Genomic DNA, 144179 nt, shown 5'->3' with positions numbered 1-144179 from the left:
TGACGGTCATTCTCGTTCAGCTCGCCGCGTAGAATTGCGATCAACGTGTTTAACTGGCCGATCTGCTTTTTCTGGTAATCCTTGAGCGCATTCTCGAATCCCTCTTCGAGCCGCGTGAATGCCATATTCACTTCGGAAGTCCACCAGATTTGCGTGCCGCATAGAGCCGGCTGCGCTTCGTGATCTAGAATCCAAGAGTCGCGATGCTTCTCATCGTACGAAACAACAGCCTGGCTGAAACGATATCTCACGGTTCGTCTCATTGCGTCCGTAACGCGATTCAACCAGATCTCAACCTGTGAATCAGATGATTATCTTGAATCGAGAGCCGAAGCTAGACGTTCTACGAGACGTCTACGCGAGATGAAATGTATTTATCAAATACATATATTTTTTTCAACGTTATTGTTATTTAAAAAAAGAGAGAAAGTTAATTAATAATACACATGATTGATTTTATAATGGAAAGAAAATAAAGTGCATGAACAACTGGTATGCTTAAGGAAATTATCGAAAAATAAGAATCCTAAATTAATAATGTTCAGCCGTGAATCGTACAACGGTTGTACTTATGTCGTTTCACATTGCGTGTCTTGTGAGATTGGTTAATTTTATACCTGTCCTGTGCAATCGCATGTTCCATACATGGCCATTTCCTCGCCGTCCTTCGCTACCATTCCGTTGGCATGTTTCGTCGGCTTTCCTCCTTCGAGTTTCCACTGCAACTTCGCCAGCGAGTCGTACAATTTAGGCAAATGCTTGCAAACCAGTTCGGGATTGTTTCCTGTGACGGTGAAGCGCGTGTATATAAATAACGATAAGATAAATTTGACCGGGGACTTTACCGTTGCTCAGTATGTCCAATAGATCTGCGGACGAGATGAAATAAAATCGTGGATAAGCTAATCTTTTTGTCTCCAGATAATCGGATAGTGCTTTCTCGCAAATGCTTAATTGCCTCTGCAATTCCTCCAATCGTTCTAGGAGTTTCGGTCTATTCATCGCCTTCACTATATTCAAGTTAGTCAACATTTCCTTCAATAGATCCTTAATAGAAAATCCAAAGACATCGAGTCAGTATTGTTTAATCAAAAAATCATTGAGATAAACTTGTAATAATTCTACGGTTCCGTCGCACATTTAAATTATTAATCTTCGACACACAAAGTATTATGAATAATATATTTATATGGTATATTATATTGTTATTTTTAAATGTAATTTTTTTCAGATGGCCATCCATGTTTAAGGCTCCTTTTTAAAATTTTTAGGAGAAAAAATTTCGTCGAAGTTTAAGGTCACCTTAAAATCCTTGTCTATCTTCTCAAAGCGTTTCGATTCTTCCGGTAATTGACTTCTTATATCTTCCGAGCCGATGAAAATGCTCTCCAGATGCATCCATGTTCGCTGGACTTCTAACCAGGCGTTGATCGTGGCGTCTGCATTACTGAGCTTCTTTTGCCAGTCCATCACTTCGTCGAGGAAATAGGCGACATATTTGGAGCCCAACATATTTTGCAGTTGTACCTGCGACAACGATCTCTTTCATCTCTTCCGATCAGGGCTGAAGAGAAAGAAATCTCGATAGGATAGATACCTGATTCTCTTCCATCACCTCGATTGTTTCTTTACTTATTTTTAAGATGCTGAGTTTCGTACGTTCGTGCGTCTCTTTACCGAATTCGAGAGTGTCCCATGTGTTGTGCAGCTCTTTGAGAACTTTCTCCATGCCCATTTCTTTAACCGCCTTGTCCACCATATTCTTTACCTCCTCCTCATATTTATGAAGCTCTAATTTTAGCAGATCTTCCAAAGTGGTTTTATCGTCCATAGTGAATCTCACCTGTAGTAACAGAGTTGTTATATTTCAATTAATAAAATGTGATTGGAAGTATAAAATCTAGCGCTATATACGAGGAAATTATTTTATATTGTCATACATCATATGGGATTATCTGTTCAAATAGAGCACATACAAAAAATATATATTTTGCTATACAACGTTTATTAATTTTTTCATATCTTTTATGCGATTCTTTTCTCATTTCCAATCATTTTTTTTTTTTTAGTAATAAAGCTCTTATTGAATGACATTATTTATTCACCCGTGTTTCAGCCATGAGCTCTTGCCAATGTCTGTCCCTGATGGCAGGATTTTGCAATTCCGCAACTGCCCTTAACGACGACATCATGTTCCTCACTTGTGCTTCTATGCGCGCGTACAAGTCCCAAGCTCGTATCTCTTTATCTAATTCTAGAATAATATGAAATATACATTATTTTTTGTATATTATATATATATATATATATATATATGATGCGAATGCGACTAACAAGATGCGATTAAAATTATAATTTTTCAAATTCTAAGAATATCTCATGTGATACTGCAGAAATATCAATAATCAATACAAAACTTACGTCTCAATTCCCGAATCAATTTTTTACATTCTTGATCCATTCCATCGACATCTATTTGTTTCCAGAATGTCGTCTTCCACTCGTCTAAACTCGACGTCACGATATTGACATAATCCCAAAGATTCTTCAGAAGTCTCAGTTCTCTTCTAGCGAGCTTGATTTGTTTAAATTCTGGTACTTGTTGCTCGAATATATTCGCCTGATCGTGCAATCCCTTTAATTCCTCTTCGAATCTCACGATTTTTTCGTTTATCTTGTCTAGGTTCTCGTACACATTTATACAATCGAAACTAGGCAGTGCATTAGAAATATGTCATACGAGGGTCTAAATTTATTTACAGAAATAAGAAAGGAAACTGACTGTCTTACCTAAATGCAACATTTTCGCGGAATTGCGTCAAATACTGCTGTTGCCTAAAATCGTAATAATTGAGACGCTTCTTTAGCAGCTCAATTTGTCGCGCCATTAAAGGCTGCACGAGCTGCTTCACCTGCGCCGCCCATTTCTTCACCGTCGCCCATTGCTCCGGCAATTCAGCCAGCCAGGTATACGTTTCCTCGCCGAATTTCACTTGATATTGCTTGAGAAGCTCTATAGTCGCCTATGATCGAATAAACGCGAGTGATTAGCAAAGAATAAAAAATGTATTAATAATTTTATTTTTATTAGATTTTTGTTTCACGTAAATTTGAATAATTATGAATTGTGAATAAGATTTTTCATTTTTCATATGACATTAGAAATTACGAAATCTCAAACGCGATTTCATAACACTTCATTCTTTACTCTACCTTTATAGGCTCCCACATGTCGTCAATTTGATATTGCCGATCTCGAACCTCCTTTAAGTAATATATAGTGTTTAGCAAGTCTTCGTAATCATCCGGCGCGATCGGCTGTGTGAATTTCTTTAACGCATTGATGAAGAATTCGTTAAGGTTTCTGAGCCTGTGATGTATACATTAGCCGAACATCAATTGGACACTCTTATGCAATATCAATTATAACATTACAAACAAAGAGAAAGGGAGAATTTAAAAGGAATGGAAAGAATGATATATGTACAGGCAACACACATACTTGCTGTTAACGTCGTCGACGAGATACGTCTTGAATAAATTAGTCCATTTGCAGATTACGTTGAGTAAAGCTTGCTTGAAAGATCTCACATCTAGCCGTAACCAACGTAAGAAAATCTTCTCATTCTCAAGTTTGTCACATTTTTTGTAGAGTTGCATAAAGTAATCGATTTCTCGTTTAAAATCATCCAATCCTGGCTTTCTCTCTTTTAGATGTTCTGATATATTCTCTGCCTCCTGCGCTACCATTTCCTTTTCTTCTTCCGTGAGAATACGGCCGAAACGTAAAAACAGATTCAAATATTGCTGCTTGTCATCTAGCCACAACCAGGAAAATGGGTCAAAGATCTGTAATTCGAAAAAGGTGAAATTTTCACGAATAAATTCACGTTTGATGTTTTTTTTTTTCAAATAAATGCTATTCGAAAGTTTGCTTATTAGCAGACTTGTTTTTATATTAATTGAAAATAATACAAGTTTAGATATACTAATGGGATAATATGCTATCACAAAAAAATGATGAATAAAATATGTCTAATACAAATTTGAGATGGAAAATATGTAAGATAAAAAAAGAGTTATACTTGGAGATCTTACGGTAATATATTCCTGTGCTTGCACCAAACCCAGTTTGATTCGGTTACATGTCTCCTCGAGCATGAAAACGATACTTTCTTCTTCCGCTAAATCGATCTTAAAATATTATATCGCCATTAGTAACGGAAAAGTCGTATTATTGTATCACATATTTAGTAAGCTGAGACATTTTGCTCGTAAAAATTTTAATCGAATAATAGTGATTTTTATATTGAGTTTTTCCAATGTTTTAAAAATGAAAATGTTTTATATAACACAATGACGTTTAATTTTCAGTCTGATATTAAATACCTATACTAGTTCTGTGTTATATAATTACATTCATTTGAATTGTTCGTTCATTGTATATTATCTGTACACATAATAAATGCATTTAGCTTACGGGATAATAATATTAAAAATTAATTTTTTATTTATGCGAGAAAGGACGATATATATATATATATATATCAAAATTAGACATTATATTTTCGTAGTTTTAAAAGTGTCAAATAGCCAGATATTTTCGAAGGGACGGAATTTTGTTAAAATAAAATTCATTAATTCTAAAATTATTCTAATTCGTCGAAACTTTCTTTTGCATTATATTATTATTTAACAACTATTCTTTTTAAGTAACAAAAAAAAATTATTTCAGATGATATACACTGAATATGCGCCTGTTACCGACCACCCTATATACAACGACGTACTCCATAGTGTTCCCGTTCCGTTGCAATGTCAGGATCTACGCGCGGTACCAAAGCTCCCATCTTCATAATATCAAGCAATATGCTCTCATAAAACGCATAAAAGCCTTCGGGATCATCCGGATCTACCGCAGGACGAAATACAATGTGGGGTACCTCCAGCGACAACTGAATCTCAAACAGAGGTGACACGTTGCTTTCCGGATCAGTTTCATCGAGCAGGTAACATATACTGCAAGTATGCACAGCGCATGAAAATTTGAAAGGTTAATCTTTAATTTTTATTTCTTAATAACTACTAAATATTTCAAAAGTTCGAAAATTACTTTAAAGAAGAGAGAACCTCGATTAAATTATTATATTGTACTATAATTATAATTGAAATGATCGGTCTGATTTGATCGTTACTAAAGCGAAATAATTTAGTTACACAACGAATGCGAATCGATATTGTGATATTATTAATAATCGATTAATTTTAAGATGCATTAACTTTATAAAAAAAATAACAGCTCATTACCTGGTAGAAGCGGCTTGAATCAAAACTTTCGATATCAGATCGTCAATATAAGCGAGATAAGGCTTCCATTTGATCATACATTGAGCTTTTTCCTCCTCCGTTTGCAATATTTCTGTTAATTCGGTTTTTTGAGTTTCCACAACATCCACAGTCGTTTCTTCCTTTTCTTCAATTCTATAAGGATATATTAAAAATGTTTCATAAGAAGTGCAAACCATTTTTATATTTTATTATTACTTATATAAATATGACGAAAGCAAAATTTGTGTGTTTCAATATTGAGAAAAAGTTGGTATATACCTCAATCTGCTTGGTAGAATTTGCAATTCTTCTGCGTCATCTGTTTCTTCTTCGAGCTCTATATCTCGCTTCCTGGTATCTATTTGCACACCTGTATTCAAAATTTTATTTTGACTAAATTTTGGAATTTAAAAAATTCTGAATATAAGATAGCTACTATACAAAAATTATGGGACTCGTGGAATTTAATTAATTTGTTTCAAAGGACAGACATGAAAGAAATATATTTTACAAGCTTTTCGAAAGCTTATTTCATATTTCCGCAACAATGTAGCTTCAGAGACAACAGGTAAATATGAATTACTTTCGTCCAACTCGTTCTCGTCTCTCTCGTTCCACACATCGGGTAACAAGTCGAAGAAGAGTTTATAATTTTTCTCCAAGACTCGATTTAGTTCCTTGACGGCGCGTTCGATCATACCGTATCGCTTTTGAAATTTCTCATTGCGTTCGCCCACGGCGAGTAAATTCTCACTTTTAAAATCTTTACGTTCTAATATCGGCACCAGCGCCCGCGAGTAAATCATTTGCAACAATGCATTGATATTTTCTTGCGCGTGAAAGATCCGTGCATGTAATTTTCGCATCGGAATCATTAAATTATTAATATACTCCGGTATTTCTGCATTTTTATAATACAACATGTGTTATGCTTTTAAATATAATTTGTTGTTTAATATGATTCGTGACATAACTAGGAATTTTCACCTGCAGAATCCCAATTATATTTTTCCTGACCGATATGAATTAATTCGTCTATTCTCCCGACCTCGTGTTTCACCAACTCAAATTCCACAGGCAAAGTGTTATTCCTTAGCCAATTGTACCTGCCGTATTTGAACGGATCGAAATATTTCAGTCAGCTTGAATCTCCGAGCGAATTACATTTACTCACCATTGTATAAACAAACTTAAATTGTACGTGCTCTCGAAGAAATGCTGCGTTCTATAGTAGAGCCCAAGAGCTTCCTCGGGCAAGTTTGTCCTCTGCATGATGATCATGTAACGAGTTTCACGCAAAAGAGCGGTCAGCTCTGGATCGAAGTTTAGATCGAGTAATTTATTGTCGCGTATCGTTAATAAGCTCTTCGACAAGTGAAATTTGCTTATGTCGACTATCTTTTTGGCCCAGTTCGCGAATATTTCGTGGTCCATTGCGTCTAGGAGCGACTTGAGGGAACATGATGTGCTTTTATTAATGCAATTCTCATCGGCAATAGTCGCACGAGTATAAAAATGTACTATAAATTTCTTAAGGGATTATATACAGAGATCAAAAAAATTCAGAAAAAAAAAAAAAAAAAAAAAAAAAAAAAACGTTTTTAAGACTTGGCAAAATGTTACCTGCATTTGCTCGTACTTCGGTTTGGTTTCTCGGCCGATTGTGAGATTCACTAGAGGATGATCGACAAGTTTCATGCATTGCATCGGATAATCAATTCGTTGCCGCAATTGTGTCAATGTGCATAACGCGCCGGCCACACGCGGGAAATACTGATCGATTTCGATCCATTCGTTCTCGATCCGACTTTTAAACTTACTGTCGAATATTATCTGGAGAAGGTAGAGATTTTTTTCGTTCAAGGCGTTGCAGTCATGTCTATATTAATTATCAATCTTAGCATATATATTTATATATCACACATTGCGCGCACTTTAATATCATCGAAATGTTTGTGAATCCTTTGAAGCACTATCTCGTAATTGTGCCACAATTGTGCCATGATGATCGGTCGATTGACCAACGAGCCTATGATCAACATCAGTTTGAACATGGTGTCCGAATTGTGACAATCGGAGAACGCCTGATCGAATATGTTTGCCAGCTGTCGATCAAACTCTTCTTCCTGTGACAAACAAGATACATTTTTACATTACAGTCTTAATCACGGGAGAAGGAGGATAGTGTATTGAAAGTGATGCGAGTAATATCAGCTCACTTTCGTTAAAAAGAAATTGAAGCTATCGGTGAATCGTGTTTCTTCTGGTATTAAAATATCGTATTCCAACTCAGCGAATTCATTGTAAAGTTTCACAAACTTTTCGTGAATATCGTATATTCTTGAATACAATGTTTTCCCCTTCAAATTGTTAAATTCCATCTTTTCTAACTTGAAATATTCTTGAGCCGTCTCGAACAATATCTGACGAATAATTATCTTAGAATAATTATCTTTTTTCAACTTGTACACAATTTATTTCGTATTTCTAATAGGAGACTAAATTTTTTTCTTCGTGGGAAATGAAGGATACATTTTTGGTAATTTTAAAAAACTTTTTATATAAATATTTTTTTTTGGAGGGGGGAAACGACCCAAAAAATTAGATCCAGAATAATCTATTTTAGCTTGAAAGAAAGAGGCACAATATTTCTACAGTCAGTTGGTACATTTTCACTCGAAGCACGGGACAACTTGTCTATGCGTGCGAAATTGTTCTACTGAATTTTGAGAAATGAATCGCGGCGAACCTTTATCTCCGCCAGACGTTTTTCAAAATTCATTATTCTTCCGAGCACTAATTCGTCATCAAAATTCCACGGGATCAACTCGGCCGACTTGAAGTAATTATCCAGCTTAGATCGGAACATCTCGAATAATTCTATGTAATAGGTCAGAATGCTTGTCACGTGCTCCAAACGTTTCAGACTGTCTTCGACGTCGCTGAACAAGGTACTCTGATCCAAATATTTGGCGGCCTGCGAAATTGTGTGATTAGTGATACAAGAAAAAAGATATATATTTAATTCATTATCGTCTTAATTGAATGTGCGTGTCTGATTAAAGTTTGTTTATATCTTTCTGATATATAAAGTGTTATCGAAAAGAAAATGGGGATGAAGACGTTTATAAGACTTAGTCACGTTTTCTAACGTGATCTTTCTGATATATAAAGTGTTATCGAAAAGAAAATGGGGATGAAGACGTTTATAAGACTTAGTCACGTTTTCTAACGCGTTTTTTTTTTTTTTTTTTTTTCTAATAATCTTTCCAAGTGTTTCTCTTATAAATAGGACATTGGATTCAACAAGTGAAAAGATCAGTGAAGAATTAATCTCTGGAGGGGAAAGATGGCCCTGAATTAAATAAATTTAAATGAATCACAATAAAAAGTTTTCAGTATTCTTTGTAAAGAGTGGCACATTAATGCTCTATTGAAAAGAGTGAATTAAATTTTTTAGTATAGGATTTAAATTATTTTTTGAGCTTTGGGTATTGAAGTAATTATTTCCCTTTTACGTACCTGTATTATTAGTAGATTAGCTATCTCGGACAGCAATGTAATTATCCGCGTGGAAGTGCAATAATATTTCGAGTTTGACCACATCAGGCACACGCAATGCAGTAGTGGTTTCAATTTCGGCTGTATATCTTTGAATTCGATATTTTGTATGTCTTCGAAGTAGGGTTCCAGCGCTTTCAGATAAGAACGGACGTCGCGCGCTTCGATCACCGCTAAAGATACGAATACGCTAAAGATACAAATCTTTTTTTCCGAATAATTTGCTAGAACGTTTTTCCTTCTACCTCCATTTACTTATCAATACATTAAATTAATACTCGTTAACGCTAGCAAGATCTAACCGGCGATAACATCCTTCAAAAGAGTCTTGAAAGATTGTGAGTAGGGACTCTTGGTTAATTCTAGAATAGATGCAATCTTTTTCACTCGAGGATCCCTCATCTGGTTGTAGATAGATTCGACGTTTTCAAGTCGTTGACACCAGAACTCGATTTCTAAAAAAAAAAGTGCGTAGTTGATAATTAAAGTTTTTTAATTCTCAATTTTGTCAAGTCAAAAAATTATGACACTTTTCGTTGTTGATATCATAATGCAATGTATCGACAAATAATTTGCATCAAAAGCCACAAATAATGATTATAAAATGTTTTATCAATCTTAAAAAAAAAAAAAAAAATCTATTTCACTGAATATATGCAAAGTTTCTCTAACAATCTCGAGATTGTTAAATATTGTTGTCTAGTACCCTCGCTCGGTAGCGGTTGTTTATTGTTGAGGAAGGCACGTGTGCTGTCCTCGTTGAGAACATCGTTAATTTGCGAACACCATTTTGTCACGATAGTCTCTATATCGCTTTTTAAACGAATATCGACTTCGACACCGCCGCTCCGCTGCGCTTTCCATTCCTCTTCGAATACCTGTTCGACGCCCATCGGCATCGGCAGTAACGTTTGTCCCGTCATCTTACCTTTAACCTGAAAGAAGACCGTTTTCTTTTTCTCTCGTAGAGTACTCTGGAACGAGAGAGCTAATGAAGACATTTTTATTCCACTTAAAAATTTCACATTCACAGCCCGGATATTATTGAGTTTTTGAAGACGAGAACATTATTTATACTAAGAAGGAGAGACCATTGAAGGGCACGTGCTTGGACGACGGCAGTATCTGTCACGCGGACGGATATTACGTCTCGCGGGTTAAGGGCTAAAAGCGACTCCGTGTACCTGGCATATTATGTTGCGGAGATCGTAAACGTGTTTCTTCATGTCCTCGCCGATAACGCGCGGCCAGCCCTTGTGATTCCTCGGATTCGACAATATCGGCACGTAAGCCTAGGCAGAACAATATTCGCGCAATATTCGAACTTTGGGTGAATCTTTTTTTACAAATGCGAACGATATGTAATTCGGGCATGCGATTCGTTACCTCCTCGAATAAAACGTGTAATTCGTCGACGGGTTTCGGTGCCATGTCGCCGGGTATAATAACGTCCCTGTAATTCCCCCGCGTGATTTTGACAGGACTTCTCTTCATAAAGTACGACGCTTTTACTCGACCTGTCGCTGGTATCTCGAGAAACGGTACCAATACGCCAGCCGGACTCAATTGTACTATTAGAATCATCACCGACGGCGTGTCAAAGAATTTCATGATCACCTCCTGACGTGTTTTCGTATTTAAGATAAATGAAACAAGCAATTTATTAATCTAACAATCATTAATCTTGGATTATCCTTTAAGTAAAAATGCAGTTTCAACATATTGATTAGAGTAAAAGCTTTGAAAATTGCTCGCAGGAAAATAATTGCACTTTCTTCCCATTTCTTCTTAATAAATTTAAAAAATTTATTTATTACGGTGTAAATTTAAAATATAACCATTCTCGTACGCACATAGTTTTTTCTTGAAATCTATTAATCATGCTATATTATTAGGTTAATATAGATTAATTTTCGGATAATTGTTTTTTATAATATATTACAATTTAAAAAATTATTAGAATCATGAAATGCATTGTATTGTTCTAATTCGTCTCAAATAAATAATATATAAATTTGCATTTAATTCACGCGAACGAGGATTAAGGGTTAAGATTTAAAGGGAGGAAAATATATATGTAGGTTGCACCTTGTATTCCTCGTTTGTTAACATCTTTATCCATTTTTCAAACTTAATTTTTCTCGATAGCACCAAATATTTATAAATGTATTCGATACGCTCGTCATCCTCCTTTTTCTCCTCTTCTTTCTTGTCGGTCATTTTTATATTTATGGGAAAAATTCCTTGCCATCGATCGTTATTCAATTGAATGATTTGAACTGAACGTTGTCAATTTGTTTTTTCGCAGAAAGGTTTTTAAAATAAAACTACGATCAACGGAATATTCACAATATCTTATTAAGGCACATACACACACTTAGAGAAAAGCGTATTACTCTCGAATGAAATTACAAGTATAAAAGTATAAAATTCATTAAAGTCATAAAAGACAAGAGATGGAAATTGAAGAATGTAATGAATGATACAATATACATTTCTTTCACGCAACAGTTTCAGACTAGATTCTTGTAACGACACCATGAAGGATATAAAGGATAAAGTATCTAATTCGCGCCGTCGACTTGAAAGTCACATAAACTATGATTGAAACTCGTTGAAACTTTAACTGGCTTAGTGACTCATCTATCGTTCGTCATTTCCGGCCAGACTTGTCTTTCGATCCACTCCAAATAAGAATATACCGACGTGTAAACTCCCGGTGTAGAGCCACCGCAAGCTTGTCCGAACGCCGTGATTCCCACGATGCTATGATTGGGTCCGGTAAGCATCAGCAGAGGCCCGCCGCTATCTCCTTGGCAAGCATCCGCTCTCCTTGTAACATTGGTGTCCAATACGCATAGCATATTGTCATCCAAGCCGCGGGGCAATTTGCTGAAACCGTTGAATGACTTGGCGCACGACTCTCTATCTACGAGACTAAAGAAAAAAATTCTATAATGACATATTATATTTACATAATTTTTTATCAACTAAAATTTACTTGATTAGTAGTTTCAATATAATTTTATACATAATATATTTTTTTGCTTACATTTCAAGTTTATTCATAAAAAAAAAGTAAAATTTCATTTGTGTTGTGTAGTTAAATTTACGATAATAAATTTTGTGAATAAACTTGAAATCGAATAATAATTTCGTTTCTTCGTAAAAGAATTTTTTTTAGTTTAAAAGCATTTGACAAAATTTTTGCTAAAAAACTATGTACTTTTTATTTTCTCGCACCTTAGACTCGGCGTCTTCATCAACTTGTTGGTGCCATCATCGGCGAAACTGGTAGCACCCCAACCGATCACGATGAACGATGTGTTCGGCGACCTATTCATAGTGGCGAGAGATTTCGTTTGGATGCAGATTGGCCTCACGTTGCTCGCCATTTGTACGGGCGCCCTTAATTTCAAGATAGCCACGTCATTGTAATTCATACTGCGCTTGTAACGCGGATGCGTTATCACGTCGATTATGGGAATTCGTTGCGCATCGTCGCCCGCGCTCTTTAGATCCTCGCTGCCGACCCTTACCTGGGAAGCAAAAATGACTCGCTCTTGACCTTTGAATCTTTCATCGTAGAGAATTACAGAAAGGTCTTTCCTACTTGTGTCAAACAAGGTATCTTTGTTACAAACTACGATATAATATAAAAATATATTATAACGAATACAGATTCTGTAAAAAAAAAAAAAAAGAGTGTTTCTCTCCGAGTTTTACAAAAATCTCTTAGTCATAGGAATTAAATAAGCATCTACTAATCTGTTTCTTTTCTTTTATAACAGGATTACTTTCACTCGAATGGACGCAACGACGGCTATTTCGACGGTTAATCCTTGACTGGTTGACGACCTTGAACTTGGAGCTCGTCCCTGTTGCTTACCTCTATCGGTACTTTCTCCTGCACGTTGTTCACGCAGTGAGCGGCTGTAAGAACAAATTGCGAGGAGATCAACGTGCCACCGCAGTTGTACTTGATAGCGTCGGAATCCTCGTTGTCGTCCTCGTATCCCAGAGCGACCATGTACGGAAATTCCCCGCGTTCGGCTTCCATGCCGCTGAATATATGAAACTGCACCTCGTTCTCCGTTCTCACTGCTTTGCCGGTCCCGATCTCGTTCTCGTATTCTCGGCATGCTGAAAGTGTACCATCGCGAATTGAACATTGCCTTCGCCTTGAATGAACGATCGACCGTTTATAATCAGTGAGACCGATTCTATATGTCCGGATGTAAAACCGAAGCCGTGACGTCAACTGCGTGACGATTATTACGTCACCGCGCGTCTCTTCACTTCAAGGTCGTTTTATTATTTAAACGAATTCTTGGAAGCAATTTACGCACGCGCGAGCGTTAATGACACATGTTAAAGTGATGATATACGCGATAAACATTAATAAAACAACTGAGGTTTATACGAACGTAGCGATGTGTTAAATGGCTATATATAATATATATTTCAAGAATTAAACAGACTGATGTAGGATATCAAAATGATAGTACGCTGCTGCTTCGTAATAATGAGAAACCTCAACATAAAGTTTGGGACAGTCCCGCGTCACGTAAAATTCCACTTTTTTCTAGATGAAGAAAAAACAGTTGTTATTGGAAATTATGGCAGCAAGTCGAGAAACCTGTTCTTGAATAAAGATAGAATGTTAATCGATAGCGGACTTGTATAGGAATGTATATAATCGTTAAATTCGTCGTTTTTCTTGATTTTTAACTCAACTTATTATCACCATCAACTAGACACACATCTCTTAGTAAAGCAGCGACATAATAATCTATAAAGTTAGATGATAGACGAAGTAAGATGATATAAAGTTAGATGATATCTCCCTACGCATCACAAGTATTTCTTATTATTCGATTTTCTATTATGTAAATGTTATTCTAAACTCTTCAACGCGATATTATGATAATAAGCAAATTAATTTACAAAACGTAGAAACAATTAATTATATATATATATATATATGTCATTTCTTATATTTTCTTTAAACTACTTTGCTAAATTAATTTCTTATTTCTATTAATTTCTATATCTTCAAAGTTAAAATAAGAATCATCTGTTGTTTCAATGCTGTATTCAATTTTTAAATCGCTCTATTTTTTTATTTGTAGAAAAAAAATATTTTGCTGGCTACGAGACGACGATATATCATACCTATTTCCGCTGGCCGAAGCCCTATCTTATCCGTGATGTTGAATTGGCAGCAGACGATCTCCGTAAAGTCCTGGAAGCCGCAACGTCCATTCGAATCTGAATTTCTTTTACCCTCTAACACTTCTCGTAACTTCGACGGACAATCGTGTATTTTTTTGCACACGCCCGTCTTGCTGTTCTCCAGCTTGCAGTGACTGCCTTCTACGTAAATCAGAACCAGATTATACTCTTACATTAAATGTAAACAGGCTTCGTGAAGAAGAGAGGAAAATATGAGGGAAAGCCCCGGTTTCAAGTTGTTGAAACTAATCGAAGACCCGCACTTTTCCTCGCACGTCACCGAGTTTGACCTACAAAGTACCTTTTTCCTCATAAAATTATAACGCACCATTATATATCGTTCTTGTAGATGATAGCGAGGTGAGCTCGTAGCATCTCTATCTATTGGCATTTATCATATACTAGAGTATAATCATATAATTCGCGATTTTGATTCTGTGAGCCATCTTTTTCTTTACCTAACAAAGATAATTTTTTTTCAATTTTCAAGATATAATACATCTTCATATTAATCTCATTTAAAATTGAAGTTCACCTGAAATTAAAAATCCCATTTCACCATTGGTTCCCCTTTTATACATATAATTATAAATAGACTTTTTCTTATCCACACAATCCGTTTCTAATTAGGAAATATTATTATTCGAGGTCTCAACATTTTCGTAAAGAAAAACTCGACCACAAGTTCATCATAGAATATAATTGGCTGTAAAAAATCCATGATCGTAGTTCGTGCAGTTGTTAAAGTTTCATGGAATATTTTCTTGTTTCCCACTAATGTTGCGGTGTCGTGATATTAACGCATCGGTTGTTCTTCCCCGCGGACGTCAAATAATATAGCCGGCGGATGCATTTACCACTACCAATGCCGCGCAACGTATATGTAATTAATTCAAGCAAGAGATCGACAAAAGTCGCGCGTCCACATCCGTAATTTTCCAGCTACATTATCGATTGATCTCCTCGACCGCTACTTAACCGCGCGATTACGTACATCTATCTCATGAGAGATCCATTATAGTGAAAATTGCTTAATCCAAAAAGACGAAAGTATAATATTAAAGATAAAATACTATATATCTCTCATTCTTTAAAATTATTTTTTTGTTTCAGGCTTTTTTATATATAAATATAAATATTTTCCTTTGAAAAAAAAAATCAATTGTATAATCTGAATATTAAATTAAATATTGCAGGATAAATTTCATACTAAATATCAATAAAATATTTCTATATAATCAGGAAGATATACAATACTTTTGATTTAGACATATCTCACACTTTATAATCGCAAATTATATGATTATATTCTAGTATATGATGAAGGAAATGCCAATAAAGAGATGAATGCAAATCCACTAATATCATATATATATATATATATATATATATATATATATATATGTGTCTTACAATTTTCGATTATCAATAGTAATATATGTATATCTACATTACTAAAAATTTATCAGTAGTATACTTATTAATAGTAATGTACAATATATCTACATTACTATTGATAAGTATACTACTGATAAATTTTTAGTACTGTAGATGTATTTTACTATTGATAATGTATATATCTACATTATTACTATTGATTAGTATATGATATATGTTATCGGATAGCATGATAGAAATGAGTCATATCATTTCTATGATATAACGGGAAACAAGTTATAAAATAAAAAAAGTGTGCATATTAGCATTAGATAATACTTTATCCCGAACTTGTGCGTTTTATGACGTTTATTTGTTTACAACTTTTCGGGACTAGCGCATAAAATAGCGGTTATAATATTTTGTGAGATTTGTCTTAATTTATTTAAATTAAATTAACTTAAAGTAAATTTACTAAAAATTTCCATCGTATACTCGTCACAAAAGCTTATTAAGCGCGGATATCAAATTGACCTATTAACCTTTTAAACTGTATGAGATGTTTTCATGATATTTTATTCATAAATAGTATAATGATACACGAGAAATTTTTCCAATTAACTTATAACTGCAAAATTATTATAAACATATATGCAGTAGTTTCGACTTGTCTAGAGAAGTTTTTTCGAAAGTAACATTCCAAATAAAAATTCCGATACGTCGCGCGTATTATTATCGAATTAGCATATTTAAAATATTTGTGTTGATTCAATATTATGTATAATGTTGACTTGTCGTACCAAAAAGTTCTTCCTCTTGCAATGGCAAGCCATGTGTAAGAAGCTTGAACAAGAGGATGATGAAAATCGAGGAAGACAAATTGAAGCCCATCTTGACCAGTTGATGATTTATCATAACGTTGCACTTGAAAGAAAAGAAATAGGTATATACATATCATTAAATCATATATATATGTATATATCATTAAATTATATACATATCTTTAAAAAAAAGAGAAAGAGAGACTAATTTAAACTTTTAAAAAGTTTTTTGATGATATTTTTATGCTTTATCATTATAGCTATGTAACTATAAAATTCAAGTTGTCCTTTTCTCATTTATTAAATCATGAATTTACAAAAGTATAACTTACAAATTAATTAAACAATATTTAAATAAGTGAGAAAATAATTTGAAAATTTTTAATTATAAGTAAAAATTCAATTTTTAAACATTGAAACATTTTAATTAGATATTCATTGTTTATTTCTGTTAATAACTTATAACACTTACAATTTCTTTTTAATTTGCACCTCGAATGTGCGCGATTCTCTAAATGAATTACTTATATTCAAAAAAAAAGCAACCGATGATTTTTTCGCGAGAGTTTAACGCGATATCCAAAGAAAAATAATATAAGAGGAAAAAAATACACCCGCGACGCGCTGTCCGATCCCGCAGCTCGAAGCTACCCGAGATCGAAACTGGACTCGACTGACGGCTGACGCCACGCGACGCGAATGTGATCCGATATATAGTCACAAGAGAAGCGGCAGAAATGGATAGAAACGCTCTGACGCCCGCACGCGGCAGTTTTGATCGCCGTCATAAATTGCGAATGTGTCGTGCGTCACCCAATTTCTCAATTATTTTACTGTCCCATAGATTGTATTGACGTATGTTGCGTGCAAATCACGCGAGACACCCGTGCATCATACGTGATGCACTCCTAGAAGTATTTTTTTTCCGATACATTTTTTTAGAAGCGTTAGGATGGATTAAAAGTACTTCGTGGAAAATTGACGTTTTTAAAAATTATGCTACTGAAATTGCGTTTCTCGGGCCTTATACATATTGATACAATAAAAAAATATTTCTTAGATTATTCGAATTATATACAAATAAATCAAAATTATAAAAATTCGATTATAAGTACGTTAATTATAATAACAGTTAAGAAGAAATTTTACAAATTACAATGATATGAAATAAGTAAGACTATTTGAAATTGTAAACAAATTGAAACTTGATCAGCATGCTGATTTATAAAGATTTTTTTATTCTATTTTGTCTATTCTAATTCAGATTAAAAAGATAATTTTCATTACATCTACAAATAGCATTAAATTCTATAGGTACTCTTGAATTGTCTTAATTTTTTTATCAATAACATTTACACTTTTTATCAGAGATGCACCAGTTTACAATATCATTAAGAACAAATTTAATTTACAACATATAGAGTTTTTTTCATTGGAAAAATGTTCTGTTATAATTATGTATGAGTTGGGCTTGTTAATTATACATTATATATATATATGATGTATAATTAACAATATATAAAATATATTATTTATTTACATAATGCAGATTAAAACTGTACTCCAAACAAAATCCAACAGCATATGTCACATAAGATGCTAATAATCATCCTCCACTATGCATTTCTCCACTGTATCGCGTAAGGTTGGATTTTCCATTGCAGCTGCTATACGTTCTTTGTCATTTATTTGTTTGTTAACTGTAATTTAATGCACACAATGTTAAAGAGAAATGTATACATGTTGTCATTCTGTAGAAATGATATATAATGCAAGTATGTACTTTCTTGTTCGGTTGAATGTGCACCCTCCTTGATATAGATATCTAATTTAAACGATGCTACCAAATGACGTTCCAATTTAATACGAATGCACAATCCTATGAGAGTTGCCAACGAACAGTAAGGTACTGTGGGATTAAACTCCACACGAATTACAGAGACTCCTCCAGGTGTGCTGTGACAAATAGTTATGCAATCTTCATAGACAACATCCAGTTGCTCCAAGGTTTGCGGTTTCTCCGGATCTTTAATTGTCCTTAGCAAATCTGAAAAAAAAAAGGGAAGAATTAAATTGTTAAGAGCGAATCTTTGCAGTACGCAATTCTAATAATATTGTATATTTTTTCTAAAAATATTTTTCAAACAATACTCGAATTCTATTTTAATAAAGTGTAAAAAAAAAAAAAAATCAAGTCATTTGCAATGTCGCACCATCTTTCTGACAATATACTCCGAAAGGTCGAATGATACAACACGCAAATAGAGCGCAACAACTTGCCGTAAACGGATTCTTTTAACTCGGTATCCGTCATTAATGTCAGATCGCTCTGATTCTTCGCTGTCAAGAGATCCTCTGCGGTTCCCATGATTCTCTCTGGCAGTATACCATCCTTTATTTTTCCGCCAATTGATAGCTTTCGAAAAAAGGATAGCATGTTTATATTATTAATAACAACAAGAAAAACATGGCATGATACGTGAATTATTATCCACGAATAATGATAAACGAGTACGGAGTACGCACTGCATCCAAGATTGCCAGATCTTTTTTCCACTAGTTCGAATCGAAATTCCCTATCTTAAATTGTTCATTAAATCCCCCATATTTCCTCTAACCGAAATTCACTAGACATATTCGACTCGAACGAGTCGCGTCTATATTTGTTCCTATCTGACATCTATGTTTGACATATAGAGCATATGGTCTATGATTTGACATGTGTGTATAATTAGGTTAAATACAAGATCAAGAAATAAAGTAAATAAACAATAGCAATGACACAAGAAGTAAAGAAAGCGAAGAAAAAAAGCACGCAGAAGGAAAATTTAATTCAGGAAGATAGCAAGGCAGAAAAGCCGACCGAGCCTGTTAAATTGTAAGTATATGTATAAATCTCATTTATTATATTGTAAATTATTTAGAAGAAATTTAATTAAATATTTAGAAGAATATTCACATCGGTCCTTTATATATAGATTTCAGCATAAATATTTATACATAATGATCAGATACATAATATTCAAATATACAAAGAAAAGAAAGCTCATTGCTATTTCGATAAACTTACCTTTATTATTATTAAATAATTATTTAATTTATAAGAATAAATTTTAAAAGAATATACACTCTTTGCTTTTAATTTGACAGGAAATATGGACCTGTTTTATCTTTTCCATATCAAAGAGTATGGTCCAGATGCATTCTGATACTCGGAGTACTCTTAATAGTTTGGTATAATAGCAGGCAGGCCAAGGAAGTATCTTTAGCCAAGCAGAAAGATGTGCTGGTAAGTCGTACACAGAATGTTGACTGCTCTGTGGATTATAGAGACGAGTTAGAAAAATTCCCTGGCTGTATACCAGAGAAATGTGGCAGAGTCGTTACCGATAAACTTGTCTCAACAACAGAGGTAGATGTTTTACTGAAACTAGCAAAAGGTGGATTAGATTTGGCTGGATCCGATGGCGGCGCAAGTATTCTGGATCTTCATTCTGGTGCTCTCAGTAAGGGGCAGGGCTTTATCAATATCTACAAACTGCCGGCAGCAAAAAAGTTATTTAATAATATGGATTTAGCAATTTATAGGTATGGTTCTTAATTCTACATGAATATTATAAGAATTAAAGATTAAAAAATCAATATTTGCATTCTAAAATTAACATAGTAAAAGTTAGTGACATGACAATCGATTGCTTAAATTTAAATATTACAATAGATAATTCAGAATATTATAATAATTTAAATATTAGATAGATATATATATATATATATATATATAAAATAGTGTACTATATAATAAATTACTTCTATTTCAGATCTAGGTTTTAAAATAAACACATTTAATTAAAAGAATTATCACACATACATATAAATTAGTATTTAAACATGTATTATCATATATATTTGATATTTAAGTGGGAAATTGTATAATTAAAATAATTGGATATTACATTTTTAATTTAGAGTAGTGAAAACGAAAATACAACATGCAGTGGCACACAATTTTGGAGTAGATATAGATAAGATCTATTTAACTAAACCTACGTTTTTTTCACGGATAACTAATAAACCTGCTAGAACTACACATGACGAATACTGGCATCCACATGTCGATAAGGTTTGATTCAAAATTATATTATATAATACTTTTAATACAATTTCACAAATATAAAAATTATTTATTCTTTATTCTTTATATTATTTTGCCAAGCATGTTTTATATAATATTTAAGAAATGATTAATGAAGTCAAAATTAAATTGAAATGTAAAACTTTAGGAGACATACAAATCGTTTCATTATACATCGCTGCTGTATTTAAATGATTACGAAAAAAATTTTGAAGGTGGTAGATTTATATTCATTGACAAGAACAATGTCAATACAACGATAGAACCAAGAAAAGGTAATACTTGCTGTAATTAAATAAAAATCTTTTCTATACATAAAGATAAAATAATTTAACAATATTTTTACAGGCAGAGTCTCGATTTTTACTTCAGGAAGTGAAAATTTACATCGAGTTGAGAAAGTAAAATCTGGTACTCGTTACGCTTTGACGGTTTCTTTCACATGCGATAAAAATGCCGCGATATCCGATTCGCATTTTACCGATGCATTAAATTAAAATATTTGTCTCATTAACATTATTCATATTGTTTATACCGTCTTTTAAATCATCGAATATATATATATATATATATATATATGTTTTCATTATTCATTAAATAATTTCCATAAAGAAAATAATTGTAAAGAATCATATAAAAGTTAGTGATTTCTTTTTATAAATTTTGTTAAAAATTTTCATTCATATATACTCGAACAGTATCATAGTATTAGAAAAAAGTATTGCTTAGATACGTTTATTTTTGAAAATTTATTTGTTTAAATAACCAGAGAGTTGGGAACATAAACCTATTGCATATAAATTTGCATTATTACCTTGTACATATAATATATACTTATAACTAGTAAGTGTACATTTTTAAAACGTAATACACAATATGTTGAATCTGTTAAGTTAATAAAAAAAATACGATAGAGTACATTTGTTTTTAATGTGCCAAACTCTTAATCGCTAATGGAATGAAACAAAATAAATTACATATTGTGCGGTAAATCTTGGAGTAATCTTTTTCTCTTTATCATTAATTACATTTTAATAATGTAACGCGAAAAGTTGAAGAGCTGATAATTAAAAACTGTATTAAAAGCAATGCATTGATACATCTTATTTACAATTTTATCACGATATTGTGATGATGGTGAGAAGCATTACAGAGACTCCATTAAATGCTAGAGATAACGAGATCAACCCGCTTAAAATCAAAATATCATTAATTACTAAGTGAAGAAAAAAATAAACTATTAATATAATTTAAATAAATAGATACGCACGCAATTCATGTCCACTTTGAAAATATCACGAAAAAAACTTCACAGTCTTAAAACTGATCCCTTATACTTAAAAATTATACAAGAACTTATATTGTATTTAATTTAAATTAATTAATAATAAGGGAAGTACTGGTATACCATTTTAAAAAGCTGTATCGTCTTATCTCGTGCATTTTTCATTTTGTACGGTTTACTTTCTTGCGAAGACAAAAATTTCCTTGTAATTGGAGAACAAATGATAAAAAATATGTACGCAAAAAGATGCCTATGTAAAGATATGTCACTTTATACAGCGCGAAATCTTTCAGTTACATTGCAGCAACATGGTGCAAAGAATTTGTGATTACGTATTTATGTGTTAGTAATTATGTGATAAAATATATATCGTCAATGTTTTCTCTGCAAATCTTGTGAAAATTTAAGTTCTACCGACACCGCGTTATGCTGTGAAATCATTGTCTTGTAAAATTTTTACACGGATTCTAGTTACGTTAAATGCTTCATCTTCTTAACAAATCTCTCGTGTTTTGTAGACTACGCTTGCAAGAGACTTGCGATCCTCTTTGCACTTTTTCCCAACAGTATTGTTCTGTGATTACCATTCACCTCTTCTATTCTCACAGGCTGCACACAGAGCTGAAAGTGAGCAAGTATGTATAAATCTTTGTGTACATAATTTGCAAATTGTTCTTTTCGCGTATAAGAAGATTGAGAAAATATAATTATTTAGCTTTAATAAAACTGTCTATTAAAGTGTACAAAATTAACTTCGTTTTATCTACCTATTCGATTGATTTTTTATTTCAATTTTTTATTAAATGTGACAATTCTATTTGCGATAACATATATATGATGAATTTTCTATTTTTCGAGAACTATACAATAAATACAAAAAAAAAAAGAAATATATTCGTTTTAAAATCTATATTGAAATAAAATTCTTTGTACATTTAAATTCGTATAATAAATTCACAATTTAAAAAAAAATAAAATAAAATAATATTATGTATGAATTTAACGCGAGAGATGGGAGGACAGAAATAGATCTCTTACCTTTGACAAACTGTGATCCTTTTCTATAGGTACAAAGTTCTCTGTAGCCTTAATCAGTGTTACTGGTCCTTTGATTTTTCTATCTGGGAAATAGCTTGCAGCAGCCATCAGTTTTTTGAACAGAAGATATCCAGCAATCTTTAAATCTTCTGGTGCAAACGAGGTGTTGCCTATTACTTCTAACATTTTCTCAAACATCTCGTTGTCGGATTTGCTCTGCCTCAGAATTTTGTATGCCTGCAATGAAATATGTAATTTATAAAATAAATATCTCAATTATATATCTTGGACTATCTGTGCTTGGATTTATAGATCATTTATTAAAACGTAAGTTGCTAATAATTAATAAAAATGAGAAAAGAGCATATTGATCGTTTAATAGTTATTATAAAATGATTTATTACTGAATTCTTCAAAGATCATGAATTATTTATAAACAATAAATATTCATTCATTGCATATATTATGCATATCATGGATGAATTGCATTATAATCACTTTTATATGGTTTAATGAGATGCAGTATATCTGCTTTTAAATGTTTCTTGATTATTCGAGTGCAAGTTTCTTCTTATCCCATTAATCCTCAAAAAAAAACAAGGATATACTTTATTTACAAAAAAAAAAAAAAAAAAAAAAATAGTAAGAATGCTAGTACTTACTTCAGAATAAGTGATATTCTGATTAAACTGAATGCTGAAATACGCCAGCGCTTTCATACAGCCGTCGGAGATAATGTAATTCGTCGTATCTATTTTGCCGATTATTTCACATTGTTGTCGCACAAATTCCAACGAACCATCTATTAGAGTCAGGATGACTTTCTCTCCAGCGGCTTCCAATTGCATAGTCATCTCGATAGCGATGCAAGCTCCGAATGAATATCCCGCCAGATGGTACGGTCCCTTCTCTTGAACTTTCCTAATGTTCTTTATGTAGAACTCGGCCAAGTCCGATATTGTATCGTGGGGCGCAGATACAACGCTTTGCAGACCCAAAAGTGGTCTCTCGAGTTCGCTGGCCATGTACTCTAACGGTTTTATCAAACCTTCGATTGAATGAACGATAAATAATGGCGATCCTTTCGCGCTCTTTGTCTTCAATCGAATGAGAGCTTCCTTAGGCAGCACTTCATTGCCCGGCCAATGCATTATTAGCATATCGCTGGTGGCATTTTCGTCCAAATTCTCGGCAGCAGTCTCTTTTATGGTCATAAACTGCTTAATCTCGGAAGAACTCGACGAAGCTAATTCTTGAAGTTTAGCAAATGTCAAAGAGCGGATATCTTGAGGTGACAACACGATATCGTAATTTCTCTCGAGGGTCTGCTTTATCTCCGTGCCCATCAGCGAATCCATACCCAAGTCGGCCAAACTATTGTTACCATTCACTGAATTAACATCTTTAACGCCTAAGATATTGGCGACAGCTTCGACGAGACCGGTTTTGTTATCGCTATTCGTAGATTTGTGTTTCTCGGCCAATACTGCGGAAGATAGCACCGGATGTGGTTGTTGTAGGAATACATCCATAGTTGCTAGGCAGCTCACCATGTGTTGTGGTACGGTACCGCCAATCTCGATGTCGTTACCTCCCATATCTAGAAGAATAATATTGTCTAACTAACAGATCATAAAATGTAACGTACAATAACTCTAGATTAATGTAAATGCTTTAAGATACAATAAAATGGATTTATATATATATATATATATATATATATATATATATATACAGAAATAAGGATTCGAAAAAGTTATAAAATCACGGATCCAAGAACAAAAAATGATATGATTAAGATAAACTCGGATCTTTTTAAGAAAATTTCTTTCACATATATTACCCATGACTAAGCCAACGTCTCCAATGGCACCCCATTGAATAGCGAGACCAGGTAAACCATTTGCCTGCCTTTGTTCCATCATTCTTTCCATAGCCGAATTCGCAAAACCGTAATTAGTTTGGCCCATATTGCCGCGCCCGCATGATATGGATGAGAACACGACGAAGTAATCCAGCGAGGGACAAGACTTCCTCGACACTGCGTCCAAATTCCTTGTACCGTCAACTTTTGGCAGGATCGCCGTTTTGAAATCGGCCTCCGTCAAATTTTCGATCAGCGCGTCGCGCAGTACAGCTGCGAGATTGAATATGCCACCCACCGGAGCCAGTCGACTGCTCTCTTGGATCAAGCGTTCAGCACCTGATAAGGTCGTAACGTCCGCCGTGGAGATGAGGATTTTCACGCCATTTTCGCGCCAGCGTCGCACGCACAATGCCTGGTAACCAGTACGTATTCCCGAACGTGACACAAGAACGATGAATTTGGCGCCACGTGCGATCATCCAGTTGGCCAGTTCCAGACCGAAGCCACCGAGACCACCGACTAATACGTACGATTTTTCCGGATTCATATAAGTACGCGGTATGGCAGCCACTATCTTCGGCGTCGGGAAAACGCATTTCTTCGGTTCTTCATCCCGAATCTTTAATAATACCTTGCCGATATGTTTGCCAGTTGCCATGAACCTGAATCCCTGCTCGAGCTGCTGCTCCGAGAACACGGTCGAGGGTAGCGGACGTACTGCGCCGTTTTTGATACCTTCAGAAACGAGTCTAACCACTTCTTTTTTCTCTGCACAATCATCTCCAAACAACGCATCCAACAGTATACCATGGAAAGCTGTATTCTTCAAGAACATTGACATTCCTACACGGCTATCATTCGACAGATCGTACTTGCCGATCTCGAGGAAACGGCCGTTCAACGCGAGGCATCGTATGCCGGCTTGCAATTTCTCTTCCGCCAGCGAGTTCAATACCACGTCAACTCCACGTCCCTGTGTTTCGGTGAGTATTAGTTGTTCAAAGCTCGTATCTCTAGAATTGCCGATGTGTCTATTGGTCAATTGAGGGAAGGTCTTCTTGAGATATTCTCTTTTCTCTGGTGTACCAACAGTCGTAAAGACTGTGCAACCAGCGTGCAGAGAGATGGCAATTGCAGCTTGGCCGACGCCACCTGTACCGGCGTGAATCAATACACTTTCGCCCGCTTTTAGTTGACCTCGTACGAACAGAGCATAATAACTGGTTGCATAAGCGACAGGTATCGTCGCCGCCTGTTCCAACGTCCACTTGTCGGGTACCTCCCAGAGGAAACCCAGATCCGCCACTACGGTAGTCGCCAATCCCCTAGCTTCGACCATACCCATTACGCGACGTCCGCTGTCATCTCTTCCAGAAAACTCCAATCCTAATATACAATCCTCTGTAGCCATTTTTCCTGGCAAGGCGTCTGGTGGTAATTTTCCGCTCGCGAGCATGATATCCCTATCGTATAAGATATTTTTTTTAGTCTGTCTGTCATCCTCATATCTAAATGTAATTAAAGACAATCTATCGAAACTTACCTGAAATTCAATGGAGCGTAGTACACGCTACAGAGCGTCGTATTCGAAGAGTTATCAGGCCGGTAATAACTTAACGGACCTTCGATCCATCTCAAACTGCTCAAATCTCCTCGTACCAGCGAGTTCACGTAAGCATGCTCCACCTGCAGAGAGGACAAGTTGCTCTGTTGATCCAATTGCAGGTGCACATAACTGCCCCACTGGCCTCCCTTCAGCACGTTGGCCACCAATCCTTTATCCAACTGTTCCGCGTAAAATTGTGTGGATAAACCGAACTTGGGAGTGTTCTTGTCCTGGATGAAGACGTAACGTACATTTGTACCGCCCGCCTCCTTTCGTATACAAGTCATTAATCCGATTAGGCCTGCGAACAAAGAAGTGATCGTTAACGTTTTCGTTGTACAATGCAATTAAAAAAATTGTTTACAAATTGTTTTTCTCCTAAAAATATCTTACCGAGTAACGGTTCGCCCTGAGATACAAGGAGCACTTGTTGACCCTCGCTGCTAGATTTCTGCAGGGCCGCTTTCACACCCTCTAACCACGAGAAAGTCTTCTCCGTGATCTGTATTACAGTCGGTTCTTCCTTCTTCTCACGCTTTTTCAATAATAAATACGTCTTTCCTATAGGATCGGTCTGTTTCGCGATCAATATCAAATCCATTTGCTTCAGCGCGGTTTTAAAGTTTAGTTGTGCTGCAGTCTCCTCCAAAAGCACGAAACCGTTGAGTTTCAAAGCAGCCGCCAGATTTTTAAGAACACCATAAGACTTGTTTGATATAACATCCGCCGCTATTACGAGATTCATGTCCTCAGCGGGAGGTGCATCATTCACATCTCGCGCCAAGACGTTAATATTCAGTTGGCTGCAAACTGTTGCATAATTGCCGGGAGAAAGAGTAGCCATTTGTAAATCGAGCTGAAACGATAAAAGTACAATTTTTTAAGAAACAAATATAATGATTACGATGATTCAATATTCTGCACGATGTATAAAATAGTCACGATAATTTTAAAAAATAAAGATAGAAAGGCCAAGACATCTTAAAGATATCTAAAAGATAATGAGACGTCTTTAAGTTATCTTTCAGGGACACATGCTTGTCTGGCGTGTCTTAGGCAAATATATATATAAAAATGTGATTATCAATATCGTCCGTAATATGCTGTATTTCACACACGCATTCAAAATCGCACATAAACAAGCAGTTTAAAATTACATTATAAAATTTGCTCGTGAATTTTCATATATTGGAAATTCATACTCTAAGATCTAAGAACATATTGAGGGCTAATAATGTCTATCTTCTTAAAGAAAATATAGCAATCAACAATAAGTTTTTAACTTTCAAATTGTTTCATCTAAAGCTCTATTGAAGTATCTATTTTTTGAAATTTTCTGAAAAATTATAATAGTATGATTCGTATTAACGTCCTGCGATATACTTACAGTGGGGTGGTTCGGTTCACCATTGAAAAAATCGATCACAAACGGTATCAAGAGAGCTTCCGCGGCTCGTTCACCCGTGATCTCTACGACCTTGAGTCTCAACGCTTCAGCGTTCTGGCACATGATTTGCAACAGCACAGCCAGCGCATGCATTTTACCCCTCGCTGGATCCTCCACCAGACTATGCGAATTTTCATAGGGTATGAAAGTATATCGTTCGTGTTTAGGAGGAGCTTGAGTTTGCTGTCGTCGAGGAGCCAGGGATGATTTTAATCCTCTTAACTCGACTCCGCCCGATTTGACGATATTGACATTCCTGTAGTGATATACTGGCAATCCGCTGTCTTCCGATAGCTTGTCTGTCAAACGTTTGTGAAGAACCGGGTCGATCGCAGCGTATTGGAGACGCGATGGTAAATATAGCAGTTTGTGGCTACTGGACAATATGCTGAACTGTAGCATAGTATCTAAATATGAGACCCATTCATTCCAACGAAGTTCGCCAGTACTAGCGTAGTTGTCGCAGGTCTTGATCCCCTGGAAGATACCGCTATATTCATATCCACGCAGCCTTAGTTCCTTGTAAATATCCTTTGTGTTCAACGGTAAAATCTCCTTGTCAGCAGGTGGAACTGATGGTGGCGGTAACGTCAGCTGATCTCGTTTTATAGTTTCGGATGCGCGGATCTTTCCGCTGACGGCGACCGTACCGGCTTCGCAGATCTCAAAGTCGCTCGTTCCCTCGAAGATGTTTATCGAGAATTTCACCGTTCCCTCTTTCGGCATAATGGTGGCGCGCTGGAAGCGCACGTTCTCGAATACGACTGGCAATAATTCAAAGTCGGTGCCGCGCAGTTTCGCTAAAGTCTTCCACACAAGTAAGAGATAGCCGGTGGCTGGGAAAAGAACTCGCCCGTCTATTTGATGTCCCGCTAGATAAGCATCTAATTCTTTGGATAGATCCACTTGTACAACGCACTCGCCCGATTGGGCCGATGTCTTTTTATAGGAGGCCACTTCCCATGTAGCAGAGTGATCCCACTTAACCAGAGGCCCGATCATAGGTGTCCCGCGACCAACGGGAAAGCTCACTGGCGGATATAGCTTGGAGATGCAAGGTTGTGCACCGGCTGTGTATAATTTGCCTATGCTAGACAGCAAGAAAACCAGGTTATTCGAATGGCCTCGCTTCTGAAGACCAATATTGGTTACTGTCGGTGACAACGATCTGCGTAGAATCGCTTGCAGCAAACAGTGTGACGCGATCTCGAGCGTTATCGCATTCTCTGGAATGTGCGCAATCGCTTCCTGGAAGAGGACGGGCGATAGCAAATTGTTGACGTGATATGCAGACGAGCTGAGCTGTGCAAGCGGGCTGCCCCACGCAGCTTCAGGTATAGAACTCGAAATCCATTTGGCCGACCTCTGCTTCGCGTTCGGTATGATCTTATCGAGAGCAGGGCGCAATTTAATCCCAACCGGAGCGATGTATTTGCTGTGGAATGCGACACCAGAGCTATTGACCACCTTGGCAAAGATTTCCTTGCTCTTCAACTCCTCTACAAACTTTTTAAGAGACGGGGGCGGACCAGAAACTGTGACCGAATCCGCGGAATTGTGACAAGCCGGAGTGATATCAGGCGGGCACATTTTCTTAGCCTCCTCCCAGCTCAAACCAATCGCTGCCATGGCACCTGGATCCAGCTTGGAGTCCATAATCGACTTGCCTCTACAATAAGCTGCTAAAACAGTCTGCTCCGGTGTAAACGCACCATCGGCATAGGCGCAACCCAGCTCTCCGACGGAGTGTCCGACTATACCATCGGGATGTATGCCTATTGATGCAAGTACGTCGACGAGAGCGACCTGCATGGCCGCGAGCGACACAAAGGACTCTATCACGTTCTCGTACGTCTCCTCTGTAGCGTTCATAATAATATTCATGAGATCGATACCGTGAGGTTTCAACGCGTCCGCGCATCGTCGTAAACTACGTTGAAAAACTTCGATGCCGAGCAAGTCGCGACCCATGCCTACCCATTGCGCACCCATACCGGAAAATACAAACCAGATGGGACGTTTCTCGTCGTTGCTCGTTACTTCAGTTACTTCGCGAGTATCATCGGCACCTAGGATTTCGTAGCCGCGAATATTGTGACCCGGTATATCGTTGTTGTGCAAAACGTGTAACAACGAAAGAAACTCGTCGTCTTTTCGATGTTCTTTCGCTTTTTCTAATAACGTATGCACGGCCTCCTGCGTACGACCCGATACGGTGACCAGCTTGGGCAGTTGTTCGGTAGTGTCCGGTACTGGGGGTAATTTCGGCTTTGGATTACTACGGAGAACGATGTGCGCGTTTGCACCACCAAAGCCAAACGAATTGATGCCTACGAGACCGCCGTTCCACGGCATGGCCTTGTCAACTATTCGAATGCGTCCCTCGTTTAAGGCAGGAATATTCGGATTCGGTGTGTTAAAATGTAAGTTAGCGGGAATCACGCCCGCTTCCATCGCGATCAGCACCTTGGCGATTGAACAGAGTCCGCTGGTGGGTTCCGCGTGTCCCATGTTACTCTTAACTGAGCCAAGTAGTAGTGGAGTTTTCCTATCTTTGCAGAATAACCTATCGACGGAGTTGATCTCTTCTGGATCGCCCACTTTAGTACCGGTACCGTGAGCTTCTACGTAAACCACATCCGCAGGATTAATACCTGCCTCACTGTACAACTCGCGCATCAATTGATTCTGCCTTTCACCATTCGGATATGTGATACCCTGGGATTTATGGCCGTCGGTATTAGTTTTCGTATGAATCACTGTGGCGTATACTCTGCGCGCATCCTTCGCCTTCTGTAAGTATATCGCTGCCACTGCTTCGGCCCTCACGTACCCGTTGCCTGTGACGTCGAATGCTTTACACTTGCCGTCCTGCGACAACATACTTAGTCTATGAAACTGAAGCGCGTTCGCTGGCTTCAGCAACAGATTCATTCCACCGACGATCGCTGCGTCGCACTCGCCGGCACGCATCGCGGCGACTGCTTGATGCATGGCAAACATAGCTGAGGAACAAGCCGTATCCAACGCATAACTAGGGCCAGTGAAATCAAACGCGAAGGAGATTCTGTTGGCAAACATCGCTCTGCAACATCCGATCAATCCGTATCCTACAAACAAAATGCAAATTTCTCGGTTTACCTTTAATAAATACATTATGCCTATACTATTATTTTATAAACGTTTGTTTTGCGAATTTTAATGACATTTTTTATTTTATTCAGTTTTAGAAGATTCGAAGCCAACTTTCGAAATGTACAAACCATTAACGATATCCGGATCTTTCGTCCAAAAGTCGTCCGATTCAGAGGAAGAGACACCAATAAATACACCGGTACGGGATCCTCTCACGGTCGAGGGGTTGACGCCAGCATCAACTATCGCCTCGTACGTGATTTCTAACAGCATGCGAAGTTGCGGATCCATTACGTGTGCCTGTTTAGGATGTACCCCGAAGAAGGAGGCATCGAACGAAGCGAGATCCTTGATCTTGGCAGATCTTCGCGGTAAACCGTAGATGCCCGACGACCAACGGCGTTCGTCATCGGTAACCATATCCATCTCCTTCAAGAGATTCTCCTTAAACTCCTCGATGTTTGACGATTCAGGTAAACGACCTAGAATAATGCCATCGACGCGTTACGTTCCGATAACAATCTGATCAGTCGTATCGACAATTACCTGAAATGCCCGAAATGACAATATCACTGTCGATGGAATATGGCACTCCATTTGTAACCACAGGCTCCCGCATCATCGGGCTGTTGATACTTTCAAACTGTGCAGGCATCTTGCCCAAGGACTCGTCCTTTACGTGGAATTAAACTCTCGCTATCTGCAAATAGAATAAAACCGATAAAATCAAAGTCTCTTCGCTTTTTGTCTCTTCGACAGTTGCGTGAAGTACGAAGAGAACAAGCGTACATAATATTATTTAAACAATAGAAACTTATAGATCTTAACAATATAAATAATAACAATAGATCTTAGAAAATAAACGGATAATTTCTGATAATTCCGATGATTATATCGGAAGTAAAAAAAAAAGAGACTGAAACGATCTTGATGATTTTAAGGAATTTTATATCACGCCAATCGTCGAAATCCCATTCTCACGAATAAAGAGAATTATTTACGCATTTATAGCACATCGAAATCTGGACTCACACTGATTCTTCGTTCAGCGGTCTCTTTGTATACGTTCAGTCCGTGAGCAATTACCTTCAATTGACATATAACATAGTTAATTGAGTAATCTCAATTGAGCAGTTTCACTTAAATAAACCAATTTTGCAATGATTGTTCACGCGCGCGGATAAGTTTCGTTTTTCCTTTTTCTCTCTTTTTCTCGATAAATATGTAATATTAACTCGTATTCTAAAATTACTAATTTTCTTTATCTTTATTTAAAAATTTTCTAATTTACATTTTTAAAAAATGTTTTATATTCCACTTAAGTCTCGAGTGCAATTTCAATCCTAAAGCATTTCGGTCGCTACCAAGAAAAAACAAATTAACATCTTATGTTAATTAACACAAGATGTTTTTGTGATAATGCAAATTGCTATTTTACTTTCAAATATACATATGTGGATAAAGCACTTGACTTGCAACTTTGAACAACTGTAAATAATAATATTATAACAATTTTTAGAAATAAATTATATGTTTTAACGTTAGAAAAATTGTTACACATTATAAATAATTTATACATTACGTATTTTGATAAAAAATTGTTATTTCTTAAAAACTATAGGTTTCTTTTACACAAATTAAATTCTGTTATTATTTTGTACGCAAAAACATTGAAGTAAAAGATAATTGAAAAATAAATATTATAATTTATTTATATTATTCATAATTTATGTAAAATTATGTCAAATTAAAGTATAAAATATCTCATAAGTATTAAATTTTTTATCATCCTACCTTACAACATTTTTATAAATATTGTGAGAAATCGATTTATAAACAAATTAGAATAATTTCATTTAACTAAAACTAGGTTAATCAAATTTTTTAACAATTCTATTTATAAAACAAGTAGATGCATTAGGTAATGACTTCCTTGAAATTATACAGCTTTTATATGCAACTATTTTTCAGAAAACATAATTTATAAAAAAAGAATAGAAATATTAATAGTCGCCAGTAATTTTTTAAAAAACAATGAAAAAATAATTTATAAATTAATGTTAACTTTATCGAATATTTCCTTTATGCACATATTTCCTGTATGTATGTATATACATATATGTATATAAAAGATATAAAGAATTAAAAATTATCGAATAGATTAAGAATATATTTTATAAGATATTTTATATTTTGTAATATATTCTAAATAAGATATAAAATATCTCATAGATAGGTATATTCACTAATCTTATCTCAATACTTTTTTGTATTGCGAATATTGAAAATGGCAAATACTGAGATATATTCAGTCATACGTTCATCTCAAACGTGCTATTTCGAAAAATTGTGATACCATGAAACGCGATAAAATGTTAATAACGAATGTTAATCACGAAATTCGTCAGATTAGTCACATGATCGAGAGAATATTTTATTATCGGCACGGTACAGTTTCAGCAGCCAGAAAAATGTCACGTGTAATTAGTAAAAATTCCTCGATATTCAATCGCTTGATAATTTGTTACAATTTTACAGCTACTCTTCTTACTTCGTATTTAGCATTTAATTTCATTCTTGTTTTTGACACATGCTATTGTTAAAAAAATTGCACGTAAAACCGAGTTCAGCTCGTACAACGCGCGATATTACATCGATAAGAAAGTTTGTGCGTTATCACAAAAGTGAAATATTTTTTGGCAAAACTTATCATATCGTGCCGGTTGATGTATGTCAAACATAGTGCGATTTATCGATGACGATGGTTTTATTCGATTACGAAATTGTGATAGTAAAAAGAGACAAATTTATGCTAAATTTTTTATCCCCTTCGTAAGAGAAAAAAATTTATAGCCAATCATGTTACATCACGAAAGTCGAAAGGTTATCACCAAGTTGTATTGTATCACGAATTGATTTTTGTCATGCGATTTATATAATTTTTTGTTAAGAGAGGTCATTTTTCCCGCATTCCGAAACGGTATTCCGACCATGGCTTCAGTGTGTATACGTAGGTGAATAATGCGTCGATCTTGAAAATATAAAATGTATGAGATGACATAACGTTTGCCACATGTGCACGGCTCGTGCTCACGAGCTGGTCTCATGAAATCGCCACAAAATAAATCTGTCGTATTGTACGCTGCAATCTCTGCCTTCTCCGGATTTCTTTCAGCAACATTTTTTATTTTTCTTTTTTTTTTTTCATTTTTTTCTTCGTTATCCCAAATGGAAAAGAAGAACTCTATAAATTATAAGCTAACAAAAAATTATTTCAATCATTATCACAAGCATATCATATAAATTAATGTTATATACGATTAATTCAACAACGATAAATCAAGAGACGCCAGTAATTTATTATCATCTTTCTATATTAATATAAAGTCTATATCTTTATAGAATGCTTAAACTCGTAAAAAATGAATTATAAATCCTCTGTTAAACCGACAATAGTATATCGTGACTTCTCTCATTCATTTTTAATATTTTTTTATACTTGTGCAATATTGCTTAAAATGTTTTGTATTATACAATCGCCGCAAAAAATATAGCTGAAATTCGATTTTCATGAATATATGCTAAAATAACTTAATAAAATAAAATAATAAATAATCACAAAATATAGAAGACTTTCAACTATTTTATTGATATTGAAATTAATAATTTGTCGTTATAATTTATTGAATTATATACCTTTTGAACCATTCAGTACGTGGTCAAAATTATTAAATCAAATATTTCTTCTATCTAAACTATACTTTCTTAATTTTAAATTGTCATAATTCTTTCTATTCTTTATTTAAGCTACTTGAATTAACGCGGTTACAAGTTTTCCACGAGAAATTTGTGGCAAATCTTTATAACTTTTGGATACTTCAATGAATTGACTTCAGATTTCTTTATAAATATCCGAACATATGTGACGATCTAAAATTTTCGTTAAATTCTCAATGTTGTAAAAATAGATATCAAACAAAGATAATTATTTAATATAAAATAGCAAGAAATTCAAAATATATTTCTGCCGCATCGCTATAAAAAAATGATAAGGTTGTAATTTTTATTACTCAAACTATGTAATACATAATTATATAAAAAGAGGATATATTTGTCAAAATTGAATTTTAGCTATCCTTTTGTTACTATTGTACGTAGAAAACATTCTTAAATCTTTGACAGATCCGCTCGAGCGCAGCTCAAATCGAAGTCATGTCAGGTCAGGTAGACATGTATTGGACTATCTGAGAAGGTGTATTTGCATTTGCGTGTAATCTCAAGAACGTTAGACGTTATGACAGGGCAATACATAAGCAAGGTCGAATCCTTGTCGCACTTCTTGCCTTGCACTTGACAATGCGTTAATCGCCGCACGGGTTTCTCTCGCGCATGTCTACTTCATAAATGTTCCACTTCCAATATTATGTGCAGACTTGAAACAAGAATAAAGCATTTTTCAATATAAAACAACATTATTTTAGAGATGTAAACTACCAGAAAAGTGTGACTAAATTATTAATTATTTCCAAATCTTAAAAAATTGTTACAAAAATTTTGAACGCATTTAAAAATATTGCTTCTTAATAAATATTCAAATTTTTATTGCATCATTTAATAAAAAGAGAAAGAAAAACAATGATAAAACGAATCTTAGAATAACCAAACACATACAGAAGATGTATTTGCCGAAAGCAAATATTCACGTATTATGAATCTTACAAATCAAACGATTTTGATTAGTAAAATATAAGAATTTTTTACCATAAATTGACGAACATGTTAGCTTGAAAACGCTTTACATAAAACAAGAAAAAAGAAAAATTAAATTATACTTAGAACATAGAATATGCACGCACCGCGCATATATACTACATACACAGTTAGTTAAAAAGAGGCAGAAGAATACTGAAGAGAATATAATGTAAATATATCTATTTTCTAGCAATAGTGTTGACGGTTCGATTTGCTTATCGTACTGCCGTCATTTGAATCTAATTTTTAGAATTGATTGAGTAACAGTTTATATGTTTATTAGAGAGATTGATCTTTACCCTAAAGCTAAATATAATTATATCAGCTGAAATATTAATATAACCAAATAAGCTTTTCTATAAATATACATTAGAATTGCAAACGATAACGGATACAAATCATATAAGTACGGCAAAGATCGAAAATTGATCACGTAAGCAATGCATTGAAAAGGTTAATTATCACGACTCCTGTCCATTGTCTATCGCTTGACTAATTGATTAATTAACAAATTAAACCTTGTTAAAAGGTATCATTAGAAATAGGCGAACGAAATATCATAGTTTCAGAATAGGTGTTACTCGCACGCCCACGTACGCGAACACGCACTTGCGCGATTGCAATAATTGAGATGTACCAATAATTATAGTTTTGAAATTTGACAAGTACAATATTTAAAAAAGAATCATACAATTTCATACATTAAATAAGGTTAAATTGCTTGCAAAAAATATGGTGGTGTTACAAGGTTAACGCGCGCACGCGTGCTTATTCTTCCGCATACGAATTTTTTAATGCATTTAATAATTTTGATAATTTTTTAACTTTGTAATTTTTTAATTATTTTTATGGAATTATTCTCAATTGTTATTATATAACAAATTACTTTTGTGTTAAAAATATAATTTTGTATTTCGTTCTATTTATGCTTCCAAGTTGCGAATAAATAAAAAGATATATAATCATTTATTTAACGCTTCTCTAAACAAAGACTATTTTTTAATTCAAGGATTTATTACAAACGCGTTTTGTTTTTCTAAACTGACTATATTAAAAACTTGAAAGAAATAATTCTAATTAAGATTCTGTTAAGCGAACATCTACAGATTAGATAAAAAATATGTAGATCAACAAGAAGAACATATGAAATACTTATTTTTAAAGTATGCAGTTAAAATAAATAATAAATGAACATTTTAAGTTTTCCTTCTAAGAATATTATACTGAAACATAGATAACTCGTAATTAATCTGACCTTAGTTTGCTAATAAGGAAAGATAATAGAAAATTAATCTGCATTTCAAATTGTTACAAATTTTTAAATATTGAGCAGAAAAGAATAGCAAGTATCAGGAAACTGTTCTCTGAAGAAATGTATGTATATACATATATTTATGTTTATATTTCTAAATTGGTTTTTCGTTATCTTTTTGTGTAACAAGGTCAAAAAAATGATGAGAAATTACGTTATCTATGTTGCAATATTCTATAAAGGACATATGAAATACTTATACATATATATATATATGTCCTTTATAGAATATTGCAACATAGATAACGTAATTTCTCATTATTTTTATATATATATATACACGGAGGTGTTGCAATAGAGTACACAGTTACGCTTCAGCGTAGGATGTAAAATTTTGATAGGTATCAAGCGTCAATAATGTTTAAATTTCCAAAAATGTGAAAGTTGACCTCTAGGTCTGTACAATAATCAATTTTTTAAATTAATCTTTGCAGCTTTACTTTAGGGCGCGAAAACGAATTCCAGTTTAGGGGCGCCTAAGACTATCGTAACGTCTCCGTATATACATATATGTATTATATTATATATACATATATGTATGTACAAATTATTAATAATGCAATATAAAATTTAATTTATAATTTTCATAGCAAAATTCAATTAAAATATTAATATGTTGCTGTCTTTAAGAATAAAATTTGGTAGGATACTCTCTGCATATTATATCAATATTTTGCTACTTCTTATATAACTACGAATAAATATGTATAAATCAGTCACAAGTGAAATATTTTAGAATCAATTTAACATCATACATCTAAAAACTGTATACATGATGTAATAATATAAACACGGAAAAAATATCGTCAATTTCGACAATATGTAGTCTTGAAGTAGATAAAGCGACACAAATAAAAACGGTGACCTTTGGCTAATTTATGTATATTTTTTTGTTACTATTTACTCTATTTGTGTAAGTTATACTTCGTAAATCTTGAAAACTCTATGAATGCAACATTTGCAAATGTTGAACATTTCGCTCTTAAAATCACAGAGCCATGAATTCCGTTAGCTGTTACAACTGTGCTGCATACAACAGTGCACATAATTGCAATTATTCTCGTTTCTCTTTTTGCGTTTCAAGTATATGTCTTGATTATATAAAATCTTATACTAATTATAAGAATTAACACCCGTCATAATATTGAAATATTACATAAAACTCGACAATTATTTATTTCCAGAACATTTTGTATATTCCGATATACATATATATATATATATCACTTTTAGAATGATGGATTTATGTACGTAATTTAATTCGTACAATCTATTTAAATCTAATTGTATAATCTACATCGCGAAATCTACTTTTTTTTCGTAATGTTTTATTTTTTAAGTCGATAAAACTGAAATTTCTAATGAAGCAGTTTATATGTACAAATATACGTTATAGAAATATTTATAAACTATATAAAATTTTTACTTTTCAATATTTTTTTTCAGAAACAGAGATATTTTTCCTCTAATATAAAACTGCGTATTCGCGTTTCATCTTGTAAATTAAAAAAAAACTAGTACTTTATAAAAAAAAAATTATTAAAATCACTTAGACACATTCCTTAAGAAATAAGGCGATTTTATTCATAAATCGCGCTTAATGTACTTATTCATTCGTGATTGATATCTGAAATGTATTTCATAGAATATTAATTTTTCACTCGAAAAACAACCAATTATAAATTAGAATAAATAAGCATAAAATACACGAGTAATATTGCTCCGTTTTTCCGTCAATGTAATCGGACGTTTTTAGAATTAGACGAGAGGTTTTTCATAAAACTACTCCAAGGAGGGTATGTTCCTTGGTCGGAAAGCGATTAAAGCCACTGCGATATCGATTTGCCGACTCACCTGAGATACTCGCGCTCTTCCCGGTATATACGCGTATAATCCTGAAGAAACGTAGAGTCCGAGGAGGAACTGGAACACCTTACTTAGCTGTATATACTCGTGTCGCGTCGTCCGTCCGGGTCTTTGAATCACCGCGGGTCTCGTTTCCTCGCGTGTTTCTCGCACTCGCTCGTCTCATAGACGGGCGCGAGTGACTTTCGAGCGACTCGCTCCCTGGTATGATGCAACCAAACCGCCGTGCGATCAAACACAGGACTGGCGCGCATCTAGGCCCACCAGCATCTTATTATTGAATTGGACCGTCCCCGTGGTCTGACATCAGACCATGTGGTGACGGCCAATGGGAGCGCCGAGTGCGCGGGCGCATGCGCGACCACGAGTCGGCGCGTGCGACGTCCGTGTTCCGTGTGATCCGACGATATCCTTGCCGTCGAGAACCTCCGGGCAGGATCGTAATCCGGGCTGACCCGCGACATCTCGCGATATCGCGACGGAGAATTTCACGGGCATGCATATGTCACATGTTGCATCTTTGATTTTTATTTTACATAAGATCGCAGCGGCGTTATCAAGGGGATGATAACACACTTTACCGGCGTGGCGTGGCGTGGTGTAGTGTGGCGTGGCGTGGCGTGGCGTGGCTGTTTGACATGACGGCCGACGACCGACCGCTCTTTAGCATCTATGATTCGAAGCACACACGAAGCGAAGGAAATCGATACCGCGACGCATTTCGCCTTTCGCCTTTGATGCGTCACAACGCACGATTTTACATATACGTTGTACGGAATATTCCGATATGGTAATAACCCCTTTAATGTCATAAAATAACGTAATGCTAAGGTAATAGAATCGATTGTACAAAGAGATTAGATTAGATTAGATTTTTATATAAATGTCATATTCATCGAGACAAATGTGCAGAACTTGACAAGCTTAGTTCGAAAGAATGATTCATATTTGCGATGTTGATATAGATACTAGATGGTTTTATTTTATTCATAAATGTTACCTAAGTACAAGTTTATCCGTTTCAATACTTGTAAAAAATAGGTTTTCTTAAAGATTGATTTTCAAAGCATAAAAATAGTCATTTTGTAATAGTCAAAAGTAGTAAAAAATAAACGTAAAAAATAGTATCTTTTTCAGTTGTCGAGAATTGAAAAGAGATCTTTTCAATTCTCGACAACTGTTTTTAAATTCATCGTTTCTCGTAACTAGTCAACCTAACAGCTGATGGACATTATCCTCTTTAAATTGCTCGCCACAAATAACAACCCAACAAATCAATCACTGCGAAAAATTTCACAGACGTAGAGATGTCAAATTAATGTATACAGCGAAAAGTCATTATTATTTTAATTAGCTAGCTAAATAACTAAATTCTACTGGCTAGTGTGATATGATAATGATATTCTATTATATCGCATTGATAGAATAGTATATTTGCGTGGACGAACAGCAGATATATTTGAGAATAAGTAATACCTACTCGATAAATTTTAAATTTAAATAACATTATCGCCATACGATTTCAAGTTATCAAACTTTTGTTTCACAGTCTTGCAGTCTTGTTTGTTTACGAATTAACATATCGGTCTTTAAAGAACATTTTGAAGGAAATTAGATACATCGAATTAGTAAGTATTTCTTTGGAATAGTGACTGTAAAAGTATTTAAAATATATAAATAATTTTTGATAATTAGCGTTCAACCAAAATTTCTTTGCTACAATTCCTTTATAAATATTACAAAATTGAAAATTATTATCTCGAAATCTCAGTTGAGAAAAATTTTGAAGGGATTTCTCGATTAGAGACTAAAAAGTTTATAGCAAAAGAATTTGTAATTAAAATTGAGATTGCAACACTTTGCATCGAGAATTAGACAAGTATGTAGGCATAAAGATATAAGATGCAAATCTATGATTTATGTAATAATTTTTTGAAAAACATAAAAAAGCAAATCTGTGCTATAAAATCATTTGGCATTAAATTTAAAAACATCAGTGAAATGTAAATAAACATCTTATCGTTACAAGGTCTGTATTATATAAATATTAGGAATAATGATTATACATTTGTGTGATTTTGCGAAGAATTAAATTTTGTATTAATTGAGAAATAAATTTTTGTGTATATTTATACACAAAAAGTACGAGAACGAAAGATAAGATTTCGATCAATTTTTATAAATAGCACAAATTCAACTTGATCGTACACAAGTTCAACTTATGTTATAAATCGATCAAAATTTTATCTTTTGTTCTCGTACATTCTATATATAAATTCTATGTATAAATAGATACAAGAATTTATTTCTCAATTAATACAAAATTTAATTTTTTTTTCCTTTTTTAATAAGCGGTTTTTCATTAATTTATATTAAAACAATTATTATTCTCATTAATTTTATTCATTATTAATACATTCAAAAGTTTTGTAATAAAAAATATTTAATAATCAGGAGATATAACCGGCATAACATAATGTAAAAAATTTCTTTTTTAAAAATATATTGAAATTCCGTCGAGACACAAAAAACAGATTAAACTGCAATTCATATCGTACTAATAAACTTTACGAGATATTTATAGCACTATTTTTTCTCACCGTCTTATCTACTTGTATTTTGGTAGACAATTTAATTTTGACAAATATCATTCAATAACTTTACATCAACTTATTTCTCATTTATGTTGGCAAAATCACACGAATGTATAATCATCACTCCTAATATTTATATAATATAGATCTTGTAACGATAAGATATATACTTACATTTCACTTATGTTTTTAAATTTAATGTCAAATGATTTTATAGCACAGATTTGCTTTTTTATGTTTTTCAAAAAATTATTACATAAATCATAGATTTGCATCTTATATCTTTATGTTTACATATACTTGTCTAATTCTCGATGCAAAGTGTTGCAATCTCAACTTTAATTACAAATTCTTTTGCTATAAACTTTTTAGTCTCTAATTGAAAAATCCCTTCAAAATTTTTCTCAACTAAGATTTCGAGATAATAATTTTCAATTTTGTATTATTTATAAAGGAATACATTATTAAATTTTATTTTATCTCATCAACACATGACAAATGGTGTTAAAAGAAGGAAAATTTCTTCTGTCTAAATAACTTTAGTAAGGAATCTTCGCGTGAGACTACGAACGTCAATTTGACCGTTCAATTACTTAATTGCAAGATTATTATTACACAAAATGAATGAAGCGCCTTTACACTGAAAATGAGAAATAGTTTATATCTTGTCATGTGGTGAACATATTTAAAAGAAATCATCACACAATCTTACATATAATAAATAATTCGTATCGAGATAAGATTCACAAGATAAGAAAAAGTTTTTCTTTTTATTTCAATGTGTTTTATTTATTAAAAGGATAAATAATTTGATATTTAATTATTATAATTACTTTAACTTCTTAAAATCTTACGTTTAAAAATTTAGAAACCTTATTTTATTTGTCATTCTTGAAGTTAAAGGATCATTAAAGTTCACATATACAAAAGGAAAAATTAAATTTCGTCGAGAAGCATAAACAATTTTATAGTTGCGACGAACTTCTTTTCCAATGTAACAATAGACTCGACTAAAGTGACAGCCTAATTTTATCGCCGAAGAAAGTGCACAAGATAACTAATCGTCGCTTAACGAGACTTTTGTGTGGCATCGTCTAAAGCCAAGCAGGAGGCATCCTGTTTAGCACCGCAGATACCACTTTGTGAATGATGACGATGCGAATTACAGTGGTGCTAATCAAAGACAACGTTTACATCTCTTTCTCGACAGGGAATCATCGAGTTGCAACAGAGATTATCGATTATTCGGCATGCAGTCTTGTATTTGCTGTCACGCAACATATCACGTGAACATGATGACGAGAACAAAATTATATATACCGGTTTATCTTGCTTCATAATTGAACTTATTGAATTCTGAAGCAAGAATTCAATGTATTATTTATAAATTAATGAAATTATAAAAGTCATACGACAAAATTGATTATTATAAAAGTCATACGACAAAAGAAAACTATTATGTGTCAGTACAAAAAAATCAAAATACTTTAAAAAAATGTTCATATTTTATACAAATTATTTTTTTCATATAAAATTTTACTATATGTGTACTTGTTTTATAGAAAAAATTATATATGCTCTAGAAAAAATAATAGTACTGCGCAAAAGAGAAATAAACAAAATGATATATGTTCCAGAAAAGATAATAGTACTGAGCAAAAAAAAAAAAAAAAATAATATTATATAATATTTTTCTTTAAAGATCTATATATATAATAAAACAAATATATTGTAATAATATAATATAATATTTGTTATATGTATATTATATTATATAATAATATAATATAATATTTGTTTTATTATATATATAGATCTTTTAAAAAAAATATATAATATTATAAAATATTCTTTTTTTTTTTGCTCAGTACTATTATCTTTTCTGGAACATATATCATTTTTCTATAAAACAAATATGTACACATATAGTAAAATTCTATATGAAAAAAATTATTTGTAAAAAATATGAAAATTAAAAGAAAAAAAATATATATATTTATATATAAAAGCGTGACCAAAGTTATTGTACCAAATGATTACGTTCTTTGAAATAACATATAGACGATTCATATAAATCTACAATATGTGTATGCGTATGCATATCCATATGCATATACATATACATATACGTGCACAAAATGTATTTATAGATTTACATGAATCGTCTGTATGTTATTTTAAAAAACGTAATCATGTGATGTAAAAACTTTGGTCAGCTTTGACCTGTGGCATACGACGATCATGTGTTCGCAATTTTTGTACAAATTTATCAGATAGGTATTTTCTCGAACAGACTATGCAAAATAAATAATCTAACAGAAAATAATCTATTTCTTACACGACAAAGAACGAATTAATAAACTAGTAATACAAAATATAGACTCATATGAAGAATAAGAAAGATCATATTCTTAGATTTAGAACATTAGTCACTATTTTATTTCAATAAATGCGATATTATTTATTACTTCTTGAAATATATTAGATCAACAGAAGTTTTTGTTATTAATTAAATTAACTCTGCTGTTTTAAGCAGAAAAAAATTTGTATTTAAATCTGTTTAGACAAAAAGAATAGTGAGCCGAAATTATTCTTTTATTCTCTTCCTTTTCTTTTCTCTATCGACGTATAAGTATATTATGCATAAAAAATCGAGTCAATAATTATATCATAATGAAATACGAACCTTATTACATAAGATATTTACATGCTCTATTTTGCTCCTTTCTTTTTTTGCGATTCATTTGCTTCGTTCAATTTCTCGATTTCCAATTCAATAGCTTTTTGTTTTCGTCGACAGGTTGGCGTTTTAGAAAACCAGGCTGTATCGTTAAATTTCAAGTTTAAAATTGCTGGAAGTCTTCAAAGTTATAAAAATAAAAAAGTGAATTCAGTAAATCATATACATATACTTATTTAGACATGGTATTTATGATTTTAACAAATTATCTCAATATAAGCAATAATATATATGATATTGAAAAAAAAAAAACCATATCTCCCTATTTATATCTTTCTTCGAGCAAATATTTTAAACAACATGAATATACCATATATATATATATATATATATATATATACATACATATACATATACACATGTAAGATTATTACAAACCTAGAAATGCATCTTCCTCTTCGCGATACACTGGATCCTTGGAACTCAACGCATTTACCAACTCGGCATGTGTTAAAGGATGAGTTCGTAGTTGTACCATACGTTTTGTAGTCATAACCTGCATCATAATAGGAAATATTAAATTTGAGATAACATCATGTGTACAAATTAATGTTGTAAAGTCAAGATTTGTAATTATAATTATCAACCTCGTTAATTGTTGCTAAAATGGTGCCAACTGTAAAACCGTCGCATGCTTTAGCCATAGCCGATGTATCAAATTGACGATTAATACCCGAGTACTAGAAAAAAATACTGTAAAATTTATGTGAAAAAATTATTAATCTTAATTAAAGATAAAAAAATTAATAAAATTATATAAGTGAAAAAAATTATTAATTTTAGTCTATATCTTATTTTTTCTAAAATACATAATAAATTTAGACGAATACAAATATCAATTATAAATTTTTTAAATAGTGACGATTAACAAAATGTATCAAATAAGGTATATTGTTGTACAGAAGATTGTAATAATGTGTAATATTTATATAACAAATATCTCTGCACATATATTTTTAATTATTTCTAAAAAAAATTCTGATTTTTGTAAATAATATCAACTTCTGTGCAACATAATACTTTTACTCACTTTGTACAATAGATCCTTCCATATAAGAGACACAGTGCCATAGTCTGGTCTAGGAATGTAAATGACTTTGTCGTAAGTCTGATATAAGAGTTTTTGATCGCCATCCCAAGGTTTGTTGGATGTCCCAATAAGCAGAACTCTGTCCTCACCCGTGATATTCTTGACGAGCTTCGGTAGATCTTTTTTCAAACGTTTCGGATCAGTTTTATCTGTTTTCGGTACTTTTTTTACAAACGGTTTTTCTGCATCGTCCATAAAAATCACTGACGGCTGCAGTAATCGTGATACCTTTAACAGTAAAAAATTTTCCTAATGTTATAAGTGCGATTCCTAGATGAATAATTGTTTAAATATACAACTGTCTAAATTTAAATCTTCGTAAATCAATAGAACTGCACGACGTAAATAATCCGAAGACAATATTATTACTTGATTTTTTAACAAATTTTCACGTTGCGAGAAGTCCAGTTCATGTGAATACCTTTTGCTACCATCCATTTCGTCATAACTTCATAAGTCGCCTTGGATAAAGATTACTTGAATAAATAATTACATTAATTAAATATCCAAAAAATGTCAAATATTTTACAAAACTTTAGATAATTATTCGAAGTTTAATTGGGTATATTTTCTATAGCTCTGATACAAACCTTCGAGATTAAATGCACAAGCATGATCAATCCCGATTTGCCGGGATACTTGCCGGCGATATTTGCCGGCGTGATGTCGAAGAACGTAGCTCCGAGTTCCGTACAGATCGCGTTCACCAACAACTTTTTGCCGCTACCGTGCGGACCAGCTATCAGAACAGATCGTACGAGTGGTGTGAATTCTCTCAAGACTTGATTGCCCAGCGGAAGTATGCAGTATTCGGCAATTAGTTGCCTTATGTCACCTGATACAATTCAATTAATTTTCATAAAGCGTGTGCTTCAAATTGATCCGAAAATATTTTACAGTTAAAATCTTCAATAAATTTAAAAAATAGTTCTTTTCCAGGGAAAAAATATCGAAGGAAAGTTTTATTTGTTATAGATAGTATCTATTAAAAGTACGAAAATAAAGTAAAATATCTGTTTCTCACATTACCGTGGAACATAATGATCTTAGAACTAATATAAGAGGACCAATTTAAATGTTATGTACGTATCTAAAGTTGAAACTTGCGTACCGAGCGCCGGAAGAGGGTCTTTCTCCTTCATACAAAGATCATAGTTCACGAAAGATTTTTCGCCCTTGAATTCATCCAGAGAGACTACGTGGTGGAGCTTAATAATACCTTGCGTGAGAAGCTCTTCGAAAAGAGACTCGGTTGTCCTATCGGGCGTTAAATCTTTCTCTTTCTTTCTCTTATTTTTCTTTCCGCTCCTGCGAACACGTTTCTGTGGTTTCTTCGCACGTTTTCCCTTGAATCCTCTGTCCCTGTCTAGCGCAGCTTGAAGAGCCTCTATATCACCTAATTGTAATATCGCGTTATTAGAAGTGGTTGTCGGTAAACTCTAATCTTATACAACATTCTTTATAATTCCTCTCTATTTCTCATAATTTAATTGATACAAAAAAATGAACGGTTATGTCGAGTATTTACATCCTAAAGAAATTCAAGTGCTTACTTTTCAACAAGATTGAAATAAGGTGAAAAAAAGAATTTAAAAATAAAAAAATTTGTAAAACAATTTTATTTAAATCAAATTGATATTCTTATGTCATTTTTAATTTTGATTTTTATAACTCTGTCTTGAAGAACTATAATTTCTATTTTTTTATTTATCTATTTACCTCTTATCGTCTGATCTACACCTACTCTGATTTCATCCTCGACTTCCCTCGTCTTCTCCGCTTCTATCATATCGCGATAAGGTAACTGCATTGGATTCGCAGATTCATCCTTGTCCCTCCAGACGTCCTGATACTCCTGATTTGCTTGAATCAATTCCGGTAGGAAATTGGAAGGGACCGATTTAAATCCTAGATCCGTCTCGTCTTCCGACTGCTCCGTTTCACTATCTTTCTTTGATTTCGAGCGTTTTGATTTTTTCGATTCTTTCGACGATATCGCGGTGGACTTGCTTACGGTACTCTCGGTTCCCTATAATAAGTTGGCAATAGTTGACAAAATATTAGAGCAAAATTGAAATGGACAATAAGATGCTTGGCAAATATATAGTAAGCCAAACAATTTGAAAATTTCTTTCATATATTAAATAAATTCGGTAAATGTATTCGGTAAATTCTGATAATCAAATATTTCGTTCTAATTTTATACAATACAATATAAATAACCCAAAGAAATAGATTATGCGATGGAAATTTTTTTATATCGTTTTAGCGCATTAGACATTTTCATATTCACGCAATATTTTACCTGTCTGCTGAAAATCATGCGCGAACCACCACTTTCGGCGGATGGTAAATCGGGTATTTTTCCGGTTTGTTGAAAGTAAGTGTCAATCCAATTTCGAATTTCGCTCCTGATATTTTCCTCCATAATGGCACTTTTCTCGTTACGAATTCTCTCTTTCGCTTCCAGTATCAAATCCTGATATTGTTGTTGAAAATCCAGTTGTTTTTCATATCTCTGTTGCTTCAATCTTTCCGCTCGTCTAGCATTTTCCGTGATCGTTTGACTAGGCTGCAACATTCCTTTAAACAATTAGCATTATTAATATTTATACTGAAATAAAACAAGTAGTATATATGCTTCTTTTTACCGAAGTAAATGCTTCTAAAAATATTTATGAGATAATATTGGAGAGAAAAGGGAGGGCGGGGAAAAGAGAGAGAGAGAGAGAAGAGAGAGAGAGAGAGAGAGAGAGAGAGAGAGAGAGAGAGAGAGAGAGAGAGAGAGAGAATTGTTGTTTGTATATATTTTTACAAAACAAAATCCTAAATTGTTTTAAAGAATTTTTCATTTAAAAACATTTTTATTTTTAATTTTTTTCTTCTTTTTTAAAAGAAAAAAAAGAAAAGGTTAGATTACTAGATTAGATTATAATATTACTCCCGAGTAATACAATTAAAGAAACAATTAGGCAATAAAGAACGGATATAGAGCGTGAAATAGTTCCGACAAATGATTCAATCTATAAATTATTAATAATTCATACGTTTCGGACTCCTTTCGAGCCTTCTCTTCAGTGACTTAATAATTATAAAACAATAAAATGAAATGAAATAAAAGAAAAGGACTAATAACCGATTAATATACCTACATCAAGTTGCGAATTACTTGACCTATCTCGATCGATCCTCACAAACGTCTAAAATAAGAAGTCTTCTAAACGGTGTATAACGTAAGGAGAGATGCAATCAAAACAAAAAACATATATATAGTAAAAACAGATATATAGTAAATTTATTAAACTGTTAACAAACTAAAATGTAAAATAAATCTAAAAAATAACTAACCAGAGGTAACTCATTCAGATGGAGAGCCGAATAACCGACGTACAAATGATAGTGAATTTAAATGTTAATTGGAATAAACATCCATCAATGTCATAAAAACATAACAGCGCACATATTTGCTTCTAATGGTCAAAAGACAGTACCAAAACAAAATCATATTTTAGATAGATTAATTGTCAAACATGTTTTATTTAATTTTTCGGTATCGCTCTGAAGATTTAAGGCATTTTTTGGTGTTTTATATAAATCATCTCATTGTCAAATATCAATTTTTTTTCTAAGAATAGTTCCTCATCCAAGACTTCAACATCGTCCTAATTAAAATCGTGATTTAAAAAGCGATGACTAAAGTACAATTTTTTTAATGTTCTTTAATTATTATTTTTAATAAACATATTGTTTGTCCTTCGTATAATATAGTTATACTTCATATTTTAATATTCCATATATCAAAAAATTATTTCCGAAAGATTCCGAAGGTTGTGTGAAGAATTTATAGACGTAATCTTCTATATTGTAATAAATAATTTACGAAGATTTATTAAAGTAGGGAATAATATATAGTTACATTATTTTATAAATCTTTTTATAAATTATGTTCTTCTTTATTTTAATAAATCTGTGTAAATTTTTATTCTAATATAAGACAAGTATTTATTCCAGTGTAAAATAATATACGTCTAGATCCTCATACAACCTTAGAATATTTCGGAGATATTCTTGATATTGGAATATTAAAATATAAAATATTCTTAAGCAAAAAAGATTGATATCCGAGGTAATTCACACCAAAAAAATACCTTTAAATCTTCAGAGCGATACCGATAAATTAAATAAAGCATGTTTAACAATTATTGACAATCTATTTAAGATATGATCTTATTAAAAGCAAATATATACGATGTTATCTTTTCATGATATTAGTGAATGTTTATTCCAATTATTAGCGTTGTTTGTTTAATTGTATTACTCAGTATAATGAGGTTCCCATTTAGTTTTATTTTTATATTATTCCAATAGAAAAATAATTTCAATTTAAAAATCGCAATTATTTATTACCTATCAATAGCATCTCTTCAAGGCGTCTCTTTCGAATGTGACATCTAGTTATATACCCTTTCCATACTTTCTGAATTTTCAGCGCTGCGAGCTTTTCACTCGCTTCATCCTCTTCAGCGACTTCTGGTTTAGCAATCGATTTTTCTTTCATTTCGCGGATTTCTTTCATAAATTGATATCGCATTCTACCTTGTCTTGCTCGTTCATGAGCCTGAAGTATTAAAATATGGACGGCATCACAAATAAATTTAATGCGCACATGGTGCGCACACGTGAAGCGCGCACGTGCGCGTGTATGTGTGTGTGAATAATTTTTCATAATAATAATAAAATGTATATTTATGCATGATAAAATACATTTTAAATTATTACGTTATAAATTTTTTTTAAATAGACGAGACAGAGTTGTATAAATGATTTATAAATCTGGTATAACTTAAACTCTTGTGCAAAGAGTGGACATTATTCACATTTTTATTTAAAAAATTTTAATTTTATTACTATAAATATAAAAAAAAGCAAGTATAAAAAAATAATAAAAATGTATGAATAATTTATTAAAAATTATGAATGATTTATGGAACGATAAGGGGAAACCAAGTGTGAAATATTTGAATAATTTAACATATATATAAAAAAATAATTTTAAATAATAATAATAAATAATAATAATAATAATAATAAATAATAATATTTTATTTCTTCTTAATTTATGGAATACTAAGCTTATTTCGATTACAAATACGTTATTGAATATTAAAAATTTACGCACATTTCAGTAGCTTTTACCCGAAACGCGAAATATATATAAATACAAGCGTCTGTTTTTTTTTTTTTAGATTTTTACTTTGCGATTTACCTGAATAAGTCGTATAGCCTGCGACTCGGTAATTTTTTTCGGCACCACGGCCTCTTGAAGCGTGCCTAAATTTCGGAGGGTGTCTTCGATGAATTTCCGTCTCTCCGCGATTTCCACGGCACGTTCGCGGCTATAATACCTCGGTACCTGGATCTCGGCTTCCTGCGGTGTCACACCGCACTCGAGCAACACGTCGTCGTAATAGCTATACTCCGATAGATCGATATTGACCAAATCGTGCTTGAGCTCCAACATCCTGCCCAGACCCGCGTTCAATGCTCTCTCGAGCAACAGACGTTTCTGCGGTTGTATCACCTGATCATAACACTGTTCGAGTTTGTTGCAGATTAGGATGTATCGAACATACAGGGCCGCGACAACGTCGTGCGCCTTCTTACGATCCTTTTGCGGCTTCGCACCCTGGAGCACCGTATCCGCCTGGATCGTCTCCGCGAGCAACGTCTGGGCCTCCCTCCAGAGTTCGTCGTACGTCCCGCTCGACATGCTTCCTCTTCGCGAAGCGAAACGTCAACGAAACAAAACGTCAAATGCACTTGTGAAATTCGTATTAAGTCTGTCTCTGTCAATCGTTATATTTAACGAGTATTAGTTACCTGGCAACTGGATATGACGATATATCATGGGGCCGAAATCGTCGACAGCTACGGAGGGAAAAATTGGAAACCTCCCCTGATGACTTATTGGTAAAAGAATAGATGAAAGAGAATCGGAAAATCTCCCTCTGATTATATGTAAAATAAAATCGCGTATCGATCTAAATCTTTTGAAAGTAAAAACGTACATTCAACTGAGCTAATAATCAGTCTGATCAACTAACGATCGAAAAGATTACATCCTCCACATCCGCTTAGTATATTATTATTATTCTTTTCGCACTCATCCTCATTGTTATCATTAGCGTCAGCTTGTTATTATTTTATCGGCCTCGAAACTTCGCACTTTCGCCGCGCGAGGTCATCAAGATCAATTGGAAAAGTTGGCTCGCCAACTCTGTCGATCTTCAAGTATGATTATCGATCGCATATATGTGCTAATAGTGGAGTATCTAATTGATTACACCTATCTGATTTTTCGGGAAGATGCTTTCTGTCAGATTAACATATACGGAGTATGCGTGTAGAGATATAGAGCGATAATGTGTGCGTTTGCAAAAAAAAAAGAAAAAAACAAATCTAATAAAGGCAGCCATATATCATTCCCTGTATTGGACACGTGATTGGTCGATTCCTTCGGGCACATGTGTATTATGAGAGAGACCTTCAAATTCTACCCTCTCGCCAGCGCCGTGCGTTCTACATCCCCCTCGTTTCAAAACGAGTCATTTCAGCTGAGTGTTCGCTCGCGATTTTGTAATTCCTGTAAATAGACGATCGTCGACTTCAGTTGAACCGAGGGTGATGACAAGGGAGCATCCGCAGTAATGGCATCGGCATTGGAGCAGTTTGTAAATAATGTTCGGACGCTCTCGAAACAAGGTATGGATCTCGTAAAAATCATCACGGTTTTAACCTCAACCTAACCTCAATGACAAAGCATTCCTCGTTGCAATGCTGCGTTTCTTTAAAATAAAAGGAAACTTTTCATTTTTACACGTTTTATTTTATACTTATTGCTACTTGAAGATATTTAGGCATAATGATGGACAGATTATATGTAACTTTATATGTCACACTTGCAGGCAATTTTAGAGAGCTATATGACATCATAAGCAAAAGCAACGAAGTATTATTGAAAAATGGGCAACATTTGGACAATGTCTTGGAAACATTGGAACTGCAACAGCACTCGTTAGGTATCCTGGCAGTACTCTGCGCAAAATTTTCATTGTCCAATTCTAATGGGAATAATCCAGATGCGCATAAGGTATTGTTTAATCAAGTGCAGGAGTTCATTATCGGATGTAATGGGGAGCAAGTTAGATTTGCACCAGATATATGTAAGTATGTCAAATCTTTTGTTATGAACTTGATCGGGTGTCATGATATTAGTTGTTATTCTTATATAGTATAGTTAAATGTAACTGTGTAATCAGATTTGACATTGAAACTCTTGTAGATTTACGCTTAGATATATACATATGCTCCTTAATTATATAAGAAATATTTTCTTTTTGCAGAATTTAACTCCAAAAATTCCAAAATTGAATTATATTTTTATTTTGAAACAGTACACATTGATATGCTAATTCATCTAGTTTATGAAAATCAAGTCTATTAATTTTTCAAGTCTATAATATGGAGAAAACTTTTTCAATATATTAAATATCTATATTGATCTAAGTATTTAAATGTCTTGTGAAAATTTTAATTGAGTTTTCTAAAACATTTGTGATGTTAATCCAATTCGTATCAATATTAATCACATTTATTATTTATTGCTATATGTGATATTAATAAAATATATTTTACAGATGCAGATTTATGTCATTTGTTTAGACAAAGCTTGTTGGAATCGAAAACGCCATTACGAGGAATCGATTTGTTGCGTCGCGCGATACGCAAAATACGATTGTTTGAAAGTCAACTGACCTCAATACATGCTGATCTTTGCCAGCTATGTCTTCTGGCCAAGTGCTTTAAACCGGCGCTAGAATTTCTCGATGTAGATATCACGAGCATTAGTCAGGAGGGAGGCCAATTTGATTCGAAATACTTTTTACTATATTACTATTATGGCGGCATGATATATACAGGGCTAAAGAATTATGATAGGGCATTATATTTCTTCGAAGTGTGCGTGACGACGCCCGCGATGGCCGTCAGTTATATTATGCTGGAAGCTTACAAAAAATATATTCTACTCTCATTGATATTACATGGAAAAGTGTCGAACCTACCAAGGTATACAAGCCAAGTGATCAACAGATATATCAAGCCATTGAGCCAACAATATCAGGAATTGGCTACAGCTTACCTGGTCAACAGCTGCGATGAAGTGCAGGCCATCATTAACAAATATCAGCAAGTGTTTGTGAGAGATCATAATTTGGGACTCGTGAAACAAGTGCTCGCTTTCTTATATAAAAAGAATATACAAAGGTTGACTAAGACTTTTCTCACACTTAGCTTAAGTGATGTTGCGAGTAGAGTTCAGCTGTCGGGGCCCGCCGAAGCGGAAAAATACATCTTAAGCATGGTAGGTTTCATGACACGACACGTATAAAATAACCTACAATCATTAGAGCTCTTAAACAAATATTTTTTTTATTTTGATCAGTTTTGTACACTAATTTTATTCAGCAAAAAGATATTTTTTTTTTGTAATCTCTGTAAATAGACGATCTTATAATTAAAAAAGCAAAAAGTGAAAACTTATTTTAAAATAAAATTTTAGTAAAGCTTCATTTTTGCTATCTCTATCATTTCAATCAGTTCTATACCGAGACTCATTTTTATTTAGAGTTCTATATTTAAAAAAAAAATATATTCTAATATAAATCAAAGAATCTGTCTTGAAAAATTTATTAGAGCATTCCATGTATGATATCTGCAATTTGTATAAACTTAAATTGCACATTTATTGGTTTTTATATATTATATATATTTTTATATATTTTCAGATTGAGGATGGCGAAATTTTTGCCACTATTAATCAGAAGGATGGTATGGTAGTGTTTCACGATGATCCTGAGAAATACAATTCTCCTCAAATGCTGGCAAATTTTGAGAAGGAAATGGCAGCGTGCACAGAATTAGACAAACGAGTGCTAGAAATGGAAGAGGAAGTTGTCCTTACGCCGCAATATGTTCGCAAAGCTTGCGGACAGAACGAGCAGGATGATCAAGCCGCAGGACCTGCGCCAACGAATGTTACAAATGCACAAGGTCAAATTAAACAAAACACCTATTCTATGTAACATATATATGTCGTTGTGTGTTATCTTTATTAAAAAATTACAAGAAATCAAGGAAATTCTTGTTGAGAGTCAAGACTTCACTATATAAGAGCCTGTTTTTTTTATAGTAATAATAATTACAGAGAAATATTTTTGCGGCTGACGTGTCGCCTATTTTGTAGAAATATTTACAATTGAGAGTTACATTGAGTTAAGTTACAATAATAGTATGAAAAATTAATTTTTTTTTATTATTCATAATATTCATAATCAATCCCAAATAATTATTTATCATAATTTTTGTAAATCATACTCTAACGTATATAACTTGAAACTAAATTTTATCTTGTAAATTACATTTGTATAAAATTATTATAATTCTTAAAGTTCTTTTAACGGTATGTTTTTATTATTATAAAAGGAAATGGATATGTTTTGTACAAATAACTTGAAATTGATAATTAAATTGATTAGTAATACATTCACAATAAGTTATCATAATTAACATATATATACATGCTTCAATTATGGAAATTAATATTTGTTGGGAATTATTATACTGCTCTTTTAAAAAAATGTGAAATACAATCGACGCAGAAGGACTTGCAGATGTTATGAAAAGAAAAGTATTGTAAATGAATTAAAAATTATATGGCAAACGAAATTTACATATTTACAATATCATTGATTGCATGATTTTATTCAAATCTAGTTTTGATACTTTTAAAAATAGAAATATATTAAAGTTTACAAGATGAAATTTGATTTTATGTACATGCACAAGTTAATCGACAAATATTATAGAAAACATTAAACGCAAAAAACACCTTACTTAAATGAGAAAGAAAGGTCTTTAAGAAATATCGAAAAAGAGATAATAAATTATTACAACTTTTTAATTTACGACACTACACAATATGAAATCTCTACAATCTCTTTTCGGGATATGTATAAAAAATCTTTCCCGTTTTAAATTCATAGTACTTATTTAATATAAATTTATATAAAGCTGAATCGAATACAGTTTCAAGATAACAGTTGATTAATTTGCTGGAAAACCATCTTATAAATCTCTTCCATATCCTTAGATCCATCGATAAACGTTATAGTCTCGTGCAATTCGCTATTTTGAATAATTTCATTTTTATATTTTATATATTCAGGCCACACCACTTTTTCGAAATATCCCGGTACATCGGGCGGATCGTATTTACGATCTTTCCTTCGTTCCCAACATTGTTCCTTTGTCAATGTCAAAAAATATTTACGATCACACAAGTCCGTAATTTCTTTGTGTCGGAAGAGCAAAAAACCATCCAGTATCAGTACCGTCTTCTTTGATATCGCCGTATTAATTTTACGAGACTCAAGTATCTTTATAATATCGGAATGCATTTTCTGCATATCCAAACTCGTTATCAGATCCCAATTTAAATGATTTAATTCCTGTATCTTAATGTGACGGGGATCGTCCGATGGCAAAAAATAATCGTCTTGACGCACCATAACAGATTTTGGAAAATTTTCATGGATCTTATTAGCCAATGTGCTCTTCCCGCTACAAGTTGCTCCAGATATTCCGATGACAAACCACTGCATCGTTATTTTTTAAATCATCAATATCACTCAGCATATGTTAGAAATATGGCAGAAAAGAGACGCTATCTTGTTGAATAATTTAGAACAAACGCGGAATGATGTAATACAGATTACGTAATAGACACTTATCAGTATTTTATATTATCGGATTAGTGAGTTATATACGTACATACATAATACGTTACATGCGCGACGCATATGACGTATTATGATAACACAGCTTGCCAACACCATCGAGGACAATTTGCTATTAAATTGCTACTCCTCCTTCTTTATTTTATGTAGAGACAAATGTGGTTTTACGTGATACACAGTAAATAGTATTAAACTGCCAATGAAAATTAAACCGAAACTCGCGGGAACCATCAAAGCCAGATCATGGGAGTAAAAAAGAAATCTGAATCTATTATCATCGATGAATGGCAAACCAAGAATCCAAATGGTATAATACAAAAATAAGACAAACGTTAATATTAATACCACTTTTCCTTTTTGATGATCACTTTCAAACATTGTCGTGATTCTATTTTAATTTTAGCAACTGATTGCTTTATTCTTTTATTTAATATCGCGATCAATAATTACTGGACATATTCCTGTTCAAATTTCTTAAAGTCCTCTTCAGTGAAAGCTGTCTCCTCTGATTCTTTAGGTTTCTCCTGCTGTCGGGTATATCTCTTTTTGACAGCACGATGTAATAACTGAAAAAGAACAAAAAAACATTATTTTATCATCTAAAGATGTCAAGGTATTTTTAATCCTTCATTGCTTTCAATTTCTGTTTATTGCATGCATGCTTCAATTTTAAGTCTAATAAATTCGAGTAACTGCAGTAGCTAAGAAGCAATACAAGCAATGCAAAATTAATAAATTTGAAAAAGCAATTTGGAGATTTCTCATACTTTGTTTGCTGTTTCAGGATTTATCCGATTATTGCTAAGTAAAAGAAGTCGTTGTATATTTTCATCAGTAGGATCTTGATGAGTAGCTATGCGTTTCTGAGTCTCATAAACAGTAGTTTTGCTAGATCGAACCAGAACCGTATCAGAATCTTTAAAAAAATTATATCATTTTAGTTTTTAATCACCTGTATTTATTAAATAATTTAATATATATATTAAATTTTATATAATATATATATAATTTTTTTTATCTAATAGTAAATTTTTTTATATAGAAAACTTATTTTTTAGATTGTGCAGTCAGCTTAAAGATGATTGAAAATGATTGCTAACCTGTGTTATCGTGTTTGGAGATGATCCTGTGTTTAGTGGGAATTAGATCCAAAATTCCTTTATATCTGACGTCTTTTCGCTTTTTCCTTTTTTTTTGTTCTACAAATTATCATATATGTAAAATATTTCCATCACGTTGATTTTCAAATATAACACACATTAATAAACTAACCTTTTTGCGGATTTTTCTCGTAGCTTAATAATTCCAGGCTTTTATGTACAAGTGAATTAGACATTTCTCGGTGAATGTTTAATTTGATGCGGTCACCTTTTGCTAAAAAATTTTGATAAAAATATATTCATAAATATATTTCGAAGAATATGATTTTCAGATGTATAAAAAGCTTCGCACATTTCTCACACAGATTACAGACTTCATTTATGGTGACTTTTTCCTTTTTCACTAGATTCACCAGATAACCAACCCAAGTAAGTCACATATCCCTAACCTAAACATAAGGAAGAAAATATAACTAAAGACAAAGAGAAGCCTGAGAGACGCCATGACCCGGTTTTACGTAATCCCTGAAAGCAAAACGCCCTCTGTGGACATAAAAACATGGACATTGAACTACATAGCCAATGGCCACGAATGTTCTCAATGGATAATGCATAATATTTCACGAGCAATAGTGTACCTGAAAATGCTCGAAAATTCGCTTCTGCGTTATTAGGAAAACATATTTCGCAAAGAAGGTATCGCTCTTCCCGCCAATTGTAGCGATACCTTCTTTGCGAAACATGTATTCCTAATCATTCAGAAGCGAATTTTCGAGCGTTTTAAGCTATATTATTGCTCGTGAAATACATTTACGTAAAATATTTTATTAATAAAAATTGAACTTTTGACGATATTAGAGAAGACACATATTACTAATCGCGTACGAGTATGTCAATTGCATAATCGGCATTAATTATCAGTAATTAATAAAGTTTATTTTCCCGAAATTAGTGTATCAAACATATTCTGTTGTTAAAAAAATAACAAACCAAATAGGTGAATTAAACGCGTTAAACTAATGAATAATATTATAATAATTAAATAAAATAAAATTATTAATATGTATTTATATAAATATATATATATATATATATATATATATATATATATATATATATATATATATATATATATGTAAAGTTACTAGAAGAATATAATATGTCGGATTATATGTTTCATATTTAAACAAATGTAGAGATATGTTTCTTATATACATATTTGGCATTAACAATTATATATAACATTAAAAATTGAAAAAACACAACGATGAATTATATCCTCTCTCTCTCTCTCTCTCTCTCTCTCTCTCTCTCTCTCTCTCTCTCTCTCTCTCTCTCTCTCTCTTTTCAAAAGCAAACCATTTATTTTATAATATTTAATCTTATAAATTCTTGTATTATTGATAAAAAAGTTGATGCGAGACACTTTTTGTAACAACTAATCGTGATTTAAAAAGAAAAGGAAAATTACTTATCAAAATTAATTAACCGAGATCATTGTTGCAAGAGACTCATATATAAGTATATTTATAATATAATTTTATTTTATTTAATTACTGTAATTTTATACATCTATTGACTTGTTTAATTCATCTATTTGTCGCTTTGAATTTACAATTTTAATAGCAGGATGTTTGATATATTAAATTTGAAAAATGAAACTTTATTAATTATTGTTAATTAATTCTGATTATGCAATTGACATATACTCGTACGCGATTAGTATTATGTGTCTTCTAATATCCTTGAAAATTCAGTTTTTATTAATAAAATATTTTATACAATTTTACACGTTTAATACATCTATTTGGTTTTTTAATATTATTTGGTTTTTTAATATTTTAACAACAGAATATGTTTGACACTAATTTCGGGAAAAGAGAAAATTTTATTAATTGCTGCTAATTAACGCCAACTATGCAGTTGGCATACTTGTGCGCGATTAGTAATATGCGTCTTTTAATATGCTCGAAAGTTCGTCTTTTTAACTTTTATTAATAAAACTATATGTATAAAGATAGGAAATGCTGTTCATGATCAGTTATTCGTCTTATTGAAAACATAATTTAAAGTTACCGTAACTTGTGCGATACAATAAAAATTATTTGAATTATGAGGCGTATCATTTTGATCAAACCTCCACTGAGCATTTTATTAGTTTAAAAATAATTTTAATGGATTAGATTCTTGTGATTAAAATATGAAAGATGATATAATATGTTGGATTATATGTTTCGTATTTAAATCAATGTAGAAATATGTTTCCCATATATTTCACATTAACAAATAATTGTTATATATAAATATAACATTAGAAATTGAGAAAACACAACAATGAATTATATTCTCTCTCTCTCTCTCTCTCTCTCTCTCTCTCTCTCTCTCTCTCTCTCTCTCTCTCTCTTTTCAAAAACAAATAATTTATTTTATATTATTTAATCTTATAAATCCTTGTATTATTAATAAAAAAGTTGATGCGAAACGCTTTCTGTAACAACTAATTGTGATTCGAAAAGAAAAGGAAAATTACTTATCAAAATTAATTATCCGAGATCATTGTTGCAAGAGACTCTTATATAAGTATATTTATAATATAATTTTATTTTATTTTATTACTGTAATTTTATACATCTATTGACTCGTTTAATTCATCTATTTGTCGCTTTGAATTTAAAATTTTAATAGCAGGACGTTTGATATATTAATTTCGGGAAAAGAAACTTTATTAATTATTGTTAATTAATTCCGATTATGCAATTGACATATACTCGTACGCGATTAGTATTATGTGTCTTTTAATATCCTCGATAATTCAGTTTTTATTAATAAAATATTTTACATAAATATGGGCAATGTACTTCACGAGCAATAATGTATTTTAAAACGCTCGGAAATTCACTTCTGAATGAATAGGAAAACATAATCCGCAAAGAAGGTATCGTTCTTCCCGCGGATTTTAGCGATACCTTCTTTGCGAATCATGTTTTCCTATTCATTCAGAAGCGAATTTTCGAGCGATTTAAAATACATTACTGCTCGTGAACTATGTTGCCGATATTTATGTAAAATATTTTATTAATAAAAATTGAACTTTCGAGGATATTAAAAGACACATATTATTAATCGCGTAATGAGCATGTCAATTGCATAATCGGCATTAATTAACAGTAATTAATAAAGTTTTTTTTCTCGAAATTAGTGTATCAAACGTCCTGCTATTAAAATTGTAAAGTCAAAGCGACAAATAGATGAATTAAATGAGTCAACTGATAAATAGAATTACAATAATTAAATAAAATAAAATTATATTATAAATATACTTATATGAATACATAATTATAATATAATTTTATTTTATTTACTTATTGTAATTCTATTTATCAGTTGACTCATTTAATTCATCTATTTGTCGCTTTGACTTTACATTTTAATAGCAGGACGTTTGATACACTAATTTCGAGAAAAGAAACTTTATTAATTACTGTTAATTAATGCCGATTATGCAATTGACATACTCATACGCGATTAATAATATGTGTCTTCTAATATCGTCGAATGTTCAATTTTCATTAATAAAATATTTTACATAGATATCGACAATGTACTTCACGAGTGGTAATGTATTTAAAAACGCTGGAAAGTTCGCTTCTTAGTTATTAGGAAAACATATTTCGCAAAAAAGGTATCGCTGTAATCGGTGGAAAGAACGATACCTAAATTAACTTAATTAACAGTAATTAATAAAGTTTCTTTTCTCCAAATTAATATATCAAACGTCCTGCTCTTAAAATTGTAAATTCAAAGCGACAAATAAATGAATTAAATGAGTCAACTGATGAATAGAATTACAGTAATTAAATAAAATAAAATTATATTATAATTATGTTCATAATTATATAAGAGCCTCTTGCAACAATGATCTCGGTTAATTAATTTCGATGCCTTATTAAAAATTAAAGATAAGACATAACCGGAAGGATATGCGATGAGAATGCTAGAAGGATGCGAAAAGAAAGAAATCACTAAGTCAATAAGATATTGCGAAATGTTGCGTGGTAAACGAAATTCGAATTCTCTATTCGATCGAAAATCGAAAAGATTCATTAGCTATCGATCGAGTCTGCATGAATTATTCAGTTTAAGAAATTAGAAACGCCATACCGAAATAAGATAATGTATTCGCAAAGAATGAATATGATATAAAATTTAATATAAAATATATTATACAAAATGTATAAAATACATTGTAAAATGCACAATATACATATTATGTATAATTAATTCAATGTTACATATAGAGAATTAATTATATTACAAATATATTTTACAAAATTTAATTAAAACGTCACTGAGAAAGGCAATTAGGAGCTAGCGCAGGTGTATACAAAATTTAATATAAAATATAATTTTAATTTTTAATTCAAAATAATTTTATTACATGGAATTATACGAAATATCCGAAATTGACCTATATAATTTATTAAAAATTTTTAAAACGTAATTGATATAGTCTATATCACGACCAAAAAATCGAATTATTAATAAATTTATCGATACGTCTCTCTCAATTAAGAAAATCTAAAATTTTAATGGAATTTTATGTTATTGTACGTATTCTTCCATTTCGTGTAATTTTACTTTTTACAATAAGTATATAATAAATATAATTTATACATATAATATAACGCAACTTAAATCTATCTCTTACGCAATAATATCTTATACTATTTTAATAATATAATATTATATTAAAATTTATATTTAATGTTCATATAATCTTATGCAATATAATATATAACATAATATATAACATAAATACAAGGTTATACCTGTATAATATACATCTTAATATAAAAGATATGCATATTATATACGTACATACAATAAATAAGTTACATTTTTTTATGTTTTTCATAATTAAACTAAATTTTATTATAAATATAATTTTAATTTTTACGTAATAATGTTTTAATACTTGTTTTTACAGTTTTTATATGTAATTTATATTTAATTAATTTTTTATTTTATTGAAAAAAATATTAAATTTTTATATTTTTACAATTTTATATTATCTTACTATTATATTTTTATATTTTTTTTCTTAAAAATAAATTTAATTTTATAATAGCTATAATTTTTCTTTTATTAAATTTTATGTCTTTTTTAGTTGTCTTAATAGGCCTAGCAGACCTAATTCTACTAGCTACATCAGCAAAAACTCGATAAAGCAAGATTTGGGGAGTCCTAATTGGAAATTTGCGATTACATATTTTTTACGTATTGTGGCCAGAATTGACCACGTATTTTCAGCCAGTTGGACCTACCTTTTGTTGCTCCTGGCTATTCATTCTGACTCGATTTCTACGAGCCAGAACTTGAGGAAGAACAGTAACTTCTTCCTACTGCCGGTTAATTATTATCGTCGGTAAATAAGACGATTTATATTTGTTTAAAATCATTCGATATTATAATCGTTTTGTAGACGCGTTATTCAATCGTCAAAAGTCGTAAAAGATAAATATAATCGCATACATAAAAAAAATTGTATTCTCGAAATATATACTACATAAACCCTTTTAATATTCTAAGATATTCTTAATAAATAAGTATATTTTCTTCTTTTACGTGATATATTTTGAATTACCTTATTTATAAATTAAGTAAAAAACTAATGTATATATATTTAACTCGTCAAAGTTTTAATAAATAGCAAATGTCTATTTGTAAAAATTATTTTTTAAACACGTAACTATTAACTGGGCAAATTATTTTTTATTATTAGGATTAATAATCCTAAATATTAAATAATATAATAATAAAAAAATATTTCTCATTCAGCATATATATTCTTATATGTTAAAAATATATTCGAAACTATTCTACTCTTTATACGATTTTTCTCTTAAACTTAGAGAATGCTTTTCGCTTATTTTAAAGAAAAATATTATACATAGATAAGTAAAATATATTCTTAAAATGAGAATATAATTTTTCGGTGTATATATGTAAAATATATAGTATGCAAAAATATTAGCATGCATATTAACCCCTCTGTCGGCGGATCATTAAAGATTTGTATTATTAAAATTGTTTTATAAAATTCATATATACATATATATAATCAAAAAAATATTTCATGTATCTTATATAAAATTAAAATAAATATCATATATTTTAATTTTAAAAATATTTTTCTTTTTACTATAATTTTTAATTTATACAAATATTATATCTATTTTAAAGTTTAAAAAATGAATTAAAAATATAATATAAAATTTTATCTTGGAATATAATAAGTGGAATATAATCACAAAAATAATTTTTTTTATGATTTAAAATTGACCCAAAGTTCGCCATGCACGCGGCTATCCCGCCGTCCGAGGGTTAAAACAACGGATTTATCTACAATCTATACATTTGTCTACACAATCTACACTCTGTCTGTATAATCTACAAATCTATACGCAAATCCGTTGTTTTAAAAAAAAAAAAAAGGTTTTTTTGTTACTCACCGACACTGATGCGCAACAGCGGAGTTGTTGACATTGAAGCCCATCTGTAACATACAATATAATATCTAAATTATAGCAATGTTTAAAATAATTAATATTAAGAAATTATTATGTACTCATTAAATTTGATATTTGATAGATACAATAATAATACGCAAATATATGTAAAATAATTTTATAAATTTAAAAAATTAACTATTTTTTAAACAGAAACTTTTGTAAGATTTATGTAAAAGTCTTTATCGCTGACTTTCTTTTACTTAAATTATTCAAACAAATAAACTAAATTAATTTGTATAAGGTATTTATAATAATTAATGTAGAAATAATAAAATAAAAATAATACTTACCCTAGGGTTGCTCCGCCGGTGCAGGATGCCTCTCCTAGGCCTCCTCCTCCTCTCAGATTGTAAGGGACGTCAGGAACTATTGTTTTATACGCGCGATATACTTTTTTTAATTTGTTGAAACCACACAAAAATAAAATCGCGAAATATTTTAAACCGTACAAAAGTAAAAACGCGCGATACTTTGACGGCACTCCCGCACTTTTACGCGCGATACTTTGACGGCACTCCCGAATTTCGAAACGATCAAAAATCCCATTTTATCACGCACGAGAATCATACTTGGAGTCGATAAGTCGGGCACGATCAAGCTCCGAAGAAAGAAAGATCAAAATTGGGATAAATGAACGAAAACACGATCGCGATCGCGACGAATGTCAAAAATAATAGCGCGCTATATGTCACTAAGATCGAATGTTATTATTTTATTTCGGAGTCATTTTAGACGTACTTTAACACGTTAAGATTTATCGTAATATTATTACATATTATTCGTATTATTATTACGTATATTATCGTCGCGAGAAACGTGTACGGCGCGCTCGACCTCGAGGTGACCGAACGCGAGGCGCACGTGCCGGCGCCGACATCGGAGTAAAAATACGTGCGCACACTACGCCCGCCGGAGTAAGAATGAATGACTCTTGACTGTCTCTAGTCGGGTACGCCGTACGCGCCGGGCTCCCCACTCTTACTATGGAATGCGTGACGTCAAAGACAAGGTCGAGTATGCTCATTCTCTCCCTCTCTCTCTCTCTTTCTCCTCGCGCCAGATAATAACAAATACGCGCTATACTATACTGATATAATTTAACGCGTTGAAATATGTACAATCAAATGATTCTAAAATACATATAAAATTCCTTAACTAAAAAGATATTATTATTCGATTTAACGCGATATATTTAAAATACATGAAACGCGATTACGAAATGTGTAAAATACTTCAACGAAAGCAATCTTATGACTAACTGTATGACTATTATAATTGCACGATTTATTTATTATATTCGTAAAAAATTATATCAATGATGTGTGTGTGTGTGTGTGTGTGAACAATTATTTTTTTAAAAGCAATAGAAATTTATATTATAGATACACACATATATTTATAGACGTATAATAATTAAATATGAATTAATAATGAAAAATATGTACAAATTTACTGTCTGTACTTATTATATTTACTATATATGTATAACTCTATGTAATTGTAGAAATTTGTCATATTATATTAAATAAATATTCACTCTTTCATCGTAACTATTTAATTATTATATATACATACTATATATTACATGTGATTGTTTTAATCCATCAGAGAAAGTAAAAGAGAGAACGAGAGAAAAAACTAGAGATATTCTATCACTTTATTCTATCACTGAAAATTAATTTATTAAATACAATTTATTAATATTTTAATATTTATTTATTATAAAAAAGTTTTTTATTAGATGTGCCTGTTTCTATTACAGCTTATACTATTTAATTTATTCGATTAAAATATGAATTTTTATTAATAAAATATTTTACATAAATATCGGTAATGTATTTCACGAGCAATAATGTATCTTAAAACGCTCGAAAATTCGCTACTGAATGAATAGGAAAACATATTTCGCAAAGAAGGTATCGCTAAAATCCGCGGGAAGAACGATACCTTCTTTGCGGATTATGTTTTCCTAGTCATACAGAAGCGAATTTTCGAGCGTTTTAAAATACATTATTGCTCGTGAAGTATGTTGCCGATATTTATGTAAAATATTTTATTAATAAATATTGAACTTTTGAAGATATTATAAGACACATATTATAATTCGCGTATGAGTATGTCAATTGCATAATCGGCATTAATTAACAGTAATTAATAAAGTTTCTTTTCTCGAAATTAGTGTATCAAACATCCTGCTATTAAAATTGTAAAGTCAAAGCGACAAATAGATGAATTAAACGAGTCAATAGATGAATAAAATTACAGTGAATAAAATAAAATTATATCATAAACATATTTATATATGCGTTTCTTGCAACAATGATTTCGGTTAATTAATTTTGATAAGTAATTCTCTATTTCTTTTCAAATCATGATTAGTTGTTACAGAAAGTGTCTCGCATCAACTTTTTTATTAATAATACAAGAAATTATAAGATTAATTATTATAAAATAAATTGCTTTTTTTGAAAAAAGAAAGAGAGAGACAGAGAGAGAGAGAGAGAGAGAATATAATTCATCGTTGTGTTTTCCCAATTTCTAATGTATATATAATTGTTAATGTGAAATATATGGGAAACGTATCTCTACATTTGTTTAAACATAAACCATATAATTTCACATATTATATTATCTCTCATATTTTAATCATAAGAATGTTAACCCATTAAAATTACATTTAAACTAATAAAATGCAAAGTAGAAGTTTGATTAAAATGATACACATAATTCAAATAATTTTTATTTTATCGCGAAAGTTACGATAACTTTAAAATTATGTTTTCAATAAGACGTATAATTGATCGTGGACAGCATTACCGATCTTTATACATATTGTTTTATTAATAAAAATCAGAAAGACGAACTTTCGAGAATGTTAAATGACGCATATTAATAATCGCGCACATGTATGCCAACTGCATAATTGACGTTAAGTAGCAGCTATTAATAAAGTTTTCTCTATTCCCGAAATTAGTGTCAAACATATTCTGTTGTTAAAATAAACTAAATAGATGTATTAAACGTGTTAAACTGATGAATAATATTATAATAATTAAATAAAGTAAAATTATTAATATGTATTTATATATTTATATATATATATATATATATATATATATATATATATATATATATATATATATATATATAAAGTTACTATAGAAGAATATAATATGTTGGATTTAATGTTTCATATTTAAACACATGTAGAGATATGTTTCTTATATACATATTTAGCCTTAACAATTATAAATATAACATTAAAAATTGAGAAACACAACGATGAATTATATTCTCTTTTAATCTCTCTCTCTTTCTCTCTTTCTCTCTCTCTTTTTTTTTTAGAAACAAGCAATTTATTTTATAATATTTAATCTTATAATTTCTTGTATTATTAATAAAAAAGTTGATGCGGGACCCTTTCTGTAACAACTAATCATGATTTGAAAAGAAAAGGAAAATTACTTATCAAAATTAATTATCCGAAATCATTGTTGCAAGAGACTCATATATAAGTATATTTATAATGTAATTTTATACATCTATTGATTCGTTTAATTCATCTATTTGTCGCTTTAAATTTAAAATTTTAATAGCAGGACGTTTGATATATTAATTTCGGAAAATGAAACTTTATTAATTACTGTTAATTAATGCCGATTATGCAATTGACATGCTCATTACGCGATTAATAATATGTGTCTCTTAATATCCTCGAAAGTTTAATTCTTATTAATAAAATATTTTACATAAATATCGGCAACATAGTTCACGAGCAGTAATTTATTTTAAATTGCTCGAAAATTTGCTTCTGAATGAATAGGAAAACATATTATGCAAAGAAGGTATCGTTCTTCCCGCGGATTTTAGCGATACCTTCTTTGCGAATCATGTTTTCCTATTCATTCAGAAGCGAATTTTCGAGCGATTTAAAATACATTACTGCTTGTGAACTATGTTGCCGATATTTATGTAAAATATTTTATTAATAAAAATTGAACTTTCGAGGATATTAAAAGACACATATTATTAATCGCGTAATGAGCATGTCAATTGCATAATCGGCATTAATTAACAGTAATTAATAAAGTTTCTTTTCTCGAAATTAGTGTATCAAACATCCTGCTATTAAAATTGTAAAGTCAAAGCGACAAATAGAGGTATTAAATGAGTCAACTGATAAATAGAATTACAATAATTAAATAAAATAAAATTATATTATAATTATGTATTCATATATTATATAAGAGTCTCTTGCAACAATGATTTCGGTTAATTAATTTTGATAAGTAATTTTCTTTTTCTTTTCAAATCATGATTAGTTGTTACAGAAAGTGTCTCGCATCAACTTTTTTATTAATAATACAAGAAATTATAAGATTAATTATTATAAAATAAATTGCTTGTTTTTGAAAAAAGAAAAAGAGAGAGAGAGAGAGAGAGAGAGAGAGAGAGAGAGAGAGAGAGAGAGAGAGAGAATATAATTCATCGTTGTGTTTTCCCAATTTCTAATGTATGTATAATTGTTAATGTGAAATATATGGGAAACGTATCTCTACATTTGTTTAAACATAAACCATATAATCCCACATATTATATTACCTCTCATATTTTAATCATAAGAATGTTAACCCATTAAAATTACATTTAAACTAATAAAATGCAAAGTAGAAGTTTGATTAAAATGATACACATCATAATTCAAATAATTTTTATTTTATCGCGAAAGTTACGATACATTTAAAATTATGTTTTCAATAAGACGTATAATTGATCGTGGACAGCATTACCGATCTTTATACATATTGTTTTATTAATAAAAATCAGAAAGACGAACTTTCGAGAATGTTAAATGACGCATATTAATAATCGCGCACAAGTATGCCAACTGCATAATTGACGTTAAGTAGCAGCTATTAATAAAGTTTTTTTTATTCCCGAAATTAGTGTCAAACATATTCTGTTGTTAAAATAAACTAAATAGACGTATTAAACGTGTTAAACTGATGAATAATATTATAATAATTAAATAAAGTAAAATTATTAATATGTATTTATATATATATATATATATATATATAAAGTTACTATAGAAGAATATAATATGTCGGATTTAATGTTTCATATTTAAACACATGTAGAGATATGTTTCTTATATACATATTTAGCCTTAACAATTATAAATATAACATTAAAAATTGAGAAAACACAACGATGAATTATATTCTCTCTTAATCTCTCTCTCTTTCTCTCTCTCTCTCTCTCTTTTTTTTAGAAACAAGCAATTTATTTTATAATATTTAATCTTATAATTTCTTGTATTATTAATAAAAAAGTTGATGCGAGACACTTTCTGTAACAACTAATCATTATTTGAAAAGAAAAAGAGAATTACTTATCAAAATTAATTATCCGAAATCATTGTTGCAGGAGACTCATATATAAGTATATTTATAATATAATTTTATTTTATTTAATTACTGTAATTTTATACATCTATTGATTCGTTTAATTCATCTATTTGTCGCTTTGAATTTAAAATTTTAATAGCAGCACGTTTGATATATTAATTTCGGAAAATGAAACTTTATTAATTACTGTTAATTAATGCCGATTATGCAATTGACATGCTCATACGCGATTAATAATATGTGTCTCTTAATATCCTCAAAAGTTTAATTCTTATTAATAAAATATTTTACATAAATATCGGCAACATAGTTCACGAGCAGTAATTTATTTTAAATTGCTCGAAAATTCGCTACTGAATGAATAGGAAAACATATTATGCAAAGAAGGTATCGTTCTTCCCGCGGATTTTAGCGATACCTTCTTTGCGAATCATGTTTTCCTATTCATTCAGAAGCGAATTTTCGAGCGATTTAAAATACATTACTGCTTGTGAACTATGTTGCCGATATTTATGTAAAATATTTTATTAATAAAAATTCATATTTTAATCGAATAAATTAAATAGTATAAGCTGTAATAGAAACAGGCACATCTAATAAAAAACTTTTTTCTAATAAATAAATATTAAAATATTAATAAATTGTATTTAATAAATTAATTTTCAGTGATAGAATAAAGTGATAGAATATCTCTGGTTTTTTTTCTCGTTCTCTCTTTTACTTTCTCTGATGGATTAAAACAATCACATGTAATATATAGGAATAATTAAATAGTTACGATGAAAGAGAGAATATTTATTTAATATAATATGACAAATTTCTACAATTACATAGAGTTATACATATATAGTAAATATAATAAGTACAGGCAGTAAATTTGTACATATTTTTCATTATTAATTCATATTTAATTATTATACGTCTATAAATATATGTGTGTATCTGTAATATAAATTTCTATTGCTTTTACAAATAATTTTTCACACACACACACACATCATTGATATAATTTTTTACGAATATAATAAATAAATCGTGCAATTATAATAGTCATACAATTAGTCATAAGATTGCTTTCGTTGAAGTATTTTACACATTTCGTAATCGCGTTTCATGTATTTTAAATATATCGCATTAAATCGAATAATAATATCATTTTAGTTAAGGAATTTTATATGTATTTTAGAATCATTTGATTGTACATATTTCAACGCGTTAAATTATATCACGTAGTATAGCGCGTATTTGTTATTATCTGGCGCGAGGAAAAAGAGAGAGAGAGAGAGAGAGAGAGAGAGAGAATGAGCATACTCGACCTTGTCTTTGACGTCACGCATTCCATAGTAAGAGAGGGGAGCCCGGCGCGTACGGCGTACCTGACTAGAGACAGTCAAGAGTCATTCATTCCTTCTCCGACGGGCGTAGTGTGCGCACGTATTTTTACTCCGATGTCGGCGCCGGCACGTGCGCCTCGCGTTCGGTCACCTCGAGGTCGAGCGCGCCGTACACGTTTCTCGCGACGATAATATACGTAATAATAATACGAATAATATGTAATAATATTACGATAAATCTTAACGTGTTAAAGTACGTCTAAAATGACTCCGAAATAAAATAATAACATTCGACCTTAGTGACATATAGCGCGCTATTATTTTTGACATTCGTCGCGATCGCGATCGTGTTTTCGTTCATTTATCCCAATTTTGATCTTTCTTTCTTCGGAGCTTGATCGTGCCCGACCTATCGACTCCAAATATGATTCTCGTGCGTGATAAAATGGGATTTTCGATCGTTTCGAAATTCCGGAGTGCCGTCAAAGTATCGCGCGTAAAAGTGCGGGAGTGCCGTCAAAGTATCGCGCGTTTTTACTTTTGTACGGTTTAAAATATTTCGCGATTTTATTTTTGTGTGGTTTCAACAAATTATAAAAAGTATATCGCGCGTATAAAACAATAATTCCTGACGTCCCTTACAATCTGAGAGGAGGAGGAGACCTAGGAGAGGCATCCTGCACCGGCGGAGCAACCTTAGGGTAAGTATTATTTTTATTTTATTATTTCTACATTAATTATTATAAATACCTTATACAAATTAATTTAGTTTATTTGTTTGGAATAATTTAAGTAAAAGAGAGTCAGCGATAAAGACTTTTACATAAATCTTACAAAAGTTTCTGTTTAAAAAATAGTTAATTTTTTTAATTTATAAAATTATTCCACATATATTTGCGTATTATTATTGTATCTATCAAATATCAAATTTAATGAGTACATAATAATTTCTTAATATTAATTATTTTAAACATTGCTATAATTTGGATATTATATTGTATGTTACAGATAAGCTTCAATGTCAACAACTCCGCTGTTGCGCATCAGTGTCGGTGAGTAACAAAAAAACCTTTTTTTTTTTTTAAAACAACGGATTTGCGTATAGATTTGTAGATTATACAGACAGAGTGTAGATTGTGTAGACAAATGTATAGATTGTAGATAAATCCGTTGTTTTAACCCTCGGACGGCGGGATAGCCGCGTGCATGGCGAACTTTGGGTCAATTTTAAATCATAAAAAAAATTATTTTTGTGATTATATTCCACTTATTATATTCCAAGATAAAATTTTATATTATATTTTTAATTCATTTTTTAAACTTTAAAATAGATATAATATTTGTATAAATTAAAAATTATAGTAAAAAGAAAAATATTTTTAAAATTAAAATATATTATATTTATTTTAATTTTATATAAGATACATGAAATATTTTTTTGATTATATATATGTATATATGAATTTTATAAAACAATTTTAATAATACAAATCTTTAATGATCCGCCGACAGAGGGGTTAATATGCATGCTAATATTTTTGCATACTATATATTTTACATATATACACCGAAAAATTATATTCTCATTTTAAGAATATATTTTACTTATCTATGTATAATATTTTTCTTTAAAATAAGCGAAAAGCATTCTCTAAGTTTAAGAGAAAAATCGTATAAAGAGTAGAATAGTTTCGAATATATTTTTAACATATAAGAATATATATGCTGAATGAGAAATATTTTTTTATTATTATATTATTTAATATTTAGGATTATTAATCCTAATAATAAAAAATAATTTGCCCAGTTAATAGTTACGTGTTTAAAAAATAATTTTTACAAATAGACATTTGCTATTTATTAAAACTTTGACGAGTTAAATATATATACATTAGTTTTTTACTTAATTTATAAATAAGGTAATTCAAAATATATCACGTAAAAGAAGAAAATATACTTATTTATTAAGAATATCTTAGAATATTAAAAGGGTTTATGTAGTATATATTTCGAGAATACAATTTTTTTTATGTATGCGATTATATTTATCTTTTACGACTTTTGACGATTGAATAACGCGTCTACAAAACGATTATAATATCGAATGATTTTAAACAAATATAAATCGTCTTATTTACCGACGATAATAATTAACCGGCAGTAGGAAGAAGTTACTGTTCTTCCTCAAGTTCTGGCTCGTAGAAATCGAGTCAGAATGAATAGCCAGGAGCAACAAAAGGTAGGTCCAACTGGCTGAAAATACGTGGTCAATTCTGGCCACAATACGTAAAAAATATGTAATCGCAAATTTCCAATTAGGACTCCCCAAATCTTGCTTTATCGAGTTTTTGCTGATGTAGCTAGTAGAATTAGGTCTGCTAGGCCTATTAAGACAACTAAAAAAGACATAAAATTTAATAAAAGAAAAATTATAGCTATTATAAAATTAAATTTATTTTTAAGAAAAAAAATATAAAAATATAATAGTAAGATAATATAAAATTGTAAAAATATAAAAATTTAATATTTTTTTCAATAAAATAAAAAATTAATTAAATATAAATTACATATAAAAACTGTAAAAACAAGTATTAAAACATTATTACGTAAAAATTAAAATTATATTTATAATAAAATTTAGTTTAATTATGAAAAACATAAAAAAATGTAACTTATTTATTGTATGTACGTATATAATATGCATATCTTTTATATTAAGATGTATATTATACAGGTATAACCTTGTATTTATGTTATATATTATGTTATATATTATATTGCATAAGATTATATGAACATTAAATATAAATTTTAATATAATATTATATTATTAAAATAGTATAAGATATTATTGCGTAAGAGATAGATTTAAGTTGCGTTATATTATATGTATAAATTATATTTATTATATACTTATTGTAAAAAGTAAAATTACACGAAATGGAAGAATACGTACAATAACATAAAATTCCATTAAAATTTTAGATTTTCTTAATTGAGAGAGACGTATCGATAAATTTATTAATAATTCGATTTTTTGGTCGTGATATAGACTATATCAATTACGTTTTAAAAATTTTTAATAAATTATATAGGTCAATTTCGGATATTTCGTATAATTCCATGTAATAAAATTATTTTGAATTAAAAATTAAAATTATATTTTATATTAAATTTTGTATACACCTGCGCTAGCTCCTAATTGCCTTTCTCAGTGACGTTTTAATTAAATTTTGTAAAATATATTTGTAATATAATTAATTCTCTATATGTAACATTGAATTAATTATACATAATATGTATATTGTGCATTTTACAATGTATTTTATACATTTTGTATAATATATTTTATATTAAATTTTATATCATATTCATTCTTTGTGAATACATTATCTTATTTCGGTATGGCGTTTCTAATTTCTTAAACTGAATAATTCATGCAGACTCGATCGATAGCTAATGAATCTTTTCGATTTTCGATCGAATAGGGAATTCGAATTTCGTTTACCACGCAACATTTCGCAATATCTTATTGACTTAGTGATTTCTTTCTTTTCGCATCCTTCTAGCATTCTCATCGCATATCCTTCCGGTTATGTCTTATCTTTAATTTTTAATAAGGCATCGAAATTAATTAACCGAGATCATTGTTGCAAGAGGCTCTTATATAATTATGAACATAATTATAATATAATTTTATTTTATTTAATTACTGTAATTCTATTCATCAGTTGACTCATTTAATTCATTTATTTGTCGCTTTGAATTTACAATTTTAAGAGCAGGACGTTTGATATATTAATTTGGAGAAAAGAAACTTTATTAATTACTGTTAATTAAGTTAATTTAGGTATCGTTCTTTCCACCGATTACAGCGATACCTTTTTTGCGAAATATGTTTTCCTAATAACTAAGAAGCGAACTTTCCAGCGTTTTTAAATACATTACCACTCGTGAAGTACATTGTCGATATCTATGTAAAATATTTTATTAATGAAAATTGAACATTCGACGATATTAGAAGACACATATTATTAATCGCGTATGAGTATGTCAATTGCATAATCGGCATTAATTAACAGTAATTAATAAAGTTTCTTTTCTCGAAATTAGTGTATCAAACGTCCTGCTATTAAAATGTAAAGTCAAAGCGACAAATAGATGAATTAAATGAGTCAACTGATAAATAGAATTACAATAAGTAAATAAAATAAAATTATATTATAATTATGTATTCATATAAGTATATTTATAATATAATTTTATTTTATTTACTTATTGTAATTCTATTTATCAGTTGACTCATTTAATTCATCTATTTGTCGCTTTGACTTTACAATTTTAATAGCAGGACGTTTGATACACTAATTTCGAGAAAAAAAACTTTATTAATTACTGTTAATTAATGCCGATTATGCAATTGACATGCTCATTACGCGATTAATAATATGTGTCTTTTAATATCCTCGAAAGTTCAATTTTTATTAATAAAATATTTTACATAAATATCGGCAACATAGTTCACGAGCAGTAAATGTATTTTAAATCGCTCGAAAATTCGCTTCTGAATGAATAGGAAAACATGATTCGCAAAGAAGGTATCGCTAAAATCCGCGGGAAGAACGATACCTTCTTTGCGGATTATGTTTTCCTATTCATTCAGAAGCGAATTTCCGAGCGTTTTAAAATACATTATTGCTCGTGAAGTACATTGCCCATATTTATGTAAAATATTTTATTAATAAAAACTGAATTATCGAAGATATTAAAAGACACATAATACTAATCGCGTACGAGTATATGTCAATTGCATAATCGGAATTAATTAACAATAATTAATAAAGTTTCTTTTCCCGAAATTAGTGTATCAAACGTCCTGCTATTAAAATTGTAAAGTCAAAGCGACAAATAGATGAATTAAATGAGTCAACTGATAAATAGAATTACAATAATTAAATAAAATAAAATTATATTATAATTATGTATTCATATAAGTATATTTATAATATAATTTTATTTTATTTAATTATTGTAATTCTATTTATCAGTTGACTCATTTAATTCATCTATTTGTCGCTTTGACTTTACAATTTTAATAGCAGGTCGTTTGATACACTAATTTCGAGAAAAGAAACTTTATTAATTAGTGTTAATTAATGCCGATTATGCAATATACTCGTACGAGATTAGTAATATGTGTTTTCTAATATCCTCGATAGTCCAGTTTTTATTAATAAAATATATTACATAAATATGAGCAATGAACTTTAAGAGCGGTAATGTATTTTAAATCGCTCGAAAATTCGCTTCTGAATGAAAAGGAAAACATGATTCGCAAAGAAGGTTTCGCTAAAATCCGCGGGAAGAACGATACCTTCTTTGCGAAATATGTTTTCCTATTCATTCAGAAGCAAATTTCCGAGCGTTTTAAAATACATTATTGCTCGTGAAGTATGTTGCCGATATTTATGTAAAATATTTTATTAATAATCATTGAACTTTTGAAGATATTATAAGACACATATTATAATTCGCGTATGAGTACGTCAATTGCATAATCGGCATTAATTAACAGTTATTAATAAAGTTTCATTTTCCGAAATTAATATATCACACGTCCTGCTATTAAATTGTAAATTCAAAGCGACAAATAGATGAATTAAACGAGTCAATAGATGTATAAAATTACAATAATTAAATAAAATAAAATTATATTATAAATATACTTATATATGAGTCTCTTGCAACAATGATTTCGGTTAATTAATTTTGATAAGTAATTTTCCTTTTTTTTTTGAATCACGATTAGTTGTTACAGAAAGCGTCTCGCATCAACTGTTTTATTAATAATACAAGGATTTATAAGATTAAATATTATAAAATAAATTGTTTGTTTTTGAAAAAAGAATAAGACAGAGAGAGAGAGAGAGAGAGAGAGAGAGAGAGAGAGAGAGAGGGAGAGAGAGAGAGAATATAATTCATCGTTGTGTTTTCTCAATTTCTAATGTATATATAATTGTTAATGTGAAATATATGTGAAACGTATCTCTACATTTGTTTAAATATAAACCATATAATCCCACATATTATATTATCTCTCATATTTTAATCACAAGAATGTTAATCCATTAAAATTACTTTTAAACTAATAAAATGCAAAGTGGAAGTTTGATTAAAATGATACACATCATAATTCAAGTAATTTTTATTGTATCGCGAAAGTTACGATAACTTTAAAATTATGATTTCAATAACACGTATAATTGATCATGGACAGCATTACCGATCTTTATACATATTGTTTTAATAATAAAAATCAGAAAGACGAACTTTCGAGAATGTTAAATGACACATATTAATAATCGCGCACAAGTATGCCAACTGCATAATTGGCGTTAAGTAGCAGCTATTAATAAAGTTTTCTTTTTTTCCGAAATTAGTGTCAAACATATTCTGATGTTAAAATAAACTAAATAGATGTATTAAACGTGTTAAACTGATGAATAATATTATAATAATTAAATAAAATAAAATTATTAATATGTATTTATATATATATATATATAAAGTTACTATAAAAGAATATAATATGTTGAATTATATGTTTTATATTTAAACAAATGTAGAGATGTGTTTCTTATATACATATTTAGCCTTAACAATTATATATATATAACATTAAAAATTGAGAAAACACAACGACGAATTGTATTCTCTCTTAATCTCTCTCTCTTAATCTCTCTCTCTCTTTCTTTCTCTCTCTCTTTCTTTTTTAGAAACAAGCAATTTATTTTATAATATTTAATCTTATAATTTCTTGTATTATTAATAAAAAAGTTGATGCGAGACACTTTCTGTAACAACTAATCATGATTTGAAAAGAAATAGAGAATTACTTATCAAAATTAATTAACCGAAATCATTGTTGCAAGAAACTCATATATAAATATGTTTATGATATAATTTTATTTTATTCACTGTAATTTTATTCATCTATTGACTCGTTTAATTCATCTATTTGTCGCTTTGAATTTAAAATTTTAATAGCAGGACGTTTGATATATTAATTTCGGGAAAAGAAACTTTATTATATATTGTTAATTAATGCCGATTATGCAATTGACATACTCATACGCGAATTATAATATGTGTCTTATAATATCTTCAAAAGTTCAATATTTATTAATAAAATATTTTACATAAATATCGGCAACATACTTCACGAGCAATAATGTATTTTAAAACGCTCGAAAATTCGCTTCTGTATGACTAGGAAAACATAATCCGCAAAGAAGGTATCGTTCTTCCCGCGGATTTTAGCGATACCTTCTTTGCGAAATATGTTTTCCTATTCATTCAGTAGCGAATTTTCGAGCGTTTTAAGATACATTATTGCTCGTGAAATACATTACCGATATTTATGTAAAATATTTTATTAATAAAAATTCATATTTTAATCGAATAAATTAAATAGTATAAGCTGTAATAGAAACAGGCACATCTAATAAAAAACTTTTTTATAATAAATAAATATTAAAATATTAATAAATTGTATTTAATAAATTAATTTTCAGTGATAGAATAAAGTGATAGAATATCTCTAGTTTTTTCTCTCGATCTCTCTTTTACTTTCTCTGATGGATTAAAACAATCACATGTAATATATAGGAATAATTAAATAGTTACGATGAAAGAGTGAATATTTATTTAATATAATATGACAAATTTCTACAATTACATAGAGTTATACATATATAGTAAATATAATAAGTACAGACAGTAAATTTGTACATATTTTTCATTATTAATTCATATTTAATTATTATACGTCTATAAATATATGTGTGTATCTATAATATAAATTTCTATTGCTTTTAAAAAAATAATTGTTCACACACACACACACACACACATCATTGATATAATTTTTTACGAATATAATAAATAAATCGTGCAATTATAATAGTCATACAGTTAGTCATAAGATTGCTTTCGTTGAAGTATTTTACACATTTCGTAATCGCGTTTCATGTATTTTAAATATATCGCGTTAAATCGAATAATAATATCTTTTTAGTTAAGGAATTTTATATGTATTTTAGAATCATTTGATTGTACATATTTCAACGCGTTAAATTATATCACGTAGTATAGCGCGTATTTGTTATTATCTGGCGCGAGGAGAAAGAGAGAGAGAGAGGGAGAGAATGAGCATACTCGACCTTGTCTTTGACGTCACGCATTCCATAGTAAGAGAGGGGAGCCCGGCGCGTACGGCGTACCTGACTAGAGACAGTCAAGAGTCATTCATTCCTTCTCCGACGGGCGTAGTGTGCGCACGTATTTTTACTCCGATGTCGGCGCCGGCACGTGCGCCTCGCGTTCGGTCACCTCGAGGTCGAGCGCGCCGTACACGTTTCTCGCGACGATAATATACGTAATAATAATACGAATAATATGTAATAATATTACGATAAATCTTAACGTGTTAAAGTACGTCTAAAATGACTCCGAAATAAAATAATAACATTCGACCTTAGTGACATATAGCGCGCTATTATTTTTGACATTCGTCGCGATCGCGATCGTGTTTTCGTTCATTTATCCCAATTTTGATCTTTCTTTCTTCGGAGCTTGATCGTGCCCGACCTATCGACTCCAAGTATGATTCTCGTGCGTGATAAAATGGGATTTTCGATCGTTTCGAAATTCCGGAGTGCCGTCAAAGTATCGCGCGTAAAAGTGCGGGAGTGCCGTCAAAGTATCGCGCGTTTTTACTTTTGTACGGTTTAAAATATTTCGCGATTTTATTTTTGTGTGGTTTCAACAAATTAAAAAAAGTATATCGCGCGTATAAAACAATAGTTCCTGACGTCCCTTACAATCTGAGAGGAGGAGGAGGCCTAGGAGAGGCATCCTTCATCGGCAGAGCAACCCTAGGGTAAATATTATTTGTATATTAATTAATAAATGCCTTATATGAAATAATTTGATTCTTTTAGTTGAATGATTTAATCAAAAGAAATTCAGAGATAAAGATTTTTGTATAAATCTTATAAAAGTTTCTATTTAAATAGAAAAGTTTTTTTAATTTACAAAATTATTTAATATTTAGATATTTGCTTATTTTTGTACGCATCAAATATAAATTTAATGAGTACGATAAGAAATTCTCAAATATTAATTATTTTAAGCGCTGCTATAATTTGCACTTTATATTTGTATGTTACAGATAACATAGCTTCAATATCGACAACTCCGCTGTTGCGCATCAGTGTCGGTGAGTGACAAAAAGCTTTTATTATATTTTAAAGCAACGAATTTATGTAAAGATTCTGGTAGATGGAGATGTAGATTGTAGATAAATCCGTTGCTTTAACCCTCGGACGGCAGGGTAACGTATTTTAGTGAATTCTGAGTCAATTTTAAATCATAGAAAAATTTCTTTTGTATCTTTATTATATGTAAGATAAAATTTTATATTTTTTATTTATTTTTCCTTTTAATAGAAAATTTTGTTGAAATAGAAAAGTTATACATGTAAATTGAAAGAAAAGGAAAAATATTTTAGGAATAAGAATATGTAATATTTATTCCAATTTTATGCAAGACACGTATTATAAAATGTATATGATGAATGAAATATACATAAAATATTTATTTCAATTAAAAATTCATCAAGAAAAAATTATATTCTCATCTTGAGAGTACTTTACTTATAATATCTTCTTTTAAAATAGATATCAAAAGAATCTTCTTAATATTAGTTTAACGAAGAAATCTTCTAAAGAGTAAAGTAATTTTAGATATTCTTAACATGTAAGATGTATACTAAAATGGATATTTCTTTATCATTATATTATTTAATATTTGAGATCATTAATTTCAGTAATTACAAAAAAACAATTTTATAAATTGTTGACATTGGCTATTTATTAAAACTTTGACAAGTTATATATATATATATATATATATATATATATATATACATAGTTTTACTTAACTTATATATATTAGATACGTCAAAAAAGTATTGTGTAAAGAAGAAAATATTCTCGTTTATTAAGAATATATCTATAAGGAGAGTTTATTAAAGTATATATTTCGAGAATATAATTTTTTCGATATATACATGATTATATTATCTTTTGCGACTTTAAACGACTGAATGACGTACAAGGCGTCTAGAAAACGACTATAATATCGTACGATCCTAAACAAATATAGATCGTCTTATTTGCCGGCGATAATAATTAACCGACAATAGGAAGGAATTATTTTTCTTTTTTGATCTCTGGCTAAAAATCGAGTCAGAATGAATATGGCCAGGAACAACAAAGATAGGTTTAACTGGTTAGAAAAGTACGTGATCAAATACTGGCCATAATACGTGTAACGAAACCACCCCGCGCCCTCGTTGGGCCCGGCCAACACCCGCCGGAAGCTGCTGTCCGGCGAACACCAGCCGGACAATGGGCAGAGGCGCAGAGTGCTCATTTTTTAATCATAGCCAAGCGCTCTACGAACCTCGAGCAAAGCGGTCCTTTTCGCTCCCGGCCATTTTTTCGGCCACCCGAACGAGCCGACGAAACCGCGCCCCGCGAGAAGCCGCCAACCACGATCCATCCGCGGATCCATACCCGAATCGATACGCGTCGACATAGATCGATCGGTCGGGGTGTTTCGCCCACCGAAGCGCGCACAACCCCGCGACATTCGTCGATTGATATTGATATCGATCGCAAAAAAATATGAGTATATTCTAAATTAAAATATTACAAAGTTTAGAATTAAATATTACTAATTGCGTACAAGTATGCCAATTGCATAATCGGCATTAATTAAAATTAATTAATAAAGTTTCTTTTCCCGAAATTAATATATCAAACGTCCTGCTCTTAAAATTGTAAATTTAAAGCGACAAATAGATGAATTGAATGAGTCAACTGATGAATAGAATTAGAGTAATTAAATAAAATAAAATTATATTATAAATATGTATTTATATATCATATATATATAGTTACATAAGAGTCTCTTGCAACAATGATCTGGATTAATTAATTTTGACAAGTAATTTTCTTTTTCTTTTCGAATCACGATTAGTTGTTACAAAAAGTGTCTCGCATCAACTTTTTTATTAATAATACAAGAATTTATAAGATTAAATTTTATAAAATAAATGGTTTTTCATTTGAAAAGAGAGAGAGAGAGAGAGAATTTAATTCATAGTTGTGTTTTCTTAATTTTTAATGTTATATATAATTGTTAATGCGAAATATGTATATAAGAAACATATCTCTATATTTGTTTAAATATGAAACATATAATCCGACATATTATATTCTTCTAGTAACTTTACATATATATATATATATATATATATATATATATATATGTATATAGTTACATAAGAGTCTCTTGCAACAATGATCTGGGTTAACTAATTTGGATAAGTAATTTTCCTTTTTTTTTCAAATCACGATTAGTTTTTATAGAAAGTATCTCGCGTCAACTTTTTTATTAGTAATACAAGAATTTATACGATTAAATATTTAGCGGGGACCTTCTTTTAGCTCTAATGCTTTAGCTATATAAATTAAAATGCTTGTCAAGTAAAAATTAAAACTTTTATTTTTTATTTTATTTTTTTTTAAATAATATGTAATTAAAATTAATGGAATTTTTACGATTATGACAGCAAACACGATATACTTCGTGCAATTTATACTTAAATAAGTGAAAAATTAACATTTTTCTCTAATTAAAAAAATTTTGTATGTATACATATATATTTATATATATCTCTATCTGATCTTTATTTCATTTCATTGAATCTATCGATATCTAAAAGTTTATTATTTTATTTGTAGAACAATATAATACTCTAAATTATTAAATTGTTGAAAGAAATTTTTTTTTATATTAAATAAGTTTTAATTTGTAAAATGTAGAATATAAAAATAGCGTTTAATAAAAGAAAAAGAATTACAAAAAATTAAGATATTATTGGCAAAATTAGAATATTGACAATATTTACTTGGTTATTTGATATTAAAAGTAAATTATTGCCAGTGTGGAGAAATAATAAATTATTTTTAGGTGAAAGCGAATAAGCAAAATGTGTTAATAAATTTTGTGGACATAGCACGGATCGCAACCAAAACTGTGCACATTATGCGTTATCCATTGAGAACAGTCGTGGACATTGGCTATGTAGTCAATGAGCCCCACAGAGGACGTGTCGCTTTCAGGGATTACGTAAAACCGAGCCGTGACGTCTCTCAGGCTTCTCTCTGCTAAAGACGATCAATGAGCGTAAATTCTTACGAGTAGTCCATTCTATGTTTATTTATGTCTATGGACGAAATGTCATATGTGATGAACATGGCGGAGTCCACAAATAATTCGGAGGATGATCGACTCTCGTGCAAAATCTTGATTATCGGTGCTGGTATGGCCGGATTGTCGGCGGCAACTCATTTGTTAAAGAACAGCGAGACGGATTTTCTCATCGTCGAGGCGCGCGGACGTATAGGCGGACGAATAGTTGCCGCTCAAATTGGTACGGTTGACGTAACCTCTCCTTGACAGTGTTTGTGTGTGACTTGCTTTCAAATTTATTTTTGCTCTGCGATATAATAGAATGCAATACACGCTGCAATTACAGTCGTAATGTATACTAATATCGAGATATTATTACTTTTGAAATTTGTAATGTAAATTAATAAATGATGTAGAGAAATTAGGCAGAATATGAAGTCACACAGTATACTTTTGGAAAGAACAGGATTCAATTTTTTGCAGTAAATTTTATTTTTATATAATGTTGATAAATAAAATTTATAATTTTGTCAATTACTTTGGCAAAGATAATTTTTAAAGTAACAATGTATCTGTGTATGTTTCTTAAATAAAGGCTAGAGCAGAAAAAAGATTTATGTTTAGTACAAAAGGATGAATAGACTTTCCATAGATCTAGTGAATCCATCTATATATGTGTCATTATAAAATAATAATATTCTTGTTAAAAAATTTAAAGCAGAGGTTATAATATAAAGCAGAGATTATAATATAAAGGTACTCTGTTTTTCTGTGCCATAATTGACAAAATTATCTTTCAAACATTTTTATTTAAAAATATAATGATAAATGTCAATTCTCATTATCAGAAAAAAATGCTAGAAAACAATACAACTTTTTTATTTTGTCTAGGCACTGAAAACGTTGAATTAGGGGCAAACTGGATCCATGGTGTGCTAGGTAATCCTATGTTTGAGCTAGCAATGGCAAATGGTTTAATAGATATCGTACACGTACCGAAACCCCATAAAGTAGTGGCTGCATTGGAAGATGGAAAACAGTTACCGTTTCCCGTCTTGCGGGAAATTTATGAAGCTTATGTATGCTTTTTGAGACGTTGCGAAGAATACTTTCTAAGTACATATAGTCCGCCGGACGGCATAACTAGCGTAGGAGCACACATCGCATTGGAAGCAGAAATATATCTTTCGTCCTTGCCGCTTGAACAACGACGAGTGAGACAATTGATCTTTGATTGTCTACTCAAAAGGGAAACCTGCGTTACAGGCTGTGACAGCATGGATGAGGTGGATCTTCTGGAAATGGGCTCTTATGATGAGCTTCAAGGTGGAAATATTAGTCTTCCAAACGGATACAGTGCTATATTAGAACCAGTTTCAAAGCATATACCAAAGAATTGTATTCTAACCAGACATGTCGTGACAAAGATTAGGTAAATCTTGTAACAATTAATCATACAGTAAATGTGTTGTATGATATATATTAGTGTAATTATAAAATGCCTATTACTTTCAGGTGGCGTCCCCGGGAAGGTACCGATCCTATGGGAAACTCCGATTCTAAATCGAATAGCCTTATAGAAGTACAATGTGAAAACGGAAAGACGATTACCGCGGAACACGTAGTATGTACATTACCGTTGGGCGTTTTGAAAAGGACAGCTTCGGACTTGTTTGAACCATCGTTGCCGGCTTACAAACTCGAGGCGATAAATAGACTGATGTTTGGTACAGTGAATAAGATATTTCTCGAATACGAACGACCTTTTCTGAATCCCGGCGTATCGGAGGTGATGCTCCTCTGGGACGACGAGCGATTATCCGAAGAGGAGAAGCAGGACGTTAGTAAAACCTGGTTCAGAAAGATATACTCGTTCATCAAAATCTCGGACACACTGTTGCTCGGTTGGATATCCGGTCGCGCGGCGGAATATATGGAGACTCTGAGCACTACAGAGGTAGCGGAAGTGTGTACGACGATTCTACGGCGATTCCTCAACGATCCCTTCGTGCCGACCCCGAAGAGCTGCCTGCGTACTACGTGGCATTCGCAACCCTACACGCAGGGTTCCTATACCGCGATGGCTATCGGAGCGAGTCAATTGGACATCAGAAGTTTGGCCGAGCCGTTGATTCAGAAACCGGACAATGAGACGGACGGAACGGCTAAAGTTTTGGTGGCGTTCGCGGGTGAACATACTCATTCCTCGTTTTACAGCACAGTACACGGAGCATACTTGACTGGCCGAACCGCGGCCGAATTGCTCTTGGGCGTCAAACAAAGTGAGAAGCACGCGTTGAGTCTTAGCTGCGAGGACACTAGCGATCTCAGTTCGTGGATACAAGGCATTTCTCTGAATTAATGCACGCTTTTTCTCGAGAAAAAAAAACGTACGAGGATTAAAGATGTATGTATTTAGCAGCTATATATACATTACGTTTACGCGCGATTACTTTCATTTTGTAAATATTGTAATGCGAAACTATCATTTCTATACACATCATGTACATAATAATGGTGCTTTTTAAAGTTTTAAGACTGCGAATTATGGATTGTGCGAATGAGGCGTGTATTTATTATATTACGTACACCATGTGGTGAACGAATAACGCGAGTAAAACCAAAGTAGGACAAGGAAATTGATATCGATGTGGGCGATATCATGAGTGATCGATGTGCTGTGTGGGTGTTACAAATGCATTCGGTATGAACATTATTTTGTTCGGACGGAGAGTATCTTAAATATGACACAAATATTTTTAGGTGTTTATGCAAATACTTATTTTATAAAGCGCTAATTAATATAAATGTTTTTGCTAACCTTATGTAGATAGTACATTGGATCCAGTCGAATTTACATGGACGAGCCTAATTCTATTTGCGCGAGACATATAACGATATTTTTAATGATTATGTATGTATGTGCATGTATATAATACATACACACACATATATATACATAAAAAAATTAATAGTGAGATTTACAAGAAGTCGAAAAACGTATATATGTTATATATTTTTTATTTTCAATTTTCTTTTACTATGAATGTGAATTATTATATTTCGCTTGCTTGACTTCTTTGTTGTCACTTATCACACATCATATTTATTATTTAGTAAAAAAAAAGTTCCGTCACCTATTAACTTAATCTAGTCAATTTGAAAAATACACGAGAGCGATGTATTTGATAAATAATGGCAATTTTTTGAGTCAAATTTAATAATAAAATCACGATAATGTCATGTACCGACATTGAAATGATTTCTGTAAAGTAGAATAGACATTCTAATTGTTCTATATTATTTCATGTTACCATATGTTATATTAGTAGATATTATGTGCCATTGAGGACACAATAGTATTAATTCTTGAAATACTAAATGGAAACGAAACGTCTACTTGAAATTGCGAGAGTTATACATAATATATATATTAAGTCCGAAGAACTTATAAGAATAGAATTGTTTATTAACAAATGCTGCACTTCACATTAAAAAGAATATTAATGTGGAATAGGTGACTTCATTATTTCACACAGTTTTTGAAAGAAAAGTATTGTACCTGTAAGTGCATGTTCAGAAAATGAAAAAGAACAATCTGATAAAAATTTTCTATTTATAAAAACATTATTTATAGAAAACATCAAGGAAATTAATATATGTGAAAAATGAAAATAGAAAATGGTTTGAACTATTATATCCATCTAAAAAAAAGTTTTTTTGACCTATTTTCTTCTTGCTTTGATTACATTTAAAAACTATAAAGTGTTTTTTGAAGAAAAATAATGTGTTAAGATAGCATTTTTATTTGTTAATTTTTTATTGTTAATAAATGTTTTACACATATGTATACATCTGTAGAAAATTGTGAGTAATAGAGAGTAGTCGGTATAAAATTTAGAAGAGAAAAAGAAGGAAATAATTTTGCAATCTTTTTTAATATTCTATGAAAATAACTTATATGATAAGTTACGGTACTTAAATGATATTCTAAATGCATTTGAAATTTTATAATGCAATGATGAAAAGTTTATCATAACAGTAGTTTTATTTTTTATGTATGTACATCATCTCAAATTATTTTGTACATTCAGAAGATTGCATCGATTTTATTTAAATTTTTATGATAAATAATATTTTAATATTTTTGACATTTAAAATTATATATTAATATAAATAATATATAATAAATTACTGAGAAAATAAGGCTCTTTAATGTTTACAAACAAGCAAATTAGAAAATTCGTCATTTTCATATGTATTAAAATACTCTGATTTTTATTTTTATGTTAAACTATTCTGCGAGTAACTGGTTTATTTAGATCATTTTCATATTAAAAGTCATCCACTTTATTGGAATCTTTTCTGTTGTATTTTACACACACACACACACACACACACACACATATATATATATATATATATATATATATATATATATATACATGCTTTCATTGACACAAGTGTTATATTCTATCTTTGTTATTACTGGGTGTTGAAAAAAGGACAGAATAATACTTACTATACGTGATAAGGAGGGAGAGGGAGCTCAAAGTCAAATAATCATAAAATTTAAATATAATTGTGCTGCGTCACAAAGAACGTTGTATTTCAAACTTTCTATAGTAATGTTGCGTACTACAGTAAATCAAGGTGTCCGAAGTTTCGGTACTAATGTATCGGTAAAATGCCACCGATTAGAGGGAAAAGTCGCGATCGTGACAGCGTCTACAGATGGGTATAATATAAAAATATCATATTTATTTAACAAACTCGAACATATTCTGCATGCACACTACGTCAATATCATAAGAAAAGATCTGACATTTTTATGTAAGAATTTGTATAAGAAAAAAATCTGATATTTTTCTTATTTGCTTTTGCAAAAATTAGTTGTACAAAATTCTAGTACATCAAGCTAACAACCTCATATATATATATACAATTATAAAACAAACTTTATAAAAGAATCTCAAGCATTATATATATATATATATGCATATAAAAATAATAAAAATATTTAAAAATAAATTTTCTCTTAGCATTATTATATAAGGCTAGAAATATTATGCAGAAAATAAATATAAGAAAGTACATATAAAATTAAGTATAAAGTATATATAAAATTCTGAATCTGTTCTTAGGTTATGCTTTGAATTTTTACAGAATAGGATTTTCCATAGCGAAACGTTTAGCACAAGAAGGTGCTAAAGTAATGATCAGCAGTCGTAAAGACTCAAATGTGAAGAAGGCTGTAGAACAACTCCAGTCCGAAGGATTACGAGTTGCAGGTACTGTCTGCCATGTGGGAAAGGCAGAAGATAGAAAAAATCTATTTGAAAGTGTAAGTTATAACAGTTAATTGTGTATCTATAATAATAATTTCCTGTTTTCTTTCAGAAACTTATATTTTAATTTTTTGAACATTTTAAAACATTTTTTTCTAATTAGTAGATTGTTTTATCATCTAAATATAATTATGTAATAATATTTATCAATAATATTTACAAATAAAATTGTAAAAATTACAGACCAAAACAAATTTTGGAGGTTTGGATATTCTGGTATCTAATGCAGCTGTAAATCCAGCAGTTAGTCTCACATTAGATAGCACTGAGGAAACGTGGGACAAAATTTTTGAGATCAACGTCAAATCTACATTCTTGCTTATGAAAGAATCTTTGCCACTTCTTAAAGGCAGTAAATCACCATCTATTATTATCGTGTCTTCAATTGCTGGATATCAACCTTTCAGTGTGAGTGTATTTATTTAAAAAAAAATGTTACTCCTATTTTTATATATCCTCTATTTAGATTAAAAAAAACTTTTCGTAATAAAAAATTATATCTTATTAATTTAATTATATTCTTAGTTATTAGGTACATATTCGATTAGCAAGACTGCTTTACTGGGTTTAACTAAAGCTACTGCAGAAGAGCTTGCACTCGATGGAATTCGGGTAAATTGTATTGCACCAGGAATAATAAAGACCAAATTTTCAGAACCGGTATTTTTCTATAATCATTTTTAAGTTGTTCAATTTATTGTTTTATCAAAGAATCTCACATATGAATTTGTTATGATTTTAGTTGTATAAATCAGAGGAAGTCTATAATATCGCTGTATCAAAAATAAGTATGAGAAGACTGGGAACATCAGATGAGGTTGGAAGTGTAGCTGCATTTTTAGCAAGTAGCGATGCTTCTTACATTACTGGTGAAACCATAGTAGTATCGGGTGGTATGAACGCAAGGCTTTAAACTTACTTTATAATAATGCTAAATGTATTTTTAAATATTGTTTATATTTATAAATATGGTGCTTGAGGTTTTTTTTATAAGATTTGTTTTATAATTGTGTATATATATATACACACAATATGAGGTTGATATATATGATGTAAATTGAAAAAAAAAACAAATGTAAAGTATATATATATATATATATATATATATATGTTTAAGAGAGAGAAAATTTGCTTATAATTTATATAAAATATATATGTATTCTACGACAAATAATTCATTTAATTTTAATGTAAAGAAAATATTTAAAAAAATCTTTCGCGCATTTTGCCTCGAAGATATTTTGTTAATCGACACGAGGGTAAATTTCCATGATGTATTAATCCCATGACGTTACAGTGCGCATTATTCCGAATAGTATTTATGATGCGAAATAATCTCAAAAAAAAAAAAAAAAAAAAAAATAAAAATTTTCTCTTGGAAATGTCACGAATGTAAATATACGAAAGTTTCTACGGTTGTCAATAAATAAATTATCGTTCGCTATGATCGATCCCGAGATGACAAGTGCGTTTCGGGTTCAGCACATTATTTCGCGATCAAACGTCACATAGAGCGATGACGACAGCGTGACGTGCGACGCGAACGTACATCCGTCGCGCGTGACGTGATGGTCGCGTAATCGATTCGTTCGATTCGAGCTCTCGAGTCGTACCTACACCGTTGGAAGGAGGGCGCCACGTTTGATTCTCGCTTGGGTTTTATTTACCACACGCACAATATACACACACGCACTCACGTATACACACGGGATACGCTGACCGCTGACTCGCGTAAGCTATAAACATGGCCGTCGTGCTTTGTGATGATGATTATCCGTGCCAGTTTGTTGTACGGCCGAGTGTCGTGCGTGATCGCTAATAATATGGATACGAGGGGTACCAGTCCCGGAGACCCAGGTAAAGACGACGCCAAGCGTCCGTCTCCCACCCTCTCCGTCCCGGATTTCGTTCGTCGCGAATGCAGCGATGGCGATGTTTTGTGTGTGTATCCCGCGTTCATTAGCGTTATCGCGTTCACGCGTTCCGTTTATATCGCACGCGTTTTTTGTCTTTTTTTTTCCTTACTTTCTCCCGCGAACGCGAAGGTGAGTGAACCTGTGCTGTTCTCGTACATACGTCACGCATTATCGTTGACTAACAACGCGCCCGTCGGACTTTATTTGTATTGTGTTTCCTATCTTAGCTTTGACATGTATGTCAAACGGAGAGCCGTATATATATATATATATATATATATACATATACACATCTCTTTCTCTCTTCACGCAGTATAATTTAATTCTCGCGAACTCGCTGAGAGTTCTCTTCTCGTGAACTTTTTCTTCCTCTTATTATATGTCCGGATAGTGATATCCTCTCAAAGGATTCGTCGCGGAAATCTGTTGCCAAACGCGATGTATTATCAATATGTTAATTTGTACTCCATTGCTCGATCTTAATTTAAAGACCCGTTTACGCACCCAAACATGTTTTCGCATAAAACAAGGTGCTAATTATTTTAACAAGCAATATGTACACATACTAATTATCATATTAATATACATATTAATTAAACAAATTTTATTATATAATTGAATGCTCATGCTTATTTTTAATGTGCTGTGATATAGTAAGAATTTTTATTCGAAATAAATTATTTCGTTTATTTACTTGAATATTTTATTCTTTAAATATATTTGAAGAATAAAATAAATATTTAATAATAATATATGTTATTCTACATATCTGTCAAAACTGATAATAAAAAATATAATTGATAAAATATGATAAAATATGTTTATAAGATATTAAAAGAAACAACAAATACAGATAGTTACATAATTTAAAATGATTTATTTTTATTTAATTTTTTATATAAAAATAGGGTATTTCAAATGGGATACTCTATATATTTAACATTATATTATAAAATATATGTATATTGAATTTTAATTTTTTACAATAAGTATACTATGCCGTAACATTACGCTGTTATCAGACAGATTGTTATCAATTTATTTTAGGCTGTCGTCTGGGTAAGCAATGAATGTGCTTCGTATTTTGACACCGTGTGTGTTGCAACGCAGACGCATAAGAAGTATAGATAGTACTGATAAAAGAGATTCCTGGTTTATGAGAAGACAGCGTGGAGATGCCTCTCACATGACACATAGAATGGGTGCTTCTGCATCATCAAGCATCACCAACGTAGGTGGAGATTCGGTTCAAGCAGCCAGACTCTCAGCATCAAGTAGTCCAGAACAACATGGCATTGCCGTTAGGTACATTATTAATGTTTTACATAATTCACTGCTATTCTCTGCTATTGTTCTTTGAAAAAATGTAACTGTAACTTTATATAATGTTATGTAATTATAAGTTTCTAGATAACATATATTTTATTTTGCTTACGTTTTGTAATATATCTATATAATTTTGATTAGTGAGTATCTTAAAATAGATTTGAAATAAGAAATTTAAAAAAGTATTATATATATATATATATATATATATATATGTGTGTGTAGGGAAATATAGTTTAAAATATTTCAAATTACAATGTATAAGCAGAGAAAGATAATTATTAAAAAATGAAAGTTAGAAATGTGATCGCACATCAAATTTCCTATAGTTGTTTATTCATGTATAGAGAGAAAAAGAAGAAGATGACAGGATTTGCAACATTACGCAAGAAATTTATTAGAAGACGCCGCTCCTCTAAAGCGTGCGATCATGGTAGAATTATTAGAGATCTGGTGTGCACATGGAGTCACTTGGAAGCAACAGCTCTGCTTGAGGAGTACGAGGCATTAGCTGCATTGAAAGATCTTCATGTTCAAGCTGAACTAGCTAGACCGCCGGCTGCTACTTTCAAGCAAGACCTGTCAATGTTATATGATTACAAACATTGTTCCGATGTGGATCTTGTATATAGAGGAGCGTGCTTTCCCGTTCACAGAGCCGTACTTTCTGCCAGATGCCCATATTTTAGGGATCTTCTGGCTGGTTGCCCTGGTACATATCTAATAATAACTAAATGCTCTAAATATATTGTAATTTAAAAATCTTAATTTAAATTTGATTTTCATTTGATTGTTAAAATCTTAATAATAATAAAACACTCACTTTATAGTAAAGTTTCTATTATTCAATATAAAGTGTAATATTATGTAATGTTATGTAAGACATATCATCGCTCACATATGGTAAATATATTTTGTTAAAAATTGCAGGATATGGTGCTAGAATATGCTTGGAGTTAAGGACTCCGCATCTCGAGGTACAGATGTTCTCAGCGTTATTACGGTATCTTTACACTGGTGATATTTGTCCGCACGATGCAACATTAGAAGCGAATCTACTCCGGCGACTCGGCGAAGAGTTTGGAACTCCAAATCCATTGGAACATGATCTCAGATATTTGCTGGATACCGGTGATTACGCAGACGCCGCTCTCGTATTCACTTCGGACAGTGATTATCAAAGACCGGATAGCGGGAGTTCGGAGTACGGATTTCGCCCCAAGTTAGAGCTGCCATGTCACAAAGCGATACTCTCCGCGAGATCTCCTTTCTTTAGAAATTTAATACAAAGACGGACCAGATCAGGCGAGGATCACACAGAAAGAGCGCTTCATATACCTACTAGAATAGTGTTGGATGAAAGTGTAATACCTAAACGATATGCTAGGATCTTGTTACATGCTGTGTATCTAGATACCGTCGACTTGTCATTAATATTGCGAGGAAGTGGTTGTGGAAATAGTGCTGGTAGCTTGGGAGAGGTAAAAATTTTAATATTAAGCATGAAAATATTTTGTATATTACTGTATATTACTTTTGTACATTACTAATGCTTTTGTTTAAACCTACAGGTTCAAGCTTTAACACATACAGGTCGAATGCGACCGAGTCCTTTGGAAGAAGCGATGGAATTATATCAGATCGGACGATTTCTTGAGCTCGATATATTATCGCAAGGTTGCGAGGATCTTATCTTGGAGTATCTCACCTTGGAATCGCTACCGACTGTTCTCAAGTAGGTTTTTTATTATTATTCAACTCTGTGTGAATATTAGATATTAGTTTATCATATATAAAAAATTGTATTATATGTGCAGGTGGGGCAGTCAACCTCATGGATCAGCATGGGTGCACAGACAAGCGTTACATTACTTAAGGGAGGAATTTCAACCGATTGCTTCGTCCTCGATTCTCCATCAGTTAGATCATGCTCATTTAGCAAATGTGTTACAAAGTCATTTTTTACAAGCGAGTGAACTTGAAGTACTGCAGGCAGTGCTCAAATGGGGCGAACACGAATTAGTACGTCGAATGGAGGATCGAGAGCCTAATTTGCTTAGTCATACTGTGCACTCCGTGACGAGAAAGGGTATTAAAAAGAGAGATCTCAGTGACATTGAGTTACGGGAGATACTAAGCGAACTTTTGCCGCTTGTTAGAATAGATCACATATTGCCGCCGAATAGCGAAGCATTAGCACAGGTATATGTGTTTTTCTTGCAAAATATTTTAAACTAAACTTCAAAAAAATTACATATTTCGTTAATCCATTATATTTGATAATCTCAGGCTATTAGAAGAGGACTGGTTTCAACTCCACCAAGTCACATGATAGGAGACGAAAGGGATAATTTACGTGTTAATGCTTGGATAAGAGGCGGAAAAAAGAATGGATTTTTCGTGAGACCAAGGCTATTTATGCCATATTATGAAGAGATCAAGGTAATGTTGATACACTTTTAAACTTTTAGAAACATATCTATTGATGATATATATGTTGACGAATTATATTTATTGGTTATTAGTCCTTGGTGGAAGAACAGATGGTCCAAGAAGCTGATTTAGTGAGATTACGGAGGCCGCGATATGTGGCGGATATACCGGATGCGTTGTACATGGTTGAGGATAAACCAAGAGCCATGGGTACCGCTGGAGTTGATGTTCTCGCTGCGGCATTTCCAGGTATTCCATTTAATTATTACGCTATTACGTTATTATATTTTCAAAATCTAAAGCAGACATAAAACTTAGGTATTATATTGAATCTCGATGACGCGAAAGTTTAGCCTTGTGTCGATACATAAGCTATAAAAGAAAATAAAAGCGTTTTAATAATATCTTCAATATTGAATAGAATGTATATGTAAATGAAAAAATCAATAAAAGATAAAATAATAAATAAAAGCTAAAATAATAGACAGATTTAATTGATAATTGATAAAGAACTTCATTGATTATTGTAGTGCCAGATTCTGCAACGATGGCTGCAATGCTGAAACGGGAGCAGAAATTGAAGCAATCGCCAAGCTGTCAGCGGGCCATAAGCTTGCCACTTTCTTCGCGACACGAAATCAATCGGCAAGTGCGACTGCGCGTTGTCAGGGAATTCAATTTACCCGATACTGTAGCCGATCTTCTGGAGGTGAGTACTTTCCTATGTTATCGCTTTTATTTTACTGTCAGGCAATTTATAATAATTTTTAACAATAATAGTGTTAATAAACTGTGTAAGATTTTTGATAAAAAACAATTATACATATATATCTTAAATAATAAAATTATTCTACATTTTAATAACGCAAAAAAACAAATAAATGCAAATATTTTCTGCTTTATTATATATATATTCTTGAATATAGTCTCATTTAATAGTAATGTATATATAATTATTATAAAATTATTTCATAATTTACAATATTTACACATTAACATTATCTATATTATTCTACTTCATGTCTGAATGAAAGACAAAATGTGATAAATATTCACATTTTTAGCATCATAACAAATAAATTGCAGCTTTTACATGTTAATATATTTGTATATTATCTTAACGACTATTGACTTAGTAAAATATCGATTATCTTTTACTAGCTTTGGTCCTTATTGTCTTCAAAAAATCTTAGCTTCTATATTCTATATTTATATACAATTTTACAAATATGATCATATGAGATACTCAATATTTTCTACTATTATTATATAATTTGGCTACAATTATTTTATTTCGGCAAACAAAATGATTTTCTTTGTGTAAGGATTGTCCACAAATAATTTTTCACTTCTAATCATTTCACTAGCCATCCCTTCCGATCGAATGTAGACAACACATGGAGCATTTTTTGTTTATAATTCTCGTCATTGATGCCACCCTTGAAAACGTCTTTGTCCGCCGTGTCAGTCGTTTCCGTAACGGAACCACGCGCCGCTTGAATTACCTGTACCATCATGATGCATTGCTTGAATTTAATGGGAGCGCACTGATTCAGTTGCTCCATAAATTCGCTCTTGGGAAACATGTCTGTGTTCACGCTTAGCGATTCTAAACACTTGATGAAAGAGTCGTAATACAAGTCTATCATGTCCTCGAGATGTTCGTCGAGCACCTCTTTCCGAGAACTCGATATGAGGAAAAATATGAGATCGTTCACGCCGTAGTCGTAGATTGTCAATTGAAAGTCCACAATTTTCATATTGATCGGCTTGTCGGATTTATCGTATTTAAACATCATATTATTTACCCAGAAATCGTTGTGCACCAATGTCGTCCAGGGTTCTTTTGGCGTTATGGTAACGCGCGGCGTGTATTGGAGCGTCTTCTCGATCCTATCCAGATAAGATTCCGCCTCTTTCATGTTTTTGTAATCGTTGTGCGCCTTCTGTACCATATCCACGACGCAATCCTTTGCATCCTCGTCCACGGCGTACTCGAGAACGGGCAGCACTACTTTTTTGAAGAAATCGGGCTTTTTGAGCTTCAGGCCGATCGTTATGGCGTGCAATTTCGCCAAGTGACTGATCGCAAAATCCATGTGCACTTTGTCGAGACCGAGAATGCGATCTTGCGTCGTATAATTGTCATCTTTCAAATTTTCTAAAATGATCGTGGCTTGCTCGTCGAAACACTGCGGATCTCGTAAGCCTAATCTACCGCCTAAGAATTGTGGTGTAATGACGCTTAGAGCTTCTGTAGGAATCCCACTTTCGTTTTGTAGTTTCGCAAACTCTGGCGCTACGATGCTGTAGAAATCCAATTCCTTTTTGAAAGTTATCGGACTGTCGAACAGATCTAGCAGGTACTGGGATTTCGGCGGTAATTTGACAACCATGTTTAAAGTTCTCTTTTTACTATTTTGTTCGATTTTAACAGCAATGGCTAATATCTGGCTACCGAAGTTTTCTCCCGGATCTGTTAAGTGCTTCCATTCCGTATCGTATATTTGAAAATCTGGACCGCAGGTTTGCATTAACAATGCATCCAGATTTTTAACAGGGAGCATGTTGATCGACGAATGCATTTTCCTAAAAAGATTTCGTATATCAGCGATTATTTCAGAAAAATTAAAGTGTCGAGACTATTTTATACACAAGCCAAGATTATATATACACATGTAAAAAGATCGACATACATTGTATATGGAAATTGGAATCTAGTCTTTTTTGGTACAAATTCGACGTTCTTTAGTCATCAATATCTCAGACCTCTAGCTGTAAAATCAATTTCTCTTGAACTAAAATTTATTTAAAGTTAGCCACATAGATTTATTGTTTATTTACAAGTTTGATATTTCTGCTAAAATTCTTTAATATTTTATTAATAAAACTTTTTAATTAGATTGTTTGAATTTAATTAAATTTAATTAAAAAAAGAGTTATTGTTGCAAATTATATAAAGTGTAAGTAAACTGTAAGCACAAAAAGAATTGAATTTTATAATTAAGAGAACTCATTGAAAAAAACAAAAAAAATATTAACGTAATAAATAAAACGAATAATCGAAAACTAGAATTTTAATAAATATTATTAAATATTAAATATTTAATATACATTTGTTATTACGATTATATTAATTTAAATATGTCCTGTATTAGAGAATAATATTTTCAGAGTTTCAGGATATATTTAACGTATCTCGGAAGAAATATATGCTGTTATGGATTATGGATTTTCATGTTGTGTATTATTTTAGTTTGTTTTGAATAGCAGATAGTTTGTTATTGTGTTGTAAAATTTGAAACAAAGTAAACTTTTGATTTATTAACTTTGATTTGAATTCAACAACAGTTATAAATCAATGTTTCTTTGTAAATTCTGCATTTTACATATGTGTTTCACTTTTCCTTCTTCGTAAAGTAACTTTTTCTCTTTTTAAATAAGGATTTTATTGAAAAACTTTATTAAAATTTGCGTTCAAATAAATGGTCGTAATTTTTAATATTTGCAGAAAGCAGAATTTGATGTGTGATGAAACAAGGATTATTAATTTACAAATTAAAAATCTGAATATATTTTTCTCTAAAACTTTTTTAATTTTCAGACATGCGTTTAATAAAATTTCTTTATTTTATATTTTTTTAAATTAATTCTATCAATTCCTAAAGAGATTGAATAGTTCACTTGCACTCCGAATTAAAGCTTTGAATATTGTTGTGTATAGATACGTTTGTGACACCAATATGTACATTTGTAAAAAAAACTCTCACCTTATCATTACACAGCACAATTGATTTAGCGCTCGTAACTTTATCTCTGATATAAGAACATATATACATATACAGGGTGTTTCTGTATATATATATATATATGTGTGTGTGTGTTAAACTGAATATAAACACAGCGCGTACTGTACGTGTCTCTTTTAGTACGTCCTTTGTAGAATGCTCTGCCTTACTCTCTCGCCGCGCGCTTATTGTGGCACGAATTGGCCAATCTTTATTAATTTATATCTTATTAATTATTGGGAATTTAGCAAAGGTTTTTCTCTTCAGTTTAACACGCTCTATCTACCCACGAGAGTTGATCCGCGAATTCAGGGACACTCTGTATATATATATTTTTTTTCACTCGCTAACGCTCGCTCGCGTATCTAACATTAACTGCTTGCAAAGCGTCGCGCTATTTTATATACCATGGAGAGAGAATGTCGATTAAAACTGTCATTGGCGTCTACGATTCATGCAAATTCACTTTGTAGGTAAACATTTTCCTTATCGCCGTTCAGAGTAAATTACGCATTAAGTAAACTCTACAGTGCGACTAGTAGAGCACACAAAAAATTTCAAAGTGCAACTGCGCGAAAATAAAAAATAAAAAGAAACAGAACGGCTTATGAGCCGATTTTGTAGAATGAATGACGTGGCACCTCTGCAATTCTATTCTAAAGAAGAAGAACACGAATGTCAATTGGACTTACATCGATACAATCATGCATCGATAAAAATACAGTTGAGCCTTTCTTGTTTAATTCATTGTCAGTATTGTGGCCAAACAGTGCACAACCTGTATAGTGCATTCGTGCAATAAAAACTTACAAATTTAGATAGTGATAAGATAAATATTGCAGAAACAAAATTAATGGGTTCGTCCGTGACTAAATTATTTCTAAATCGCGCGACTTTTTACAATTCACGGGCAGTTGCAACTTTATTGATGTCATGGTCATTCGGATTCGTTAAATTAACAAGGTCTTTTATTATACAGTTAACGTTATATATAAAATATGTTTTTTCTAATAATCGTAATAATAATATATGTATATAAAGATAATTGTTAAAAGTTAATAGTCATTCTCAGAATTGTGTAATCTATTGTTAGCGAGGTGTATTCAATTAACCCTAGCGTCTTGTATAATTGCTCGAGTGACTCTGTAACAATACCGCGACGAGCACCGACACACGTACGTCACGTAATACTTTATTTCTAAATAAAATAACAGCGCGAATTTATTTTCGAAAATCATTATAAACAGAGATGTTTATATTTTTTTTTATTTTTACTTTGTTTTATCTAACATATTGATATCTTGCGGTATAAATCATGTTTGTGGAAGATAAAAGTAAAAAATTTCTGCGAGAGATGATTTATGGATATGATTCGATTGACATCTCGTTAAAGTATGTAAATAATTATATAATTCCTATTCAATATTAAAATAATTATTCAACTTTTTAGTATATTTTTTTGTGAACGACTTTTTTCTCAATTCAATTAAAATAATAGGAGTTTTTCAATTTAATTAAAATAGTATTAAATAGTATAAAAGTTATATTGAGAGTTTATCAGAGACATTTAATATTCATAATCCGCATTTCCAATTTGGGATAATCCATCAGTTTGACGAATTCCCAGATAATTGTCACGTCACTATTTTTCCTTGTTTTGTTATTCATAATAATAAATAACTAAGTAGGAAGATATACTGTTGATATTGCGAATCCCTGACACATTTTTAATTGATATTTAATTTATGATGATTAAGTATCGGAAGATAAAGCTTACAAGGAAATTAAATGAGACAAATGGGGAAAATGCTCGGGGCAATTCCCTTTTTTCACATATCAATATAAAATTGTATAATCTTCGCGCTCTTTTCTACATTTTATTATGATATATGTGTCATAATAATTGGTCATCAATGATATAAACATATACATTTGCAGTGATTATGTCTTACTAATAGGCTCGATTACACCTCTATTCCACGTATATGCAAATGCGTTCTTAACACGGAAGCTGTTCTGCGTTGGATTACGCGCCTTTCAGGTTCTCATCCACAAAAAACTACACATTGGCGGACATTAGACTCTGCTTAGACGCATAGTGTTACTTAACTTGTACAGTGCATACTGTTACTTCACAGGATGCCCCAGATCTCTTTCTCACACTTTCTTTCACTTATGGATTTTTTACCAATTTAAAATTAATCTATCCTTAACGATAATTTTACTTCGCGCAATCTCCTCTTCATATTTATTATTAAATATTTTCCTATGTATACTCTTAATTAAAATTCTGAAATTCTAATTATAAGGATATTATATGGGATATTATAGGATGGCATATTTTCTCTAATAATAATAATTTAATATATAAAGCTGATGCATTTATTATGCATGCTTATTTGAATATAACAAATACAATTAAAGGCAATTATATTTGTTAAACAGCAAGAGATAGAAATGATTTTTTTTTTATCCAATTATATAATTAGTGCTAGCTGATAGGATTTTCCTTGAAATATTATCAGCAAAAAAAACGAAAACTTGGTAAGCGGCAATTACTTTCCTCATGATTATATAATTTGATTTTATAATTCTTAAATATTTTTTTTAATTCTGAATGATTTCATAATTCTTCTTTAATCGATTTCCTTATTATTGCATCATCATCGCACGTGCATAAATGACTATGCGATCGAAATGATACAATGGCAACCGTAACAATAAGCAGATGTTGTGAATTAATTCAAATCGTATTGATAAGGACTTGTGCATGCGAAACACGATCTCCACGACCATATACCCGACAAGTTTGATGTATAGAATTGAGATGCGTTTAGCGTTCGGAATGTCTTAACATCTTTGGTATCATTGATAATATGTTAATTTTTGTCTCACGGACTTTGAGATTAATAGACTGTAATATTTCAGACACAGGAAAAGAAATATCACTTAGTTTATATCTAATAGTTTTAAAAATCTTGAATTTGTGAGTTTTTATGGAAAATGTTTCGTACATGACATTTAAATAACGATCGAAACAACTTAAAAGGATTTAATCAATATTAAGCTTTCTCAAGATTGAAACATCTGCACACTCGTATTCTCTTGATCTTTTATATAGATACTCTGTGTATAAAAATAATGGTCGTAAAACAAAGAAGCTCGTAATGACGTTAGTTTGCTTAAAGCAGTAAAATTAGATGGAGATTGAATTTTACGTCAAGTATACTCAATACATTTACAGATAATCTTATCTGTGATATATATCTTAAACTAGATAACGTCTTAAAACTGAGAATATTATTAAAAATTCGTTATGATAACATGTTCTTTATGCACATTTCTAAAAGCGATTAAGAAAAATAAAATTAAAAATTTAGTTTGATATCGAGTACACTAAACATAAGAACGAATTCGTTATGTATAAATAACATTAAATCGTATCTTTATTCACTATTCATATCCGCGCTGACTGCACATTAATTCTTATCATTCGAGTACCGTCTATTTTCAATAACTTGTGTTCGATACTGAAATTATATCAGTGGCATTCCTATTGCGTAAATGCAAAAACAAATAACATTAACCATAAATGTACATTTTTCATTACTGTAGCGATACCATAATGAAAGGATAACCATCACCATTTTTGCACGTTATGCAACTATCATTTTAAGCCAGCGTTTATCTCGAATAATACGTCATTAAGTATTTCATATTGTCACGAAAACGCTTGAGAAACGTAAATTTAAAATTCTCTCTTGTGTTCAAGCAATATTATGTAAAGTTTCTGCACAGCTAGCGATATACATCACTGCAGTAATTATAATTTACCTTAAATTCGGCAAATTATGATATTCTAAAGATACATTTTTATATCCTTTACAGATTTATCTTTTACATTTATATCCGATATTTTAAAGTCATATTGTAAAACACGAAAGAAAGATTCATGTTTTTAAAAGACACTCGTAATTTTTAGTTATCTTTAGTGTACAAATGCATTTGCATATCGACAGACGTAGCTTGAAGAATATCTTGGCCGCCAAAAGCTGACGAGGTCATCTGCTTTTGGCAAGCCTTGGCATTACTCTCTTTAAATTTTGTGATCAATTTTAAACAATAAATATATTTACAAAAGAAAAGCGATGATACACTCTCCTATAATTATAATTAATAGTGGGTATTTTTTATACATCATTTTTATAACAGAGTTGTAATTTTTTTCGCATATATTTAATATATTGAGCCTAGAAAATTTTGAAATGATATATGATTTCTTGAACGTCGTAAGCAAAACATACTTCTTATTTATTTTTCTAGATTTTTTTTTAGCAAACACATAGAAGAGTTTGTTATATATCAATCGAATATCATTTATCTAAAGCACTTTTGTAACAAAATGTGATAATTTATAGAATGGTCATTTATCATCAGTTACATAATACATCAACGTTTCAGAGTTTTAATTGGCAGAACATTGCGATTAATCCACTTTTGCGTCTATATTTTTTTTAATGGGAAAAGGTTTGTTCTTTTTTCCCATATCTTACTATTAGTTGGGGTTAGCGTTTACCTTAATGACACAGACTCAAATCGGAAGCGTTCACTAAGAATACGATGATCGACGTGATACGTAGGCGAAATGATTGTGCACGTGATTCGAGACAAACACGGTGACGTTAAACTATTCTTTTTTATGCACCTTTATGCGGTGTGTCGCACAACGTGATTCGCGCGACTGACGTTGCAACGAGGCTCTCGTCGCTCTGTTTGACTTTGTCTCCTGTTCCTCCCCCTTTTTCAGCTGTCCACGTCTGTTATCGTCGTCTTCTAATGCGACATCGAATTAGATACGAGAGCGCGAGAGAGACGGGAAAAGAGAAAAACATCGATAAAATAACGATATGTGAGCGCTGCGAGATACGCACTTCATCTCATTTCAATGAGATGCAAACGAGTCCTCGGAAGTATTCTTCTTGTCAGGGAAATAGCGATTTTGAATAGTCGTGGTCTCGTGGTTTCTCAATGTCAGTATGTCATGTATCTTATTTTACGACGCGCGTTTAAATTGTAAAATTATGGATTGAAATTAAACAGCTATAATTTATGTTGTGAGAATTTTTTTCAAGTCACGCATTAAATATCTGAAATATTTGTTTCCTTTTTATTCTTATCAAAAAATAAAAGTTTTTCCTTATTCTCTGTAGAAACAGATTTATTATATTATATAGAGCTGTCCATTTCTTTTAACTTGCTGTTAATTTCTTAATTTTTCGAGTGATTTTAGGATAGAGAAAATAAATGTAAAGGTATTGTAGAGCTTTCTTTTATATATCATTCACGAAAAGTGAGAATAATATTTTTTTTATAATATTATAATGATAAAAATGTTAGCAAAAATTTTTTTTTAAAGAAAGAGAGAAAATAAAATATATATACTATTATATGTATATGTACTAATATATTATTTTTATTATATATTTTTAGATATTTTATTGTATATTGTATATTTTTATTTTAATATCGCAGTTCCTATAGAATCTCTTTATAGACTCAATATTACCAAAAATAATCTATCATGATATTTTGCTTCGCACAATGAACGTTACACGATGATAATACACGTAGTATCGCGGGGTGACAAGCGAATGAATCATGTGAAACGACATTGCAGTGCTGTCAATCGGATGAAATGCATGCAATCTGTTGTAATACGCTGTATAGCATTATGCATGAATAAATGCAGATATGTATTATTAAACACATGCAGCGTATTGCATCACTGCAGCTTGGATGTATAATAACGAGTAACGAGATGCATACAAAAAAAAAAAAAACAAATGTTATAAATATGGAATTGTTCGAATTATATATTCTTTCATCCAAAAAATAATAGAAGTTGTACAATGTAAGCAAACCGGATTTAATTTCAAACTGCAAGAGAAATGCAACAGTTACTTTTAATTATACAAAAAATTTATTGGAATCATGGGGATTATCTACTCATAAATATAATTGATATAATTTTTGTTGTTGATATTTGAATTAATAATTATTGTGTTGTATTTACAACATTTATTCTTGTGTTGCAAATAGTATTACTATGAATGACAAGAAACGTTTATATTTCTAAAATTTAATATAAAAAATAAGTTTTATAATTTTTTATTCCAATTTTTAATGTTAAATACATTTTTAATATTGAATGGATTTTTAATATTTTTATAGAAACAAGCAAAGGATTCTTTTATACACGTTTGTAAATACGAAATATTATATACATTTTAAAATTATATGTGAACACGTGGCATTAATATATCACTGTTATTTTGTATGATTAACGTATAGATAGTGCATTATCATTATTCGCGTATGATTATATAATATATTTAAGGTGAAGTTAACATTATACATATCGTGATAATACGATATATACTTATCAAGAGAACTTTGGTAATTGTTTTGATAATTGCTACACTTTCAGTGTTTCTTTGTATCACTTATTGTTAGATTATGTAAGATAAAAAAAATCTTGTCATTCTACAGTTTACAGCATGTACTATGTTTAATTTTTTTTTTTTTTTTTTTTTTTTTAATGATTTAGCGGTATATAAGACTGATTCATAAGGAAAACAGATAACTATTTTGCCGATCGAATAAATTATAATTATTATTTGCATTTAATCGAGATCATCTCGTTTATGTCTTTGATTCTACGTAACTCATTGAGAGATTGAACAAAATACACGTCAATATACGTCATTAATATGTACTACGTTATCTGTGCATTAAAATTTTTAAATTCTCTCTTTTTCTTGCATTAAAATATTTTACCATTAAAATTAAACTTTTATTATAACTTATTAAGATATAGTAAATGTTGTAAAAAGATTTGTGTTCTTATTTAGATATTGTAATACTTTCTTGAAATATTTGCACAAGTTTAATTTAATACATCGTTAATATTAGCATTGGAAGTTATATTTAATCAGAAATGTGGACGAAAAAGCATTTCAAATAATTTACGTAAGCTATTTCTCTCGCTGGATTATATAAATGATTAATGTGAAATAAAATAATTCACTTATTTGCATGTTAATTAAAATCCTATTTGAAATATTTAATTGACTTTATCAGAATCAGAAATAAATAAATTTCAAATGTATTTCTCGTTAAAGATTACAAGTCATTAATTAAAATAATTATTTCTCTTATCGCAGAATAAAAAAATAGAAATAGAAAAATATTTACACACGTTATTTGCACTTATTCTATTTATTTTCCTTTTATGACTCGCGTCTTTAGAGGCTTATTTATTAGTATTATAATTATTATACAATTATTTATATAATTTATCCAACACAATCTCCGCTGGTTTCTTAAAAATGAGATTCTTGTTTAACACGTAAACACCATCGTATAATATCGCAGAAATATGTGCAAAAAATTCCATTGTGTTTTATGTTGATATGATCGCTTGCTTACATTTTGATTCACACTTCATAACATAATGATTTAATATCTTCCTGTTTGAAAACTCGTCGTCCATAAGAGCGTGACGGTCAACTGAAAAAGTGACAAAAGAGGAAAATTTTTTGAGAGGAAAAAAATACAGAAGAAAAATCACGTGCATGTTAACGGAAAAAGTGCTTTGTCACGAGAATTTTTCGAGTTTGCACTCACTTTGAAAAGAATTTACGCGCATGTAAATTTGAGAGGTTCGGTCCAGGTGTGGGAAGATTTTAACGGAAAATGGGCACCTGAGAATACCAGGCGCCAGTTATATGCGCGCGAAATAATTACGTATGTATGTCACATCCATGCTTGCTACATAATTTACAGCAGTGTATAACGTATGCAAAGCATCGCTCTTCGATCATTACATATATGTATTATATACATATGTTATACGTATATTCTTCCCTCTACATGCAGCATATGTGAATTAGGTCACGTTCCATTTCGGAAGGAGATAGGAGGATAGACCCTTCCGGTTCTTCCTTCCTTGTCTTTCTCTTCGTCTCTTTCTCTCGCGATAGGGATTCATTTCTGCCAATTGGTTTCTACGCTCGTCTATTTATTTGTTCGTCCCTCGCGTGATCTCGGTCAATCGACTCTAATTCTCGCACTACGCATCGTCTATTTATGTCATTAGCCTCGTTTTATTCGACACTCTCGAGATCGCAGCGAGACAATCTCCGGATTCAATATCTCTACCGTGTATACGTTCCACAAACCTCTCCGCTCCAATTTCGCCGTTCTCTTCCTCTCTCTCTCTCTCTCTCTCTCTCTCTCTCTCTCTCTCTCTCTCTCTCTCTCTCTCTCTCTCTCTCTCTCTCTCTCTCTCTCTCTCCCAGTATTATTCCCGGCTTTTAATGCATCTTTCATTTAGCGGACGGCGCGCGATAAATTGCTCGCGTATCGATTTCAGAACACAGCGTCTTACAGTATAAAAGAGCAAAACGAGCAGAGGATGACAGATATAGAGGACATTGACTCGCCGGGCATGGGTATTCGTGTGAGAACTACCGCCCCGGTGTGTTACGGGAGGAACATGACATTTCCTCGGCCGACTTCGTCTTACGCACATAGACACGAACTTCCAGCTATAGTGACCGAGGGAGAGAGCTGCAGACTTCTGGCCGAGGTAAGGGACGGATACCGCTTTACACATAGTATGTGTGCACACCGATATCTCGCGGAGAGCAACTTTAATCTCGCATTTTAGGTTCGGTTGTGTACGCTTAGATCCCGGCAACTTTCTTAATTAAATTTTTTCTTTTTTTCCCCATGTGTTACCGCAGGCTAACATTATAATCTAGCAAGAGGTAAAGAGATTACCTACTATTTAATCGGTCTATCCAAGTTAATTAGCTGTGCTAAGCTGGGGCAACCGAAGCTTTATTCTTACGAAATTAATTTTCCTTTCCTATTTGTATCGCGATCGCAAAATCTCTCTCGATTAATGGCACACGCCGATGATTGAGAATCAGCTTATTGTTAGATGAGAGAGAGAGAGAGAGAGAGAGACGGGTCTGATTTCTCGTTGTCGCAGCAACAAGAGGCCAACTCCTGCAGCGACGGCCAGTTGTCGGGCGTAATGCCAGACGTAGCGATGGCGACAGCCTCCTTCGGCGCTTTGCATTTAATCGAGGAGCAGGAACTGGAATTGGATCTCGGTGACGGGGCGTCGCACCTCCTGCCGCACATCTCCCCGTCGAGTGGCGGGACCATCGAGGCGCATCGGTCGTCGCTTCCCCATCAGCATCAAAGGCATTTCTCTGGTCCGCCGCCCCCACCTTATGTGTATCATCGTGCTGGCACTGCCTTACCGAGGTTTATTTGAAATTTATATAGGATATGCGGTAGGAGCGAATAACGTGGCAACTACTGATCTCCCCCTTTTCTTCCTCTCTCTCTCTCTCTCTCTCTTTCCCTTTATCATCCCTTATTATTATTGTATAGTCGTTTATTGTAGCGTGTATCGATCAAACCTTGTTATTGCGGGTACAAATTTATTACAAGGATATAATTGTATGTACATTTTATTTAAAGCAAACTTGAAAAGAAGGTGGGAAAATACTTGGTTTAAGAGTAACCTTACCGCGCGGAGTTTCCCCTGGGGGAGTCACATTGTGAACACATGTAAAAGAAATATGCTTACGAGTACGGTGCCACTTCGCGAACGTATACGGTGTATATGTACAGAGGTTTGCACTGTACAATATATAAATATATATATATATATATATATATATATATATATATATATATATATATATGTAATAATTAAGTGCAATCGTACGAGACAAGAATTGCGATGGTGATTTATACATATAAATTATGTAATCGTGATATATGTATGTGGGTGTACTTATGCGTGTATGTGTGTGTGTGTGTGTGTGTGTGCGTGCGTGCGTGCGTGCGTGTGCGTGCGTATATGCTTGTGTGATCTGGGGAATAATGTGTATTCATGATTCCGGAGACTGTCAAGACTGTTTAAACAAGAAAGTTTCCAGAGGAGAAGAGTAATGTGTACGAAATATATTGAATAAATCGCGTGTTGTGTGCTTGCACAGCGCACCATCCTTACTCTCCGTAATTACATTAGAGAGGAGAGTGAAAGTGTATAATTCTTTGTGTTCCTGAATCGCGGGTGAAGGCGCGCGGCAGCGACTATACGCGAATGGAGCCGCGAAGCGGCTTGATGACATTTTACCGCGCAAGTGAAACTTTTTAATTTTTCTTCTCTTCTAGGGCAGTTTCGATGTATGTGACGGGCTATAGTAAGACTGTAAGTATACAAGAGAGAAAATCCAATCGATAAAACATATATCGCGCGCTTAGAGATGACGTCCGGGGCGCCTCAGGTCGTAAAAAGCGTGCGTGACGTCCACGATATTTAATGGGTTAATTAATTATCGCTAAGTGCCCGGGTGCATGAGAATTTTCTAAGAAAAAATTTTCCATGAATTTAAATGTACGCCTCCACCAACACCGGCCTTGCCTGCTCCGCCGCGGCACTTGCTTCTACCACTACATCCACAAACGGGATACGTCTGTGTTACTATATACAGAGTGATCCAGAAGTCGCGTATTATCTGCAGACGATACTCTGCAAAGTTTATATAAAAAAAAAAAAAAAAAAAAAAATGGCGCTCCAATTCCGAGATATTAATATCATATTACGCTCGATTGAATCTTGAAAGTTCTCGGCAAACCGAGTTTAAGAGGGATGTAAAACATAAATATCTCTTACGTAATTTCAAGTGACGCAACAGAATTATAAATTTCCGGTTTAGAAACAAGTATATTAGAAGGCAGTGATTGTTATAAAGTAATAATAATTCGGGATTAAAGAGAGATGCCATTCAATTAAACTCTCATACATGTCGGTCAAAAGTCTTTTTTAATCGAAAAATCGACTACAGTTTTACTTTCGATCAAGAATTTGCAATCGAGACGAAAGTTTCTGAGTCATTGTGTATACGTCGTTTCGCAAGAGTCGTAAAATGTCATAACATTATTTCAATTCCGCCATGTGCGCGCCGTTAGCGCAAAACCGTGGAGAACGCGTATTAGCCACTTTCACTCTCGTCGAAGTAACAACGATCAGGCGGAAATTAATTACTGCATAAAAAACGTACAGATGTAAGATTAATATGAACGGAATAACACGATTATCCTTTATTATTTAATACCGCAGCTCCTCAGCATCGCGTGACGTGTGGGATGTAATTATCATTAAGATATTCTCGATATAGAGAACTCGTGTTTAAACATATATTCGAGGGATTCCTTTACCGTCCTTACGTTAGATAATTGAAATTATTATTTTCTGCGTATATATGTATTACATATTGCGGTCGTAAATCTCTGATCAATCGTTCGATTAATTTAATTGTATTATATGCATTTTTTTTTTGTTATATATGTCTTTAAAAGACGCATTTCGTTTCTAAACAGGAATGAAATTCGACAATGCCGGCGCTGTTATTATCGCTGACATAAAATGTGATATTGTTCGAGAAAGTTCTCTTGATTCGATGATCATTGCGGTTTATAATATAAACTTTCTTGCAGACTTCCCTACCCTGGTGGATTAGAAAGATATATATATGTATATATATATATATATATATATATATATATATATATATATATGTATATATATATATATATTATGTAAAATATATTAACTGTACACGATTCATAAGCTATTATAAATACCGATCGTCTGCTTTGTAAAGTGTGTCATTCGCGTTTACTATCTTGCGTATTCGTAAAATTATCGAGTCTGTCAAATGATATTAGATCGTGAATCCACGATCGTATCAAGTAACGTAACAAGCGCAGTAGGTGGAAGCCACGATCGAGAGGTTTTGGCGAAGTTATATATAATTTAAAAGCAACTAGACCAACTTTTAAGACCAGAATAAAAGAATAGTTATCACGTAGATAGAGATTAATATTGTATAGACTGAGGTATATCGCGAGAGTAGTATTTTGACATTCGTATAGTTTCTGCGTTGCAAAAAAAAAAAAAAAAAAAAAGAAAAGGTAATTAAATGATACTTCCATTCGAATACTCACGATTCTTCTTTCCTTACCTGAAAATTGCTTATTTATAAGCTATCAACAATCGTTGCATTATGTTCGCCAAGAAGTAAAATTCTCGCAATTATAGTTTATCTTTTTTATGATTCACACAATAAATAGCGCTCGCTGTGGATATATATTTAAAAATAAAGTTTAATAAATATATATATATATATATATATATATATATATATTTCAGAACGGAAAAAGGAGTTTCTTTTTATTCCTATTGCATATCGCTATTCTTTATTCCTATAGCAATTCACTGTTTTTTATTCAAGTATTACACTCGGGGCGAGTAGAAATCGTGAGATTTTTCCCATATCTCTTTACGGGATATTAAAATAAGAGATGCATGCATCATGTTTTAATAAAGTAATACTACTCCAGCACTAATGTATTATCATATTGATGCACGAGATATATATCGGAGCGAATGCTGAAAAAACGTCGAAACATTCTCACGCCATTGCTCATACCGAATTTATGTAAAAGCATTGTACGTACTCAGGGAAGCGTGAGGAATATTGCAGGCAAAATCCAGCCTCGCACCGTGTTCGCTTTTGACGTCACAATACCACTACGCTTACACGCATACGGCGGATGGGCGGCTGCACAGCATAATTCAGCATATAAAGTCGGCGATGACTTGTGTCGTTCAAGTGAAAATTCTTGTCGCCCGCGTAGAGGTACATTTTTGCTGTCGCATAAAAATAGTTTGCCGCGATGGGGCTTATCGCACAATCCGGTGTTTAATATATATACTGGTAAACAAATTTATATACTATATAAATACTTGATAATAATGAGCAGGTGAAAAAAAAAAAAAATAAATAGGAGGTGATTTTAATCTTTCTCTTTTGATCAGTTTAAGTTTCTTAAAATATTCCCCGATGGATTTTACGATACCCTTAATAATAGTAATTTTCCTCAAAGTTAAAGATATTATCACTTATTTTACACACGAGTCACATTCTCGAGAGATTAGCAACATTTATTAGCGCAGTAATAAATATAGTTTACTTTATTTTGATTACGTATCTTTATACAATATATTTAGGAGATGTTACATAACATGGTATGCTTTAATTCGTGATTTTAATTTTAATGAGAGATTTCTTTGATGAACGAAATGGAGCTTTACTTGGAGAAAATAGTGGCAGTTTTCGAATTATAAGAGATTGGAAAATATGATCTTTTTATATTTTTGACACTAAGCTTCAAAAACGAAAAGCTAAATTGTTTTTTTTTTCTTTTTTTTAATTTTTAGTTAACTTTAAAAGTCAATTTCCGTTTTTGATGGCTTACAAGTTATAAGGATATGTAATGTCAGAAATCGTGATTAACTCTCCTCCTTGACATTTTCGTTGATGAGAAATCAGTTGACTTCAATCAAATTGACCGGCGAATCTGTCATATGAAATCACACAGAATTACAGGACACGTTCTATATTTAATATCAATAATATGCGTAAATATTACAGTTCTGATATTTACAGTTGGACGACACGTATCGAGCTTCCCACTCACGCAATCAAATTGCGTTTACGTCTCATTATAATCTGCTTAAGCATTCGCCTGTCAGATGTAAGTATGTTTAACTTTGCTTTTAAGGCATCTAACTTTTTTTTCTCGGGGGACATAAACTCTCGACCTTTCCAAATGGGGCGTTCAACTTTAAGAAAAAACGAGATTAATCTTTTCCCTAATGCATAAAAATGTTCGCGTTTTGTAAGTGCGAATATTATTGTTGCAATTTTATGTAAAAAAAATAGAAGATAGAGAGAAGAAAAAAAAATTGTCAGAATAACATCTATATCGTAAGTTATTATTTTATACATATTTCGACTTGTATATTATATAACTTTGACAAGAGGGGAATTTATTTAATCGATAATGAGACGACATAAACTCAACTCATTCTATATTTTTATAACTTTAGAATATTGCGAAAGCACAAATCTTGTTAGATAAGTTGAAAATGTTGCGATTAAAAAGTTTACAAATATAAAACTTAGGATATATATATATATATATATATCTTTCAAAGTTTAAACGGTAAAATCTTATTTTGTGATAGAATCGACTTTTTAATGCTCGATGTCGAGGTCAGATAACGACGCGAAGATATAGATTCTTCAAGATAATCAATATCTTTTCCTGGAATTATATGCACGAGAAATATGCATGTAATAAATGTGTTATATTTTTTTTTCCTCTGACTGTGACTTGTATATGAAAATTTATTGATGACATAAAAGGGCAAGTTTTTTTTACAAGTATATTTAATGTTTTTATATAAGCATATTCAATGTTTATTTCTCTATAAAACTTCGCTGGTTGTACATCAATAAATAGTACACCAATTTTTATTGCATTTGTATATGTTTTACGTTACGTCTAAAAGAAAAAAAAAAAACAAAAAAAAACGGAATATTGTCATGAGGCACAATTTGAGTCTTGCATCCGATTACTATTTTTTTCCCTATAAAAATTGGCATATTCCATAGATGCAAATTATAACTGCTTATTATTATTCAAGAAGACTTTTACGATATTGTAACAAAGTAACAAATACATTACATCTACTTATAATTAGTAATTATAATATGCGCAGTACTGTGGCTTTTTTAACCCTTTGTTCCACCCTTTGTGTGTCTCTGCAATATATATGTAACAATTAATTATTGATTTAATAATAGATAAATTAAAATTTTATCTCTATAATTATGTATAAATAGATAAATTAAATATCTCTCTCTTTCTCTCGCACATAAAACATCGATCTCATAAGATAGATTTACAAAATAGCATTAATTTCGATCTATAATTCATAGTTAACATTCATCATTTGTCTCATCTAAAATATGAAAAGTCTTACTTGTTCTTTCTCCTTGCGTTCCACGATCTTACAACGAGAACGTCCGGCAAGTCCGTAACGTTGCTCGCACGTGCAATCCTCTTCGAGTTCGACACTTGTAAGACCCTCGGCGATCTTTCTAGCAGTGACCTGGGCGAATTGTCTCTTCTGATTCGGCTTAGCATCCAAGAAATTGTTGGAAATGAACGCCGCTCCGCCAGACTGCAACAATGTCATAATATAATGACAGTTCATACGCTTTACTCGTATTTAGAGCTACTGATTTTTTTTTATTAATTCATGTCGTTGCCTCCTTGTTTTTGAATTTTTTATTTTACACTTACCGCGACAGCAAAGTCAGCACACACATCGACAGCAGGAAGGACCATGTTGTTTTTAAGCTCGGTGTTTCCGCTCAGGGGTTTCTTCTTGCTGTCGGCGAATACGTACGCGCCATGGCTGTCGTAACCAACAATGTTCTTTTGCAATTTACCGGAAACTTGCACATCGCCGGAATGGTATATTTGATAGTAAGTCAGACCCAAGTCGCGGTAAAGCTTCTCTCCGATTATAAGTCTCAATTGTTGCAACTAGAAAAATCGAAAGCGTCGCACGCAGTCGTGATAGATAAATTTATCGTACGGAAGGACGAAGAATATTATCCTGCGATTCAATAATTCATGATATACAGGATATTTGGTAGATTATTGTTTTCATCGATTTTTGATTGACTTGTATTTTAGTCAACTGATATATTTCGATATTTCTCTGTCCGCGCAGAAAATTACAATTCAAGAAGAACGATTATAAACTGCTGTTAAAGTTAGACGGATGTGGCTCGAGTGTAACTTAGAATACTGACAGGGGATAAAAATAGGAAAAATGCTCACCGATAGAGGCAACGGACTCTTCTCGCACGGGGTGGCGATAATTGCAACGACAGCCTTGACCGCGCCGGCTCTGAAAGGATAGTTGACACCCTCCTCGTAAGCGTCGGTCAACTTGAAGGTGCCGAATTCCAGATCCAGTCTTTCCCCGAGATACTGCATCCGTGTCTCAAAATTACCTGCTTTCGCCTCCTGCGGCGACCGTGTAAATAATTCGTGAATCAAAATGCTCCGATATTATCGATAATTACATTCCTGTTAGTTTCACAAGTGCTGACATTAGTTACCTCAAAAGTGATAAGCGGATCCAACTTTTCGAATTTTATATTCTTTACATCACCCTCGATGTTAAGATTGCCGTTGGAAGTATAATGTTGCGGCCACTTCATGTGTTCGCCGTAACCGATTAAACCGATGTGGACGTCCCTATTAAAAGGAGACGTGTGAGAACAATTGATTAAATTTATATTACATAATGTATAACATTTATTTATCCGATAAGTCCATATATATATATATATATATATATATATATATTCTAAATAATATTTTTCGAGGCATCTGCATATTTGTAGAAAATATATTTCGATATTTTTAATAATAATAAATATATTAATTGGGATAAAAGCGATGATATACATACGTTATGCCCTGTTGTTTTAGTTCCTCTTTCAGATCTGTTATCACTGTTGGAAGCAGATCTTTGAAAATTTTCTCGTTTTGTGCAATTTGTTCAACTATAAAAACAATGTCGGCTTGGTTCTTCGGGAGCTTAACGCTGAAGTTATCACCCACCGCAATCGCGTCTCCACCGACCTTACAATTTGCTAAAATATCACGATAAATTTGCTTTACAAAGTATATCATCATTTATTCATCTGTTTTAAATCCGTACTTTTTAAAATAATGTTTTACATAAACTTATATAATTATGAAAAAGAGAGAAATTTTATATCGCGTGTCACGCAATATTAATGAGATAATTTTAATAATAATATTAATATATGTATGTTTGCAGAGACATATATAAAAAAAAAAAAAAAAAAAAAAAAACATTTAAAATAAAAAATGGAAATATTTATATAAGCTGGTTTTTTTAAATTAATAATGATTAGCGTGCAGAATCAAATTCATCTATATGTTAATTAAAATCCCATTGGAAATATTTATTTTAATCATATAAATCAAAAATAAATATTCTAAATCTATATTTCTAAAATTTAGAAAATTTAAATGTGAAAATATAATAAAATTTATTGATAATAGTGTTAAAATATTTTAATGATTATTTTAATGACTAATTTAGTTTAAAACGAGTCCGTTATTGATCATATATAAATATGCATATATGTTTAATAGAAAATTAAACAAATTGATTTCCAATGAGAGTCGTTTTGGTTTGGTATTAATGCGTGTATTAATATCATATTGGATCGTACTTTGTGTGAAGTAGTATAAGTCAACAATTTAACTTACTGCAAGCGGCCGGGATGCTTATTCCGTAAACACGCTTATAATAGCAAGCGGAGTAGTAAGCGCCGGCGAGCAAGCAAGGAGCTTGCGGATTTCCGTTAGCAGCAAAGTCGCAAGCGTCTCGGTAATAAGCCGGTTTAACGTAGTTGAAGCACTTTCTAAAACATTACGGACAAACATCGTTTCCAAGTTACCTTTAAGTTAACGTGCTTACGCGACGATTATATTGTTTCTAGTATATTCCGGCTCAAATAGAAATGCCATCTCAAATATAATACACAATAAGTGTCTCACAGTAAGATTAAGCTTCAAGGGCTATTATTATCAGAGTGAGATAAGTGCTGTGCAAATTTTATACTATCTTTTTTTTTTTTTTAATATTATATGATTTATTTCCTTCTTTCTTTCTCTCTAAAATACAACTATATAGTTCTTTTGATGGATTAGGAAAAGCAATGTAAATTTATAAAATTTTCCATCCCGAGTGTCTGAGCTTTCGATATTTTATTGCTTATTTACGTCATATAATTTAATTTAAATGATGAATGCACTTACTTCAACGGAGACTTCTCGCTGGCAAAGTACTCAGTGCAGACTGGATTACGTTTCTCAGTCTTGTGATCGATCGCGTTCACAGACGCGCAATCGGGCTTCAGTTTGTATCCGTTGGCAAATTCAGTCTCGCTCTCGGTAATCTGTTTCAATTGGAAAAGGGTACTTTTCAGAGATCACTACAAATACATTATAAAGCTTTAAGTATCGTTCGAAGATGGTTGTAAAATCTGAACATCTTAAAACTCCCCGTTTCTATCTTCGTCGTTAAAAAGTGGAAGATACGATTTTATCTTGACAGTCCTTTTTATAAACGAAGAAATATATATTTTATCATATATCGTAAAATCTAAGATACTTTATTTTTTCATTTAAAAACGCAAGACGACAGTTGGTCTAGTTTCAAACTACCGATCAGATACCCATCTCAAAGAATGCTGATCCGTTTGGGAATTTGTGATCCCTTGGGGAAAGAACGCCATTCAACGTAAACATTTATCTATCGATCGAAGCGAAAAGTTTTGAATAAAGGCAAAAGCATACAAAGAACATGATTTATAGTCTTGCGATATTACCGTAATGTTTTACGAATAAAAGCGCGCGTCAAGAAAACGGACAAGAGAACGAACTTTTCCGAGGGAAGAAATATAGATTAATATAAATATTTATAACGAGTTAAATATTTATAACAGCTTTTCATTTTTCACCGCATTTTCAGTTTTTACATTTGCGCGCTATCAATTTCACGTGCTTTTTATGTGAGAAAATTGACTGAAAAATATATTAAAAATTCTGCTATATATATTTATTTATATTTATTCCGTTATCTGTCAACAGACTTTTCAGTCTGAAAAAGTCACGATTTAATGAAAAATTTGTTTATCCCTTTTAATAGCTTAGAAAATCGAAAATAATATAATTGGTGAAAAATTTTTATTTTGCCAACATTCTTTTAAAAAATATCGTGCGTTTACACCTGACGCAATTAGCTCTTTTTGCCTCTTTGCGAGAAATTATTTGTTTCACATTGGCTGCATATTCTCTCTCACCTTTCCGGACGGCAACGTGTAGTCGTCATAGGGCTCGTTGTTGCCGTCACCGAGAAGACCGCGTAATTTTCCGTGATAAAAGCCCGACACGCGGACCGTGCACACCAAAGGTAGTTTGTAGCTGCATGTGACATGCACGCCGTAGTCGGACTTGATGTGTGCGGTCGGGGTGGTGATGAGGAACGCGTGCAGATTCTTCGTGCTGGCTGGGAAATCGGCTGGCTTGTTATTCACCAGAATCTGAAAAAAGGGAGGCAAGTGTGAATGCAGTCGCGAACGAGGAGAGCCAAACATTTTACGCAAATGTAAAAAAAAAAAAAAAAAAAGGAAGAGAAATTACCCCTCCAAAATAAAAAAAAAAAAAAAAAAAAAAAAAAAAGAGCAGGCGAAAGTTACGCGTTCGTAATAACGAGGTTGTCCGCGCAACGAACAACGGCGAATTTTTATTCCTCTCTCGCTCGGTCCGTCTGTAAGAGAAGCGACGCCGAGGATAATAGAGTTTGGCTTGTCAGCAAAGTTTGGAGCCCCTCGGTAAACTTACAGAGTTACAGTTCAATACGGGATTGCATTATGAGACTCGTCCTCGGAATACATATGAGCGCGATCTGTGGTTTTACCCTCCTTGCCACCCTACCCGTTTTTCCCTTTCTCCCTTCACCCCATTTTGCCGCCCCGTGCGTTCTCGATTCATGTCACATATTCACGAGCGTAACTTGCCGCTACTACATAGGGGAAATTGCTTTATAGAGATAAGAGAAATGAACTTACGTTGCCATTGTTCTTCAACGTGATGCTCTCTTTAGGTTCCGTAACGGTCACGCTAATAAGATTCCCTTTGTTGAAGTTTGCGACGACGGAGAAATTGCCGTCTTGCATATCTTGGGCCAAAACATAGGTACAGTCGCCGTGTATACCGAAGTGATTGCCGTCAAAAGTGAAGAAGTGTCCCCCGTCGACGACGATACCGACTTTACTGAAGGGAGGTACGAGGTCGGAGAGCAGCAGAGTGGGCCTGTTTGAAGTAGAGAAGTAGAATTAACATGGTTATTCAACGTGGAATATTCTGCCGGCTTTTAATTGATTATAAAAAATAAGCGCAGGACATTCGTTGTATAAAAAAAGAAATAGAATAATTAAATTTTTCTCTTTAAAGTGCATCTATCACTTTTCTGATATAAATATATATTCAAGAGAGAGAGAGGGAGATACAAGTTTTTTAAATTAAAAAATAAAGTTAAAAATTACGTTATAAAGTAAAATTTAATATGTAATAAGAAATAAAAATAGAAGGTTTATTACATCAAAAGAAGTTTAATATATACCTGTAGGTATAGTAGAGATCCGCAAGGGATGGAAGTTCATTGTTGCGTAAGAGATTGATAAGGGATATCTTTACCGAAGTAATCACTGGCAATTTTGTCAAGGTTTCAAACTGAACAGGCAAATTAGCCTCGAACAAACTGTTTAGCAGTTCATCCAAAACGTCGCTCGAGTCTATGAGCTTGATGAGAGATGCGATAGCGTCGAGCGCACGCTGATAGATCTTTTTGATCTCGTTAACATCGTCGACCTACGCAAGACCAGAATACACCTCATTATCTCAATGACTTTGTTATTCGAATCGCGTTCGAAAGATACTATCAATCTAAAACAGCAAAGTATGACGTAAGAGATCGATGGAAATCTTACCTTCTCGTGTTTGACGTGTTTTATGATGTATTCATAAGTGGCGCTGAAAAATTGTCGAAGTTCTTCGGTCGGCAGCGTGGACTTCACGATCTCGCTGAGTTCTTGGATAGACGTCAATATACTCTCCGGCACTTGGAAATTTATGATATCCTTGTATTGCTCCTTTGCAAGATCGTAGATTGGTAATGCCTTGATTTGATTGATCAGCAGGACTGCAAACTCGTCGACATCTTTCTTGATTTGATTGACGGCCTTGAATATGATCTTAGCGATGTCCTGAGCAATCTCGGAAGCCGTGACCGCTAATTCCTTCAGCTCTTTCTGATGATCGTTAATCAGAGTGAGTAGTGCCTTTAAGTAGGCTATGGCAACATTGGCGAAGGAGTCGAGAATGTTGATATATGCTTTGACTATCTGTTCGTAAGAGTCTTTCAATTGAGGATAGACCTTACTCCATGCTTCCTGGAGTTTAGAGATCACTCCGTTGTATTCTTTCTGGAGTTCGTTTAATCGTGCAGTTATCTGCTTCAAGGTTTCCGTTACGGCGGTGATGATATTTCCAAAGTGCTTGTTTCTGAAAGCGAACGATCGATAATTATACGCACGAGGTACTAGATAACTCGAAGAAAGACCTATAAACTTCAATCTACAAAAACATTTATAGACGCATCATCTTTATCGATTTCTAATTCACATAAGCGATTATGTGTCGTAACAAATATATGTAATTATTGTATTTGTTAATAAACAGAGCCAATTTATGACATCATATTATAAATTTTCTTGTTATTTAAAAATTTATGTAAAAATTATGTATTTAATTTATAAATTGAGAAAAATGTAATCATTTTCTTACAAGGTAGCCTGTATGTCTTTGATGGTCTGATCAGCGTGAAGCTCATTTTTCATCTTGTTTAATTCAGTGTCGTAATAGTCTAAAAGCGGCTTGATATTCGGTTGAGCTTTCTTCAGATGATCCAAAAGATCTTTTATTTCTTGTTCTGACTCTTTGATTATCTCGATAGAGGCCTCTTTGAGTTGCTTCAGTAGCTCGATATTTCGGCTTCGATAACGGTCCTTAAGTTAAATAGTCAATAAAGTAAATAAAGCAATATTGTATATATATATATATATTATATGTCGATGATAATGTACTCACGATCGCGTAGACGATATTGTCCTTGTTGTAACCGAAGTCAGGTTTCAGGAACTTCTCCTGATCAAGGTAAACCAAAACGTGGAACAAATTCTTCTTCACTCCATCTTTAAACACATCGGCGTGAACTTCCGCCAATTGTCCAAGCACAACGCGTCCGTTAGCACTAACTTTCGTGTTGGGATTATCTGAGGGATATTAATTCGCATTAAATCCATGATGGAAGATCTTTGTGATTTTACTCGCAGGTCAAGCGAAGCAGATGATAATCTCGCGTTTATATCCATATGAGTGCAATTTGAACAAGAGCTTGGATTCAGCAGTATAACTTACCTTGTTGATATTCCAGATACTTGAAGCTGTTCCAATTATTCGCTTCTACATTAATTATGGTCGGCTTGTTGCCGACAATCGTGACTTCGGCGTCAAGTTTTTGCAGATTTTTCTCTAATTGCAGTTTCGCGTCGACTTTAAGAAGTTGCTGATTGGGCGCGTTCACAAGAAGATATACTTCCTTGGGATTTGCGGAGAACAGAACGCCCACGTTCTTCATCTTCTGATGAACATCGTTGTAAGTTAATACGCTACCGAAACCGATCGCGTATTCTGCAAGTACCGCGTGTGATTTCAGGTCGACCTTAAGCTGTTGACCACGGCTATTCACTTCGATCACGCTAGTGAGATTGCGACCCTTTTCGATATTTTCTTGGAGCAATTTCGCAGTTATGCTGATCTTCTGCGTCTTCTTTGCAAAAACGTCGATATCCATGTTCGCGTCCAGCAGGTGTTGACCGCCATAGTGAAGTCTACCTTTCACTGCCATATCCTAAGATCGACAAGCAGAATATATGATGTGAGTTGAAAAAAATTATATTTAAATCGACTTAAAGTGCAATAAGGATGAAAAAGCTTAATCTACGTGGAGACAAATTGACGGAAGGCACATAGTATATCGTCTCTTTTATAAGCCAAGTGGCTTGGCTTATGAAACTCGATGTTCCTGCTAGATTGCGAGAAAATCGAAAGTAAACTAAAGGCTGAAGGTGCGCTCTCTCTCTCTCTCTCTCTCTCTCTCTCTCTCTCTCTTTGCCTCTTTCTAATTTTTATATCAAGACTTTGATCCTATTCACGTGCGAAAATTGGAGGCGAGATTGAAAATACTTCTTTAGTTAAATTTTTTTCCTTTTCTAATCTAATGTGATTTCTGCGGATAAATTTAGAAATTTTCTTCGTAAAAACACACGAAACTACTTTCCTATATCAGAAGGACCGTACCTTTGGCTGCGACGGATAAATGAATTTAACTTCTCCACTGACAGATCCCGTTTCCTTTGCGATATTAATGTCTCCGGCAGCGACCAGGCCGGTCCTCTCGGATGGTTTGTTCTTCCTGTCCAGGTAAACGGATACATCGACCTTGAAAGCACCGGTTTGCTTCGTCTTCGGCAAATCGAGTGTGCTGATAATGGCCAGTTCGCGATTAGGCAAAGTCAAAATGACACCTGTCAAGGGAGAATAAAAGTCGACTCTTAATTTTTCGTCTCATTGATTAAAAGATATATTACAATACGCATGCAATTACATTTAATATGCGACTATTATTAATTTAATTAATAAGAGTTATTCATAGAGAAGCGAGAGAAGAACTTTCTTACCGCCTTCCTTAGGATGAATGTAGACTTGATAGGAATACTGAGACGTGTCCTTGGACGAGTGCAGATACAAATTAGCAGAGTGATCAAATTTAGAATCTTTGATCTCGGTGCTGGTCTTTAATCCAAATTCAGCCGGTACATTAAATTTCTTTAGATCTACTTCCACTATTATTTGATGATTCAGATAGTTCTTTTCTGTAAAAACGAACGAAAATATGAATTATAAAAATTGCCTTACAAACAATCAAAAATATCAAGATAATGATAAAGAGAGTAATTTCTGTAATTTTTTTTTACAATTTAATTTTATAGTTCTTTTTTTCTCTTTTATCCTCCAAAATACCCTTCATGTACACATATTTATCCACCGTACACATATTTACACGTTCTATATTTTCGACTTTATCTCTTCAATATCTATCAAATTAATGATAATAGCAAAAATTAGTAATGTAAATGTCATATTGTGAAATTACTATAAAGATAAAGAGCCAGAGATAATCGAAGCCATCAAGTAAATTAGACAGTGTAATTGACATTTTGAAAATGACAATCGATAAGTATCATAAAATCATAAAACGGTGACGAGAGTATTCATTTAACAACAATTTTAAGAAATTCATAACTATTAATGCTGTCATTGGGAACTCGTTACACGCCGTCCCATTTACACAGCGTTTTCGAGAGCTTAAAGTCCCTCGACTTTAATCACGAGAATTTTATTTCCGTAAACTCTCGAGGCTCGACAGACTTCACCCAACCGTTCCAAATTGATCCCGAGGGAGAAGAGAAAAAGAGAAAGCAAAAAAGGGGAAGAGGGAGGGAGGGAGAGAGAGAGAGAGAGAGAGAGAGAGAGAGAGAGAGTGAAAGAGAAAAAAGCACGAAGTAAACATTATCGAGCTATACGTCATCTCGGCGTTAGAAAGGATTAAGACGCGTATACGTCAGCAGGGAGAGCACACGCCCTTGCGGCGCGTGACGTCATTCCGACACGACTTATTTTTTCCTTGTATCGCGCCGTAATACCCTCCACACACACAACACACCTGGCCTAGTCGGTGGTCACGCCTGTCTCTTCCCGGCGTTCGTCGACTCTTTCTCTCGTCAAAGGGGGGAAGAAAATAAAAAAGAAAGAGGAAGAAAGTGCGCACACTCTCGAGTTAACGCGTCGCCATGCGACGTCGGTCGAATTAAGGGATACAAAAATCCGGGGATCTATTAATAAACGAGGCGAGGCACGAATCGGGTGCAGATCACGCGAGAATAGATGCTATCGACCAGGATCCGGTAGCCAAATGCGCAGAAGGCTGTCCTCTCCGCTGCTCGTGAGAATTCCATGTCGCTTATTGCGCATTCATGCGAAACACACACGCGAGAGATACGTTGGGGAGAATGATACGGAGACAGGGTCCACAGAGGGGAGATTCTCTAATTATTTAAAACGGGCGGACGTGCGTGTTACGCGGACGAAAGCATGTACGTTGCGATAAGGATGATTTCCTGGGAGACGGAAAGCGATACACATTTTGGTTTATTGTGGTCTGTAAAAAGACCGGCGAGTTCGTTACACGCTTTGCGTTAACGTTGTCTTTCTTTTTTTACATTTTCACGAATCCGTCATGACGAAGCGGGTCTTAATAAAGGGCCGACTTGACACGCAAAGTAAGCGTATCATTGAGGTAGGGTATTTCCAAGTGCGCCGTATTTAACGTCCTTTATTATGTAGGGAAGACCGTTTATAATAACGGTATACGGTCGATTTTTATAATTCTTAAAAATAAATAAGCGTACTAAATATAAAAAATTGCTTCGTTTCATTAATTATTCATTCATACATTTTTCTCTGTGTTCCTTTTTCAATTTTAAACAGTCAAAGAAAATATAATAAAAAGTAGGGAAAAGAAAATTTTGCAAAACGCAAACCTAAAGTACGATGAAAAAGAGAATATGAAGGAATAGAGAAACACTTGCTAGAGCAAAATACCTGAAGTCTAATTATGTTTGATAACAATTTTTAAGGATGATTATATTGCTGTTGCGAAAGACATATAACTATGATATATCAGGATCGAAATTTAACTTACGATCAGTGTCGTAACTGGATTGAAGCTTGAAGTGAGCACAGTCCTTGCTCTGCTCGCAGTAGCTGTTGGAGACGAGGATCTCCTTATTTGAGAGTTTCAGCTCGCCCACGATAGCCGCCGGATCGAACTTGGCATTCAAAACGATTACAACGCCGACCTCGCCGTCCTTCTCGCGAGTCAATTGCTGGCGAGTATACTTGAAGGACGAGCTCCTCGTGTTCTCGCCTATCTTGAGGTTGCCGTTTCCTTCGACAATGGTCTTGCCACCTTCGTCGCGTCTCTTGTAGTTTGTGCTGCGAATAAAGCATAATTCTACGTCAGATATGCTGTTTACTCTTCCGCCTCTTTTACTTATGTATTATTGTCTTATATTTTTTTTTATAATATTTTTCAACGCTTCTTTGCTTATAAAAAAAAATTATTTTATTTTTAGCAGAATATATTTCAGAAACAAATATTGTTACTATTATATATTAATACATGTATTAAGCAAGTCAAGCTAGGAACGTTGATGTTTCTTTCCTATCTCTCTCTCTCTCTCTCTCTCTCTCTATTTATATTAATTATTGAATAATATATTGGTATTCCATATATATATATATTTGTAATACTTTTTTAGCCGTACGATCGATGACACTCTAAATTTCTGTCAAGAACCGTCAACCTCTTTCAACGTTTTTTTTTTTTTTTTTATATTCGACCAGGGTGATCTCGATGAGACGAATAAAAAGGATTGGCGCACAGTTGTATGAGTATTCTCGGAAACCGCTTGAATTAATTTTAGCAGGTAAATCGATGAAATTACACAGAACGAGGTGGAACGACGAACGGAGATACGTATTCTAGCGTATCTCTGATCTCCTTTGAAAATGACCTCGTGCCCTTTCGTTAATTACAGGAGGACATCTTTACTCTTTGTTTTGTCGTCGCGTAGGCGATCGATCTTTTACTTCTTTTATATACGTGCAAAAGGTGTATCCATATCTCGCGCGTCGTTAGAGAACATCGGTTAGAATTACGTCGAGAATATCGATCCCCCTCAACAGAAGCGCGACGGAATGTACAAGATCGCTAACAGAATGGAAGTTAAGAATGTCGAGAAAAACGAAGGACTTCCTGCATTCCATGCCACCTGCGTAACTTTATCTTTTTGTCCTTTACGTAAATTCCTTCTTCATCCAAATAATTATCAACTATAGTTCAGAGTTCAGATATATATATATATATATATATATATATATATATTATATTTAGGGATATTGTTTCGCGCGATAAGCTATTAGACTCTTACCTTCCGGTGACGATGTTCTTGCCATCGCTGGTGACGGTGATGATTATTTTCCTGCCGGTCTTGGCGGTGGGATTGTTGGCGATCTCGGCGTAAATTTTGCGATACTTGAGCTTGTCGCTGTCCAGGTTAACGTTGATGACGAAATTCTCGATGCTCTCTAGGTTGACGTGCGCGTCGGCAGCGGCGAAGCCGTACGTTGTCTCGACTTTCCATTCACCTAAAATCACAAACGCGAGGAATTCGATAAGAATGTTTATTAAAAAAAGAACGAATAACTTTTTTTTTTTTTTTTTTTTTTACTTTTTCGAATAAATGTGCAGTGTATATAATTACTCATGTATATAATTAAACTCATGTATATAATTAAACTCATAAAGGAAGGCGAAATAGATAACTTAAAAATGTATGTATCTCGAATTTAAACATTAACAGAATTTTTCAAATTGCTCTTAATTGTTTCTTTTAAAATTTTCTTAATATCTTCTAAAAAAAATCTTTTATTAGTATATAATTTTCTAGTTTCGATTTGAAAGTTTTTTAATTTTTATATTTGGATGGTTTTTTATAAAAAATCACGTAAAACATTTAACATATTTCACAAGCGAAGAAGAAATATTGCTACATCAAATTTTTCACAAGCGAAATTTTAACGCATATTTACATAAAATTTCATTCAAATATTCATTAATCTATTTGAAAATAATATCTCTGTAAAAAATATAACAAAACATACAACAAAAACAGAATAAATGCCTATAATATGTGAAAATTTCGTGTTTGTAAAAAATTTAATTTTTTTCCCTGCGAAAATTTTGCGTTCTCGATTTAGAGAAAAAAATATTAATTATAAATATTTTTTCAATAAAAACGTCAAAAACCATGTCGCTTTGCAATACTTAAAAATTCTCTCCTTAATTTAAATTTATTTTATTGATGCTGCAGACAGTATTAATGTAATAAATACATTTATCTGAAATTTCGATGACCTTTTTATTATTATATTATTTTTAAAAAGACTTGCTTTAAATTTGACTAAAATTACCCTTGTATTCTCGGTCGCCAAGCTTCTCGAATTTCGAGAGTAATTCCAGTCTTGTTTCCGGACAAGTGAGAACTATATGGATAATCGGAGAGACGTTGCCGTCTTGAATTTCGCTCTTGGCTGTGTACTTTTTATCGTCGGCAGTGACGGCCACATCGGTCTTCCTTAACTGTCCGTCCTTTTCTCTCTTCAAAAATAAATAAAGAAAGTATTAGGTGCGCGTATAATAAATAGATAGTACCACCCTCGCAATCTCGTTGGTTACTCTAAATTTTACCTTGGTAAACGACACGCTGTCGTAGTAAAGGAATAAATTATCGTAAATGACGTAATATAGGGTATCAAGACTGATATCCAAGATAATGCAAAGAGTTTGTTCGACGAATGACGAAACGCGCGAGAGACGATATATTTTTATGGAAGTAGAATTAACAGCGTTGTAAACACGTTACCTCGTGCTTGAGTTCAAAATCGACGTGGTGCAGCTTCTCGTAGGGGGTATTAGCCTTGGCCTTTATATCGATATGCGTGAGATCGCGATCGTACGTGAGGGGATCGATCGTGACGGTCAATTCTTTTTGATCGTACTTGACAATCGTGTTGGTGATGACTGTCACTTTGTCGTTGTTAGGCACGAGTTTAAAGTGATTTTGAAGGGTAAGAGGCGGTATCTTGAGAACCGTCAGATCAAGCTTGAGATCGCTCTCGTAAGGATGCTCGCCATCATCGATTCCCGATGTCTTGAGAGCACCATCGATCTTGACCGTTCGATCCTTGTTGTAAGTGAGTGTCGTTGATCCTTGCACCTCGAGCTTACCGCCTTCCTCGGCCTGTCTCAGGAAGCTGTTTTTGAAATCGAGATTGACCGAGTCCAGCCCTTGGAACGGTAATATCAACTTTACATTGCCGCTGACAGCACAAGGCTTGTCGATGTCGTCGCCGGGAACGTAATTTCCAGAACTCTGCGAACGATAGATTTACGCATTGCTAACTTATAGATCTCACAATCTTACGCGTTACGTAATTTCGAGATAGTGAATAAGTTTGCTTACCTTCACTTCGAGATTCTTTGACAAAGAACAAGCGAATTGGTATGTCAGCTCATCGTTATCATGCACGCTAGTCTTGTATCGTAGATTATACGGTCCCGGTAGCTTCGTATTATCCGAACGTGTTCCTGATGCGTCCAGAACGACCTCGTACAACCTCTTATAACCGTCAACATTGGCAAGATTTTTCAAATTGACATCGACCTGTCCTTTGTTGCCATCAAAATCAGTACCCGTGATGTGCCACTTGGACTGGAACATGGATGTTTTGTAGTCGATATCGCTGGCATCAAGAGTGTATGTAAATTTCCGCGACTTGCCGCCCTTAGTCTCATGGTCCTCCATTTCGATGTTCACGTGGAGGTTGTACTTGTCATTCTTTTTGGCAGACGTGCGCTTACCTTTGTAAACCATATAACGACCGTTCGGTAAAGTGATGTCTGCGTCGAAGATTAGTTCGCCCTCGTTGAACGTGCCGTCCAGCTTACCCTTACCGTTCACCTCAAGCTTGTTATTCAGGATCTCGATCACGTTCCTCGAGTCAACGGCGTTCTTCTTTATGTCGTTTACAGTGGACAGCTTAATACGCTTGCTCGGATCCTTTTCCGCATCGAACAAAATTTCGATATCAGCGTTGTGTTGTGACCCGCTTATTACGAAATCACTCGTTCCCTTGATCTTCCGGTTGATCTTTAGCAGATCGATATTAAGCTGTGCGTTACCTTTGTCATTCTGCGCTGTAATCTGTCCATTGACGTTTAGATAGTTTTTCACGTTTAAGGACAAATTACCCTGCGGATACACACCCTGTCGCAATAGCTTAAGCACAAAGTCGACATACTTGACGTCGTTAACAGTGACGTATACTCGGGACTGGACGTTGCCGGGATGGTCGTTTAGACTGCCGAAAACCTTGACCTTTTTGCCGTTTAAGTCCAGATTACTGTCCACCTCGATGTTTAGACGATTGTTGTCCTTTTCGTACGTTACCAGGGCGTCGGCTTCGTACTTGCCGCCCGGTGTCAGTTCGACCTTGTTCTGGTACTTGCTCTTGTGCGGCTCGACGATCGTACGTTTCGATTCTAGTTTAATGCTGTTCTGCAGCAGCTCGGCCTCGAATTCGACTTCGTATTCGCCCGGCTTAGCCTTGTTCCGCTTGGCGGATAGGTCCAAGCCGAATTTGAACTTGTCATAAGCTATTTCAATGTCGCTATCGATGGAAACAGGCGTGAGCTTGCCATCGAGATCCAATTTCAGCTTCGCAGCGGGATACGAGATTTTGTTGGATCCACCCAGAACAAAGTTGGCGCTTCCCTGATTCAATTTAGTAATGATATGCTGCTTGAGAGTGAAACGATTGATTTCAGATTTTAGATCCGAGCCGTGGACGAAGACCAGATTATTCTCAAACTCATGTTGATCTTTACGTACTTCCCAGTCGATGTCGAAGGCTATATTGGGATCTCTAGACGGCGATGCCGATAGGCCGAGCGAGTAGTGACATTCTCCCAGCTTCTTCCCGTGTGACTTGATAGCGATTGACTCTTCGCCATAACTTGCTTTTATATCCAAAGCGACAGCATTCTTGCTAGATTGAACGTATCCATCAAGACCGACGAGGCTCTGGCCGCTCGCGACTAGGGCTACCTTGTTGAATACGTATTTTTTCGTGTCATTTTCATCGATCAGCTCTACATCACCTTGCACATTGTATTGTTGACCGGATGTCTTTCCAGACTTGGCGCCCGCCAGTTTTTCAATATGCTCCGGTATTTTATATTCTAATACAGGCTTGTACTTGGCACCATCGGTCAAGAGACCGGCGCGCGCAAAGTATTCATGATTATCGTTGTGCACCGTGACGGTGAGCGTATGTTCCTTTGCATTGAGTTTCAATACTCCCTCAACAGAGGCTTTTTTGTTGGGAGAATCGAGTGACAATTTGGCGACTTTGTTAGGTTCGAAGGTGATTTCGCCGGTTAGAGATACTCGTCTATTAGTCTTGCTGTTGGGCGTGTCTAACAAAATCTCAAATAATCGAGATTTTGGTGTCTTGTCATAATACATTTTAAGATGGACGCTTGACAGATCGTTATTCTCGACGCTAATACTATACTTGGACGGTCCATTCAAGGGGAAAAAGGCTCTCTTGTTTACCGATTCAATGCCATCATACGGGAACTCTAGGTGTCCGCAAACTGTTACGCCCAAAGCGGTGGAGAATTGTTCAAAGCAATCCTTGTATACCTTGCCCTTTCCGAACTTGGGAGCCTTGTATGCATCGCTTTTTGATCCAGTACTTAGTAAGACTTCGCTGCTCACACTTATAATCTCCTCTTTTTTCTTCGGCGCGCCGATTTTTATGTCAATACCTTTGCCGTCCAATAACTTCACTGTCACATCAGTTGCTGTGTCAGTATGCAATGTGCTGACCAGCTTCATGCCAGACTCTACATCGAATCCTTTAACAACCAAGCTACCAACGATTCGAATAGAGGCACCAGGTTCCACACCGAGGCGCACGTCAGCGTTTTGCGAATTCTTTATGATTGCTGGAATATCTAATCTGCCATATGTCTTCAAATGGACTACGCTAGTACCGATCACGCCCACAGAGAGTGCGGTTCCAAGATTTGTCGGATAGATGAGCTCCGTGTCGAGGAACTGTACGCGATTCTGCAAGTTGTAATCGAATTTCTTCACCTTGTCGAATCCTACCTCAAGGTTATCAAATATTTTATCGATGACTTTTTCCGGCGATAATTGTGCAGGATTTCCATCGTAAGTTAGATATGCCAATTCAACACCAAACAGCTTGACGGACAGATCTATGTCAAGCTGTTCGTCCACCTCGTTATTTCTCAATTTCACACTTTTGGCGAATCTGTCGAGTTCTCCCTGCTTGACTTCTCGCTTACCGCGCAACTTGTCGACTTTCTTTGTAATATACTTTGCAATATTCTCAACCTTATTCGTTCCCTTTTCCAACAAGTCTTCCACCTCGTCCTGCGTCAAACGACCTTTAGGCCCGAAGTAGTGCTCGATTAACCTGTCAAGATTCTCGATACGTGTGTTGAGCTCCAAGAAGTTGAAAGATCTGCCAAATATCTCAGTGGTCAGATTCAGATTCACCGAGCGCGGTACGAAGCTGTCCTGACTATAGATGACGTTACTCTCCGCGGAGGAGCCGACTCCGAGACCGCCTATGTTGTACGATAGTTCATTGTTAAAGGAGAACTTGCGGAAGTCTTCCGGAAAGTTGGTTCGCGGTTTAATTAGACCAAGTTGTCTCTTCGCTTCGGCTTTGTTTGGATCAGCGGAAGCTCGTAGATTACGCAAGTGACTTTGAATGAAGGATCCGACTTGATTGACTGTTTCTTTATCTAACGTTTCCTTAATTTTGTTGGCAACTTGTGGGCAAATACAGTCGACTAGCGATAGATAACTTTTTATTCTGATCTCACTGTCCTCTTCGCGATTAGCCAGAATCTTTAGAAGAATATTCTTCCACTTCATAGAACAGCGAGCGGGCAGAGCCTCGATCGCGGCTACCCTGACACGATTGCGAACGTTCTTGTCCTCGGCGATGCTGGCCAGTTTCTGTATACTCGTGTCATCGAGATATTTGGCATTACCTAACGCCTTCAAGGCCGAGACTATGAGATTCTCCTGTTCCCTGGTCTTCGCTTTCCCGTTGCCGACCTTCTCGCGGATCTTTTGGATAGCCTGTTTAACCTCGGGGACATTATCGCAAGCGTGCTCCTGACAGTATTTGCCGATTACTTGACCGACTCCGAGATAGCCGAGACGCGGTAGATCCGGCTGATCGAGAAGAGATGTGATGGCAGTCACTGACGGTAAATTCACGTGATTGACGAGAGCGAGACTCGCGTAGAAGATGAGGCCCTGAACACCGGTGAGCTCGTGACTCTTCAACAAATCGGTGACCACCTCAGCGGCCTCACCGCTTCCAGTGCGGAAAAGGGCATCCAGTAAAATCTTTTTGTCCAGAACCTTATCAAAACCGGCACCGGCCTTCACCTTCTGATAAATGGCAAGAATGTCGTTCTTATTACTAAGACGAAGGACTCGAATGAGCTCGGCGAATTTCTCCGCTGCGTCCTGCTTTACACCATCGTGCTCCTCGGAACTTGCCGTCTTCAAGGCCGCGGCAATAGCATCGGCCGATGATTTGGTGACAGGATGCGGCGCTTCAAAAATGAGAGATTTCGGGAGGGTAACTGGAGCGTTCGGGCTATCGCCCTTCTCGCTCTTCAGGGTCAACGTGGTCTGCACGACTGTCTTGGCGCTGATGTCACCGTTGCTCCATGGCTTCAATTTGTAAGTCTCGACCGAGGTCGCTTTGTTCAGGATTCCGCGTTTGAAGCGTTGCTCGATCTTTTGGTGCGATCCTAATAACGGAGCCGATTGAATGTCAGACTTTGAATCGTAGATCGCGGACACCGGTCCTTCCCTGATGTTTTCGCGATGAGAACAACGGGCCAGGTTTCTCTCCTTCTGAATGATCAACGAATCGCCGTCTTTGTGGAAAGTAAAGTCAGTCGGACAGCCGCCGAGCACATCAAACTGAAAATTTGACAAACAGCAGGTATGCATTATATCGAGATAGTTCTCTAGTGATTAGACAAATTAAAAAAGAAAACAAATTAAGACAGCTCGATTCGCATACCTCGTGATGAGTTGTAGAGCCAGAATCTTGGATGACAGCCGATTGGAAGAGAGAGGTGACAGCTCTCTTAATGTTGAGAGATGCCTGCGAATCACCGACTTCAGCGCAAACCTGTGTGTCGATATGGCCATCATGATAGTTGAATTGCAGTGCGTGCTTTTCAACGTCTGGCAACGAAATTGGCTAGAAAATAAATGGTATTTACATTTTTTTATACCTCTAGTATTTCTGTAAACAAATGTTATGCATTTAAAAAAAAACGCACAAGATGATACTTTTCACAGAATTTAAGCAAACAAAAAATTAAAAAGATGAAGCATTTATTATGCACATGAAAAACAGTTTATGATACGTATAAATGTCTACAGATATAACAGGAAACTTTATACGCTGCATTTCAGTTGATGTAAGCCATCAATTTTAATTATGCGCGCGTGCAAAAACAGTTCCAATTAAAAGTTTTTAATATACAAATATACAGTGCTTATTCTGGAGGTTAAATTAAAAGTTTTTTTAGTGTCTCTGAAAAAAAGTCGAAATTACATATTTGAATTTCAAATATTTCTATTCAGGTTTTATGTGTATATTCGTATAATTTTTTTTATTTAAAAATGTGTAATACAAGGATCAGATGTAGAATAGAATACTTACGGCTCCATTGATTGATACGCCCTTCAATCGGATCTGCCGAATGCAGTCAGGCTTCACTGATAATTCAACGGTACCTTTCAATTTCAAGGTAGCGTCACCCTGAGCCTCGGGGACCGACGTTACAGATGTTCCTTCTAAATCGTATATGTACGTATGTCCTTCCTGATATGCTTTACCTCCTTGTACTGAAAGAGATTCATAGGAGCAGACGTAAAATTAAATCCTAAGCGATACTAAATGCAAATGGATACTAATTTCTCACTTTCAATGAGAAAAATTCTTCTTGAAAATAATTAGGATAATTTAAAAACAAATTTTGTATATAGTATTTAGATTTACAGATATATAATACTTACATCCATGGCAGCCGACTGTACATTGATCTACAACAAGAAGAGAACCATATGTCAATATCTAGCTATAAAAGTATACATATTTCTAATGTTAATTGTATTAATTATTAAGACAACAGTACACAATAAAAAAAACACTGGAAACGTTATTAATTATTTTTTTCTTTCTTTTCATATATAATTCAAAATCAGAATTGTTGTAATAAAGCAAATGATAAAGATAGAGTATATAGGAGAAATATTCAAAGTAAATACACATTCACATCTTTGTTTTTTACGAGAAAGAAATGAGTAAAATCTTTTTCGTATATGACATTTTATTTTTCAGATTTCATCGAAACGCGGATTCGAGCGGAGTAACAGACAAACGGTTATAATCTATTATGCTTGACGTAGATTGTTTGGAGAAAAAAATATATTTGTGCATCGGAGTGAACTCGGTGCTAGGGTCGAACGCTGATAACGTGCAGTTAATCGTGACTTTCTTGACCCTGGTCCATGGAATTTCCATTTCTGTTCGATAGAGCGCGTCGGCAGCCCGCGCGAGCCGAACGGTTTATAATGGTTTATACCACAATAGTTTCACCCTTTAACATTTAAATTGATTCGAACGAAACCGCAGTGACTTTTCGGGCTATAAAAGGGAACGTACTAATCAATTGCAGTGCTTGCAATAATTTGACATTTGTGTCTCTTTTTAGTCTAAATTACATTTTTTGTTATATTTTATTTTTTATTATTTACAAATTTGTGCATATACGTTTTAAATCATACAATGGTTATTTGTCAGGTTTTTGTCATTACGTCGCGCTTTGACTTTTGTACACACACATTTGATATTTAAACATTCTTCAAACGCTAATTTTATAAATTTTACATGAAATATTCCAATTATATTAAATGAAATAATACATTACATATTGCGTTTACATTTAAATTTTACATGAAATATTCCAATTATATTAAATTAGTTACATTATACATATTGCTAATATATATTAATTATGTATTGCATAAAGAATATTCTTAAAAAAAAATTTGATATTGATATTTGTTACTGTACTCTGAACTCTTATCTTTCATTTCACTTTATCTCGCTGACATTCAGAAAAATAGCATTGATGGCAAAATTCATAGGCGAACGCAAACACGATGAAAGATTACATAGCATGCGTAGAAAATTTTATATTTTTTTAATAAAATGTTGATTACATTTTAGTTTTGAATAAGATGGTTTATATTCAAAATCAATTAACGCGAATTTTAGTAGTAATATAGTTTTTTTATTTGTGTTAGCTTACTTTTGAGATAAAAGACCGGATATTGGGTCAATAATGTAAGGAAATAAGGAATGTTACTAGTTATAACAGAAGTTTAAAGTTCACAACCTGCAACTATATATCGCGAAAACATTAATATCAATTTTATTGTATAAAATATCAACATCTACTTTTCGCGCATAATTGATATGTTCAAAAATTTTAATATACAATAAATGAATAATTTCGATATATGTAATTAAAAATATCAAATTTTCAAAATTGTTTTCCTATATGTAAATAGATTCAAGTTTTTACACTAATATTTAACCAACATATAATCGTTTTATTCGTTGTTATATTTGTTTTTAAATTTTAGAATTTTATTTTTCAACATATTTTTCTCTTTCTGTTGAACAAGTCAACAAAGTCAAAGCTATTCGATTTTTCTCTCACGTGTCTCTAACATACATCGTTATACGCGTGAGTTAATTACTGAGGAAAAAAATAAAATTACAAATATAAATCTCGTTAACGGCAGAATGTACGAGCCGACTAAGTGTTATTCAACATTACATCGATAGATTAATTGAAGTGAAAAACAAGTGAGCATCAAAATTTGCACTTTGCCCTTATGCGTCAATTACATAATTATTTACTCGACGAAAAAAGATAATTAATTGCATCTCAATAAACTTGATAAAAATTATTTTTTTCTCCGAAAAGACGAACAAGAGAATGTAAACGATAGAAAACATAGCAAAATAAATATACATGAGTGCATATACGTGTGTGTCTGTGTGTGTGTGTGTGTGTAAGAGATATATGATAATGTTTTCTGTTGAAGAGATTAGTCATGGTGGAAGCAGTTAAATCTAATCTTTCCAATTTATACGTGGTTAGTGTGTGAATACAGAGAGATTACTAGGAATCTTCCACTGTTGTTGTTTCAAACAGGACATAATATAATTTTTTTACGCAACTAATAAATAAAAGGAGTGATTTATTTTTTTCTAGAAAAGTAATACAAGAGACGACGAATAAAGATATATAGGCTATGTTTTGTTTAGGGTAACATAAAAACCTAGACGTAGAAAGTACGAAATAACAATAAAAGTGACCGAATAAATGAAGAGAAGGAGAGATAGATGGGATACAAGAGAAAGGGGAAGCGTTTCTTCAATAGAAACAAAGAGGAATAACAAAGAGATAAAGAACAACGCGTATAAAAAGAAGAAAAGAGGGGGAGAGTGAGAGTGGTCTCGAGAATAGACCAAAAGAAGGGTGCGAATCTATCCGATGAAGGTGCACATTGTTTCTGTACAATGATACCGCGAACCCCGGCGATCAATTTCCCTCCTCTTGATCGCTCTCACTTTAACGACAATCTACGAGTTCGTTGAAATATTGCTGCGGCGAATTTTCTTCGTTTATTATTCGGTCACCGCAACCAGAATTTTATCCGGAATTCATTTCACGGAATGCACGACGAAGGGATTCCTTTCAACACAAGTATTAGCACTTTTATTTCATTCGATTGCTTTCTATTTTCCGCTGTTCTATATAAAGGCTCCGCAAGAACCCTTTGACCAATTTGTAAACGAGTTTTCCTTGGCGACAATCGAGATATCTATAGGTACCAATATATTTCTAGATACACAGATAGATAACAATATCCTATATTTTCGTTTAAACTCGGATAGACTTTATTTCCGTCGAGCTTTACTAATTGTAAAATTTGACGTGGAATACTTAATGTCGAAAATGAAGTAAATAGCATTTTATATTGCAATTTTCATTACGAGAGAAAATTAACTTAAATTTACACAAAGGGGACGGGTGGAATATAAATTTGTGAATTAAATATGTAATCGCGACTCCTCTTTAAACATTATCACGCCGACCGAATAATGCAACGTCAACACATATGCACGCAACATGAAAGCTGCAATACAGTTTAGAGAGTCTGGCCGGGATTTTGCTGTAATCTAACACAATTGCAACTGTAATTTCTCGCGTTGCTCGTCCCCTTGACGTGCCCGGCGCGCGCGATTAGGGGTGCTCCGCTCTCGTTGTATTACTTAAACGCGTGCATTATGCAAATTCACAACGTGAATCTGCGCGTACGACAAAGCGTACACTTTCATATTTCAAGTGCTCAAGGACGTCGTATCTTTCTCGCATTATTTCATATTATTACGCTGCGCGTTTGAACGTCGATCTTTCTCCTCGATGATCCCGCTTGTATTCTCCGCTCGTATTTTTAACCTGACAATCGCGTCTCCATTTCTCGCATACAACTGCGCCATTGTAATTATTTATCACAGAATTTTTAATGCAACGTCAATAGCCATTGAGTGACTCGATATAATGAGAGATGTTACGCTTAAGAGAATATATTCATATGAAAAGGTCCACCTAATCTCTTTCTCTCTCTCTCTTTTTCTCGGTGTTGTTTCTATTTTCTGGCGATATTTCTGATGTTACAAGGGTACACAGCTGCGAGCCAATTGGAAAAATGTGTCGCCAATAGGAAATGCAACGATTGCAATCGTACTATATTCTGTTTTGCTCGTGTAAACCGCGGCGAGCGATGTGAAACGTTGGTTTATACGTTCCCTTTACTTATATTTTAAAACGCCACGGTGAAAGAACGTTTGTTACGTCGCAACGGCCAGATCGGATCTATTTTACTGGGATGTAGGGACGTCAGATCAATTTACCAAATGTCCGGTCAAACACGGGGGACCTATAATCGTTTCAATGATACGGACCTCGTTCCGACCACCGATACGCCATACGCGAAGTCTTTAAACTCTTATTTGTTACTTCTAGAACGTGCAAGAAAATTCCGTATTTACCTTACGTTAAATTCCACCACCAATTCCGGTTTTTTTTTTTAAGAATCGCTGTATTTTTCAGAAGAATAATCTTCTACATTTTTTTATTTCTCGCAAATGATATCGGTTGGTAAGTATTATTATTTTTAAATTTGATTCCGTTGATAATTTATTCACGTGAGAGATTAGAAGAAATGTATCCAATGATTCCCGTAATTTCACGTTACGTATATTTTATAAGAAAATTCTAATAGCAATTATTATATATTTCAATAATTATTTTAGCGCATGTGTATTTAGTACGTGCTAATAATGCACTCAATTATTTGTAATTGATTTGAACAATGCGTTGACTTGTATTAAATTAAAGACAAAAATATGGAGACATGTACGATAAGGTATTATTAGATAAATAATAAAGGATTCTTTGTCTCTCATATTGCGTTTAAGAGCAAAAACATAAAATTGATTTTCTCTATTATAATTACAGAATAAATAAATATTTTGTTGCCTACTCCCTCCCGCCGGATAATAGTATCTTTAATCACTCAATGATTCGTGCATTTGTTTATTCAAACGATTCGGAATACATTTGCAAATCAATGCATGTGTAGGCGCGCCTACATGTTTACAGTTTGATAAGAGTGTAACTAGATTTTTTTAACGTTATTTATCACTTTTATACATTTGATATTGCAATTTTATGAAAAACTCAAAATGTGACATTTTCCTTCCTTTTGTATCTTAATGAATATATATATATTGTTTCGACAATAGTTTAATTTTAAGCATTCCTTTACTTTATTTTATTAATAAAAAAAAAAACTAATTGATATCCGACATTTTCTTCCATTAGTCCAACATAATTTAATCAAAAAACAATTTTCTTTAAACTTCTTGCAGTAATAAGAAAGTATTAAACGCCAACGTATACGCCAATAAAAAGTTTTATATTTTGTTTAACGTAAAATAAGTTAACGAAAAGAGTTACAACTTTGATTAATCAAATTCTAGAATAACGTGTAACGTAATTTAGAATAGAAAAAATATATAATGCATGTAACAGAAACGCAGAATAAATCTCATATCGATAAGTGAATTATCGCTGTAGGAGTAAAGGCGGTAAAAAAGAAATGAAAGATTAATAAAGAAAGTCAACAATATTTTCTCTCGTTTTTACAAGGGAGATTAAGACGAATCTTTTCTCGGCCATGTCGAAGATCATTTTTCGTAAATTCGCGAATCAAGTATCGCAAGAAAGAAACGTTTCGATATTTTTAATTTATCACGCTAATCATGCCGAATGCAACAATTACAGATAAAATTCCGTGAATCTCCGGAATCCTATCGCTCTCACGAAAATATCACCAATTTCAACATCCATTCGTGACGATAAGCTTTATCCTTGACACAGCGAATAACCTTCTGATATTCAAACCTGACCGCGTTGAGCGCGTTGACCTTTTCTATCAACTTGCGTATTAATCTTTAACTTGATAGAAAAATTAAAACTCATGAAAATCCATCCGGTCTTCTCGAAAGGTCTACGCGAACATAGTTTGAATTTTTATTTACGCATCAAGACACAATTATTGTATAAATTCAACTTTTTATCAACTCTCTTAAAAATATCAAAAATTTAATAGTTACCTTACGATAACATAAACTATAGTTAACATAATAAATGTAAAAATAATGTTTCGCTAATATTCTACGCACAAGAAAAAAATTTAATGTTAAAGTAAAATAACTATTACTTTTTTCATTAAATACCTAATCAGTTTTTATAAATATTAAAAATATTCTATTAATTGTATCGTAATAGGTTTTTTTTTTTTTAATTTAATCTTTAATTAGTACGAATTAATTATGTTGGAAATCAATGCTTTCGAATCGAGATTTGTAAGAAACAAATGCTTTCTTTTTCTTTATTTCGAATTACATTGGTTATTCTGATTTCTCTTTCTTATTGATATGTAGAAGTATAAACGTTGCAATACTAGAACCAAGAACTTTGTATTTTTTTTTTATTAGTAGAATCTAAAAGTTTTCCTATATTATAATGTATATATGAAGATCTTCTTCGATATATTTATCTACCTTTCGAAAGATCTTTTCTAAAGATAAATTTTCCATTTAGATAAATAAACTGGATAAATGGACTGCTTTTCTGTAATTTTCACACTTTTGTAATTATCTAAGAATAGAGAAGAGAGCGAATGCAGTTTACATAACGGTCGTTCATCCTTCTTAGAGATTAAATTGAAAGACAGAGTACTTTGCAGAGAGGGATGAAAGTGCGACGTGGTGTTTTACTCACCGCCCAAGGCGCCCACCGCCAGGAAGAGAAGGAGGCAACCGGCGAAGACGGCTGTCCTCGCGAGCCCCATGGCTTCCTTTGCCCGAGTACCGCAAACTATTGCTTTTAGCACTACTTTCTCGCACAATCAGTGGTGACACGATCGGCGGCCACGGGCGAACACGACAAAAGCGTCCGCGCTTTTCTACGTCCGTGCTTTTATGCTCTCGTCGCTCCCCACCCGTTTATGTTCTTACAAATCCTACCCCATGCACATCGGCCCGTTTTCATACACATGTGTCCGGGCCCCGCGATATGTGGGAGATAAGGACAGATTTACTCGCACACCCCCGATCGAGAGAAAACGAGAGAGATGAGTGAAAGAGGTTTATCGAAATTTCCTTTGTTGATAACAAATAGTGAAGTTATTATTATGGACTAAACCGGAGTCGCCGAGAATGTTAGACGGACCTATTCGATAGCCATATTTTCAAAGAACGTATTGTATCATCAAAAGACTGTAACTCTGGGGTTTTCAATATACCAATATAATTTTTTACATATCTTTCGAAAATAAAATCTAAACACACAAACGTCTATATATATATATATATATTTATATTTTTTTTTTATTGTATAAATATCTTTTTTATTTAGAAGCCACGAATTTTCCATCACATGTTCAAGTCAGGAATCGTTCATCAATCCAAGACCTTTACGACTCTTGGGAAAATTTTACAGTTTTCTTTAGTCCCCATATGTGGAAACATATGTGCCGCATAACTCTGGCCTCCAGAAAGAGTATCCCGATCCTTATTCTAATTTGACTTCTGGAGAGTTCAACATCACATTACAAGTGTCGCGTTAACGTTTCTTTATTCTTCAAAAATTATAATAGCATGAAAATTATCGAAGCAATACGATTTGTTTGTATTATCAAAATTTATTTATTTATTGAAATCGTTACAACGATCTATTTCCAGATATCCATTTCTTTTTTTTTTAATTTTTATCAAATTGTAAATTAAAATAAAATATGTGTACCATAATTCCTTAACAGTATGCTCTAATTTTTATTTTTTCTAAACTTTTTATTTTTTTTCTATCAAGTTTGAATTATTTTTTTTATTCCGCATTACTCTTTTATTAAAATAACAGAAATATTTTAATATGTTTTCTAACAAAATCTAAACACTTAAAAAAAAAAAAATCTTATGAATAGTAGCGACCACATAATGAAGTAAATTTGTCATCTAATACTTAACATCTAATAAATCGTGATACAACTAATTAACTAACTTAATAAGAGTTCATTAATTGAGAAAAGCAAATAAAAATTATAAGCTAAATCTTTTTAATTGATTAATGTATAAAGAGAGCAATGTTTTTAGATATAACAATAGTATAAATTCATATTTGATTACGTCTGCAAATATAATGTGTCAGTCATGAAACTTTAAAGTTAATTCATTACGTAATAATATATATATTATTTTAGTTATTAGATACTGATATATATATATATATATATATATATATATATATATATATATATATAATTGTTAATTATCGCTCACTTCTTGAAACAGTAAGATACAGCAATTATTGGTTTTTTGATATTAAGAATTTGCGCGATAATCACTTCAACTTATAATTTATAATTGTATTATAGATATTTGTACAACAATTTTTTACTCTCATACGATTTTGTTTCTAATTGTAAGTCCAGGTCAGAGATTCACATGATGGGATATTTTTTAAAAGATGTTTTTTTTTAACATAATTTTTTTAAACATAATTTTATTCCATTTATATATTAGAATACATTATGATATACATACATATCCATATACACGTGTTAAACTAATTAAGATAGATAACTTATTTTTCGAACTCTTCTCAAAAAGCAACTCTTTGCTTTCGTTTGCGCCTGAGTTCGACTTTAATTGATATTTTTATATGTTACTAGTTGAAAGTGCTACATCATCACTTCCTTTATTTTAATTTAATCGTTTTACTTTGTACTTATGATATCATCAAATATTGATAGCCTGCTATTTAATTATATTATGATTGCATATAATATCAGAGATGAAAATATTGTAACCGTATTACTTGATTATTCATCATTAACACTATCATTTAGCAAGCTAACACAAAAAGGAAGTTCAAGTTTATTTCAGAGTATTTTAAATATAATACAAAGCAATTCACATAAACCGTTACAACTTTTGATACACATACATACTCATATACATGTCATCGTATTAAACTAATTAAGATAGATAACTTATTTTTCGAACTCTTCTTAAAAAGCAATTCTTTGCTTTCGTTTGCGCCTAAGTTCGACTTTAATTGATATTTTTATATATTACTAGCTGAAAGTGCTACATCATTACTTCCTACATTTTAATTTAATCGTTTTACGGTGTACTTTGTACTTTGTTACAACTTTTTTTACAAACTATTTAAAATAATGTCAAAATTCCTTCTTTTTAATGTCTTAAGATTTACTAACAATAAGACCATTTTGTGACGTATGGAGCATCGCTTCTGCTACTGGACCCCTAAAACAATCAGAATAAATTATATAATATCTTATTGGCGTCGCGACGCTGCCGCGTCGCTTGATAAATGATTGATTTTTTATGTTAATTTTACTTTAATATTTACATGCAGGATTACTAGGACAATCGACATATGTAAAAAATCGTATGTCTCAAAAAAAAAAAAATGAAGATTTCTCCATCTTCCTAGAGTTTTATGTATGCCAGATATAAAGAACACTCAGCAATGTTTCGTATGTATGTCAGATATAAAAACTTCAGTAAATCTTAAAATATATCGAGCAAAAGGTTTATCATTATCTCAAATAATTTTAAAACTTTATGTGGGGCACATATTTACATATAAAAATTTTGAACAATATTGAATCGACATTTTCTTCGAATATTTGGAAAGATTTAAGTATCGCGCGTGGAATTTTTTATTTTTTTTCGTGAATAAATTCGGGAAAATTTTCAACGCTTATCTTGAATGTTGGTTAGATTGACTTTATCAAGAAGCGGAAGCAGCAAGATGATTTTCCAGAGTCTAGTTGCCAGCAGCACTAAACTTGTGACATTTGTTTTTTTTTTTTTTTTTTTTTTTTTTTTTTTTTTTTTTAACATACATAAAATATTTTTATTTCGATTAAATCATTTGGTAAAAATATCTAGCACAAAATATACATACATGCGCATACTCATGTGCATGTATTTTTGAAATATTTTTACAATCCAAAAATATTTTCTAGTATTCAAAATTCAACCATTACATATGCTCGTTATATTTTTTGCAGATCTAAATATGTAAGTCACTCGCTTCGGTCGTGACTAAAAATAATAAATATTGATTATCGCTTAGTAGTCGCAGAGAAATTTTACCATTTCTTTTGAAATGCTTTTTTTCATATAGATATTTGTCCATCATCGTCAAAAATAACGAAATTGATATCTATTTCGTAGAAACAAACTATATCATGTAATTTGCTTACGTTATCATGAATGACGCTAGAGAAGCAAATAAATTAAATTATGTATAGCGATAATAAGACACGCGATAAAAATTCAAATTGCTTATACGGAAGTGCTTTTTTCTTATCTTTTGTATGTTGAATATAATATTTGAAATTTACAAAGTTGCTTACAATATTCTAGGCACAATGATGATTAGAATATATATATATATATATATACTTTATAGACTTACAGATACAGATTTTTTGAAGAAACATCTAAAACGTTAATTCAAAATTTCAATTTTATTTGAATATTTTTAGAAGATAGCCGTTTAATCGGCGATATCACACATCAATCCAATCAAGAAAGAAATAACTGAAACAAGACAGAGATACAGAATAAAGTGGTAAGCGCCTAAAGAGTTTAGACAGTTCGACAATGAACACTAAACAGGATGTTGTTTTCTATGACGCATCAGCGGTTACGAAGGGCTGTTTAACGCTATCTAAAAGTTTTGACGTTTTCAACGCCTCGAGATAAACAACGGAACTTGGTTGCCCAATTAATTTTAATACAATTTTACGTTAAAACAGAAATTCAATTGTCGAAGTATTATATTTATTTTTAATAACTGGAAACTTTGCGTCACATAATGGCTTTTGATAAAATTGTTGTTAATTAAAAGTCAACACTAGTTTTATTATGATAACAATTTATAGCCGCATTCAATAATTCTGGTGCATTATGTATCGGTACTAAGCAGGTGACATCAAATCAAAGTAGCAAATTAATTCATAACTTATAATTAACTTGTATACAATTTGTATGATAATATATATGTTTTTATACGAACAATTATATTATGAGCAATCTGGATTATATTTCTTCATCCACTTGTGAATAAAAATCACGTATATTGTATTATAATTTTTGAATGTGTAATTTGACAAACTACGATGTAAATAATGTACGAATTAAAACGTAATAATATAATAAAAATGATAAATATGGCAAAAAAACGAAACAATACATATATACTTATAAATATAATGTTGAATAATTTTAACATATAAAACGTTACGTCTTTTTATATGTATATCGACTTTTGAGTCTGTTGATAAGGCAAGTTCTATCTCTTTGACAGTGAACTTTGTTGATCTCCGCCGATCTCTATCGATTCGTGTTGACTCTTCGCGTAATAGAGACTAAACAGGCTCGTCAGTGCATACACGAATACATATCACTGATATTTGCACGGGATCGACAGGCACATCAACAGCGTCGACTTAAATAGAGCTTGTCTCGTTTTTCCTCAACAGAGGATCAACGGTCACCGTTATCGGGCTTAATATATCCGACAACTTGCAAGGCAACTTGTTGTGCTTCGATGGATCAATGTGTGATATATGGAGGATATAAAATCCGATATAATAAGAAGGGCAATGTGAAAGAGAATAAATTGAAATCGGACGCGAGAGTTTCGAATCTGACGTTGACTTTACAGTAAAGGACCTTTTGTTCATCGTCGCGTATTCAGATTCGCACCGACGTGGGACTGATGAAAAAAGGAGAGGAAAAATATTTTCTGACGTGAAAATCTCTCGCGTCCCGTAAAGTCACCCTCTCTCTCTCTCTCTCTCTCTCTCTCTCTCTCTTGTCAGAATTCCATATTTCATGGCTCGAATATATCCCTTCGTGACCTCCGCGCGCGTTAGGACCCTCATAAATTGTAATCTAATAAATACAACAGTGCTTCCGCGTAGTCATGGACGTTGTCGGCTTACATTAACCAACGGCTATACACCGGTTAGATATTCATTACAAGATTGTATCAATCTCGAGTGGTATGGTCATCGCGAGGTCGCTGAATGCTCATGGAGAAGTTATACAGCTCTCCTTTTAACGCGCCACACGTCGGAAATCGAATGGCCTGGGGGTCTCCAGTTTTTAACAATATTATCCCGAACAAGTTTCATTCTCTGAAAATAACGCGCGCACGTTGCCACGTCGATTCTATAATCGACGCGACACAAGCTAAAATTATTATACGTTATTTATGTCTCGACATTACACGTTGCAGGCCACTTTGGTAAATACTGGTGTA

The 144179-nt window shown here is 32.5% G+C and overlaps 13 protein-coding genes and 1 long non-coding RNA gene across 26 annotated transcripts in view; 6 read left to right on the top strand and 8 right to left on the bottom strand.

Moving 5' to 3' along the window:
• Positions 1-11109, bottom strand: part of LOC140668794 (dynein beta chain, ciliary) — a 32526-nt gene extending 21417 nt beyond the window's left edge. Inside the window, 27 exon segments of the mRNA XM_072898109.1 lie at positions 1-296; positions 618-784; positions 846-1047; positions 1303-1527; positions 1598-1843; positions 2106-2254; positions 2422-2711; positions 2791-3023; positions 3214-3370; positions 3503-3849; positions 4099-4194; positions 4791-5019; positions 5308-5481; positions 5608-5698; positions 5912-6224; positions 6377-6434; positions 6503-6777; positions 6952-7161; positions 7263-7454; positions 7548-7751; positions 8078-8305; positions 8851-9062; positions 9192-9344; positions 9596-9824; positions 10074-10178; positions 10180-10509; positions 10978-11109. The exon segment at positions 1-296 is cut by the window's left edge and continues 117 nt beyond it. Of these exon segments, the coding sequence (XP_072754210.1) occupies positions 1-296; positions 618-784; positions 846-1047; positions 1303-1527; positions 1598-1843; positions 2106-2254; positions 2422-2711; positions 2791-3023; positions 3214-3370; positions 3503-3849; positions 4099-4194; positions 4791-5019; positions 5308-5481; positions 5608-5698; positions 5912-6224; positions 6377-6434; positions 6503-6777; positions 6952-7161; positions 7263-7454; positions 7548-7751; positions 8078-8305; positions 8851-9062; positions 9192-9344; positions 9596-9824; positions 10074-10178; positions 10180-10509; positions 10978-11109 (5543 nt within the window).
• Positions 1-14266, top strand: part of LOC140668865 (uncharacterized) — a 38336-nt gene extending 24070 nt beyond the window's left edge. Inside the window, exons 3-4 of the long non-coding RNA XR_012047260.1 lie at positions 12138-12516; positions 12681-14266. This is a non-coding gene — a long non-coding RNA (uncharacterized lncRNA). The remainder of the gene's footprint in view (positions 1-12137; positions 12517-12680) is intronic.
• On the bottom strand, positions 11240-18835 carry LOC140668859 (venom protease). 3 transcript variants are annotated; one of them, XM_072898185.1, is made up of 6 exons: positions 17863-18003; positions 16302-16425; positions 14065-14265; positions 12779-13032; positions 12133-12428; positions 11240-11826 (listed from the first exon to the last, which is right to left on the bottom strand). In XM_072898185.1, exons 2-6 carry the CDS (start codon positions 16414-16416, stop codon positions 11529-11531), a joined length of 1164 nt encoding a protein of 387 aa, XP_072754286.1. In that variant the 5' UTR covers positions 16417-16425; positions 17863-18003; the 3' UTR covers positions 11240-11528. The 3 variants fall into 3 exon arrangements, 2 of the variants coding, with proteins under 2 accessions (XP_072754286.1, XP_072754285.1); XM_072898184.1 differs by lacking the exon at positions 17863-18003 and adding an exon at positions 16795-17426 and having other exon boundaries at positions 11241-11826; XR_012047254.1 differs by lacking the exons at positions 11240-11826; positions 12133-12428; positions 12779-13032; positions 14065-14265 and adding exons at positions 18106-18369; positions 18603-18835 and having other exon boundaries at positions 15738-16425; positions 17863-18022.
• Positions 18836-19029: 194 nt separating this feature from the next.
• Positions 19030-21713, top strand: LOC140668862 (2-oxoglutarate and iron-dependent oxygenase domain-containing protein 3). Its single transcript, XM_072898189.1, has 5 exons — positions 19030-19200; positions 19473-19910; positions 20289-20442; positions 20603-20729; positions 20803-21713. Exons 1-5 carry the CDS (start codon positions 19100-19102, stop codon positions 20949-20951), a joined length of 969 nt encoding a protein of 322 aa, XP_072754290.1. The 5' UTR covers positions 19030-19099; the 3' UTR covers positions 20952-21713.
• A 368-nt stretch (positions 21714-22081) lies between these two features.
• Fasn1 (Fatty acid synthase 1) lies at positions 22082-39017 on the bottom strand. Its single transcript, XM_072898182.1, has 10 exons — positions 38751-39017; positions 31379-31532; positions 30961-31314; positions 27638-30807; positions 26644-27106; positions 26188-26551; positions 24621-26107; positions 23440-24377; positions 22778-23014; positions 22082-22360 (listed from the first exon to the last, which is right to left on the bottom strand). Exons 2-10 carry the CDS (start codon positions 31485-31487, stop codon positions 22259-22261), a joined length of 7224 nt encoding a protein of 2407 aa, XP_072754283.1. The 5' UTR covers positions 31488-31532; positions 38751-39017; the 3' UTR covers positions 22082-22258.
• Positions 39018-43290: 4273 nt separating this feature from the next.
• Positions 43291-51419, bottom strand: LOC140668514 (IQ and AAA domain-containing protein 1-like). 5 transcript variants are annotated; one of them, XM_072897579.1, is made up of 11 exons: positions 51067-51419; positions 50453-50963; positions 49594-49804; positions 47492-47769; positions 46906-47215; positions 46298-46582; positions 45777-46021; positions 45127-45414; positions 44684-44776; positions 44475-44592; positions 43291-44178 (listed from the first exon to the last, which is right to left on the bottom strand). In XM_072897579.1, the coding sequence occupies exons 2-11, from the start codon at positions 50954-50956 to the stop codon at positions 44069-44071; spliced, it is 2442 nt and encodes an 813-aa protein (XP_072753680.1). In that variant the 5' UTR covers positions 50957-50963; positions 51067-51419; the 3' UTR covers positions 43291-44068. The 5 variants fall into 5 exon arrangements, 4 of the variants coding, with proteins under 4 accessions (XP_072753680.1, XP_072753682.1, XP_072753683.1 ...); XM_072897581.1 differs by having other exon boundaries at positions 46406-46582; XM_072897582.1 differs by lacking the exon at positions 51067-51419 and having other exon boundaries at positions 50453-50752; positions 50820-50949.
• A 124-nt stretch (positions 51420-51543) lies between these two features.
• Positions 51544-54549, top strand: Csn3 (COP9 signalosome subunit 3). The gene is made up of 4 exons (XM_072897583.1): positions 51544-51948; positions 52152-52409; positions 52884-53608; positions 54033-54549. Exons 1-4 carry the CDS (start codon positions 51894-51896, stop codon positions 54327-54329), a joined length of 1335 nt encoding a protein of 444 aa, XP_072753684.1. The 5' UTR covers positions 51544-51893; the 3' UTR covers positions 54330-54549.
• A 637-nt stretch (positions 54550-55186) lies between these two features.
• On the bottom strand, positions 55187-56525 carry Nrk1 (nicotinamide riboside kinase). The gene is made up of 2 exons (XM_072897584.1): positions 56388-56525; positions 55187-55901 (listed from the first exon to the last, which is right to left on the bottom strand). The coding sequence occupies exons 1-2, from the start codon at positions 56418-56420 to the stop codon at positions 55335-55337; spliced, it is 600 nt and encodes a 199-aa protein (XP_072753685.1). The 5' UTR covers positions 56421-56525; the 3' UTR covers positions 55187-55334.
• LOC140668517 (uncharacterized) lies at positions 56474-57580 on the bottom strand. Of its 2 annotated transcripts, XM_072897586.1 has the most exons (5): positions 57495-57580; positions 57315-57416; positions 57143-57241; positions 56810-56958; positions 56474-56608 (listed from the first exon to the last, which is right to left on the bottom strand). In XM_072897586.1, the coding sequence occupies exons 2-5, from the start codon at positions 57376-57378 to the stop codon at positions 56489-56491; spliced, it is 432 nt and encodes a 143-aa protein (XP_072753687.1). In that variant the 5' UTR covers positions 57379-57416; positions 57495-57580; the 3' UTR covers positions 56474-56488. The 2 variants fall into 2 exon arrangements, with proteins under 2 accessions (XP_072753687.1, XP_072753686.1); XM_072897585.1 differs by having other exon boundaries at positions 57315-57520.
• A 25224-nt stretch (positions 57581-82804) lies between these two features.
• On the top strand, positions 82805-86297 carry LOC140668721 (spermine oxidase). Its single transcript, XM_072897978.1, has 3 exons — positions 82805-83024; positions 83675-84215; positions 84299-86297. Exons 1-3 carry the CDS (start codon positions 82814-82816, stop codon positions 85143-85145), a joined length of 1599 nt encoding a protein of 532 aa, XP_072754079.1. The 5' UTR covers positions 82805-82813; the 3' UTR covers positions 85146-86297.
• Positions 86298-87308: 1011 nt separating this feature from the next.
• Positions 87309-89194, top strand: LOC140668840 (dehydrogenase/reductase SDR family member 4-like). The gene is made up of 5 exons (XM_072898170.1): positions 87309-87521; positions 87950-88127; positions 88315-88539; positions 88657-88791; positions 88874-89194. Exons 1-5 carry the CDS (start codon positions 87412-87414, stop codon positions 89042-89044), a joined length of 819 nt encoding a protein of 272 aa, XP_072754271.1. The 5' UTR covers positions 87309-87411; the 3' UTR covers positions 89045-89194.
• A 332-nt stretch (positions 89195-89526) lies between these two features.
• LOC140668838 (BTB/POZ domain-containing protein 7) lies at positions 89527-108133 on the top strand. 4 transcript variants are annotated; one of them, XM_072898162.1, is made up of 11 exons: positions 89527-89988; positions 91095-91352; positions 91703-92085; positions 92304-92854; positions 92945-93108; positions 93191-93575; positions 93663-93815; positions 93899-94055; positions 94337-94515; positions 106029-106244; positions 106653-108133. In XM_072898162.1, exons 2-11 carry the CDS (start codon positions 91114-91116, stop codon positions 106941-106943), a joined length of 2718 nt encoding a protein of 905 aa, XP_072754263.1. In that variant the 5' UTR covers positions 89527-89988; positions 91095-91113; the 3' UTR covers positions 106944-108133. The 4 variants fall into 4 exon arrangements, with proteins under 4 accessions (XP_072754263.1, XP_072754267.1, XP_072754264.1 ...); XM_072898166.1 differs by having other exon boundaries at positions 89528-89988; positions 91721-92085; XM_072898163.1 differs by lacking the exon at positions 89527-89988 and adding an exon at positions 90019-90176.
• LOC140668839 (uncharacterized) lies at positions 94721-102345 on the bottom strand. 3 transcript variants are annotated; one of them, XM_072898167.1, is made up of 3 exons: positions 102171-102344; positions 96503-96581; positions 94721-96395 (listed from the first exon to the last, which is right to left on the bottom strand). In XM_072898167.1, coding segments are annotated over exons 2-3 (1236 nt in total). In that variant the 5' UTR covers positions 96505-96581; positions 102171-102344; the 3' UTR covers positions 94721-95161. The 3 variants fall into 3 exon arrangements, with proteins under 3 accessions (XP_072754268.1, XP_072754269.1, XP_072754270.1); XM_072898168.1 differs by lacking the exon at positions 102171-102344 and adding an exon at positions 97577-98962; XM_072898169.1 differs by lacking the exon at positions 96503-96581 and having other exon boundaries at positions 102171-102345.
• Positions 108134-112062: 3929 nt separating the features above from the next.
• Apolpp (retinoid- and fatty-acid binding glycoprotein apolipophorin) lies at positions 112063-138773 on the bottom strand. The gene is made up of 26 exons (XM_072898161.1): positions 138597-138773; positions 132181-132207; positions 131825-132009; positions 131174-131356; positions 126487-131070; positions 125887-126396; positions 125435-125621; positions 124393-124609; positions 123102-123394; positions 121018-121212; positions 120638-120864; positions 119696-120188; positions 119366-119550; positions 119063-119283; positions 118207-118780; positions 117840-118087; positions 117286-117529; positions 116518-116757; positions 115472-115611; positions 114920-115074; positions 114087-114270; positions 113731-113869; positions 113447-113635; positions 112901-113146; positions 112578-112778; positions 112063-112356 (listed from the first exon to the last, which is right to left on the bottom strand). Exons 1-26 carry the CDS (start codon positions 138664-138666, stop codon positions 112327-112329), a joined length of 10167 nt encoding a protein of 3388 aa, XP_072754262.1. The 5' UTR covers positions 138667-138773; the 3' UTR covers positions 112063-112326.
• Positions 138774-144179: the final 5406 nt, after the last annotated feature.

This window comes from Anoplolepis gracilipes, chromosome 8, assembly GCF_047496725.1.
Source record: "Anoplolepis gracilipes chromosome 8, ASM4749672v1, whole genome shotgun sequence".
Taxonomy (NCBI): Eukaryota; Metazoa; Arthropoda; class Insecta; order Hymenoptera; family Formicidae; genus Anoplolepis; species Anoplolepis gracilipes.
Note: the sequence above shows the minus strand (reverse complement) of the source record. Positions and strands in the feature narration are given on the sequence as shown.

Excerpts from the sequence above, each read along its gene's own strand:
- LOC140668859 (XM_072898185.1), bottom strand. The coding sequence starts at position 16,416 with ATGATAAATCATCAACTGGTCAAGATGGGCTTCAATTTGTCTTCCTCG. Across the intron at positions 13,033-14,064 it reads GCTTCGGCCAGCGGAAATAG|CATGCCGAGAATACGAGAAC; the intron begins GTATGATATATC and ends GTACACTTTCAG. Across the intron at positions 11,827-12,132 it reads ATGAAGACGCCGAGTCTAAG|TCTCGTAGATAGAGAGTCGT; the intron begins GTGCGAGAAAAT and ends TTTTTTCTTTAG.
- LOC140668862 (XM_072898189.1), top strand. The coding sequence starts at position 19,100 with ATGACACAAGAAGTAAAGAAAGCGAAGAAAAAAAGCACGCAGAAGGAA. Across the intron at positions 19,201-19,472 it reads CCGACCGAGCCTGTTAAATT|GAAATATGGACCTGTTTTAT; the intron begins GTAAGTATATGT and ends TTAATTTGACAG. Across the intron at positions 20,443-20,602 it reads GGCATCCACATGTCGATAAG|GAGACATACAAATCGTTTCA; the intron begins GTTTGATTCAAA and ends GTAAAACTTTAG.
- Fasn1 (XM_072898182.1), bottom strand. The coding sequence starts at position 31,487 with ATGCCTGCACAGTTTGAAAGTATCAACAGCCCGATGATGCGGGAGCCT. Across the intron at positions 31,315-31,378 it reads TGTCATTTCGGGCATTTCAG|GTCGTTTACCTGAATCGTCA; the intron begins GTAATTGTCGAT and ends GCATTATTCTAG. Across the intron at positions 26,552-26,643 it reads TCAGGGCGAACCGTTACTCG|GCCTAATCGGATTAATGACT; the intron begins GTAAGATATTTT and ends CTTTGTTCGCAG.
- LOC140668514 (XM_072897579.1), bottom strand. The coding sequence starts at position 50,956 with ATGTCGAGCGGGACGTACGACGAACTCTGGAGGGAGGCCCAGACGTTG. Across the intron at positions 46,022-46,297 it reads AGACCCTCTTCCGGCGCTCG|GTGACATAAGGCAACTAATT; the intron begins GTACGCAAGTTT and ends GAATTGTATCAG. Across the intron at positions 45,415-45,776 it reads TTGTGCATTTAATCTCGAAG|GTATCACGATTACTGCAGCC; the intron begins GTTTGTATCAGA and ends TTACTGTTAAAG.
- Csn3 (XM_072897583.1), top strand. The coding sequence starts at position 51,894 with ATGGCATCGGCATTGGAGCAGTTTGTAAATAATGTTCGGACGCTCTCG. Across the intron at positions 52,410-52,883 it reads TAGATTTGCACCAGATATAT|ATGCAGATTTATGTCATTTG; the intron begins GTAAGTATGTCA and ends TATATTTTACAG. Across the intron at positions 53,609-54,032 it reads AAAAATACATCTTAAGCATG|ATTGAGGATGGCGAAATTTT; the intron begins GTAGGTTTCATG and ends ATATATTTTCAG.
- Nrk1 (XM_072897584.1), bottom strand. The coding sequence starts at position 56,420 with ATGTTTGAAAGTGATCATCAAAAAGGAAAAGTG. Across the intron at positions 55,902-56,387 it reads ATCATCAAAAAGGAAAAGTG|TGGTTTGTCATCGGAATATC; the intron begins GTATTAATATTA and ends ATAACGATGCAG.
- LOC140668517 (XM_072897586.1), bottom strand. The coding sequence starts at position 57,378 with ATGTCTAATTCACTTGTACATAAAAGCCTGGAATTATTAAGCTACGAG. Across the intron at positions 57,242-57,314 it reads CGAGAAAAATCCGCAAAAAG|AACAAAAAAAAAGGAAAAAG; the intron begins GTTAGTTTATTA and ends GATAATTTGTAG. Across the intron at positions 56,959-57,142 it reads CTCCAAACACGATAACACAG|ATTCTGATACGGTTCTGGTT; the intron begins GTTAGCAATCAT and ends ATTTTTTTAAAG.
- LOC140668721 (XM_072897978.1), top strand. The coding sequence starts at position 82,814 with ATGTCTATGGACGAAATGTCATATGTGATGAACATGGCGGAGTCCACA. Across the intron at positions 83,025-83,674 it reads AATAGTTGCCGCTCAAATTG|GCACTGAAAACGTTGAATTA; the intron begins GTACGGTTGACG and ends TATTTTGTCTAG. Across the intron at positions 84,216-84,298 it reads CATGTCGTGACAAAGATTAG|GTGGCGTCCCCGGGAAGGTA; the intron begins GTAAATCTTGTA and ends TATTACTTTCAG.
- LOC140668840 (XM_072898170.1), top strand. The coding sequence starts at position 87,412 with ATGTTGCGTACTACAGTAAATCAAGGTGTCCGAAGTTTCGGTACTAAT. Across the intron at positions 87,522-87,949 it reads GTGACAGCGTCTACAGATGG|AATAGGATTTTCCATAGCGA; the intron begins GTATAATATAAA and ends GAATTTTTACAG. Across the intron at positions 88,540-88,656 it reads CTGGATATCAACCTTTCAGT|TTATTAGGTACATATTCGAT; the intron begins GTGAGTGTATTT and ends TTATATTCTTAG.
- LOC140668838 (XM_072898162.1), top strand. The coding sequence starts at position 91,114 with ATGAATGTGCTTCGTATTTTGACACCGTGTGTGTTGCAACGCAGACGC. Across the intron at positions 94,516-106,028 it reads CTGTAGCCGATCTTCTGGAG|AACACAGCGTCTTACAGTAT; the intron begins GTGAGTACTTTC and ends TATCGATTTCAG. Across the intron at positions 106,245-106,652 it reads GCTGCAGACTTCTGGCCGAG|CAACAAGAGGCCAACTCCTG; the intron begins GTAAGGGACGGA and ends TCGTTGTCGCAG.
- Apolpp (XM_072898161.1), bottom strand. The coding sequence starts at position 138,666 with ATGGGGCTCGCGAGGACAGCCGTCTTCGCCGGTTGCCTCCTTCTCTTC. Across the intron at positions 120,189-120,637 it reads TTTATCCGTCGCAGCCAAAG|GATATGGCAGTGAAAGGTAG; the intron begins GTACGGTCCTTC and ends TGTCGATCTTAG. Across the intron at positions 118,781-119,062 it reads AAAGACATACAGGCTACCTT|AAACAAGCACTTTGGAAATA; the intron begins GTAAGAAAATGA and ends GTTCGCTTTCAG.